At 45.4% G+C, this 144,179-nt stretch overlaps 2 protein-coding genes across 3 annotated transcripts; one reads left to right on the top strand and one right to left on the bottom strand.

The window, feature by feature from the left end:
- Positions 1 to 2,267: 2,267 nt before the first annotated feature.
- Positions 2,268 to 58,131, bottom strand: ACOT9 (acyl-CoA thioesterase 9). Of its 2 annotated transcripts, XM_069761458.1 has the most exons (16): positions 57,997 to 58,131; positions 55,714 to 55,811; positions 43,178 to 43,204; positions 41,780 to 41,825; positions 40,129 to 40,299; positions 39,943 to 39,980; positions 38,129 to 38,212; positions 37,614 to 37,717; positions 31,157 to 31,230; positions 30,758 to 30,825; positions 30,549 to 30,660; positions 28,738 to 28,828; positions 11,421 to 11,506; positions 5,388 to 5,475; positions 4,873 to 5,023; positions 2,268 to 2,682 (listed from the first exon to the last, which is right to left on the bottom strand). In XM_069761458.1, the coding sequence occupies exons 1-16, from the start codon at positions 58,011 to 58,013 to the stop codon at positions 2,603 to 2,605; spliced, it is 1,335 nt and encodes a 444-aa protein (XP_069617559.1). In that variant the 5' UTR covers positions 58,014 to 58,131; the 3' UTR covers positions 2,268 to 2,602. The 2 variants fall into 2 exon arrangements, with proteins under 2 accessions (XP_069617559.1, XP_069617560.1); XM_069761459.1 differs by lacking the exon at positions 43,178 to 43,204.
- A 66,545-nt stretch (positions 58,132 to 124,676) lies between these two features.
- On the top strand, positions 124,677 to 128,713 carry SAT1 (spermidine/spermine N1-acetyltransferase 1). Its single transcript, XM_069761460.1, has 6 exons — positions 124,677 to 124,929; positions 125,284 to 125,335; positions 125,579 to 125,662; positions 126,815 to 126,916; positions 127,309 to 127,349; positions 128,229 to 128,713. Exons 1-6 carry the CDS (start codon positions 124,864 to 124,866, stop codon positions 128,397 to 128,399), a joined length of 516 nt encoding a protein of 171 aa, XP_069617561.1. The 5' UTR covers positions 124,677 to 124,863; the 3' UTR covers positions 128,400 to 128,713.
- The last annotated feature ends 15,466 nt before the right edge of the window (positions 128,714 to 144,179 follow it).

The raw sequence follows: 144,179 nt of genomic DNA on the forward strand, positions 1-144,179 counted from the left end.
TCTAACACCAAGTTAAAATCCCATGGCGGTAATCTAGCAATATGTATCGGGTTACTGCATTCACTAGACCTAATAAATCTAGAGACCCATCTATTTCCCGCCACGTTACTGTTATACAAGGATCCCAAAGCTGACACCTGAACTCTAAAGGTATTCACTGACAGCCCCAATTCTCGGACTTTCTATAAGAATTCCAGAATTGCCGGAATAGGAACATGATCTATTAGGGGATGTTGATGGAACATTAGAAATTTTTTCCAGACTTTAAAGTAAATTTTAGTAGTGACCTCCTTCCGGCTAGCTAACAAGGTAGAAACGAAGGCCTCCGAAAATCCCCTATGCCTTAGTAACTCCCTCTCAAATTTCACGCAGTCAAGTGGAGACCCTCCACCTGAGGATGACGGAATAGGCCTTGAGAAAGAAGCTTCGGGCTCGATGGCAACACCCAAGGGTCGGTTACTGACATTGCTCTGAGTAGAGAAAACCATGGCCTCTTGGGCCAGAAGGGAGCAATTAGTATTACCCTCGCCCATTCCTTCCTGATTTTCCTGAGAACCAGAGGAATCAAGCACATTGGGGGAAAGGCATATGCTAGAGGAAAATCCCACTGAACCTGCAGGGAGTCTACTATGTATGGTCTGTCTGCTACCCGAAGTGATGCAAATTTCCCGACCTACCTGTTGCTTCTTGTGGCAAAAAGATCTATAACCAGCAGACCCCATAACCAGACTATCTGTTTGAATATCTGTAGGTTCAGAGACCATTCCCCTTGACGTAGGGAATGACGGCTGAGATAATCTGCCTCCACATTGTGTTCCCCTCTTATGTGGAGTGCCGATAGAGAAAGGAAGGGACTCTCGGCCAAGGCAAGTATGTCTGCTGTGGTGGACATCAGTGATTGTGATCTTGTCCCTCCCTGATGGTTGAGGTAGGCTACCACTGTCATGTTGTCAGTCTGTACCCGCACATGTGAACCCCGCAGAGACTGTAGAAACTGAAGGAGTGCATATTTGACTGCTGTGAGTTCCTTTAAGTTTGAAGAATTCTGGGTTTCCAAGACTGACCACCGCCCCTGGGCTAGAACGTCTCCCATGTGAGCTCCCCACCCTACTGGGCTGGCATCGGTCGTGACTGCCTTTCCTGTGCTGCTCGGGCACCTCCGACACCTGTAGGTGCTCTGTATCCCCCACAGAGGACATCTTGCTGCACACCTTCCACAGCACTGGCGTCGTCCCAAGAAGGCTAGACCATGCCTCATCCCCGGCCTCCCCCAGAAGTACCTGAATCAACTTGTGGGTCACGGGCACTTTACCTTCCGCTGCTCCTGGATGGTCTTCCCCGGACCCTGGGATCGCGACATCCGTGCCTCCAGCTGAGGAGGGGTCGGCGTGCAGAACACCCCCGAAGCTGCTTCCAGCACCCCAGACTCTGCCGTTCCCTCAGACACCGCGCAGAGGCTGTTGAACCTGGGTAAGTTCAACCTGTCTGTTCACATCTAGGACAGGAACCCGAACTGAGGAGGCGAGGGGGACCGCCCCTTTTTAACCTGTAGGTTCCTGTCCTGATGGTGGGCAGATCCCCTCTCTCATAGGGTGCTGTCGTGGCGATAGGAACATTTCAGTTTTTCTTTTTTATTAAATTTGCAAACATTTCTACATTTGGTTTTTTTTCTATCAAGATGGGGTGCAAAGTGTACATTAATGTGAAATTTTGAATTTACCAAATGGCTGCAATGAAACAAAGAGTGAAAAATTTAAAGAGGTCTGAATACTTTCCGTACCCACTAAGTTTTTATATACAAATATATGTATAATATACTGGACACATTGGTAGTTACTAGTGATGTGCTCAGATAATGTCTTATCTGAGCATGCTTGTGTGCTAACCAAGTGTCTTCGATGTACTCGTATAATATGTTCGAGACCCCGAGCCTGCATGTCTCGTGGCGGTTTGACAGCTGCAACAAATGCAGGAATTGCCTAACAAACAGGAAATCCATACATGTGTTGCGGCTGTCTGACAGCCACGAGACATGCAGGCTCGAGGTCTCGAACATATTATTCGAGTACGCCAAAGACACTCGGTTAGCACAAGAGCATGTTTGTATAACACTTTATCGTTCGCTCATCACGAGTAGTTACTCAAACCTCCGGAAGGACATTTTTGGTGGCCAAAGACATCAACAGAAAAAGGCTAGGAAACTTAGAAACCAGCAAGTGGAAATTCAAGTCATACAGTGTGAGTGATACAAATAATGAAGAACTATATATAGATAAATAGATAGATCGGAAAAAAATATATTTATTGTACGAACTAATGCAAGTAAAATAAAAATGCACATGCAATGTTTACACGCATAAGGAAGCATTCAGCTGTAGAAAAGCTTTGCTCTTACAAGTAGTGACCTATCCGTGACATATATAAAAGATCTTAGCAGCAAAAATGAATTTGCAGGTAAGTCGATATACAGGTTTGTTCTAAACATACTGGAAGGTATTGTAGGAGACTGAATTCCATGATCCCTTAATATTCTGCACCCTTCTTTCTTTGGTACGCATTTCCATGATTGCTCCTTATTGGTATTATCTGTAGTACCCATTGTCTACGAGCTTTGGCTTTGACCATTTCTGCTTCGCACCACAGCATCAAAGTGTCGCTTTCCATCCAAATACAGCATGGACTCTGGAAAACAAATATTCACGGATGCACAATAGCAAATGAAAAATGCAGAAAGTAGAGACCAGATAAAATGAAGTAATGATTGAGCCATACAAAACTGCTGCATCTGTGCTGATCTGTGGGGGATTTTTAATTCCTATTTTTTTAGGGAACATGACTGGACCCACTTTTGTGAGCAACAAAAAACCCAGATCTGTTAAATACGTTGGCTTCTGAGTTTAATGTTCCAGACACATGGACGCATTAAAAAAAAAAAAAAAAAAAAAAAAAAAGGGACGGACATATGACCAGTTCCATTACATTCTTTGAGTCTATGTACTGTTGTCTCTTTATTTGCATGTTTTATTGTAGCTACAACTTGACAAAGAGAATGGTTTGCAGTTGATGGATGGCTTGGCTAACCTAAAATCATCAACCATAGGAAGACCTGCACCTGTGTGCTTTGGAAGAAAGTCCAATATACAACTTTTTATTTTTAGAATACAAAAAGTTGGCCAGCTATCACGTCACACTAGGCAAGTAATGTAAAGGGGTTTTGTTAAAGGATGATGTGCAAATAGCCTCTTAAGAGAGGAACAAGAGAGGAACTCAAGTGCAACCTATTGGAGATAGCAATCCTAAAAGTCAACATTGATCCTTCTAAAGAGCCTTGCCACATTAGGATAAGAAGCCACACCAGAAACTCCATATACAGAGAAGTGTTTCAGAGTGTTTGCCACTCATTAAAGGGAACCTGTCACCCCCAAAATCGATGGTGAGGTAAGCCCACCATCATCAGGGGCTTATCTACAGCATTCTGTTATGCTGTAGATAAGCCCCCCGATGTATCCTGAAAGAGGAGAAAAAGAGGTTATATTATACTCACCCAGGGGCGGTCCCGCTGCGGTCCGGTCCGATGGGTGTCTCTGGTCCGCTCCGGCGCCTCCTATAACATAACCTCTTTTTCTCCTCTTTCAGGTAACATCGGCGGCTTATCTACAGCATTACAGAATGCTGTAGATAAGCCCCTGACGACGGTGAGCTTACCTCACCATCGATTTTGGGGGTGACAGGTTCCCTTTAACCTTCGTCTGGCTGAGTAGGTACAATTGTAACTATTCCGTTTTAAAATTGCAATAACTTTTTTTTTTTTTAAAAGCCGTAGAGGGCTGAAATTTCGTGACATCTCTGCAGTTTTGGTCCAGAATATATTGGCCAAATTTCAATAAAATATATATGAAGGTACAATTGTATCTCTGCAGCCTGTTAACGTTGTAAAATTATGCAGCCTGACGAAGGTTAAAGCAAAATAGTAGAACTCAATAGCTGGGTGGGTGAGAGGCCTCAGAACGGGAGCCTAATTGGCAAATAGAAATGGTACACCTTATGCCCCATCAGAAGGTTTTCACCCAGCAAACCATTTCTCCTGTTTTGCACTGATAAGTGGCAGCCACATCATTTTAATGCATTCCGCAATTTTTGTGCACATGCTGCGTTTTTTCCCGCAAAAAAAATGCATTGCGGTAAAAAAACGCAGCATGTTCAAAACTTTTGTTGATTTTTTGCGTTTTTGCCGCTATATTATTGCACTGGGAAGCTCCAGAAAAAAGCGCGAAAAATCTGCAAAAAAAACGCGAGCGGATTTCCTGCAGAAAAAGTCCGGTTTTGTTCAGGAAAATTCTGCTAACATTCCTGAATGTGTGCACATAGCCTTAGGATTGCTACATCCAGTAGGTGGTTGTCCTCTTCCCCTCTTCTTCTCTGAAGGGTCTATTTACACGTTTAAATTCCCATCCTATGTGCATGGCCTATAAGTCTCCCTAGACCAACTAGGAAAATATATTTAGAATTGAGAGTCCTCAGTGGTTGATACCTTTTAATGGCTAACTGAAAACATGGTAACAAATTGCAAGCTTTCGAGACTACACAGGTCTTTGCCTGATGAAGAGACCTGTGTAGTCTCGAAAGCTTGCAATTTGTTACCATCTTATCAGTTAGCCATTAAAAGGTATCAACCACTGAGGACTCTCAATTCTAAATATTTTTCTATCTACTGGCTAACACGGTACCAAGATATATATCTTTCCTAGACCAACTAGGCACACTCCACAAGGGTAAAAGATGACACATTCATTATAATTATAAAACATTAATAAAGAAACAATCAGAATGGGAAAGACAATGTCTTACAAGAAATTATTGTATTACACTCACGTCCATATGTCTGTGGCACAATCTGTGGCATTTCTTTTTCTGACATGTATGTAAAATGGAAGATGTTGGTTGTATGATGTTCTCGGGTTATGGGATCTGAAACTTCGCTGTGGACCCGGATTTGTACGTAGTTATTCTCTGTGTAACACACCTGTATGAAATACCAACAGATTCAGGGCAGATGGAATGAACACATTAACGTAAAACATTTATCAGATTGCATTATGTTATAACATTTCTCCTTTCATTTCATCCGAGATATGGAAGAGATTAGTGCATGCTGATTTTTTTATTGAATGATGTACAATGATAAACTTAAAAAAAACAAAAAAAAACAAATTTTTTGCTTACTGGTTTTAATCAATTAAAATATGGAGGCACAATACATTTTTAAGCCCCTTCCCTTCACCTTGCAAATAGGTGTTCTTATGTGAGTGTTTATAGCCTTTTACTGTATGTGCCTCTCTAAAGCCAAAAATATGAAATTTTACAATGTCTCCCACAAAAGGTCCTACCTGAGAGGACAGGAAGAGTAATGATCCAATCTCCACTGGTCGCTGGAACATGATGTCATCAACAGCAACAACATATGGCCGAGAACCACTGGAAAAATAAATATTGCAAAAATCCTGTAATTTTAGGAATTAGTGTTTTACATATCCGAAACATATGATGTCTGAGCGGTTTCTGCACAATTTGTGTGACGTGGATTTAACATATTGTAGGGGTTGTACTCAGGTGCGACAGGAGAAAAACAGGAGGCACCTTTCTTCAAAAGTTCATGTGGGTTTATTGCTCATAAACCCTGAAGCACCAACAAAAGCAAAACAGCCTTCAAAGTAGACAAAAACAAAATATCAAGGTCCATAGCAGGGATCTGCTCTGCCAGGCCTGTGGGCACACAGGCTGGAGTAATGCCCAATACGCGGGCTCGGTCTGGAGCCACACACACAGGAGGCCTCCCAACACACAGACCAAGTGCCAAACAACAGCCTCCATTACATAAGCGGTAACCACTCCCAGAGATGAGGTATGTGGGTAGCCAGACCCGCCCATCTGCCATAGCTACCCGCAACCCGGACCCAGGTGCACCAAACGACATTTTAGTGCTTGCGTGCACTAACGAAAATACTCCGGGTTACATCACAGAGAGCAGCCATCTCTGTGACACATACCGCACATCGACTATGCGGCCATTAGCCTCCTTAAAATATACATTGTCCCGATGTCCCAGAAGGAAACAGCCCCATGAAGTTCTGCTGAGTATAGTACCTCCTGTGCTATGCTAAAGGATATTCATTGTTATTTAAAGACAACTTGTCACAAGGTCAAAAGTGTGCCGATTTTGCTACCATTTTAGCCCCACTGCTCCCGAGTATTCAGCTTTTCTATTGAGCTTTTATGCTAAATCTGTATGGTCTTTACCATTAGAACATTGCGAGCAGTCTAAAGACAACTCTAGAGGATCCTGTGCACAACTCCACCCAAGGTAAAGACCATAAAAATTTGCACATTGGCTGCACTAAATAAAAAGGCCCACATCTCTGGAATTGTATAGCAGCAGGAATGAATCAAGAGCATAAACCTCCCAGTTTTGACCTGGTTAAAAGTTCTCTTTACATTTTTAAGGTCATATTGTGTTGTACAGAACGCTCTATTAATTTTCTCAATCGGGAAAATTTTCACACTTTTGTGAAATACAACGAAACCCTGAAATCTACTATATAATTGTCTAAGGGTCAGTTCCGTCTGTCCTTCTGTCTTTCTGTCTGGCTCGGATATTCATTGGTTGCTGCCTCTGTCTGTCATGGAAATGCAAGTCGCTGATTGGTCTCGCCAGCTGCCTGTCATGGCTGCCGCGACCAATCAGCGAAGGCCACAGTCCGATTAGTCCCTCCCTACTCCCCTGCAGTCAGTGCCCGGCGCCCGCTCCATACTCCCCGCAGTCAGCGCCCGCTCCATACTCCCTTCCAGTCACCGCTCACACAGGGTTAATGCCAGCGGTAACGGACCGCGTTATGCCGCGGGTAACTCACTCCGTTATCGCCGCTATTAACCCTGTGTGACCAAATTTTTACTATTGATGCTGCATCAATAGTAAAAATATCTAATGTTACAAATAATAATAATAAAAAAAAACGTTATTCTCACCCTCCGACGTGCGCCCTCTCCTCGGCAGTGCAAGCGGCAGGTTCCGGTTCCAAAGATGCTATGCGAGAAGGACCTTCCATGACGTCATGGTCATGTGACCGCGACGTCATCACAGGTCCTCTGCGAGAAGGACCTGCCATGACGTCACGGTCATGTGACCGCGACGTCATCACAGGTCCTGCGCTCATACCAACCCTGGGACCGGAAGCGGCCGCGTGCACCGCACACAAGCGCCAGGGGCCCTCGGAAGGGGAGTATATGTTTATTTTTTATTTTAAGTCTTTTTTAACCTGTTACATACGTGGCTGGGCAATATACTACGTGGCTGGGCAATATACTACGTGTCTGTGCTGTAGACTACATGTCTGTGCAATATACTACGTGTCTGTGCAATATACTACGTGGCTGGGCAATATACCACGTGGCTGGGCAATATACCACGTGGCTGGGCAATATACTACGTCGGCTGTGCAATATACTACGTCGGCTGTGCAATATACTACGTGGACATGAATATTCTAGAATACCCGATGCGTTAGAATCGGGCCACCATCTAGTATAAAATAAAACCATTCACATTATACACCATATATTTTCAGATGCTAAACAATTCACATTGGGAAATGCCACCTGGCACTTTATAATCACTGGTACCTTCAAGTAATTTTGTATCACAACATAACATTTTGAAAAAAAAATTCATGTTTGTAGCCAAAAGTCTATTCCATGCAGAGACCGAGACACAAAGAGCTACCAAATTACAGTTTAGGATGTGCAGAGTTCATGCATGCCACTTAGGCTGGGTTCACATAACGTTCTGGCAGTCCGTTAGATGGACTGCATTACACCACGGCATAATGCGGTGTAACGCAGTCCGTTAACGCTGCCATTATCCCCTATTTCGGGCGCATCGCTAGCGCACGCCCATAATGGGCGTGCGCTAGCGATGTGCCGTCACTTCTAGCGCAGATAGAGCATCTGCTAGCTCTACCTGCGCTAGCGTGAGCGAATTTCGGGACTTGGGTTAACGCAGCCCATTTAACGAATGTGTTGAACGGGCTGCTTTAACGCAGTGTGAACCTGGCCTTAGGTTAATGTCCACTTACACATATCTCCACATAGTTACCAGAATTATAGTGGCAATGAACATTATTCAACCCCTTTTGCAAATTAGGTGTATAAGCAAATTTACAGAAAATTTCTTCCTCTAACTTTGAACTTGCAAACTCTGCTTCCAACTGAGTCTCTAGGAGCATTCAATACCTTTGCTATCTTTTTGTGTCCTTTTCCTTCTTTGAACACGACAACGATCACTGAATTATTTGGACCACTCTCTTGACACACCAAGAATTTTAGTAAAGAGGAGACCATTGCTATTAAGGAATGGGCTACGGATAATAATCCCAAGTATATCTCAAAGCTTGGTGTCTTGGAAGATTCTGCAGTGGAATTCACAGTCATCTAACTTTAACCCCATACAAAATCTTTGGTGAGATTTGAAGAAGGCCATTGCAGAACACACACCCAAGAATATTAAATAGTGGAGGCAATTTTCCATGAGGAATGGGCTAGGATTCCTCGGGAACACTGCCAGAAGCTGGTGACTGGTCATGCATCAGGTTTGCAGCAGGTCATAACAGCCAAAAATGTTTTTCATCAAGGTGTTGCAGTAGTCATTAAAAGTGGCATATTGTGTTGATTTTAGAGATATATTTTGTTATATTAGTTGTATTGAGATATTTCAATTGTTCTCGCTTCATTGTTTTATTACAAAAAGCAGAAAGTTTATAAATTCTGAAAAAACACATTGCCAATGGAGTTTAAGTAATTTTGTCTGCAACTGTAAATATTCCAAAAATTAAATGAGTGTCCTAATTAGGTTATTACGTATGTAGCTACTCATCGTCTCACAGTAGAAAAGACCTGTTCTTCAAAATGGAGCAATCAATGAACATGGACAAAATTGTTGGTAACCTTCTTGTAAAGTAAGAAAAACCCAGAGGGGCCACAGAAATAACTTGAAACTGACAAAGCTAATTTTCAATGCTGGTGGATAATTGCAGTAATCTCACTAAATGGTTTGTTTGTAGTTATTGCCTCAAAAGGTTGTGCAACAATATATCATGTTAAGGCTACCATCATTTTCCTCCAGGCCATTAACCATTAGTTTTTTTTCTGTTGAACCCCAATTCAAAGCAATATCTGATTCTCATTAGTTGATATTCTGGAAATGTAAATTGAAAACTACTTTTGCCAAGTTATTTTATTGACCGTTGTGGGCAGGGCCGTATTTGCCACTAGGCACTCGAGGGCACGTGCCTAGGGCGAGGACGATGCGGGGGGCGGCACCTGAGCAAGGTTTTTGTTTGTTTTTTTTCGCCTCCCGACCGACCGCCCCCACCCACCCTCCTTGAAGAGTCAGACAATACTCACCCTGACCCTGCTCCAGGGATGCCTGGTCTCAGCGTCTGTAGCGCATCCTGAGTGAGTGGTCAGGTGGTACCGCTCATTAAGGTCATGAATATGCGCATATTCATGACCTTAATGAGCGGTACCACCTGACCGCTCACTCAGGAAGAAGGTGCTGCGCCGGGAGTTGGGACAGAGCCAGAGGGATGTCGGCGCAGCCACGCGTTGTGGCCGTGGGACAGCTGATAGGTGAGTATGAGGGACAGGAGGGGGGATGAAGGAAGACGGTAAGCCGCCTGCGCCATGCAAGATGGGAGAAGGAGCGGGGGTGGGGGGGTGGAGAGATGAGCCATGCATACGGGGGAATATGAGCCATGCATACAAGAGGTGGGGGGGATATGAGCCATGCATATAGGGGGGGGTGGGGGGGAAGAATTATGAGCCATGCATACAGGAAGGGGGGGATATGAGCCATGCATACAGGGGGGGGAATTATAAGCCATGCATACAGGTGGGGGTGGAATATGAGCCATGCATACAGGAGGTGGGGGGGAATTATGAGCCACGCATACAGGGGGGGAATTATGAGCCATGCATACAGGAGGGGGGATATGAGCCATGCATACAGGAGGGGGGGGATATGAGCCATGCATACAGGAGGGGGGATATGAGCCATGCAAACAGGAGGAGGGGGGGAATATGAGCCATGCATACAGGAGGGGGGGAGGGAATATGAGCCATGCTTATGGGATGGGAGGGAGATGAGCCATGCATACAAGATGGGAGGGGGGCATTATACACTATTGAGCATCAGGTGTGGCCATTATAAAGTATGGAGCATCATGTGTGGCCATTATACAGTATGGAGCATCATGTGTGGCCATTATACAGTATGGAGCATCATGTGTGGCCATCATACAGTATGGAGCATCATGTGTGGCCATTATACAGTATGGAGCATCATGTGCAGTCATTATACAGTATGGAGCATCATGTGTGGCCATTATACAGTATGGAGCATCATGTGTAGCCATTATACATTATTGAGCATCATGAGGGGCCATTATACAGTACTGAACATCATGTGTGGTCATTACACAGTATGGAGCATCATTTGTGGCCAATGGCCATTATACAGTATTGAGCATCATGTGTGGCCATTATACAGTATTGAGCATCATGTGTGGCCATTATACAGTATTGAGCATCATGTGTGGCCATTATACAGTATGGAGCACTGTGTGGCCATTATACAGTATGGAGGATCATGTAGGGCCATTATACAGTATGTGGAGCACTGCATAGCCATTATACAGTATGGAGCATCATGTGTGGCCATTATACAGTATTGAGCATCATGTGTGGCCATTATACAGTATGGAGCACTGTGTGGCCATATTTTTGGGGGGTTATAATTATTGTATATGAAACAGTGTGATCAGCAGTGCTAAATGGGTGTGGTTGGGACGTGGATATTGGTGTGACTAGTTGTGAAATGGGTGTGGTCAGAAGCGGGACCTGAAATTTGCCACGGCGCACTACGTGCACCGCAACCTTTAGACCTCTTTCCCTTCAAAAGTTGGGAGGTATGATACCGCATTTGCCAGATCAAAGCAAGTGCCACAAATCCCATAGGGAATGAATGAAGCCAAACGCAGTGTTGCCGTAAGTGATCCGTTACGCGGCAGATGCGGAAAAACTGCCCGATCTGCTGCAAAAGGCTACTTTCACATCAGCGATTCTTGCCAAAGTCACTGCCGATAGTGTCATACTCACCAAAGGGGGAGGCAGCACTAAAAGTGCCTAGGGCAGCAGAAACTCTAAATACGGCCCTGGTTGTGGGGGGTTTTCTTACTTTACCAGACGTGTCCCAACAATTTTGGCCAATATATGTATACGGTACCTTTTAATTAGTAAAAGAGATGAGAACATGAAGAAAAGTTTCTGTGTTAACACCCTTTCCTATGCCATTAAAGAGGAGCACTCACCCATAAGAACATGCAGTTGCCCAGGCTAATTCATAGGCTTTCCTCATTAGAAAACCACCGAAAATTCGGTTGAAGATGTTTCTTTCCTGAGGACAAACGGAATTAAACATACAAATATTTTATAACTTTTTTTTATAATCTTTAGATATACCCCCAAAATATTCCCATTGTTCATGAGTCAAAACAGAACAGTTTCCAACACAAAGCACAGTACATATCAGGACAGAGCTTGGTAACCTCCTGCAGACCGCCCATAAACTTTAGAAGTCCAGGCATCGGCATATAATTCTGCAATGACATTTTTTGCGACTGCAGAGTAAACAGGTGCATGAGATCGTACATAGGCTGGATTCCTATAAGAGAAGGTTGCAACTTTTTTTTTTTAAGGCTATGTGCACACGTTGCAGATTAGGCTTAGGAATTTCTGGTGCCGTTTCTGCCTCTCCTGGCAGAAGACGCACCTGCGGATTTGTCGTGTTTTTTGTGCAGTTCCGCAGCGTTTTTTGGTGCGTTTTTGCTGCGTTTTTTACCCCTGCGGTTTTCTATAATGGAATGGGTACAAAAACACTGCAGATTCACAAAAAAAGAAGTGACATGCTACTTCTTTTAAACTGCAGCGTTTCCGCAGCGGATTTTCCGCAAAGTGTTTACAGCATTTTTTTTTCTCATTGATTTACATTGTACTGTAAATCAATTGTGGATCTGCAGCGTTTCTGCACTGCAAAAAACGCTTCCGATTTGCAGAGAATCCGCAACGTGTGCACATACCCTAAAGCTCTGACTTCCTAATTGCTACATACACAGTGTCGATCAAGAGCCGTGAATAGAAAGCACGAAAAGCTTCCTCCTGCGGACCCAGTGATCAGGATCTGTCACTTCCCAGCAAACACAGATCAGCTCCGATATTAAAGCAAGAAGCTGAATTCACCCTGCAACTTGATCTAATGTGCTATCCACAGTTATAGGGGAAATCAACAATAAAAAAAAAAAGTATTTCATTGTTGAAATGCGACTGAAGGGTCTTTTTACGATCTTATGCGATGGTGCACAATGGGTGAAATGAATGAGAAAATAAATAAAGCGAAAACAAAAAATAATTAAATAAAAAAAATAAGGAAAGCCACCACGAGTCCAATTCGCTTTTGTAGCAACACTGCCGTACAAAAAACCCAATATGTACTAAATATGAAGATAATTTCTATAAAAAATGGGGAACACAATTATAAATGTATGTTATTGGTCTATTGTTGTAGTAAAACACGGGTATTACATACCTGGTAATGTGTTTTTTCATGAGACATGACGGCACCACGAGAGAGGGGATCCGCCCATCAAGGACAGGAAACCTTCAAGATAAAAGGGGCGGCTCCTCTCTCCACATCAGTTGTTTTACAGAGTACGAGAGGAACTCCGCTGGTTAGTGTACACATAAATAATACATCCTATACGGTTCTATTCACCGATACCCCAGGGAGTGTATAATACAAATAATGCTAATAATGCACCCAACTAATGACGTGATCAAAAGGGTGGGAATATAAGGGTGCCGTCATGTCTCATGAAAAAACACATTACCAGGTATGTAATACCCGTGTTTTTCCATCATACATGACGGCACCACGAGAGAGTTACAGAGATTTGTATTCTCTTCTAGGGAGGGATCACTGCTTGTAACACTCTTCTCCCAAAGGTGAGATCAGAGGTAGCAGATCGGTCTAGTCTATAATGTTTAAAAAATGTAGACGGAGAGGACCAAGTGGCCGCCTTACAGATTTGGTCGATGGTAGCATCTGCTCTCTCCGCCCACGACGTCGCCATGGCCCTCGTGGAGTGGGCTTTCAGACCCTGTGGAACAACCCTGCCTGCACTACTATATGCTAGAATAATGGCCCCTCTCACCCATCTAGCTATAGTCTGTTTTGAGGCTTTAAGGCCCTTCCTTGACCCCTGGTACGAAACAAATAAAGCCCTCTGTTTCCTCCAGGATTTAGTCACCTCTAGATACTGTAGGATACATCTCCTAACGTCTAGGCAATGGAGTTTCTCCTCTTTTTTGTTACTGGGATTGGGACAGAAAGAGGGTAGGGTTATATCCTGAGCTCTATGGAATCTCGATACCACTTTGGGGAGATATGCCGGATCTAATTTTAATACAACCCTATCGTCCATGACTTGTGTGTAAGGGGGGTCAGCTGACAACGCGTGTAAATCCCCCACCCTACGGGCCGACGTAAGTGCCACTAACAAAGCTGTTTTTAATGTTAGCATTTTATCAGAAGTTGTATTTAACGGCTCAAAGGGGCTCTCCATCAGGGCTGTTAACACTAGATTTAGATCCCATGGTGGAGGAGTAGGAGATGGAACAGAGTCAGCTCTACTACAGGCTCGGATAAACCTCACCACCCACCTATTACTTGCCAGGTCACAGTTGAATAGGGCTGCTAAGGCTGAAATGTGTACTTTGAGGGTACTAACAGCTAACCCCAGATCTAAGCCCTTCTGCAGGAACTCCAGTATTGCCACTATCGGGACCTCCCCTTCCCGTATTGGCCCTGAGCTGGACAGGAATTTCTTCCATATCCTCCCATAGATCTTGGTCGTTACTGGTTTTCTGCTGCTGAGCAAGGTGGATATTAACCCAGCTGAGAACCCTTCTTTCTCTAGTAACGACCGCTCAAATGCCAGGCTGTCAAATGAAGCCCGGAGTTCTGCGGGTGGTTGAAGGGACCCCGAGTTAGAAGGTCCTGGTCTTCCGGGAGAACCCACGGGTCCGTCACTGACATCACTCTCAGCCAGTAGAACCACGGTCTTTTCGGCCAGAAGGGCGCTATCACGATCACTCTGGCCTTGTCTTCCCTGATTTTCCTCAGAACCACTGGGATTAGACATATCGGTGGGAAGGCATACAGGAGTCCAGATGTCCATTTTATGCTGAAGGCGTCTACTGCCAACGGCCTGTCTGTAGGGTTCAGGGAGCAGAATTTTTGGACTTTCTTGTTGACTTTTGAGGCAAAGAGGTCCACCCTGGGTTTTCCCCACATGTGCACTATCCGTTGAAAAACTGACTTTTTTAGGGACCATTCCCCTTGCCTCAAGTGGTTCCTGCTTAGAAAGTCTGCCTTTATGTTGTCCACACCTCGGATATGCAGGGCCGATAATGACAGGAAGTGCTTTTCGGCTAGAGACATGAGTCTTGTGGTTATGTGCATCAGTGCCCGAGAGCGGGTGCCTCCCTGGTGGTTCACGTATGCGACCGCTGTTCGGTTGTCCGATAGGACTCTCACATGATGCCCTGCCAAGTGTGGAAGTAATCTCTCTAGCGCCCTCTCTATTGCTAGGAGCTCCCACTCGTTTGAGGATAGATCTTTCTCCTCTTGAGCCCAGGGGTCTTGGACCCATAGTGTGTCTGAGTGAGCTCCCCATCCCCATGGACTGGCGTCTGTTGTGATTACCATGGAGGCTGTGAATGTCCAGGGAACTCCTCTGGGGGATGACTCTATCTGTAACCACCATCTGAGAGATTGGAGCACAGAGAGTGGGAGAGTGAGCTTCTGCTCTAACAGTCCCTGAAGTTCTCGGTCGTTCTGCAGCACACACCATTGCAGTTCTCTTGCATGGAACTGGGCCCATTTTACTGCCGGTATGCAGGAGGTTAGGGACCCCAACACCGACATGGCCCTTCTTAAGGTCATTTCCGGCTTTTTTAATGTGGCCATAATCATCTGTTTGATTTTTTCTTCTTTTTCTTCTGGGAGGCGGCACTCCTGTGCCACGGAGTCCACCGTTATCCCCAGGAAATTCTGGACCATTGCCGGCTCTAGCTTGGACTTCTTGAGATTTAGTTGCCATCCCAGTGTCTGAAGAGTGTCCATCACTATCCTGACCTGCTCCTGACAGTGAGAAAAGTTCTTTCCCACTATCAGGAAGTCGTCCAAGTAGGGAATTATTAGAGTGTCCTTTTCCCTGAGATGTGCTGTGACCTCTGCAATCAGCTTCGTAAATACGCGTGGGGCGGTTGCTATCCCAAAGGGCAGAGCCCTGTACTGGAAGTGACGCAGCTGGGACCCCAGCTGAACTGCCACTCTGAGGAACTGACGATCTTGTTGTCTGATTGGGACGTGATAATAAGCGTCCTTGAGGTCGAGGACGGACATGTAGCACTGGGGATAGAGAAGTTTCACCGCCGATTTTATGGTTTCCATCTTGAATGATGGTACTACAAGAAATTTGTTGAGGCCTTTTAGATTTATAATTGTCCTCCAAGAGTTGTCCGGTTTTTTTATGAGAAAAAGAGGGGAATAAAATCCTTCCCTCCTTTCGTCTATAGGAACTTCTTCCAAGACGTGCTTGTCTAGGAGTGATGTTACTTCCCCCTCCAGACTGTCTTGCTTCTCTTGGGAGGACTGTACCGGGGTCTGCATATACCTTCTTGGAGGCCAGTGGTGAAACTTTATTCTTAGGCCTGATCCTACGATCTGCCGGATCCATATGCTGGAGGAGATCCTCTCCCAGGCTGGAAGGAAGTGAGAGAGCCTCCCTCCCACCTGAGAAGGACCGTCACTGGGAGGGTTTTTTGGGGTCTCTGGGGGACTTGCCGAAATAGAAGCCCTTTCCTCCCCTGGGTCGCTTGTCCAGGTTGCTTCTGTCTCGGTCCCTGTACTGCTGTCTTCGGAATCTTTGGCCTCTCCGAAAGGAGCGACGAAAGGGCTGAAACGGCTGTTTTGGAAAGTTCTTCTTTTTATCACCGGCCTTCTCCAGTACCTCATCTAATGCCGGTCCGAACAGGAAGTTTCCCTCACAAGGCAAAGAACAAAGCTTCATTTTGGCCTGAGTGTCCCCTGGCCAGCATTTAAGCCATACGGCACGGCGTCCAGTGTTAGCTAGCGCTGCTGATTTTGCTGCCAGCCTAGCAGAGTCTGCTGATGCTTCAGCCAGAAACATAGCCGCTGCCCTCATAGTTGGAAGTGACTCTAGAATAGCTTCCCTGAGAGCTTTTTGCTCCACCTGTTCCTCCAGGTTGTCTATCCAGATCTTAAGGGATCTGGCGACACAAGTGGCCGCGATAGCTGGCCTTAGTGCTCCCGCTGAGGCTTCCCAAGCTGTCTTCAGGGAACTGTCCACCTTCCTGTCCAGAGGTTCTTTTAGAGAACCTAGGTCCTCGAACGGCAGGGAGGACTTCCTGGCCACTTTTGAGACCGCCACATCGATTTTTGGGGCTCTGTCCCAAGATGAGGATGCTTCCTCTTCAAAGGGATACCTTCTTTTTAGGGAGGTAGTTATCTGGGACCTTTTTTCTGGCTTTTGCCATTCCCTTTTGATCAGTTCTTGTATTTGATCGTTAACAGGGAATGATCTCCGTTTCTTCTTTTGTAGGCCACTGAACATGAGTTCTTGGGCTGTCTTTTTGGCCTTCTCCTCTACCAGCCCCATGGTAGAGCGAACAGCTTTAATAAGTTTATCTGTAGCCTCTGCTGGAAAGGTGTCTTCCTCCTCAGAGCTACTATCAGAAGAGCGGGCCGTATCAGAATCCTGCTCTGACCCCGAGGAATCCCTTTGGGATGCTATAGAGGGGCTGGATCTGTCCCTAGATCTGGCATCTGTGTCAGGTGTCTGTAATGCTCTTACGGACTTAGAGACTTCGGACTGAATCAGAGATCTTAGGCTGTCCGTAAAGGAGGGTGTTTCCTCCGCCACAGTCTGGTTAATACAGTCCTTACACAGTCTTTTACCCCAAGATGACAGTAAAGGCTTTTTACATAAGGGACATTCTCTATTTTTACTCTTCGCCTTATACTTTTTGGGGACCTCCTATACTCCACCCCGCAATGTATGTAAGAAAAGAGGGGAGAGACGGAGATAAGAGAAGAGAAAAGAACAGACATTAGCGTGCTGGACTTTCTCGTAGTTCACTCACCACTCGGACGTTTTCAAAGTACGGGTACCGGATCCGGAGGTTGGCTGGTTTTCTCCGTGTCTCCCAATGAGACTAGGGACCCCTCCTTGTTACGCCGATCCGTCCGTATACTGTCCGAGCGGCTTTTGCTGCTGACATGGCGGGTCTGGCTCTTTTCGCTTGAGCGAGACCGCCTCTCCTGCACCTCCTGCTGTGGCATCAAATGCTCTGGCGAGAAACTCTCCATTATACACACCAGCACACAACAAGAGTAGTCACCTTCAACCTGACCTGGTTTTAGTGAAACAGGGCAGCACTTCTAGCTCGTTTAAATAGATTCACTTTTTTTTTTTTTTTAATGAATCACCTGGTTGATCCTGCCTTTATTGGCTGCTCAGCACCAGGTGTATTTAATCCAATTAACTACCTGGCTGATCGCCTGCACCACCTCCGTGCATGTAATCAAACACCTGGTTGATCCTGCATCTGCCACCGCAATGCTGCTGTATAAACAAAGCGTGCCCCTGGCACCACTTCCGGGGCGCGCTCTTAATCATTCACCTGGTTGATCCTGCCTCTGACCCAAGTGCCACCGCTGGGTTCTGCGCGCGCACCCTGCACTTACTTCCGGTGCGCGCTGCTCTGTCGCCCTCCAGCGTCCATGCACTCACCTTCCAGGCGCGCATCCGGCCCTTACTTCCGGTGCGCGCCGAAGATTCCTGTCCTCCTGCCCCAGTGCCCTGCACAAACGTTCCGAGCGCTGCTGCCCAGCGATGTGCGCACGCGCGGCCGCCTCCTGGAATCATGGCGCTGGCCAGGCAGGAAACTCTGCAGTGTCCCCTCCGTCCGACACGCCACGCTCTCCTCCAGATCCATGCTGTCAGATACCGCTCCAAACCTCTCCGCTTGTCTCAGGTACCGATCCAGGAAGGAAGGAGAGGGGGGAAGGGGAGGGGGTGGGCTGGGGGGACCATCTGCAGTGCTCAACAGGGATGTCATAAAACCTCCAAGGAGCCTTACCTAGCCTGGGCACCGATGTGTCTCACAGGCTGCATGGCCACCATAGTCAACAGGGAGGGAGCACCTTTGTGACCTCCGAGGACAATTGGCAGGTGGATTTTTTTTTTTTTTTTGGTAAAAGGGAAGACCTCCGAGGCTCCAACTTCACCCAGGCATTCGCCTCGCGGGCTGTGGCCATGCTTCGCTCAGGGGGGGCATGGTATACATTGACCCCCGAGGCGACTACGGGTACCTGGTGACGGGTGCAGCAGACAGCGCCTGCCCAAATCCACCCGACCCAGATCCCGGCATCCTCTTCTGTCTTCAGACGACTTCCATCTTGAGGGTTCCCCGTCAAGGACAGGAAACCAACTGATGTGGAGAGAGGAGCCGCCCCTTTTATCTTGAAGGTTTCCTGTCCTTGATGGGCGGATCCCCTCTCTCGGTGTTGCCGTCAAGTATGTTGGAAAAAAACAGGATTTTTGATTGCTTACCGTAAAATCTGTTTCTCGGAGCCTTCATTGGGGAACACAGGAACCATGGGTGTATGCTGCTGCCACTAGGAGGCTGACACTATGCAAATAAAAAAGTTAGCTCCTCCTCTGCAGTGTACACCCTACCGACAGGAAGTAGGATATTCAGTTAGTGAGAAAGCAGTAGGAGAAGCAACGTGTAAAAGAGAAAGAATAATAATATAATATAATAATAATAAACTTTATCTACATAGCGCCAACAAATTCCACGGCGCTCCATAGATTAACAGTTTCAAACACTCAAAGAGTGTTCAAAGAACTCAAACGTATACAGTAAACAGAGCTGTTCAACTTGGGAGGGTGCTGTGTCCCCCAATGAAGGCTCCGAGAAACAGATTTTACGGTAAGCAACCAAAAATCCTGTTTTCTCTATCGCCTTTCATTGGGGGACACAGGAACCATGGGACGTCCCAAAGCAGTCCCTGGGGTGGGAAAAACAGACTTCCATCAGGTCCGAGGACTCACCACTGCCGCCTGCAGGATCCTTCTGCCCAGGCTGGAGTCCGCCGTAGTTCGGCGAAACGTGTGGATGGAAGACCAGGTTGCCGCTTTGCAAAGCCGTCGGCGAAAGCCCTGTGACGTACCGCACTGGAAGCGCCGACTGCCCGGGTAGAGTGAGCCTTCATCTCAGGAGGGGGCCCTCTGTTCTTGACCCGGTAAGCTTCCAAAATTGCCGTTCTGATCGAGCGAGCAATAGTCGCCTTGGAAGCCGGCAGGCCTCTACGCACGCCATTAGGGATGGCGAAAAGAGAATCCATCTTTCGGAAAGCGGCCGTGCTAGCCAGGGAGATCCTCACTGCCCTGACGAGGTCCAGCCTGTTCAACGATCGCTCCAGAGGATGAGTCGGAGCTGGACAAAAGGAAGGTAGAACGATGTCCTCGTTGAGGTGGAAAGATGAAAACCACCTCGAGAAAGGAAGGAAGGCGGAGGCCTGGGACCACCTTGTCCTGGAGGAAAATCAAGAAAGGAGGTCGGCAGGAAATGGCCGCCAACTCAAAAACGCGGCGGATCGAAGAGATGGACCTGAGAAAAGCCACCTTCCGAGATAGAACTGACAGGGAAAACTCCCTGAGAGGCTCAAAGGGGGGGAACCCCTAAGAACAACCAACACAACCTTTAAATCCCATGAATCCACAGAGGCCCTGTATGGAGGGACAGCGTGGGCTACTCCTTGAAGGAAGGTCTTAACCTGTGGCTGAGAAGATAACGTCTTCTTAAAGGGAAGAAGCAAAGAAACAAGACAAGAAATAGACCATAAATGGGGATCACCCAAGGCAATGGATTGAATATGCAAAAAATATACAATCTTTATTGAAATAATATATAAGGACATACAAAACACCACAAAGAGCACACAAATTTAAAAACATTTAAAAATGGTCACACATAGGACCTATATACATATACACTCGGCTCACAATAGAACCCTCCCCCTTGTACGACACCACCCACACCCTGATAATGATGTTGAGCTAATAGTGTATGCAATATGGGACATCTGCATGAACAGCACCAAACAAATCTTGGGGCAATAATATTGCCCAAAACAAGATGGATACCAGCGACCAAATACCTAACATCAACAGGCTTGACCTACTCTCTTTTATTCTGGACAAAAATTATTTTGTCTTTGATCGAGTGTTTTACAGACAAATTAGAGGCACCGCGATGCCTCTGTCCAAAGGAGGATCCTGGAATCTCGGCCGAGGCCAGAGAACGCCAAGTCCACCCCTGGTGGTAGACATATGCCACTGCTGTGTCATTGTCTGTCTGGATTCGAATTGGCAGGCTGCTGAGAATACTTACCCAGTGAAGGAAAGACAGAAAGATGATCCGGAACTCGAGGACATTGATCGGCAAAGAGGACTCCTGCGCCGATCAACAACCCTGAAAAGAACAGGTGACAAAGCCCTGCGCCTCCGCCGAGCGGGCTGGCGTCAGTCGTCACCACCTGCCAGGGAACTGGAAGGAAGGATATGCTGTGAAGGATCTACTCTGGGATAAGAGAAGTGACCTCGGCCACCAGTCGAGGAACCGTTTGACCCGGGAGAAAGCTGGATCGGACGATGCAGGGAGAAGACAGACCTGTCCCCTGTGATAGAATAGCCTGCTGAAGAAGTCTTGAATGAAACGGGCGAAGGGAAAATTGCTTCCGATGTTGCAACCAACCTCCTTAGGACCTTTAAGGCCCATCGGAAAGGAGGGGAGCCGAAAACCCTGGAGCAAGCGAACTTCCTGACAAAGGAGGGATATCCTGTCTTCGGGAAGGAAGACTCTGGTCCGACAAGTGTCGAAGAACATGCCCGGAGATACGAGGCGCTGAACAAGACGGAACTTCTTCCTGTTGACGAGCCACCCGCAACAGCTAGAATGTCGGGAAAGATGGACAGACTTTCGGGAGCCTGAAACCGAAATTCCTGAGCCTCCATGGAAGCGATTACTGAACGAGGGAATATCATCCTGAAGTGTCTCCGACAAAACTTCCTGTTCAGCAAATTGAGATCCGGACTGGGATGAACCTTGTCGTCCTCTGTCAGTACAAAAAGATTCGAAGAGAAGCCTGTGAACCGTTGAACCGTTCCTGTTCTGGGACGGGAACGATTACCCCGGATTTAAGGAGGGAAACAATGGCTGTAAAGAAACCCGGGACTAGAGCAGGGTCTCTTGGAAGTTGGGATTCGAAGAAAACGATCCCAGGGCCGTGAAATGAAGATTTTGTATCTAGAGGATACAAGTGCCCTGGCCCATGCGTCCTCTACTGAGGAGACCCAGACGTCCCTGAGGAACAGGAGACGGCTGCCCAGCCTGAGAAATGGGCTGGGGTCTAGTCGTGGGTCATGCCTAGGTGGAACTTCCAGTCCTGGACCTGGAGAATCCACCTTAGGAGTAGCGGGAACGCCAGGAAGGAGTGAGTCGAAGAATACCTTCTTCTCTTAACGTGCCTGTGGCCTCTGCTGTTGTGAAGAGGAATCTGATGCCGCGAAACTACGAAAAAGGTCGAAAAGACCGAAGTAGCTGCCTAAGGAGAAGTAGGCGAGGTCTGGAGAAGGGGACTGGTGCCGCCAGTGGCGTCCTTAATAATTTGGTCTAGCTTGGAACCGAAAGGACGTGAACCTTGAAAAGGCAGGGTCGTAAGGGACTTCTTTGATGACTCTTGAGCCAAACAGTGCGACGGCTGGCAACAACATTACTGGGCGCCTGTGCGGCAGAAGACGCGACGTCCAGGGAACAAATTATTTCCCGGCGTGAGTAATCTGGGTGGCAAGTTCCGCCAGCCGGCCTGATGGAGCTCCAGCTTGAATGCCCCAGCGGAGTTGTTTAGCCCCTCGGATACAGACTTCGAAACCCAAGTGGAAGCCAAAGCCGGGCATTGGGATGATGCGGCAGTTTCTAAAGCTGACCTCACGAAGGATTCCATGATCCTATCAATGGAACCTTTCAGAGCTGCCCCACCGGACAGCGTAAGAACTGTGTTGGTGGCAAGTCTAGCAGCCGGCGGATCCACAGGGGGAGAGGTCGTTCTCTAACGCCTCTCACTCCGGTTGGCAATGAGATCCGGAGGAAAGAGATATGAGACTCCAAGACGCTTGCCTCTAGAACGTCTGGTCGAATTCGCTCTTTCTCTGGCCAGAAGCTCCTCGAATTCAGGATGAGGAGCAAATACCTTGGGAGGTAGTTTAGACCGTCTAAACGAAACCGCCTGATCTGCGGGTTTCGTAGAGGAATCTTTGATGCCACAGGCCTGATTGGTCGATCCAATGAGGCTTTGAACCATATCCCTCATGTTAGCGATTTGGTTCGATTCCGGCTCCAAATTATCCTCCGAAGGCGCATCAGAGAAAGCCTCGCCTGACTCAGGGGGGAAAGACCAGGGGGAAGTCTACCACAGAGAAGGACCGTGGGCGAAATGGACCGAGAAAAGAACTCAAATCGGCGTTCCTGTCTGGATCTTTCGCGGCCTGTATTAGAAGTCTCGGACGGAGCTTCTTGCGACCCGCTGGCTACTACGGAAGTCTGCAGGGGCAACCGATCTAGCACGGACACAAGGGTCTGGGACACCCGTGTGAGATCCACTACTGATAGAGACAGAGAGGAGGCCCAGCCTGGAGTGGGGACTTTGCTCTGAGGCGGAGCAGCAGGGGGGGGGGGGTCCTGGGCGGTGAGCATAATGTGGGTTGCTGCAGGCCTGCCTGAGAAAAGGTAGGAGGCCGGAAGCGACCTCCCTTAAAATTAGACTGAACGGGCCCGAGGAAAAAAAATCAGAAGGGGAGAGTATCAGTCTGTGGTGCAGAGCTACTCACGGCAGATGCTGCGGTGGGCATAAGGCGAACACGCAAAGTGTTAGACTAAGGCAGAAGAGGGATTACAAAAGCGACTTCCCTTAAGATTAGTCATTTTGTAGGACTGTCATTTTGTCCTACTCCCAACTGGGACGCCTTCCAGTTGGAGAGGGACCTCCAGCGGTTTTACCGCACAGTGAGACTTAAGACTCACTTCGGGACACTAGCGGAGACTTCCGAGAGCAGAGTGTCTCCTACTGGGGACGTCTCTGTTGCGGAAATCCCCCTCGCCTCTCTGGGTTTACGCAACCCGAGTACCTTCAGTCCTCCTCAGTCTTTTCATGCGATTGAAACTTTTATTTATTTTGTTGACCGTGAGGTGAAAGAACTTTCACACCAGCAACGCCTTGGGTTCTTCCCTACACACACCAACCTCACATTAGCGGAAAAACAGGCACTTTCGTCCCTCCAGAGTAATAAATCCATAATAAAACCTGCCGATAAGGCTGGCGCAATTGTTATTATGGACCGTACCATGTATTCCAATAAGGTCCAACGCCAACTCTCTGACCCCAACACCTACAGCGTTATCCCGAGTCCCGAGAGACTCCACATTTGACATTGACAGAAAAATAAGAAGCCTTATCAGGACTTACCTAGATAACCACACAATTGATCAGAACACGGCTAAATTTCTCTCCAACCCCAATCCAGTTACTCCGGTTTTCTACATCCTTCCTAAAGTCCACAAATCACTCAGAAATCCTCCTGGTAGACCCATCGTAGCCTCCACAGACTCGATACTATCATCCTTATTGATCTACATTGAAAAAATACTTACACCCCTTGTCAAGACTACAAAATCCTTCCTGTTAGACACTGGACACTTCTTGAGCCTCATTAAAGAATATGACACCATACCATCAGACAGCCTACTCGTTACATTAGATGTAAACAGCTTGTATACGTCCATCTCACATGAAAAAGGTATCACGGCCAGAAGGACACTCCTCCAGGCCTCTAATATGTCCTCTAGTTCCATCAAATTTTGTCTAGATCTTCTTGAATTGGTCCTATATGAGAACTTCTTCTTATATGAGGACACCTACTATGTACAATGCTGTGGGACCGCGATGGGCTCAAATGTCGCACCGGCTTACGCAAATGCGTACATGAGCCATTTTGAGAATAATCACGTCTACCCTGAGGAACTGTTCAAACAGCATGTCCGATGCTATCATCGTTACATTGATGACATCTTCCTTATCTGGACAGGGTCATCAGAATTACAGAAATAATCTTTTCACCAACTACTTAACTCGGTCCATTCGGAACTACAATTCACTATCCAGTATGACATAAATCACATATCATTCCTAGACACAATGATACACAAAGACCAATCTGGGAAACTTACAAGTGATCTATTTACCAAACCCACAGACTGTAATAATCTCCTACATTATTCCAGTAGCCATCCTAAGGCCACCAAAAATAGCTTACCCCGGTCTCAATTTGCGAGGCTAGCTAAAATTGTATCTGACCCAGTCGTACTCCAGATACGCCTAGATACCATGTCACAGAAATTCAGGGACAGAAATTACCCCACACGTCTACTGGAACTAGAGAGAAACAATATTCTCAATCCACAATCCCCCCGTCCGCAACTTGTCACTAAAGAACGGGTTCCTTTTGTACATACCTATCACCCTCTGATGCCAAAAGTCCAATCAATTATCAGAAAACATTGGCCATTGCTATCCAGAGCGTACCCCAAAGTTGACTGCTTCACCTTACCAGTCCTTATGTGCAACAGGAGGGCTCCCAAAATCAGGGATAGATTGGTACGAGCGGACATTGGCAGCTCACGTCCCACCACGACACAAGGTGTCCTAACCACACGCAGGCAGGGCAACTTTCCCTGTCTGAGCTGTGCCTCATGCTCCAATGTGATAAAATCGGACAATGTCACTCACCCCAGAACGGGAAAATCCTACCCCATCCGGGGATACCATACCTGCAACTCCAACTTCGTGGTATACCTAATAAAATGTCCCTGCGGCCTCTTATACATTGGAGAAACAACCCAACATATCAGAGACCGAATTGCTAGCCACAAATCGACCATTCGTTGTGGCAAGACCTGGCTTCCCATACCAGACCACTTCATTAAATTGAAACACACGGTGGCACAACTCAAATACCAGGTCATTGAACATGTACCTAGACCTAGGAGAGGGGGTAACCACATCAGACTACTGAAAACCAGAGAAACTTACTGGATTCATAAACTAGACACCTTGGCTCCCAAAGGTCTTAATAGAGAGATTAATTGGTTAATATGACTTTACTAATTTTACCATTTATTTCTGCAGAATCGCTAAATACGAATTTCATTAGGCGAGTTCTTCTATCCAATTTATTATAGCTAGCCATACTATCTTAACAACTTCCAGACCTTTCCTTAGTGTCTACATATGCCCAACAACTGTACCATACTACAGGGCCATCCCCAATACATATACTCTTTGCCTTTGTTATAATAGCATCCATATTGTGCACACATACATTCCCCCTTTACATCAGTTTCCTTATGCCTGTTTAGCCATGCCCACATTTTTAGTTTTGCATAGCCTTTGTTTAGCCCCCATTCAACCCACAGCTGCTTCTACTGCCCCTCCCCTTGCCTCCATAACAACCGTCGCTATGGTTTCATTACCAAGCATGCACAGTGCACCCTTTACAATAGCGACACGTCACTTTCGGTGACGCACTTCCGGTCCAGCGATATGGGGCACAGCATTTAAACGCCGCAGCACCTTCCCAGCACATGCCAAAAAGCCGCACACTGAGCAGGGCGCGGATGCGCCGCTCTATAACTCTACACCACGCAACAAGCAGGTAAACTTGGCTTCATTACTTTACCTTACTACGGCGTCCTCATAGACTCTTAAGTGCAGCTCCCCACTACATTAGGCAGCAGGTATACCTGTCAATTATTTGTGCCACAACCACCTACTCTTGCTACAATATTTTGCAGCATTATTGCCATTATTTATTAGCTCCCCATTTTATCAGGCAACATCTCCAAGTGACCACGGTCATGCCATTTTCGTTCATAAGATTACGGTACTATTACTGGGTATGAAGTCATCATTAAACCACTATTATGCCTCCCCCCCTTTTTACTATACTAGCTAGTCAATACACGTATTGTGTACAGATAGCCACCTACATTCCAAGGCTAGCATTTTTTGATTATATCTTTACTTTTCCTGTAACGTCCCCTTTATTCAGTGCAGTCTCGGGCACCTAAACACCAGGGGTCCCTTTCCACATTCTTTACCCTCTACTCTGGCTACAACAACCAAGGTAATATATGCCTGTCTTATTTTATGTCACTCAAAAGTCATGGATCGCTACTACATTGTGCTATGTCTTGTTATAGTTTATACCAACTATTACTGGTTGCCCTATCTCTGTTTTATGCATTTTTCTATGTTGGTAACCGTTATCATTTATGCTATCAGGTTCAAATTGCTACCTTGTATCCCTTTGTAAATTATGTAAATTATGTATATAGTATTCAGTGTCTTATTCTTTGTTTTCTTATTCTCTCCAGTAACCCCATGACTAAGACCCTGGAGGGTTGAAACGTTGGGTTTTATATCAAGTATATCACTGCACTGCTTGTGGTTTATTTATCTGTTTGAGACTATCTTTGGAATAAAATTGTGAAAACACGCTTGCAAACTGACAAACAAGAGTGTGCGGTGAATTTCTACTACTATTCCCTTAAGATTAGACATGGCGGAGGAACCCCTGAGGAATGCCAGAAGGTTAGGGGACAGGAAAGCAGAGGAGAGTGTCAGACTGCAGCAGAGCTACTCACGACAGGTGATGGATGGAAAGCTGCACCTCAAGATGTCGATGGTCCTTAACACAGGGGTGCAGGCAGACAGAGCAGACTTCTGGGACACTCTTCTGTCCGGGACCGGCTGCAATGCTGAGCCGCAAGGGATGAGGACGCCAGGCTATGCGCTTTGAGGAGCCAGCGCAAGGCGGTCCTGGTGCCGAAAACAACTTCAGGGGAGCAGGAGAAAGTGGGTGGGGCTAACCGCCAAGATGGCGCTGGTGGGCGGAGCTCACCGATTTGAACCAGTCGGGCGGGAGAAAAGCCCGCCCGATGTAAGGAAGGAGGTGGCGGAGTCGCGGCCGGAAGTAGGCCCCGGGAGAAGCCGGGGCCTAAATTAGAGGCCGGCGACCACCAGTGCAAGACCGCTGCGCCGGAGCTGTGCGCTGCAGGTAGGAAGCGGCGCGGCAGCCTTGGGACAAAGGCATCGCGGCCGCAGAGAGCAGCCGGAGCAGTGCGGCTGCAGGGTCCCGAAGCAGCGCGGCGCCCTGCAAATGCCGCCGCGCTGGAGCAGATGGCAGGGGAACCGCTAAGGGCGGCCAGAATCATGCGGTCGCAGGGGCCAGAAGCGGCGCGGTAGCCTGTAAAGGAACAGGAGGCAGAACGGCCGCAGCTATGGAAGCGGCACGGCAGACAGAAAGAGCACGGCCGTCGCGCGGTAAAGGGATCTCGGCCCGTGCGCACAGAAAAAAAGGCCCCTGCAACTGCGTGCAGCTGCCCGCTTGCAACAGGCGACGACCAGTGGGATCCCCCCCTTTGAAGATCTGTATGGGATAGGATGGAATGGGGAAAATACTCACCTTAAACATCCCACGCCGTTACTAACTTGAAGAGGAATGAGACGTCCAGGGAGCTGATGGACGTCCTCATCTCCGCAACAGATAGGCTCTGGTGGGCGAGTGGGTGGGGGACAGAGCCAGGACCGGACTTCTGAGCACACTTGTGTGCTAGGATCTTGGTCCTGGAGAGGGATCTATGAGGATACGGGGTGGCAGTACACGCCGTAATCATAGTCCGCATAGTGGGACTACAGGTGTGACTGCTCACCCTGTATCCCTCCGGGAAACCTGTAAGAAAACGACGCACATTGAGGTAGATAAGGGTCTAATGAAAGACCCGTGTCCACCTCCTACTGACACTAAGCTAAACTGGATATCCTACTTCCTGTCGGTAGGGTGTACACTGCAGAGGAGGAGCTAACTTTTTTATTTGCATAGTGTCAGCCTCCTAGTGGCAGCAGCATACACCCATGGTTCCTGTGTCGCCCAATGAAAGGCGATAGAGAAAAAAAAAATTAAGAAAAAAAATGTGTGATAACAGTCACTCATTTCCCATTTCATTTCTACATTTTTCCCTCTTTGCCCCACATATCACAAAAGAAAGGAGGCAAATATTGTTTGAGTATCTGAATGGTTAAAAAAAAAAAAGCTTTAGTGCACTTAAAACCAAAATGTATGAACATTTGCCAGATCATGGAAAGGGAAAAATGGTCTGGTCTTGAACTGGTTACTCTTAAAGCACTTGCATCACTGCCATAGCCATCGTGAAAATGTCCCAGATGACATAAAAAAAAAACAATGTAATTGTTCTCATGTGCTGCATTTAGGAATTCTAGGATAATTACGGTAGATTACAAATTACTATGTAAAGTTAATCTGTCATTTGCTTTGATTTTTATATTCGGCTTTCATAAAATACCTGTGGATGACAAATTTCCAAGCCCTTGAGTTTTGCATCTTCCATCCAAACCGAATTCGGTGGCAAGATGCGGCTCCTGAAGCTCACGGTGCTAGAAGATAAGCAATCAAGCACTTCGGGAAATCATTAAAAAGCCATGCTGGAACATTTCAGTATTATCTAGGTTACCTATCCCTCCATTACATTACATACACCAATCAGTCATCACTACAACTACTGACAGGTAAAGTCAATGAGATTAACCATCATGACAAGAACACGTCTCAGCTGTATCTATTAGGTTGCAAGAGAACAGCAAGTAAATGTTGAAAAATATACCAATAAAAAAAATCTGAGAAACTGTGACAAGAGCCCAATGGCATTCCTGGACGACTGAGTCAGATCATCGCTAAAATGCAGGGTTTGTAGAGTGTTTCTACAGTTAGAATCTAAAAAAAGGACAGCTGATGAGCTAGTAACAGGGTTATGGTGCCCAAGGCTCAGCTATCGTGTACAGGGAGTACTGGTTAGCCGATCTGGTGCAATCCCACAAGAAAGTGATTGTAGAACAAATAGCTAAAAAAATATATTTTTGACCATGATAGAAAGGTGTCACAGCAATGCTGAGAATGTGGACCTCTGTGCACCACCAATGTACCTACAATGGGCATGTGAGCATGAGAAATGGAGCTGAAGAAGGAGGTGGACTGCTCTTTCTACCAATACTTACCTGGCGTGAAGACATGACACCAGTATGCACTAGAGGAATCAGACAAGCTAGTAGATCGTGTGATACTCTACGCATGTTCTGTGATTCCTGGCATTTACATGGATATTTCATTGACACGTATCACCTAAATAACTGTTGTTGCCGACCAATTACACGAATTCATAGCAATGGTATTCCCTGGTGGCAGTGGCTTTATACGCCAAGGTAATAATTTGATCACCCTGCAGAAATTGTTCAGGAATGCTTTTGGGAACATGAACAAACAGATCAAGATATTCTCTTGACCGCCAAATTCACCAGATCTTAATCCAATGGAGTATTTAAACGATGGGCCAGAAAAACAAGTGTGATTCACGGAGGCCTCAACTCACAACTTCCTGCAAATGACAGAACTTAAAGGATCTGCATCCACTGTCTTGGAACACCATCAGAGATCTAGTGGAGCCTGTCTCCTTAGTCCGTACACGTCATAGCCTTTTCCCAGCCCCGTAAAATATTAGGCAGGTGATTTTAATGATAATAGCACAGTATGTTCTAAGATGAAAAATTTCTGTCAAAAAAATTCAGTCCAGATTGAGAAGAGTTTTTAAAACTTTCATTCACATGCTGCAGAAACAATCTCATTCAGATTTACAGAGTTATGTGACAAAAATCTATTAGGAACAAAGGAGATCATACTGTCTCTTGACAGACATTTTTTGACATATACAAAGGATATTCCACAAATATCTAATAAATGTAGGTCCAGAGTTGGCATGCGTCTACAGAACAATCTTCCGACCCCCGTTCCAACTGGTGCCCGTCCTGATGGACAGAACAGGTGGCCTTTCATGCGCCATCTTTCTAGTTATTGCAATGGAAGTTTATCCATATGCAAGAGATCTTGGCTGTTTTCCGAGCTCCAATAGTAGTAAATGGAGAGAGTCAGCACATCTGAATTGACCTCTCCTGTCAGAGAAACAGGATCAGAAGATTGTTCTGGAAACAGGTGTATGTGGATATGTCATAAGTGTCTGCTGTGAGACGACTCCTTTAAGACAGGCCTCATAGCTGAAAAACACCACTAAACCACTTTCATCATTTTTGTTTTCTTGGCCCTTACTTTGTATCTAGCGTGTTTAGAAAAATGTCATGTGCAATCTTCCTTTCTTCGGCAGTTGGAGCCATTTTTAGTAACGATGTTGTACTGAATTCAATTCTTCTCAACTTGTTCACTAAAGGTAACAAATGTAAAAACAGATCTGGTTAAATAAGGGAGAAGGGCAACATACAAGATCGTAGGGAAAATAGAAAAAAAACTCAAGAACATACATTCTCCTTGTTGTAAAAGTCTTTCCTCTTCAGGACCATCAGGAACTATTGGATTGACAAATGCAGGCCTGAAGGAACGAAGATACAAGAATATTGTAAAGCATGATCTGGTGATAGTGTATCACAAAATACCATAGGAGTAAGAGTTTTTACAGGGAACCTGACAGATTCATGTTACTCAAACCATGGGCAGCACTTGTCAGACACTGGCTGTTATTGCAGCCAGGCATGTTTTAGTCTGTAACGCTGCGGCAAAAAGCTGGCTGGAGACTGTGTCTCGGATGACTACCCTGGGACTAGTCCATGGTGGCTTCTCCCCACCATGCTCACCGAGACTGACAGGTCTCTTCCTATACACATACCACAATTCTTCTAAAATGATACAGCTTATACACATACCTTCTGTTCTCCGGGTCTCTGGCCACCATAACAAATGTTGCATCCAAAACTGGACTGTAAATGCCATCATGGAGCTTTGGAAGAGAACAAATATGGCTGCTGTAATAATTTGTATGAACAGACAGACGTACCACACCTCCAACAAGGCACTTTTGTGTGAACATATGCTGGACTATAACCCCAACAGATGATTACAATGGATATAGTAATAGCACAGAGCAGTACACTTGGGACCAGTATGACCAATATACAGGTCATGATGCCCAGGAAACTGGCCTAGAGGCCCCTGCCTGCTGCATAAGATGCCAGTGGGGCATGTGGTAGTTAGGAGAGCCCTGATACATAATGCATTGGGATTAAGGAGCTTCAAGATACATTGCTGCTAATGGCCAAGGTACAAAAAAAAAATTAGATGATTATACAGTCATGGCCAAAAGTATTGAACACCCCTGCAATTCTGTCAGATAATACTCAGTTTCTTCCTGAAAATGATTGCAATTACAAATTCTTTGGTATTATTATCTTCATTTAATTTGTCTTAAATAAAAAAAACACAAAAGAGAATGAAGCAAAAAGCAAAACATTGATCATTTCACACAAAACTCCAAAAATGGGCCAGACAAAAGCATTGGCACCCTCAGCCTCATACTTGGTTGCACAACCTTTAGCCAAAATAACTGCGACCAACCGCTTCCGGTAACCATCAATGAGTTTCTTACAATGCTCTGCTGTAATTTTAGACCATTCTTCTTTGGCAAACTGCTCCAGGTCCCTGATATTTGAAGAGTGCCTTCTCCAAACTGCCATTTTTAGATCTCTCCACAGGTGTTCTATGGGATTCAGGTCTGGACCCATTGCTGGCCACCTTAGAAGTCTCCAGTGCTTTCTCTCAAACCATTTTCTAGTGCTTTTTGAAGTGTTTTGGGTCATTGTCCTGCTGGAAGACCCAGCTTTCTCACAATGGGCCTTACATTATGCTGCAAAATTTGTTGGTAGTCTTCAGACTTCATAATGCCATGCACACGGTCAAGCAGTCCAGTGCCAAAGGCAGCAAAGCAACCCCAAAACATCAGGGAACCTCCGCCATGTTTGACTGTAGGGACCGTGTTCTTTTCGTTGAATGCCTCTTTTTTTCTCCTGTAAACTCTATGTTGATGCCTTTGCCTAATAAAGCTCTATTTTTGTCTCATCTGACCAGAGAACATTCTTCCAAAACGTTTTAGGCTTTTTCAGGTAAGTTTTGGCAAACTCCAGCCTGGCTTTTTTATGTCTCGGGGTAAGAAGAGGGGTCTTCCTGGGTCTCATACCATACAGTCCCTGTTCATTCAGACGCCGAAGGATAGTACGGGTTGACACTGTTGTACCCTCGGACTGCAGTGCAGCTTGAAGTTGTTTGGATGTTAGTCTAGGTTCTTTATCCAACATCCGCACAATCTTGCGTTGAAATCTCTTGTCAATTTTTCTTTTCCATTAACATCTTTGGAGGTTAGCAACAGTGCCACAGGCTTTAAACTTCTTGATGACACTGCACACGGTAGACACAGGAACATTCAGGTCTTTGGAGATGGACTTATAGCCTTGAGATTGCTCATGCTTCCTCACAATTTGGTTTCTCAAATCCTCAGACAGTTCTTTGGTCTTCTTTCTTTTCTCCATGCCCAATGTGGTACACACAAGGACACAGGACAGATGTTGAGTCAAGTTTAATCCATGTCAACTGGCTGCAAGTGTGATTTATTTATTGCCAACACCTGTTAGGTGCCACAGGTAAGTTACAGATGCTGTTAATTACACAAATTAGAGAAGCATCACATGATTTTTCTAACAGTGCCAATACTTTTGGCCACCCCCTTTTTTATGTTTGGTGTGGAATGATATCCAATTTGGCTTTAGGACAATTCTTTTTGTGTTTTTTCCATTGAAGACAAATTAAATGGAGATAATACCAAAGAATTTGTGATTGCAATCATTTTCAGGAAGAAACTGAGTATTATCTGACAGAATTGCAGGGGTGTCAATACTTTTGCCCACAATTGTATATAGATAGAAAGGCTACAAGTCCATCTCCAAAGACCTGAATGTTCCTGTCTCTACCGTGCGCAGTGTCATCAAGAAGTTTAAAGCCCATGGCACTGTGGCTAACCTCCCTAAATGTGGACGGAAAAGAAAAATTGACAAGAGATTTCAACGCAAGATTGTGCGGATGGTGGATAAAGAACCTCGACTAACATCCAAACAAGTTCAAGCTGCCCTGCAGTCCAAGGGTACAACAGCGTCAACCCGTACTATCCGTCGGTATCTGAATGAAAAGGGACTGTATGGTAGGAGACCCAGGAAGACCCCACTTCTTACCCCAAGACATAAAAAAGCCAGGCTGGAGTTTGCCAAAACTTACCTGAGAAAGCCTAAAACGTTTTGGAAGAATGTTCTCTGGTCAGATGAGACAAAAGTAGAGCTTTTTGGGCAAAGGCATCAACATAGAGTTTACAGGAGAAAAAAAAAAGGCATTCAAAGAAAAGAACACGGTCCCTACAGTCAAACATGGCGGAGGTTCCCTAATGTTTTGGGGTTGCTTTGCTGCCTCTGGCACTGGACTGCTTGACAGTGTGCATGGCATTATGAAGTCTGAAGACTACCAACAAATTTTGCAGCATAATGTAGGGCCCAGTGTGAGAAAGCTGGGTCTCCCAGCAGGACAATGACCCAAAACACTTCAAAAAGCACTAGAAAATGGTTTGAGAGAAAGCACTGGCGACTTCTAAGGTGGCCACTTATGAGTCCAGACCTGAATCCCATAGAAACCCTGTGGAGAGATCTAAAATTGGCAGTTTGGAGAAGGCACCCTTCAAATATCAGGGACCTGGAGCAGTTTGCCAAAGAAGAATGGTCTAAAATTACAGCAGAGCAGTGTAGGAAACTCATTGATGGTTACCGGAAGTGGTTGGTCGCAGTTATTTTGGCTAAAGGTTGTGCAACCAAGTATTAGGCTGAGGGTGCCAATACTTTTGTCTGGCCCATTTTTGGAGTTTTGTGTGAAAAGATCAATGTTTTGCTTTTTGCTTCATTCCCTTTTGTGTTTTCTCATTTAAGACAAATTAAATGAAGATAATGATACCAAAGAATTTGTGATTGCAATCATTTTCAGAAAGAAACGGAGTATTATCTGACAGAGAATTTATTCCTCGTGGAAGGCTGTAGGTCCGACTTTAGGAGGTTCGGGATCCAGCCCAGGGACTCGAGAATATCTAGGGTTTTTGATACATCTTGGTTCAGCTGAGATGTTGACGGAGCCATAATAAGAAGATTGTCTAGGTAAGGGACCAGGCAGATTCCCGGATGACAGAGAAAGATGACTGCTTCCCTCATAATTTTCGAGAATATTCTCGGGGCCGAGGATACTCCGAAGGGAAGGACATTGAATTGGTAGTGAGTGATCTTGCGGTTGTGGGAGATTGCGAACCTGAGGAACTTCCTGTGATCCGGATGGATTGGAACGTGGTAATAGGCGTCCCTCAGGTCTATCGTTGTCATCACCCAGTCTTGCCCAATAAGCGGGATTGCGGTCTTGACTGACTCCATCTTGAACCTCCGATACTTGATAACCTGGTACAAGGGTTTTAGATTTATGATCAGCCTGCATTTCCCGGAGGGTTTTCTTATGAGGAAAAGGCGAGAGTAATGACCTCTGCCTAAGTCCTGCTGGGGTACATGGGAGATCACTTTTTCTCGCAGAAGTTTCTGGATTTGAAGGAGAAAGGAGTCGAGGAGGTCTGTGGGTTGTTCCGGGGTAATTCTCAGGCAATGGGGGGGGGGGGGAGCTCTCGAAGTCCAGTTTTAGTCCGAATTGTGATGTGTGGAGGATCCACTGGTTTGTGGATATGGACTGCCATTGGGTGAGAAACCGTGAGAGCCGGCCCCCAACCGAAGAGTCACTGTTTGTCCTGAGTCTGTTGCAGTTGAGGCACGAGGATATTCCTGCCTCTATCCCCTTTCGGGTAGCTCCAACCACCCGGTTTTCCTTTTCCCCTAAAATCCTTCTGGGAGGACTGGTCACGAGGGGGACGAAAAAAACGCTTTCTAGTAACTTTTTTTTCAGGAAGCGATTTCTTTCTATCAGAGGCCTTATCCAGGATATCATCCAGTATTGGCCCGAACACATGGTGACCCTGAAAGGGGATGGCACAGAGTTTGCTCTTAGAGGTAATGTCGCCTCCCCAAGATTTCAGCCAAAGAGCTCTCCTGGCTGAATTCGAGAGAACTAGGGACCGTGCGGCCACACGAACGGACTCTCCTGAAGCATCGGCTAAGAATCCCGAAGCCTTTTGTAGAAGGGGAAGGGAGTCCAGGATTTCCTCCCGGGAAGTACCCTGGGAGAGATGTTCCTCTAATTTGCAAAGCCAGAGGACCAGGGCCCTGGCGACGCAAGTAGAAGCAATATTTGCCTTAAGAAGGTTCGTAGAGGACTCCCAGGACTTCTTTAGGTGACTCTCGATCTTTCGATCCATTGGATCTTTTAATTGAGAAGAGTCCTCAAATGGGAGGGACGTCTTTTTGGTGACTTTAGAGACCTGAACGTCCACTTTGGGAACCTCCCAAATAGAATTATCACCCTCTAAGGGAAACCGGTTTTTAAAGTCTGAAGGGACACTAAGGCCCTTCTCTGGGGAAGCAAACTCTTGGAAAATGAGATTTTGAACATTTTCATGTATAGGGAACCCTTTTTTAGGCTTGGGTCTCAGGCCCCCAAACATTACATCCTGTACGGATTGTTTTTCCTTCACTTCCTCAACCCCCAAGGTGCGTCTTACTATGGAAACTAGCTTAACCATATCTTCAGAGGAAAAGTAATATTTTTTCCCCATCTGCTTTAGGGGCGGATGTGGAGCCCTCATTCTCCCAATCATCTTCTGACTCAGAAGAATGGACCCCACCCGAGTCAGTATCAGTATTAACTGGGGCCATCTTCCTCTTTTTATAGGGGGGAGGATGCGACACTTGAGGTTGGGAGAAGGCCGCCATGGAGGATTGTACCTCCTGTTTAATCAAGCTTTTAATGCTGTCCAGGAGGGAGGGCTGTTCAGCACGTAATATGTCATCTGTACAGGGTTGACACAGGGTCTTCTTATAGGCGGAGGGTAGCCAGAAGCCACAAAAACCACACTTGCAGCTAGGTTTACTCTTTGGGGCAGAGACCTTTTCTCCCTAAAAGAGAGAGAGGTATACTAAGAACCCATTCAAAATATGCCAGAACAGTAAAGGGACCAGCCCAGCTACTCACGGCAGGAGGGTGAACGCTGGGATCTGCAGATGAAGCAGAGGGTTTGTCGCCGTCCATGGTCAAGCTGTATACAGTCACAGAGAGACAGGGAACAGCATCTTACCTGGAGGCCCAGACCAGGATATGAAGGTATCGAGGTCCCCAGCGATATCGTGTGCTCCTCCCGCTTCGGTCCATAGGGAGGCTTGACCGACCCTATCCAGTCTGCGATTTCCCCCGGTGGCCACCGACCTCATGGAACGCCAGAGACACCGTGCGTTGCAGTGCAGAGCCCCAGGCCGCGAACCGGAAGTGCGATGATGTCACATCCGGCGCGCGCGAACCTGGAACTTCACATAGACGCTGGAGAGGGAGGACGCCGGGGAGCTCAGCGAGGACCCTGGCAGCACGTCACCGCCCCGCTTTGCCCCTGACAGAGGCACGGGAGGGGCGGGAAGGAGGGCCCGAGTCCACGGCAAGGATGGAGACGGAGTGCAGCACATGGAAGAGGAGGAGAGGATCACCGCCCGACCTCGGCTGCCCGGTGGTAAGCAAATCTAGGTGCTCCGTTCACCGGCCACGACAGCACCTGCAGGACCTCTTCATGCCCCACTGGGGGAAAGGAAAATCACTGGAGATAGCAGGAAGGGGAGGGTTATTTAACCTCTTTGTGTTCCTGTCCCCATTAGGGCGGGGAGACATCCTCCAAGGTGACTGTCGTGGAAGGTGACTAGAGATAGATAGATAGATAGATAGATAGATAGATAGATAGATAGATAGATAGATAGATAGATAGATAATCTTTACCGGTATGGGCACACAACACCATTTTCAGGTTTCCAAAGATGCCACGTAATGAAATAAAATTACCTGATCACTATTCACAAAAGCAAAAAAATGCTATTAATAAAAAAAAAAGCCACACAAATGCTCAAAAAAAAAGCCTGAAGATGCTTCAGGAAGTGCCTTCCTCTTCAATGACTCGGCGTGTTCGCCCGCCTGAGATGTGGTGTGCATATACCTATCAACACTATAAAACCTAGGGAAATATATGTGTGTCTGAAACAGTTTCCATTTTTTGGCATGCTACTATTTTTAGCATTGGAAATGCACTCTGTGAGCAAAAAGGAAAGGGTGCAGAGCCTAGCTACTTATACAGAAGAATAAAAGCGTGTGTAAATGAGCCCCAAGACCACAAACCTGTAACATGTGCATTTTAACTTCCATTGAGGTCTTCCCAACCCAAGACACATGGCCTGTAAACTTGATATCACAATCAGGAGACATAATCTGCTTACGAAGATCTGAAATAGATGACCAGGAATAGGAAAGACGAATGTAAACAACCCATTTACTTATTTGTCTTCTACTTTATTTTTATGAAGTGACTGAATCTGGATTGAGCAAGAAAAAAGTACAGAGCAGTCAGGCATCCAGACTCTAGAGGATAGTTCCCTTACGGCTTATCAGTAGTACACATACAAGGCTGAGCAACCTTGTACATGCACTGTATTACTTGTGCTGTGCCAGTCTGGAGTGACAGCCGGTAACATAGATCAGAGCTGAACTCACAGTTTTCCCAACCCTCATTAATGGTGGCAGACAAAGCTGTGCACAGGGCGGTAAGGCTGGCACAGCCAGGGACAGAATTCTCAGTCTTATCAATTTCAGCAAAAAGAACGATGAGTTCATATTGATTCCAATAAAGCTGTTACCTATCTTATCCACCAGTGCAGTGACTATTGACAGAGGAGACATGTTCCGTGACGCGGACTTTGTGTGAGTGTAACAGATGAGAACTAGAAGAAAAAGAGGAACATTGGAGTGACATTTATGCAAAATTTTTGCTACGGTTATTGTCATGAATCGCAAAGCAAAAATGTATTACATTGTTTATAACTCCTTATAAAAGGTACAAGAAAAGGTGGCGGGATTAACCCTTTAGTGTGAAGTATGACATACAGGTGCTTCTCGCAAAATTAGAATATCACCAAAAAGTTAATTTATATCAGTTCTTCAATACAAAAAAGCGAAACTCATATTATATAGAGTAATTACAAACAGACTGATCGATTTCAAGGGTTTATTACTGTTAATGTTGATGATTATGGCTTACAGCCATTTTGGATTTTAAAATTATTTTTTCAAGCTGGTGTTATAAAGTATTCTAATTTACTGAGATGACTTTTGGGTTTTTATTGGCTGTAAGCCATAATCATCAACATTAACAGAAATAAACACTTGAAATAAATCACAATGTTTGTAATGACTCCATATAATCCATGAGAACTGAAATAAAACTTTTTGATGATATTCTAATTTTGTGAGAAGCACCAATATTTATGATTTTTTTTCCCCTTATTTTTAACGAGGGAAAAGCGAGTGGTCACGATTCCTCTGCTCAATGAGTGATTGTTTTGCATTCCTATGGAAACTGGTGATGCCGAGTAGTCACTGTTTTGATTGGCAGTTGGCTGCCCAGTCTTGTGTTGGCGTGCTGACCCTGTCAGTGCTTTGTCTGACAGCTCGGTGGTCCAATCGGGACTGGAAGGTGCGGGACTGTCTCCAGGTGTTCTGTTCTGGAGATTGCCCAAGGTATTTAACTGAGCTGTTTGCCTCTGATCCCTGCCAGACATAGTTGTGCTTCCTGGTGATTGTTTACCTGATTCTGTTGTTCCGAGTTCTTCCGCTGCCTGACCATTGAACCGTGTTATGACTATCCCTTTGTCATATCCTTTTGCCTTTATCCGCTATCTCCAGGGTAAAAATACCAGGACAGTGACCTGACTTACGCCTTTGGCTTTTTCCTTGGTTTTCTATGAGCTCTCTTCGTACTGATCCTGGAACGTCTGACTTCTCTCCCTCACAGTCTATCCGTGAGTAGTGACTAGCATCACAGGAGGTGATTTTAACTTTTGTATTTTTTAAATATTTTTAAAAGTGTTTTTTCTTCTTTACATTATTTTGGAGTTCCCTTCGGGAACTTGCACCTACAATGCTTTGAAAGGTTATACTACATACTGCAATACCACAGGATTGCAGGTTAGGGTGCGTTGACACTGTGCTTTGGCACCCGTTCATCGGTCCTGTCGGGGTTATGTACAACCCACAAAACGAATTCAAGCATGCACTCCGATGGGCCATAGCATATAATGATGCCGACAGAATGAACGTGTGGCTCTGTCGTGCGTAATTTTTGGCCGTGTATAATTGTGTCTATGAAGTCGCATGTGGAGAGGAGTGGTGAAACGTAAAATCTTATTAGCTTAGAGTGCACAGCCATAACATCACTCAATGAGTGTATACCCATTTAATAAGATGTAGAAATCACAGACTGTGAGAATAAGCCAACTATCACTTAATATTCTCTCTACAAGAGCAGCCATAAAAGTTGTCACAGAGGGTCAGTGTGATATAAATGTCCACAACCTGTAACCATCCTGCTATTACAGTATGTTCTTATGATCTCTTTCGATCTGCCCTCATTCATGGCTGATGATAGTCTATACATGGATACTGGATACTATACCTCCAAGGCTATCCAGGTCTTCCAGAATCCTGCCAAACCTGCAACAAAAACACAATTTCATAGGTCAAACTAGGATTGTGGACCTTCTAAAAAATACTATATGTTGACAGTTCTTCAATGTGAATATATCTAAAACTACAAGTTACATGTAAAAGCAACCAGACATTTCAGCCCAGACGTTCTCACCGGACATTGTTGTATACATTCAGGTACTTTTCTCTCAGTTGTGGTTCACTGCCAAGGGGCAACATAACCTCAATGTAACTGTCCTTCATCCTCCGTGGGGGGAGATCTTCTTGCTTCTTGGCCAAAAGAGATTGTAGAGCCTTCCGTTCTTCCATGGCTTGTACGTGATCTCTAACAGAATCCGAAAATAGCCAAAGACAAAGTACTAATTGCTATTGGATATCAATTAAAATAAACTGATTTTATACAAATGTAAGTATATTTTATTCAAGTAAAAAAAATGCTGAATTTCTAGGATATAATTTTTTTTGCTAAATCTTGGTGTAACTAAAAGATAAGAGGTTGGAAATGTACATGCTGCAGACCCTGGTGTTGGTTGAGGGTCCACACATTGAGGGTGTGGCATACATTTGTATACAGTATTAGGCCTTGATCACACACAGTGAGATACGGCTGAGTCTCGCAGGTTAAAAACAAGCTCTGGCACCGGCACTCAGGAGCGGAGCGTGCGGCTCCATGTATTGCTATGCGGCTGCACGCTCCGCTCCGGAGTGCCGATGCCAGAGCTTGTTTTTAACCTGCGAGACTCGGCCGTACCTCGCTGTAGTGTGATCCCGGCCTTACACAGGGGGTATTTACAGGGGGGTAATCATAGTGAGTGCTGAGGATGTAATTGCACCTGAGCGCAGGAGCCCAAAAGGTCAGTTTTGTCCATATGGGAAGACAAGTTCTATTAAAACATGTGATACTTGGGAACCCAATAGGCTATGGGTACATAATTCATTTTAGTACACCCTTATTCTATACACAATGAATTTTAGGATGGGGTGGGATATGCCCTACCAGTATTTTAGCATATGACATCAGTGACTCGCAGGGTCAGCAAGTGTGGAGGCATGTGGTAGATGACAGCTATATTACACAGCTGCTATAGATGTCTAATAGCCGTGGCCAGAGCTAAGCTTCCGCTGGTAACCGACATCGGCATTCAAGTGGAACAGTTGCCAGTGTTCACACACAATAGCTGCCACGCGATTGCTGGGTTTCGATGGGTTATCACTGCCCCCGGGGGCCCACATAAGACACCTATTGCTGTCATGTCAAGAAAAAAAAAAAACAATCTCAGGATCCGTTGAAGCGTTCTAGAGCCATTACCACATAAAGTGACACTGGTCAGAATTGTAAAATTTGGCCTGGTCCTGAAGGTGAAAACAGGCTTGGGGTGAAGGGGTTAAAACACAATAATCTGATCTAAACAATAGGACATTTTCTGATTATACATTACCTTTAAATAAAATGTAAAAAATTTTGAATAAGAAAATGTAGCAAGTATGGTATCATCGTAATTGTACTGATGCGGAGAGTCATGGTGCCACAACAGTTTTACTGCACAATAAAGCGCCATAAAAACAAAACCCAGTAACCAATGGCGGGATTGCATTTTGTTTCCATTATTTCATCCCACTAGGAGCGCTTTTCCTATTTCTCAGCACATTGTATGGCAAAATGAATACAGTCATTCAAAAGTACAATGTGACCCGCAACAAAACAACCCTCATGCAGCAAAATAAAAGAAGCATACTTGTCATAGAAATACGGTATATGGAGACATGTAAAAATCTGGACTAGCAGAACATGGGGTCCTAAATACCTCCAATTTGTAGAGGCGCCAACGATTTCCCTCAGTCGATCCCGCACTGCAAGAAGAAGAAGAAGGGATGGATAGAGGTACTGGAGAGGACAAAATACTAATACATAGCGACAGACAGGGCCAACAGAAGGAAACACTGACAGACAGCACTGAAAGTCCCACTGTACAACAACTCACAAGTGCTGCTCGCTGTACACGTCCTGCGCAGATGCCCAGGATGACACTTTTTGGGGTATCCCCTATTTCAGAAGTTATTGGAATATGTACCAATTAGGAAAAAATAGTGAAAACTGCATGTGACTAAGACCCTCTGATCCATGCAGGCAAAAGAAACCAAAAAGTGAGACGTGAGCAGATGAAAACCGCAGCACTGGCGCCCAGCAGAGGATGCAGAGGAGATGACATACAGCGAGGTGCGGAGTGAGCACCGGATACAAGCACTCATGCATTTTGCTGACTGGATGATGCTTGCAGACACCTGTGCAGGTCGCCCTTATACAGGGCTCATTGCACTCCCTAATACATATATATTTATATAAAGGTTTGGCCTCAATGTCTGATTGGGAAATGGGTTATGGGTGACAAACCAACCATGGTCATCGAGACTGGACATCGAGAGGACCAAATGCTGGAGCCATGTATAAATACATGCTGTTAGTGTTTTTCGTCAGCCACTATCCATGGTGTCTGGTATTGTGGCCCTAGTCCATTGACGAGAATGAGGCTGAGCTGCAGTACCAAACATGCTGTAGACAGCTGTGGCACTGTTTTTGGAAGAAGCCAACATCTTCTGATTCTGCACAATTCCTTTAAATAAATAGGTGCTATCCATGGCAGAGTTCTTCTACATAAATCTGTGGTACTTAAATGGGCTTTCTGGCAATGGTGTGTTTAGTTTCATTAGTCAGGGCTCGGGTAAAATAAAAAACGTTTTTCACCTTCCCCTGGCTTCTCCTTTAGTGCTGCCTTTCTGCTGCTGCTGCTTCTGTGATTGTTTCCAGGCTATAATGGTGACATTACAACAATGCACATCACTGCTGTAGCCAATCACTGAGCTAGGTGGCTCTACTGCACTCAGCTCAGTGATTGGCTGCAGTGGTAATCAAAGATGGGAGCAACGGCAGGGATGCAGTGCTGGACCCGAGGTAGATGAGTAACCACACTTTTTATTATTTTAATCAAACTCTGGCCCGATGGGGTTGACATTGCTACTCCTGGAAAATCCCTTTAACTATTTTTTTAAAATGCTGGTAGATTTTACTATAATCATACTGTCATAGTTTTTGTTTGTCTGATTTGCCACAAATCACAAGTGTCTCTGCAGTCCAGAACAAAATACACAGGAAAAATGACAAAGCAAAGTGAGAGGCTAGGAACATGCATTAAATGACCACAAACCATTATTCACATGGACTGTAATGTGTCCTGCAAGGGAAGACAAGTTTATACAACAATGTACAAGGAAAGCCACACAAATCATACACATTAAATGTGGTGCCGAACTGTGCCCGCTGCTTCATGCCATCCTGATGTGTTCTCATACAGTGCACTGCTGCCATTATTTCAGCTACTGCTCTCTGGATGTGCAAGCGAAAGAAATTAAAGTATTTATTAAATAAATCTTAGAACTGATGAGGCTGGTGTACATACTTTGATAATCCAGGTCAGAATAGCTGCATAATCCTTTATAAAACTTTAACACAATCTTCGTCCATTTAGCCTTATTGACCGCTCCTCAGTGTCTCTCCTGCTGCAGAGAGCTCACACTGCTCAGTACAAGCTGCAGCTGTCAGTGGGGCGTATTGAGCATAGACTGAACACAATTGGATTCAAGAGCTATTTCATTATATACATGAACTCATGAAATGCTAAGCTTGATATCAAAATTATATTCCAATCATTTTATTCAAATTTTATATACGGTTGGAAGGGAGATGGTAGGGGTATGAGAAGGAAAGAAAGTTGATCTTTATTGGGAAAACCTTGAGAAGATGAAGAAGGGGATAGAGGGAGGGATAGGACAATAATAACAATATTGTAATAATATTAAATTAGAAACATACTTATAGGGTTTAACATTTTTGTGAACATAAGTTTAAGGCCATGTTCACACTATCAGTATTTCACATCAGTATTTTGCCTCAGTATTTGTAAGCCAAAATCAAGAGTGGGTGATAAATGTAGAAGTGGTGCATATGTTTCTATTATACTTTTCCTCTGATTGTTCCTCTCCTGGTTTTGGCTTGCAAATACTGATATAAAATACTGACCAAATACTGACCGTGTGAACGTGGCCTATAGTGAAATAACAAAACTTTACAGAGGGGAAGAGAATAAGAAATTATTCTGAAACAAATATGCTGTAATATTAGACATGAAATATTAAGAATCAAACATAATATTGGTCAGTAACAATTCATTAAGTAATTACTTTATGTAATATCAGGATTCTAAAGCCATTCTGACGTTGATTTTCAAAGTAACAAAGTAACAATACCAGCCTCATCGGGTTCTCTGAGAGGCATCTACTATATAATTGTGTAAGGGTCACTTCCGTCTGTCTGTCTGTCTGTCACGGATATTCATTGGTCGTGCCATCTGTCTGTCATGGAAATCCAAGTCACTGATTGGTCGCGGCAAAAACAGCCACGACCAATCAGCGACCGGCACAGTCCGGCGGAAAAATGGCCGCTCCTTCCTCCCCGCAGTCAGTGCCTGATCCGTACTCCCCTCCAGTCAGCCCTCACACAGGGTTAATGCCAGCGTTAATGGACCGCGGTGTAACGCACTCCATTAACGCAGCCGTTAGCCCTGTGTGACCAACTTTTTACTATTGATGATGCGTATGCTGCATCAATAGTAAAAAGATCTAATGTTACAAATAATAATAATTAAAAAAAAAAAAAAAGGTTATTCTCACCCTCCACCGTCGCGCCTTCTCCTCGGCAGTGCAAGCGGCAGGTTCCGGGGCCAAGGATGGTATGCGAGAAGGACCTTCCATGACGTCACAGTCATGTGACCGCGACGTCATCACAGGTCCTGCGCTCCTCCAACCCTGGGACCGGAAGCTGCCGCTTGCACCGCACACAGGCGACAGGACTACAAGGGCTCCCTCGGAAGGTGAGTATATGTTTATTTTTTAACCTGTTACATACGTGGCTGGGCAATATACTACGTGGCTGGGCAATATACTACGTGGCTGGGCAATATACTACGTGGCTGGGCAATATACTAGAATACCCGATGCGTTAGAATCGGGCAACCATCTAGTGTAATAATATATGCAGTTTGTTTTGTGAAGCCTGGCGACATATCTTGCCAATCCTAAGGGCCTCAATAAAAGTTAATGTCCGGGACAGTAACATTCCTGGCTTCTCCTGATCAGTGGGAGTGTCACACCCGTCACCCCCGCCGATCAGCTCTTCCTGGTGCTGGCTGCTACTGCTCAATTGTGAAGCTGCACAGCTCCGTCAACAAAATATTGCGTGCGGCCAGGTACTGTACATCCGCGGCCTGTGGATTCGAACAGTACCCGGCTGTGGCCACTATACAGCTGACGGAGCTGCGCAGCTCCACACCTGAGCAGTTCCAGCGTCCACCGCAAACAGCTGATCTGTAGGGCTACCGGGTGTCGCACTCCCACTGATCAGACACTGATGACTTGTCCCAAGAATAGGCCGTCAATGTTACAGTCCCGGACAACTCCTTTAAAGGGGTAGTACTATTTGAAACATTTGCTGCATATTAAAGTGTATGGCAAAAATGGATAATAGGTGCCAGTTCCAAGAATCCCCTCAATTCACATTCTAGACAGGAAAGGTAGCCATGAGTGTGTGAGAATATATCCACTGTAATTATTTGTGAGTTGTCGAAAAAATAAATCAGGGTTTTTCCCTCCTCCCCTAAAACTGTGTGTCATTTCAATATACATAACCAAATCCAAAGCGCATGCACTGTACACTGCACCAGGTGCATTATGTCACCAGCCAGCTAGGGTATAATGTTCCCACACATGCCCCCCTGAACATGACAGGTTATTAGAATGCTGACGTAATAATCATAGCACTTGACACATTAATCCACCTTCGGGCTCATTCAGACGTCAGTGAGTTTTCTCATATGCAGAAGACTGACCTAGTTTCCTCAACGTTTTGATCCGATGTTCATTGGTGCTCAATCATTGTGTTAGCTTGTACTAACTACCGTAACTTACTATGGAAAATAAATTAAAAAAAAACAAAAAAACAGACTATCAAATAGTCAATGAAAAACAGACAGAATACAGATGGCATCTGAGTGTTGTCTGATTTTTTCACAGACACATAGACTTTGCGTTGGCAAGTTTGATGTGTAACATGGATGAAAAGCCGGATTACGTACCGGTAATGCTCTTTTAGTGAGTCCACGACAGCACCCCACATGAGAGAGAGGGATCCGCCCCATAGGAACAGGAAACCTACAGAATAAGGCTACTTTCACACTAGCGTTAACTGCAATCCGTCACAATGCGTCGTTTTGCAGAAAAAACGCATCCTGCAAAAGTGTTTGCAGGATGCGTTTTTTCTCCATTGACTAACATTACGCGACGCATTGCGACGGATTGCCACACGTCCCAACCGTCGCGCGACGGTTGCGCCGTGTTTCGGCCGACCGTCGGCCGCAAAAAACGTTCCATGTAACATTTTTTGCAGCCGACGGACCGTCTTTTCCGACCGCGCATGCGCGGCCGGAACTCCTCCCCCACCTCCCCGCACCTCACAATGGGGCAGCGGATGCGCTGAAAAGCAGCATCCGCTGCACCCGTTGTGCGGCGGAGGCAACGCTAGCGTCGGTAACCTCGGCCCGACGCACTGCGACGGGCCGGGCCCGACGCTAGTGTGAAAGAAGCCTAAAAGGAGGCGGTCCCCTCTCCACCTCAGTTTAGTTTACAGAGTACAAAAAAAGGGGACCGCAAAAGCTTTAGTATTAATTCTTATTCAGCAACATAAATATCTTAAACTCTATACAACCATTATTTGTGAACTTAAAAGGAAGAGCTGTGCATAACATAGGGAGGGTAGTAAATGGGTGCTGTCGTGGACTCACTAAAAGAGCATTACCGGTACGTAATCCGGCTTTTTACCCTTCGCCACAACAGCACCCCACATGAGAGATTTTCAGAGAGTCATTATTTGGGTGGGATTACTGTATTAAGAACAGCTCTACCAAAGGTCAGATCAGAAGATGTAGATAGATCAAGTCTATAATGGTTGTAAAAGGTAGAAGGTGTAGACCAAGTTGCGGCCTTACATATTAAATGGATCGGTACATCTGCTTGTTCCGCCCAGGAGGAAGCCATGGCTCGTGTTGAATGCGCTTTTATACCCACTGGAGGAATCTCGCCTTTTGACGTATAGGCCAAGCAGATAGCATCTCTGATCCACTGAGATATGGTAGCTCTCTTGACCCCATGTCCTTTCTTGTGGCCCTGAAAGGAGATAAACAGAGCCCTACTCTCCCTCCATGTCTGACACCTTTCTATGTAAGTCAGGATGGCTCTTCTGACATCTAAGGTGTGGAACTTATGTTGTCCTGGAGTCACAGGTGAATCAAAAAAGGAAGGGAGAAATATTTCTTGTGACCTGTGGTAGGTGGACGCTACCTTAGGGAGGTATGAGGGGTCTGGTTTTAGGACTATCCGATCATGAAATATCAGTAAGAAGGGTGGGTCTACTGATAGGGCCTGGATGTCGCTAACCCGTCTAGCTGAGGTTAGGGCTACCAAGAGGGCTACTTTATATGTCAGGACTTTTAAAGGTATTGAATCTAGTGGCTCAAATGGGGAGCTGGTTAAGGCCTCTAATACTAGATTTAGATCCCACGGAGGTAGACGGGGAATATGGACCGGTTTACTACGTTCACAAGATTTTATGAATCTGGAGATCCACCTATTAGCTGCTATATTGCATCCATATAGGGCTCCTAATGCCGAGACCTGAACTCTTAAGGTATTTACAGATAACCCTAACTCTCGGCCTTTTGCAAGAACTCTAGAATAGGTGTAACTGGAACTTGTTTAGTGAACGGTACCGTGTAAAAGTCTAAAAATTTATTCCATACCCTGCTATATATTAGGGTGCTAGATCTTTTTCTGCTCAATAAGAGGGTGTTTACTAGTTCTGCTGAGAACCCTCTTGAACTTAATAGTTGCCTCTCAAATTCCACGCCGTCAAGTGAAGACCTTTCACTTGCGGGTGGAAAAAGGGGCCTTGGAACAACAGCTCTTTGTCTGATGGGAGAATCCATGGATCGCATAGGCACATGGTCTGGAGACAAGAGAACCATGGTCTTTTCGGCCAGAATGGTGCAATGAGGATTACTCTTGCTTGTTCTCTCCTGATCTTTCTGATCACTAGAGGAATTAGAGACATTGGAGGAAAGGCGTAAGCCAGTCTGAACCTCCAAGGATGGTGGAGAGAGTCCAACATATCTGGGTAATCCATGGTGTTCAGGGAAGCGAACATTTCTACTTGCCGGTTGTCTCTTGTGGCAAATAGGTCGATTTGTGGTATCCCCCATGATTCTGTTATTATTCTGAATATGGATTTGTTTAAGGTCCATTCCCCTTGACGTAACTCGTTCCGGCTGAGGTAGTCTGCCCTGATGTTTTCTACACCTCTGATGTGCAGGGCTGTTAGGGATGTTAGATGAGTCTCCGCCAGCTGAAAGATGTCTGCAGCTATGGTCATTAGACTTCCTGACCTTGTACCACCCTGACGGTTCAAATATGACACTGCGGTGGAATTGTCCGAGTAAATTCTTACATTTGCTCCATGAATTTGCGGAAGAAAATGATTTAAGGCATATTCTACTGCTTTTAACTCCTTCCAGTTGGAGGAACACGTTAATTTTGCCTGGTCCCAAGTATTTTGGGCCAGATTGTCTTCCATATGAGCTCCCCACCCAATAGGGCTGGCGTCGGTGGTAATTATTTTAGACGGGTCTATTATCCATGGCACACCCCCCGATAGGTGGTCCATGTCTAGCCACCAGGATAGTGATTCTAAGACATCTTTGGGAAGAGTTATTTTACTTTCTAGATATCCATCTTTTCCCTGAGCCGACAATACTTCGTACTGCAATTGACGAGTATGGAATTGCGCCCAAGGTACAGCAGGGATACATGATGATAATGACCCCAGTAAGGACATGGCTTTTCTTAGTGTCATGTAGGGGTTGCGTATTGCGTCTGATACCCTAGATTGTATAATCAGTCTTTTTGACTGAGGAAGGAAGCATTTCTGACTTACGGAGTCTAGCTGGATTCCTAGAAATGTCTGAACGGTTTCTGGATTCAGCCGGGATTTTTCGAAGTTGACGATCCAACCTAACTCCTGTAGGGACGAGATCGTATTAGATAAACGAGTTTTACACTGAAGTATAGAGTTTCCTACTACTAGAAAGTCATCTAGGTAGGGTATTATCAAGGTATCTCGTTGGCGTAGATGAGCCATTACTTCTAGTATCACCTTAGTGAAGACGCGGGGAGCCATAGAAAGCCCAAATGGCATTGCTACATACTGAAAGTGACGAACCTGTCCCTCCAGGGTGACTGCCACCCTTAGGTACTGCTGATGTTCGGCATGTATGGGAAGATGATAATAGGCATCTTTTAAGTCTATTCCGGCCATGACACACCTAGGAAATAAAAGTTTTATGGTAGAACTAATGGATTCCATTTTGAAGGTATGATTACGCAGGAAGGAATTTAATCTTTTAAGATTTATGATGGTTCTAAATGAACCATCTGGCTTATTGATCAAGAATAAAGGGGAATAGAACCCCTTCCCTTCTTGATCCTGGGGAACTTCTATCAGGACCTTTTTAGATAGAAGAGATAGGATCTCTGATTCCAGAGCCCTTTGTTGGTCTTGACCCTTTGGTGATGTTACTATAAAGGAATCCCAAGGGATTCGGTTAGATTCCAATTTTAGGCCGTATTGCACAATGTCCAGAATCCACTGGCTGGATGTTATCCGTTCCCATTGGGGAAGGAAGAATTTTAATCTGCCGCCCACTCCCTGGTTAGCGGTATTTGCGCTTCGGATTATGGGACCCGCTAAAAAAGGCACCTTTTTGCTTCGGGTCCTTCGACTCCCATCGTTCCCTTTGTTCAAATGGCTTGTTCCTGGTAAAGGGGCGTCTTTTGAAGGCTCTCCTGTAGGATGGAAGATACTGGTTAGGGAAGCCTTTCTTCCTTTCTCCCGCTTTATTCAGGAGTTCATCCAGCGTCTTTCCAAAAAGGAACTCACCCTGGCAAGGAATCGCGCAAAGTTTTGCTTTGGCCTGTGCGTCCCCTTTCCAGTTCTTTAGCCAGAGTGCACGCCGGGCTGTGTTCACTAGGCCAGCTGACCTGGCTGCAAGACGTAGCGAGTCCACCGAGGCATCAGCCAGGAATGCTACTGCTTCTTTAATTAGAGGAAATTTCGGCAGGATAGATTCCCTCGAAGTTTTACCTCTAATCTGTTCCTCCAATTGCTCCATCCATACTAGTAGTGATCTTGCAGTGCAGGTACTAGATATGGCGGGCCTGAACGCCCCCGTATTGGCTTCCCACGACCTCTTTAGTAAAGCTTCTGCTTTACGATCCAGCGGGTCTGTCAGGACCCCTGAATCCTCCACTGGTAGGACCGACTGCTTGGTTGTGGAGGCTACAGCGGCATCCACCTTCGGTACTTTTGACCAGGTATTCAGCTCCTCATCGCTGAAGGGATAGCGTCTTTTAGAGGACGATGGTAGAAAACCTCTATTTTGCTTATCCCACTCCTTTTTAATGATTTCCTTAATGGTTTGTATGACGGGGAAGGACCTACGTTTCCTCCGTCCTAGCCCCGCGAACATTATTTCCTGAGCCGATTTCTTTTCCTTTTCATCTGGGCACCCCATCGTGCTCCTGACAGATTTTATTAAATTATCCAAAGCAATAGCCTAAAAATAAAGCACTCCCAAATTTCAACAAATATCAAACAATAGAACCACAACGGAAGCTTAGATGCCAATAAAAAACTAAATTTTATTAATAGTACAATTAAAAATTCAATTAGAGTCCAATTACAGTCAGTGGAGATACATGAGACAGAATTATACTGTCTGCTGAGGAAAATACATACAATACCTAAAATAAATCATATGATCCCAAATAAATACATATAAAATCCACAGGAATCAATAAGGCATGAGTGTTACACAGTACATCTATATATAAAGGCCATAAGTGTGCCATAAAAGGAGAAATGCCTAAGGGATATGAGCTGGATTAATATGCCTACAAGAGCAATGGCTGCTGACAAATGTCACAGATACCAAGGGTTAAATCAAATGTATGTTGGCAGACAAAGCTAGCCTAACACATAAGGTGTATGAACCTAAAAAATCCCTGAATAATACTACTGTATCTATTCACATAGTAGCCAAAAAGTGCATGCTGTGCAAAAGTGCAAATATATATCCACAGGGGTCAATAAGGCATGAGTGTTACACAGTACATCTATATTACAAGGACCATAAGTGTGCCATAGAAAAAAAAGAAATGCCTAAGGGGATATAGGCTGAATAAATATGCCTAAGAGAGCAATGGCTACTGAAGTGTGTCACAGATACCAAGGGTTAAATAAAGTGTATATTGGCAGACAAAGCTAGCCTAACACATAAGGTATATGAACCTAAAGGATCTCTGAATGATACAGCTATATCTATTCACATAGTAGCCAAAACATGCATGCTGTGCTAAAGTGCAAAGGCATAAATGGAGGTAGGAATGTATTTACCTATAGCAGCAGACCAGTAGATGGATCCCGACGCGCGTTTCGCGGTTAAGCTTCGTCCAGGGGGATAGTCTCCCTGGACGAAGCTTAACCGCGAAACGCGCGTCGGGATCCATCTACTGGTCTGCTGCTATAGGTAAATACATTCCTACCTCCATTTATGCCTTTGCACTTTAGCACAGCATGCATGTTTTGGCTACTATGTGAATAGATATAGCTGTATCATTCAGAGATCCTTTAGGTTCATATACCTTATGTGTTAGGCTAGCTTTGTCTGCCAATATACACTTTATTTAACCCTTGGTATCTGTGACACTTCAGTAGCCATTGCTCTCTTAGGCATATTTATTCAGCCTATATCCCCTTAGGCATTTCTTTTTTTTCTATGGCACACTTATGGTCCTTGTAATATAGATGTACTGTGTAAAGGCCCCGTCACACATAGCGACGCTGCAGCGATACCGACAACGATCCGGATCGCTGCAGCGTCGCTGTTTGGTCGCTGGAGAGCTGTCACACAGACCGCTCTCCAGCGACCAACGATCCCGAGGTCCCCGGTAACCAGGGTAAACATCGGGTAACTAAGCGCAGGGCCGCGCTTAGTAACCCGATGTTTACCCTGGTTACCATCGTTAAAGTAAAAAAAAACAAACGCTACATACTTACCTATCGCTGTCTGTCCTCGGCGCTCTGCTTCTCTGGTCTGGCTGTGAGCACAGCGGCCGGAAAGCAGAGCGGTGACGTCACCGCTCTGCTTTCCGGCTGACCGGCGCTCACAGCCAGACCAGAGAAGCAAAGCGCCGAGGACAGACAGCGATAGGTAAGTATGTAGCGTTTGTTTTTTTACTTTTAGGATGGTAACCAGGGTAAACATCGGGTTACTAAGCGCCGCCCTGCGCTTAGTTACCCGATGTTTACCCTGGTTACCAGCGAAGACATCGCTGAATCGGTGTCACACACGCCGATTCAGCGATGTCAGCGGGACCTCAACGATCAAAAAATGGCCCAGGCCATTCCGACACGACCAGCGATCTCACAGCAGGGGCCTGATCGCTGGTACGTGTCACACATAGCGAGATCGCTACTGAGATCGCTGTTGCGTCACAAAACTTGTGACTCAGCAGCGATCTCGCTAGCGATCTCGCTATGTGTGACGGGGCCTTAACACTCATGCCTTATTGACCCCTGTGGATATATATTTGCACTTTTGCACAGCATGCACTTTTTGGCTACTATGTGAATAGATACAGTAGTATTACTCAGGGATTTTTTAGGTTCATACACCTTATGTGTTAGGCTAGCTTTGTCTGCCAACATACATTTGATTTAACCCTTGGTATCTGTGACATTTGTCAGCAGCCATTGCTCTTGTAGGCATATTAATCCAGCTCATATCCCTTAGGCATTTCTCCTTTTATGGCACACTTATGGCCTTTATATATATAGATGTACTGTGTAACACTCATGCCTTATTGATTCCTGTGGATTTTATATGTATTTATTTGGGATCATATGATTTATATTAGGTATTGTATGTATTTTCCTCAGCAGACAGTATAATTCTGTCTCATGTATCTCCACTGACTGTAATTGGACTCTAATTGAATTTTTAATTGTACTATTAATAAAATTTAGTTTTTTATTGGCATCTAAGCTTCCGTTGTGGTTCTATTGTTTGATATCAGATTTTATTAAGTTGTCCACACTACTGTTGGGAAGACAAAGTCCCCCTTCAGTTTCGGATGAGCTCGACTCCGAACTAACTGGAGATCGGGACCTGCTGAGCTGACGGGTACTGGCGCTACTTGTCTGCGCCAAACCCTGCATTTCTTCCCGGATAATAGCTCTGACATCTGACGGAGTCATAATATTTTCCTGCCGTAGAGTTTGCATGATACACTCCGAACATAGTTTTTTAGCATAATCATCCGGAAGGGGTTGCGTACATAAAGCGCATTCTTTGTGCTTAGATTTGTGTGTCCGTTTCTTAGTCTAGAGGAAGGATACAGGAGGAACATATATCAGCATATAGGAAGAGACTGTTTCAAAAACTCACCCAGTGAAGCTGACAGGTACCGGTTCTGGAGGCGGATTTTGTTTGGTGGTAGAACCTTTCTCTGGAGGTCGGCCACCACTCCTTGTGCTGCTCCTTGCACTTCTCTCCTTGCTGGGAGAGCGCTGTTGCACTGCGGGCAGGTGCGCTTCGTCGGCCGGTGAAGCCATCTTACACACACCGGCCCGACGCTAGCGCTGCATTTTTAAAACTGCCGCCCATTCTCCTGCCTCCCCGGACCAACCCGGAAGTGCTCCAGCGACTTCCAGGTTAGACGCGCCGCTCTCACTCACCATGCAGCGGCCGGAGGTATTAAGCCGGCCGCTGCAGCGCGCGCGTCCTCACAGTGGCGGTCGGACCTACGGTGACCGGACCCGGACCGTGGATGTTTGGCCAGACGAGGGGGGAGGCTGCAAGCAGGGGCTCCCCCGCCGCTGCTTCTGGAACCGCAGCCCCTGCCGTTCCCACAGACACCGACGCAGGCGGGTGCATGGCCCAGGGATCCTCTTCATCTGTAGGTAAGCCGGGTCCCTGTAGGAACAGGAAACCTAAACTGAGGTGGAGAGGGGACCGCCTCCTTTTATTCTGTAGGTTTCCTGTTCCTATGGGGCGGATCCCTCTCTCTCATGTGGGGTGCTGTCGTGGCGAAGGGTAAAAATTGGATGGGTGTCTGTTTTGGTTCGGACCACTCAGTCAGCAAAATATATGGGCATGAGAACAGCCCCGTAGAGTAGAATAGGTACAAGCTGTGAAGAAGTGATGTCTGAATGAGCCCCTATGGACATGAAAACCAGTGGATAGGCCTATGGATAGGCTATCAATAGAAAAGTTCTGGATAGTGATGGGAGAATCCCTAGATGTTTGGGTCCGGACGAACAGTTAAAAAAAAGTTTGGTTCGAGTACCAGAGCAGTACCCGATTCACAGGAATGGGGGGCCCAAACATCCAGTGTTTGCCACGCTGTCATGTGCATGACAGCGCAGCAAACAATGCTTCTGATCGACGGTAAGATCATTACAGTCAGAGAGCCGCGGCTCCCACGCTGTCAGATGAGCCTGCTTTAGCGACCAGAGGTAAAAAAGTTTACCTATGGTCACAGGCATCGGCTAATGGGACTACTACTCCCATCAGCCTACGCCTGCTGTCACGAGTAACAGCAGGTGGTGGTTGATGGGAGTATTCAGCCAGTGCCTACGCAATAATACATAAAAATGGTTCCCCTGTATTTTTGATAGCCAGGCAGGCAAAACTGACAGCTGTCAGCTTTATTATGGCTAGTTATCAAGAATAGATGGTTCCCCAAACTGTTTCCCGTTTTTGACAACCAGCCAAGCTAAAGCAGACAGCTGGGGGCTGGTATTCTCAGGCTGGTGAGGGAGCATGGATATTGCCCCCCCCCCCTTCCCAGCCTAAAAATAGCAGCCTGCGGCCACCCCAGAAAAAGTGCATCTATTAGATGTGCCAATTCTGGAGCTTTGATCGACTCTTCCCTCTTGCCGTGGCGGTGGTAAGTGGGAGTTCATATTTGTGGGTTTGATGTCACGCTTGTTTTGTCTGGTGACATCGAGCCCACAGTTTAGTAATGGAGAGGCGTCTATAAGATGTCTCCATTATTAACCCCATAGTGATATTGTAAATAAACACACAGCCAGGATAAAGTCCTTTTATTTTACATAATCCATGTCTGGAATAAATAGTTTTCAACCTGGATGATGCCAAGATGCAATTGTCCAGGCTGAAAACCACTGGAGAATTAACTGCTGCAGCCTCAGTGACTAGCGTTGACGTCATCGAGGTTACCGCAGGTCACTGACGCTGCGTTCCCAGCCTGGCCCCTGAACTGCGGTGACCTCAGTAAGTGTCAGTATGGACCCGAACTTTACTGTTCAGGTTTGCCCATCTTTAGTCGTGGACAATCCTTCAACTCTAAGGGTCCACAACTGTGAAGGAGAATGTGGTTAAAAGCTGGTACTGGCTTGAACCTGATGTAGCCATCAAATGCAAAAATTATTACAATTGTAAACTCCCGACTTTTTGTTTTCCCCATAATCCACTTTTTTCTGAGTTTCAGAATTTACCTTCTGCCATATTTGGTAGCCGGCCATTAGACTGTATGGTGCTTGCAGTCATCAGCGATCTCCTGAGAAATCCCGACCCCTGACAGTTCACACCAAGTCTGAAATCAAGAGAAGAGAGCGTTACTAGGAAAGGATCCAAAAGCAATCTATAAGGCCGGGATCACACACAGTGAGATACGGCCGAGTCTCACTGGTTAAAACCAAACTCTGGCACCGGCACTCCAGAGAAGAGCGTGCGGCCGCATAGCAATACATGGAGCTGCACCCTCCGCTCCGGCGTGCCGATGCCAGAGCTTGTTTTTAACCAGCGAGACTCGGCCGTATCTTGCTGTAGTGTGACTCCAGCACAAGGTATATAGGGGTACAAATGTTTGATAAGGTTCACATTAGAAAGGGTGAGTCTTATTCACATGCCAGTCTTACATATCAGTGTTTCAGACGACTAATTATAGTCTATGGGGCTGTTCACATGTCAAATGGGGCAATGTCCAATTTAAGAGTCCATTTTATGGTGCAAATGCAACCATTCAAGTGAATGGACCAGTGATAAAAAAAAACCATTGCACTGATGTGATTCGAGTTGCATTCTAGTGTTCCATTTTCGCTGACTGATTTGTTGGAGAAGCTTGGGAAAAATTTAGGGTTTTTTTGTGAATGAGAAAAAAAAGGATAAAATGGAGTAAAAAAAAATAAATAATCCAGCCCTCTGATAAAAAGACACCAAAAAAAACCTATTGTGTAAATTCAGCCAAATAGGATGTGAACTCCGTGTGTAAGATACAGATGGAGCGGCAAACTTTTTCAAGGCGAAAACACTTCAGGAAGATGACAGTGGTCCTTTTCCCAAAGCGTCTTCACCGGCGTCTTTTCAGTTGTCTTTGGGGTGGTTCCGAGGGCAGCGTGTTTGCCGGTGTGTGACTTCCAAGTAAAGCCACCTGAAGAATGCATATGGTACTCCCTTTAACCACTTTAAGGTTGTTGAACCCTAAGTAGATAAAAGAAGTAACAAAAGACAAAATGTACATAGCAATGTCTTTTTGACATTGCTGTGCATTACATACATTTTTGAGGGTGTTTTTTTCAGGCAGAATTTGCCAGGAAAAGACATGTCACATCCAAGTAGGGTGAAAGCATAGAGCAAAGGCTCCGGCGGAGGAAGCCACAGCAAAAAAACTGTAAGAACGTTGGCGAAGTCACCTCAGATGACGCGGTATGCACATTCCCTTATGGTGATTTCACACTGAGTTTTGTTATAAGAGATATAGATAGAAAGGATTTCTCGTTGTGCACCTCCAAAGCATGCCAGTACCTAGGCGTATAGTGCCACCGGTCCACCATAGGCTCCCATGCAGAAAAACATACACTGTACAGCTATTCCATACATCAGAAAAAAAAAAGGCATAAGCCAACCTGGCGGAGGCCAGGAGGACAATCTTATAGCCTTCAGCGGGTGTAATGAATATGTATGAAGGGCTCCTCCAGGGCAAACGCACCTGTTGGATGTCTGGATGCGGGTAGCACGTGACCTTGCCCCTATAAGTTTAATGGATGTCACGGGTGAACACTCTGTAAGTGGGCAGATAAGCCACATAAATGTTTCCAATGGTGGGATCTAATGGTCATGTCACCCGAATCAGGATTATTCAGCCTTAGTCTTGTAGTTTTCCAAAATTTTCCAGAATTGTGGCCATGATTATGGAAAATTGGGCCAGTACGGTGACACAAGCTAATGGTGTGTTCACCTGTGTCACTAATCCTTGGATGTGTTCACAAGTTGCAAAATTCTCCACAATGATGGCACAATTTTTACTGCAACGTCTCAGCAGGGGAACACAGCTCTTGTGATATGATGTTCACCAGCGGCTGGAGATGGGTCAGAGAGCAGCGACCAATAATTATTATTATTATTATTATTATTATGTAGCCATGTCCCGGCCATGACGTTCCCTACTTGCAGGACTCCATGGTAAAAAGCCCACAAGCAGTTCCATAGAGACGTGCTGTATACAGAGGTCAGAGCTCACAGGAACCTTTACATGGGGCTGTTTTATGGCAGCGGTAAAACCCAATTGCCAGAAGATGTAGAATGTTCCTCTGGAGTCTCCTCAGCCTGGGCAGCAGTGCCACATCACACGCGGCCATGGCACATCTTGCACATTCCTGCCCCACACCCTTCACAGACTGGGTGGTGCACGGCTCATGGCTGCCCGGAGAGGACATGTCAGGTCCGGGCGTTGTCACCCGCAGCGGGACACGTGGCAGAGAAGGCGGTATTATGTCTACCTGACTCCGAGCAGCATCGTCTCCTGTGCCCCGGACACTCCACACTGACAGATGAGCCTTCGGCAATAAGCGACGACAGTGCTCTGTGCTGCCCACTGCTGGCGACACGCCCGCCTGTCAATCTCCTCCGCCCGGTCCTCCCACACACCATAGAGCGCGGGGTAGAGCGGCGGCAGCCACCATAGAGAGCTGAGCTGCTGTGTCACCGGTGAAAGCTCAGTCCACAATCTTGAGTGTGTGACTATCAGTAGTATCTGTGTGACCTGGAGGAAGCAGCAGCTTCAGTCACTAATGCTGACTCCATGTTTACTTCCACACAGTACCCCAGTGCAGCATGCTCCAGCTCCTTGGTCTTATTCTCATTGTGTTTGCAGTGAATTTGTTTATTATTTTACAGTATTGGCCACTTTGGGTAAATCAGAAAAGCTACAGAGCACCCATATCCGGCCCCATCTGTTTCTTATACTTCTAGCAGGGTTGTGTGACCCTGACAGACTACGGCCCAGCACACAAAGGGCCAGGAAACCCTGCCTGTGGCCCCACCAACTACTACTGTGTCTGACCTAAAGGTTCCAAGTGCAGACCACACTATCCGCACTGCCCGCAGGTCTCCAAACTCAGCGACGGCCTTATACATCAGATCAAGGTCGGAACGCAATGCTCGGACTGGCCGGCGGCTCTCCCGAGCCAGATGTGGCAGATGCAGAGAAATACATGGAGCTGTCGTGCTCGGGTCAGGAGAGCCACCGGCCAGTCCGTGCACTGCCTTCCGACCTCGGTCCTATTTATGCGGCTGTCTGACTGCGCCCTGAAGGGCATTAATGATGCTGTGGTCAGATCAGAAAACCGCCAGCCAGTCCGGACATCATCATGATCTGTACATGAATCGTGAATGTCGGATGTGTGAAACCAGCTAACAGCCAGCACAACTTACCAGTGCTAGGAGTGGACCCGGACGTGTAACTATAGTGGGTGCAGGGGCTAAAATCACATCTGGGGCCTAGGGGTGGGGGGATAAAAGTTCCTTTTGGTTCATATGAGAAGTCCAATACTATGAAAACCATAGCAGTCATTGCCCATCCTGTGGATGGAATTCTATCACAAATTGCCATAGTTTCACACAGTGACATAACTTAAAGGGACACTGTCACCTGAATTTAGAGGGAACAATCTTCAGCCATGGAGGCGGGGTTTTTGATTCACCCTTTCCTTACCCGCTGGCTGCAATATTGGATTGAAGTTCATTCTCTGTCCTCCGTAGTACATGCCTGCAGAAGGTGCAATCTTGCCTTGCGCAGGCGTGTACTACGGAGGACAGAGAATGAACTTTAATCCAATATTGCAGCCAGCGGGTAAGGAAAGGGTGAATCAAAACCCCCGCCTCCATGGCTGAAGATTGTTCCCTCCAAATTCAGGTGACAGTGTCCCTTTAAAGCTTGTGGGCCCTACACCAAAATCCCCAACACTGCCCCCCATTTGGATGAAGTTGTGGTTCGCACACGTTTGCTGCAGCTTCATTCATTCTCTATGGGATTCCTGGATCTCGGAGCACTCGGCCATACATGACAATTTCATAGTAAAGAAATGAAGTGGCAGTGTGGCTGATGGGGTCTCAGGATCTGGACCCCTCTAATCTAACAGGTATCACTTAATGCCTAGGTAATAAGTTCTTCTTACATGAATGCCTCTTTATAATCCGCCACTCAACTCCAATTAGCTTCTTACATTTCTTCTGGCCAAGAAACACCACAGCCCCGATTCATTAAGGGCTCGTTCAGACATCCGTGAAAATTGAACGCAGCACGGACTACACTGCATGGACTGGCCACGGACCTCCCGAACTCAGTGTGCCGCATAGGAACATGTGAAGCTGTCATGCTGCGGTCAGGAGAGCCGCGGGCGGTCCGTGTACTGCGGTCTGTGCCCGGACTGATTGGCACAGATGTCTGAATGAGCCCTAAGACCGGCATTATACATAAGAGTATCAATGAAAGGGAGCGGTGGAGTAAGAGGAAACTGATTCATTAATGAGGTGCCCATTATAGATGGCTTGTTCCTCCTGCGTACTCCTTGCCTTTCTGGTGTATGATATGCCACAAATGACCATGAATTAGAAGGGGGAATGGATCCATGCCTCTGTCCCATTCAATCTCTGCATGTGTGCAGTATATTGTGTAAATATAAATGAACTGTATATATGTGAGCATACTGTATATACTTTATATAAACTAAATGTTTCTGTGTGTATATCTATCTAATCATCTAAGGGTCACTTCCGTTTGTTTGTCACGGAAATCCCACGTCGCTGATTGGTTGCGGCCGGCCGGCAGCGACCAATCAGTAACGGGCTTAGTCCGGCCGTGAATTGGCCTCTCCCTACTCTCCTCAAATCAGTCCCCCTCCCTACTCCCCTCCAGTCAGTGCCAGTGTGTCGCCCCATCCTGGACCATAGGCAGCATCAATAGTAAAAAGATGTAATGTTAAAAATAATAAAAAATTGTGCTATTCTCACCTTCCGCCGTCCACCGATGCGCGCGATGCTGCTGCCAGCTTCTGTTCCCAGTGATGCATTGCGAAATTACCCAGATGACTTAGCGGTCGAGACCGCTAAGTCAACTGGGTAATTTCGCAATGTATCACTGGGAACGGAAACTGGCGGCAGCATCGCACGCATCGGGACAGCTTCGTTGGACGTTGGAGGGTGAGTATATAACTATTTTTTATTTAAATTTTTTTTACCATGGATATGGTACCCACACTGCTATATACTACGTGGGCTGTGTTATATACTGCGTGCTTTGTGTTATATACTGCGTGGCCTGTGTTATATACTGCGTGGCCTGTGTTATATACTACGTGGGCTGTGTTATCTATTACGTGAGCTGTGTTATCTATTACGTGGGCTGTGTTATATACTGCGTGGTTGCGATATACTACGTGGGCTGTGTTATATACTATGTGGGCTGTTATATACTACGTGGGCTGAGTTATATACTACGTGGGCTGTGCTATATATTATGTGGGCTGTGCTATATACTGCCTGGCTGCTATATACTGCGTGGGCAGTGCTATATACTGCGTGGGCTGTGTTATATACTACGTGGCATGTGTTATATACTGCATGGGCTGTGCTATATATTATGTAGGCTATGCTATATATCAACATTATTTTTCATTGCTGCTGAACTTTGACATTGTCATGTGCCCGGTTTGGAATTTTTTTTAAAATACTGTATAAAAGACAATCGGTTCTGACTGTCGCTATTAGGTTTTTGTCCTGGTGAAAAGGTCCTGCGTGACCTCGAAACACGATGACTCTTAAAACCTGTGCAATAAATCTTCCAAGTACCGTATATACTCGAGTATAAGCCGACCCCCCTAATTTTGCAACAAAAAACTGGGAAAACTTATTGACTCGAGTATAAGCCTAGGGTGGAAAATGCAACAGCTACCGAAAATTAATTGCATCAGTAGGTTAAGTGTTTTTGAATATCCATATTGAGTCAGGAGCCCCATATAATGCTCCATAAAATTTATGATGGGCCCCATAAGATGCTCCATATTAAAATATGCCCCATGTAATGCTGCACAAATGCTGATTATGGCCCTATAAGATGCTCCATATGGATATTTGGCCCATATAATGCTGCACAAATGCTGATTATGGCCCTATAAGATGCTCCATATAAAAATGTGCCACATATAATGCTCCATACAGATCATTATGGCCCTATAGATGCTCCATATAACAATGTGCCACATGTAATGCTCCATACAGTTCATTATAGGCCAATAGATGCTCCACATAACAATATGCCACATATAATGCTCCATACAGTTCATTATGGCCCCATAAGATGCTCCATATAACAATGTACCACATGTAATGCCCCATGCAGTTCATTATGGCCCCATAAGATGCTCCATATAACAATGTGCCACATATAATGCTCCATGCAGTTCATTATGGCCCCATAGATGCTCTATATAACAATATGCCACATATAATGCTCCATACAGTTCATTATGGCCCCATAGATGCTCTATATAACAGTGTGCCCCATATAATGCTCCATGCAGTTCACTATGGCCCCATAAGATGCTCCATATAACAATGTGCCACATGTAATGCTCCATACAGTTCATTATGGCCCAATAGATGCTCCATATAACAATGTGCCACATGTAATGCTCCATACAGTTCATTATGGCCCATAGATGCTCCATATAACAATGTGCCACATATAATGCTCCATACAGTTCATTATGGCCCCATAGATGCTCCATATAACAATGTGCCCCATATAATGCTCCATGCAGTTCATTATGGCCCCATAGATGCTCCATATAACATTGTGCCACATAAAATGCTCCATGCAGTTCATTATGGCCCCATAGATGTTCTATATAACAATGTGCCACATATAATGCTCTATACAGTTCATTATGGCCCCATAAGATGCTCCATATAACAATGTGCCCATATAATGCTCCACACAGTTCATTATAGCCCCATAAGATGCTTCATATAACAATGTGCCACATATAATGCTCTATACAGTTCATTATGGCCCCATAAGATGCTCCATATAATAATGTGCCCATATAATGCTCCACACAGTTCATTATAGCCCCATAAGATGCTTCATATAACAATGTGCCACATGTAATGCCCAATACAGTTCATTATGGCCCCATAGATGTTCCATATACCAATGTGCCCCATATAATGCTCCATACAGCTCATTATGGCCCCATAAGATGCTCCATATAACAATGTGCCACATATAATGCTCCATACAGTTCATTATGGCCCCATAGATGCTCCATATAACAATGTGCCCCATATAATGTTCCATACAGTTCATTATGGCCCCATAAGATGCTCCATATAACAATGTGCCACATATAATGCTCCATACAGTTCATTATGGCCCCATAAGATGTTCCATATAACAATGTGCCACATATAATGCTCCATGCAGTTCATTATGGCCCCATAGATGCTCTATATAACAATATGACACATATAATGCTCCATGGAGTTCATTATGGCCCCATAGATGCTCCATATAACAATGTGCCACATATAATGCTTCATGCAGCTCATTATGGCCCCATAGATGCTCCATATAACAATGTGCCACATATAATGCTCCATACAGCTCATTATGGCCCCATAGATGCTCCATATAACAATGTGCCACATATAATGCTCCATACAGTTCATTATGGCCCCATAAATGCTCCATATAACATTGTGCCACATGTAATGCTCCATGCAGTTCATTATGGCCCCATAGATGCTCTATATAACAGTGTGCCCCATATAATGCTCCATGCAGTTCATTATGGCCCCATAGATGCTCCATATAACAATGTGCCACATATAATGCTGCATACAATTCATTATGGCCCCATAAGATGCTCCATATAACAATGTGCCACATATAATGCTCTATACAGTTCGTTATGGCCCCATAGATGCTCCATATAACAATGTGCCACATATAATGCTCCATACAGTTCATTATGGCCCCATAAATGCTCCATATAACATTGTGCCACATGTAATGCTCCATACAGTTCATTATGGCCCCTGTTGTGAATTCTGCTTTTGGGCTCCCTCCGGTGGTTGTAAATGGTAATGCAGCTGTCTTTGGGCTGCAGTCTTGCACAGGTGTATCTGCTGATTGCAATTCTGACTGGGGTATTTAGGTTTGCAGGACTCTTTACTCCTTGCCAGTTATCAATGTTTCTTGTGAAGTGTTGGATCTCTCCTGGCCTCTCCTGCTTAGCTGCCAGTTCAGCAAAGATAAGTGTCTGTTTCTTTTTCTGTGGCACACATGCAGTGTGCTTAATATTCATTTGTTTTTCTATTGTCCAGCGTAGACTGTGTCAGTGTTTTCTCAGTCTGGTTGGATTCTCTGGAGTTGCAGATATACGCTCCACACCTTTAGTTAGGTGGTGGAGTCTTTTTTGTATTTTCTGCTGTGGATATTTTTGGAAGGATTTTAATACTGACCGCTTAGTATCCTGTCCTGTCCTTTCCTATTTAGCTAGAAGTGGCCTCTTTTGCTAATCCTGTTTTCTGCCTGCGTGTGTCTTTTTCCTCTGCTACTCATAGTCATTATTTGTGGGGGGCTGCCTATCCTTTGGGGTTCTGCTCTGAGGCAAGATAGTATGCCTATTTCCATCTTTATGGATATTTAGTTCTCCGGCTGTGTCGAGGTGTCTAGGTTTTGTTAGGTGTTATGAACAGGTAATTCAGAACCACAATGGGTCTAGTGGTTAAGAGCACACAAGGTGACCTGACAGTTACCAATAACAAGGACGAGCTCTGAGACGTGGGAACTCTGCTGACCGCAATCCCTAATCCTATCATACCACACTAGAGGTAGCCGTGGCGCGCTCCTGTCCAGGCCTAGGCGCCTCGAGCACAGCCTGAGAAACTAGCTAGCCCTAAGAGAGAAAAATAAGCCTACCTTGCCTCAGAGAAATTCCCCAAAGGAAAAGGCAGCCCCCCACATATAATGACTGTGAGTTGAGATGAAAGAACAAACACAGAGATGAAATAGATTTTAGCAAAGTGAGGCCCGACTGACTGAACAGTCCGAAGATAGGAAACATTGCTTTGCGGTCAACACAAAACCCTACAAACAACCACGCAAAGGGTGCAAAAAGACCCTCCGCACCGACTAACGGTACGGAGGTACCCCCTCGGCGCCCCAGAGCTTCCAGCAAGCAAGAAAAACCAATATCGCAAGCTGGACAGAAAATATAGCAACAAAAGTAACACCAGCAAAACTTAGCTTATGCAGGAAAGACAGGCCACAGGAACGATCCAGGAGAGAGCAAGATCCACATTAGAACATTGACTGGAGGCCAGGCTCAAAGCACTAGGTGGAGTTAAATAGAGCAGCACCTAACGACTTAACCTCATCACCTGAGGAAGGAAACTCAGAAGCCGCAGTACCACTCCCATCCACCAAAGGAAGCTCATAGACAGAACCAGCCGAAGTACCACTCACGACCACACGAGGGAGCCTGGCCACAGAATTCACAACAGTACCCCCCCTTGAGGAGGGGTCACCGAACCCTCACCAGAGCCCCCAGGCCGACCAGGATGAGCCACATGAAAGGCACGAACCAGATCGGCAGCATGGACATCAGAGGCAAAGACCCAGGAATTATCTTCCTGACCATAACCTTTCCACTTAACCAGATACTGGAGTTTCCGTCTCGAAACACGAGAATCCAAAATCTTCTCCACTATATACTCCAACTCCCCTTCAACCAAAACCGGAGCAGGAGGATCAATAGATGGAACCACAGGTGCCACGTATCTCCGCAACAATGACCTATGGAACACGTTATGGATGGAAAAAGAAGCTGGAAGAGTCAAACGAAAAGACACAGGATTAAGAACCTCAGAAATCCTATGTGGACCAATGAAACGAGGCTTAAACTTAGGAGAGGAAACCTTCATAGGAATATAACGAGATGACAACCAAACCAAATCCCCAACACGAAGTCGGGGACCCACACAGCGCCTGCGGTTAGCGAAACGTTGAGCCTTCTCCTGGGACAAAGTCAAATTGTCCACTACATGAGTCCATATCTGCTGCAACCTATCTACCACAGTATCCACACCAGGACAGTCCGAAGACTCAACCTGCCCTGAAGAGAAACGAGGGTGGAACCCAGAATTGCAGAAAAACGGCAAAACCAAAGTAGCCGAGCTGGCCCGATTATTAAGGGCGAACTCAGCCAAAGGCAAAAAGGACACCCAATCATCCTGATCAGCAGAAACAAAACATCTCAGATATGTTTCCAAGGTCTGATTGGTTCGTTCAGTCTGGCCATTTGTCTGAGGATGGAAAGCCGAGGAAAAAGACAAATCAATGCCCATCCTAGCACAAAAGGCTCGCCAAAACCTCGAAACAAACTGGGAACCTCTGTCAGAAACGATGTTCTCTGGAATGCCATGTAAACGAACCACATGCTGGAAAAACAACGGCACCAAATCAGAGGAGGAAGGCAATTTAGACAAGGGCACCAAATGGACCATCTTAGAGAAGCGATCACAAACCACCCAAATGACCGACATTCTTTGAGAGACGGGGAGATCCGAAATAAAATCCATAGAGATATGTGTCCAAGGCCTCTTCGGGACCGGCAAGGGCAAAAGCAACCCACTGGCACGAGAACAGCAGGGCTTAGCCCGAGCACAAATCCCACAGGACTGCACAAAAGAACGCACATCCCGCGACAGAGATGGCCACCAAAAGGATCTAGCCACCAAATCTCTGGTACCAAAGATTCCAGGATGACCAGCCAACACTGAACAATGAACCTCAGAGATAACTTTATTCGTCCACCTATCAGGGACAAACAGTTTCTCCGCTGGGCAACGGTCAGGTCTATTAGCCTGAAATTTTTGCAGCACCCGCCGCAAATCAGGAGAGATGGCAGACAAAATTACCCCCTCTTTGAGAATACCCGCCGGCTCAGGCAAACCCGGAGAATCGGGCACAAAACTCCTAGACAAGGCATCCGCCTTCACATTTTTAGAGCCCTGAAGGTACGAAACCACAAAGTCAAAACGGGAGAAAAACAGCGACCAACGAGCCTGTCTAGGATTCAACCGTTTGGCAGACTCGAGATAAGTCAAGTTCTTGTGATCAGTCAAGACCACCACGCGATGCTTAGCTCCTTCAAGCCAATGACGCCACTTCTCGAATGCCCACTTCATGGCTAGCAACTCTCGATTGCCAACATCATAATCTCGCTCAGCAGGCGAAAATTTCCTGGAAAAGAAGGCGCATGGTTTCATCACCGAGCAATCAGAACTTCTCTGCGACAAAACAGCCCCTGCTCCAATTTCAGAAGCATCAACCTCGACCTGGAACGGAAGCGAAACATCTGGTTGGCACAACACAGGGGCAGAAGAAAAACGACGCTTCAACTCCTGAAAAGCTTCCACAGCAGCAGAAGACCAATTGACCACATCAGAACCCTTCTTGGTTAAATCAGTCAACGGTTTAGCAATACTAGAAAAATTATTGATGAAGCGACGATAAAAATTAGCAAAGCCCAGGAACTTCTGCAGACTCTTCAGAGATGTTGGCTGAGTCCAATCATAAATGGCCTGAACTTTAACAGGGTCCATCTCGATAGTAGAAGGAGAAAAAATGAACCCCAAAAATGAAACCTTCTGAACACCAAAGAGACATTTTGACCCCTTCACAAACAAAGAATTAGCACGCAGGACCTGGAACACCATTCTGACCTGCTTCACATGAGACTCCCAATCATCCGAGAAGACCAAAATATCATCCAAGTATACAATCAGGAATTTATCCAGGTACTCTCGGAAGATGTCATGCATAAAGGACTGAAACACTGATGGAGCATTAGAAAGCCCGAATGGCATAACCAGGTACTCAAAATGGCCTTCGGGTGTATTAAATGCTGTTTTCCATTCATCGCCCCGTTTAATATGCACAAGATTATATGCACCGCGAAGATCTATCTTGGTGAACCAACTAGCCCCCTTAATCCGAGCAAACAAATCAGATAGCAGCGGCAAGGGGTACTGAAATTTGACCGTAATTTTATTTAGAAGGCGGTAATCAATACAAGGTCTCAGCGAACCATCCTTCTTGGCCACAAAAAAGAACCCCGCTCCCAATGGCGACGATGACGGGCGAATATGACCCTTGCCATTGCTAAGGAGAGTAAAACTAATCCCAAACTGTTTTTCAACTATATCAATAGTAAAAGAATAAAAACTGAAAATGTAGGCCCCTTAAAAAATAGTGAGGAAAGAATGGTTGTAGATGACGAGGAAAAAGCTAACATATTAAACACCTTCTTCTCCACGGTATTCACGGTGGAAAATGAAATGCTAGGTGAAATCCCAAGAAACAATGAAAACCCTATATTAAGGGTCACCAATCTAACCCAAGAAGAGGTGCGAAACCGGCTAAATAAGATTAAAATAGATAAATCTCCGGGTCCGGATGGCATACACCCACGAGTACTAAGAGAACTAAGTAATGTAATAGATAAACCATTATTTCTTATTTTTAGGGACTCTATAGCGACAGGGTCTGTTCCGCAGGATTGGCGCATAGCAAATGTGGTGCCAATATTCAAAAAGGGCTCTAAAAGTGAACCTGGAAATTATAGGCCAGTAAGTCTAACCTCTATTGTTGGTAAAATATTTGAAGGGTTTCTGAGGGATGTTATTCTGGATTATCTCAATGAGAATAACTGTTTAACTCCATATCAGCATGGGTTTATGAGAAATCGCTCCTGTCAAACCAATCTAATCAGTTTTTATGAAGAGGTAAGCTATAGGCTGGACCACGGTGAGTCATTGGACGTGGTATATCTCGATTTTTCCAAAGCGTTTGATACAGTGCCGCACAAGAGGTTGGTACACAAAATGAGAATGCTTGGTCTGGGGGAAATTGTGTGTAAATGGGTTAGTAACTGGCTTAGTGATAGAAAGCAGAGGGTGGTTATAAATGGTATAGTCTCTAACTGGGTCGCTGTGACCAGTGGGGTACCGCAGGGGTCAGTATTGGGACCTGTTCTCTTCAACATATTCATTAATGATCTGGTAGAAGGTTTACACAGTAAAATATCGATATTTGCAGATGATACAAAACTATGTAAAGCAGTTAATACAAGAGAAGATAGTATTCTGCTACAGATGGATCTGGATAAGTTGGAAACTTGGGCTGAAAGGTGGCAGATGAGGTTTAACAATGATAAATGTAAGGTTATACACATAGGAAGAAGGAATCAATGTCACCATTACACACTGAATGGGAAACCACTTGGTAAATCTGACAGGGAGAAGGACTTGGGGATCCTAGTTAATGATAAACTTACCTGAAGCAGCCAGTGCCAGGCAGCAGCTGCCAAGGCAAACAGGATCATGGGGTGCATTAAAAGAGGTCTGGATACACATGATGAGAGCATTATACTGCCTCTGTACAAATCCCTAGTTAGACCGCACATGGAGTACTGTGTCCAGTTTTGGGCACCGGTGCTCAGGAAGGATATAATGGGACTAGAGAGAGTACAAAGGAGGGCAACAAAATTAATAAAGGGGATGGGAGAACTACAATACCCAGATAATTAGCGAAATTAGGATTATTTAGTCTAGAAAAAAGACGACTGAGGGGCGATCTAATAACCATGTATAAGTATATAAGGGGACAATACAAATATCTCGCTGAGGATCTGTTTATACCAAGGAAGGTGACGGGCACAAGGGGGCATTCTTTGCGTCTGGAGGTGAGAAGGTTTTTCCACCAACATAGAAGAGGATTCTTTACTGTTAGGGCAGTGAGAATCTGGAATTGCTTGCCTGAGGAGGTGGTGATGGCGAACTCAGTCGAGGGGTTCAAGAGAGGCCTGGATGTCTTCCTGGAGCAGAACAATATTGTATCATACAATTAGGTTCTGTAGAAGGACGTAGATCTGGGGATTTATTATGATGGAATATAGGCTGAACTGGATGGACAAACTTACTAACTATGTTACTATGTTACTATGTTCTCCAAAGACTCCTTCACGTAACTCCGCATAGCGGCGTGCTCAGGTACAGATAAATTAAACAGTCGACCCTTAGGAAACTTACTACCAGGAATCAAATCGATAGTACAATCACAATCCCTATGCGGAGGTAGGGCATTGGACTTGGGCTCATCGAATACATCCCGGTAATCAGACAAGAACTCTGGAATCTCAGAAGGGGTGGATGATGAGATAGACAGAAATGGAACATCACCATGTACCCCCTGACAAACCCAGCTGGACACAGACATTGATTTCCAATCTAATACTGGGTTATGGACTTGTAGCCATGGCAACCCCAACACGACCACATCATGCAGATTATGCAACACCAGAAAGCGAATATCCTCCTGGTGCGCAGGAGCCATGCACATGGTCAGCTGGGTCCAATACTGAGGCCTATTCTTAGCCAAAGGCGTAGCATCAATTCCTCTCAATGGAATAGGACACTGCAAGGGCTCCAAGACAAACCCACAGCGCCTAGCAAACTCCAAGTCCATCAAATTCAGGGCAGCACCCGAATCCACAAATGCCATGACAGAATAGGAAGACAAAGAGCAGATCAAAGTAACGGACAAAAGAAATTTCTACTGTACTGTACCAATGGTGGCAGACCTAGCGAACCGCTTAGTGCGCTTAGGACAATCGGAGATAGCATGAGTGGAATCACCACAGTAGAAACACAGCCCATTCTGACGTCTGTGTTCTTGCCTTTCAGCTCTGGTCAAAGTCCTATCGCACTGCATAGGCTCAGGTTTATGCTCAGATAATACCGCCAAATGGTGCACAGATTTACGCTCACGCAAGCGTCGACCGATCTGAATGGCCAAAGACATAGATTCATTCAAACCAGCAGGCATAGGAAATCCCACCATGACATCTTTAAGGGCTTCAGAGAGACCCTTTCTGAAAATCGCTGCCAGCGCACATTCATTCCATTGAGTGAGCACGGACCACTTTCTAAACTTCTGACAATAAATCTCTATCTCATCCTGACCCTGACACAGAGCCAGCAAATTTTTCTCTGCCTGATCCACTGAATTAGGTTCATCGTACAGCAATCCGAGCGCCAGAAAAAACGCATCAATATTACATAATGCAGGATCTCCTGGTGCAAGGGAAAATGCCCAGTCTTGAGGGTCGCCACGTAATAAAGAAATAATGATCTTAACTTGTTGAACTGGGTCACCAGAGGAGCGAGGTTTCAAAGCCAGAAACAGTTTACAATTATTTTTGAAACTCAGAAATTTAGCTCTATCTCCAGAAAACAAATCAGGAATAGGAATTCTTGGTTCTAACATAGAATTCTGAGCCACAAAGTATTGAATATTTTGTACTCTTGCAGTGAGATGATCCACACATGAAGACAGACCTTTAATGTCCATCACTACACCTGTGTCCTGAACCACCCAAATGTCTAGGGGAAAAAAAAGGCAAAACACAGTGCAAAGAAAAAAAAATGGTCTCAGACCTTCTTTTTTCCCTCTATTGAGAAGCATTAGTACTTTGGGCCTCCAGTACTGTTATGAACAGGTAATTCAGAACCACAATGGGTCTAGTGGTTAAGAGCACACAAGGTGACCTGACAGTTACCAATAACAAGGACGAGCTCTGAGACGTGGGAACTCTGCTGACCGCAATCCCTAATCCTATCATACCACACTAGAGGTAGCCGTGGAGCGCTCCTGTCCAGGCCTAGGCGCCTCGAGCACAGCCTGAGAAACTAGCTAGCCCTAAGAGAGAAAAATAAGCCTACCTTGCCTCAGAGAAATTCCCCAAAGGAAAAGGCAGCCCCCCACATATAATGACTGTGAGTTGAGATGAAAGAACAAACACAGAGATGAAATAGATTTTAGCAAAGTGAGGCCCGACTGACTGAACAGACCGAAGATAGGAAAGATTGCTTTGCGGTCAACACAAAACCCTACAAACAACCACGCAAAGGGTGCAAAAAGAACCTCCTCACCGACTAACGGTACGGAGGTACCCCCTCTGCGTCCCAGAGTTTCCAGCAAGCAAGAAAAAACAATATCGCAAGCTGGACAGAAAATATAGCAACAAAAGTAACACCAGCAAAACTTAGCTTATGCAGGAAAGACAGGCCACAGGAACGATCCAGGAGAGAGCAAGATCCACATTAGAACATTGACTGGAGGCCAGGATCAAAGCACTAGGTGGAGTTAAATAGAGCAGCACCTAACGACTTAACCTCATCTGAGGAAGGAAACTCAGAAGCCGCAGTACCACTCCCATCCACCAAAGGAAGCTCATAGACAGAACCAGCCGAAGTACCACTCACGACCACAGGAGGGAGCCTGGCCACAGAATTCACAACAGTTAGGCACACCCCACGGCTACTTCTAGTTGCGGTGTTAAGATCAGGGTTTGCGGTCAGTATAGTTACCACCTACTCCAGTGAAAGTTTTCATGCTGCTCCAACGTCACCTGATCATAACAGTACAACTGGCTAATAATGAGTTAAATGCATCTCAGAAGAAGGGAAGAAAGGTCTTGAGCCATTTTTTTTCTTCAGTCTACTTTGTCTTCTCCTCCCTCTTAATCTCTGGGTGGCTGAAGAGCCTTGTGCTAGCATGAATGTTCAGGAATTAGCTTCTCGTGTAGACCAGCTTGCTGCCAGTGTACAGGGTATTTCTGATTACATTGTTCAGACTCCTGTTTTAGAACCGAAGATTCCTACTCCTGATTTTTTTTTTGGTGACAGGTCCAAATTTTTGAGTTTTAAAAACAACTGTAAACTGTTTTTTGCTTTGAGACCTCGATCCTCCGGTGATTCCATTCAGCAGGTTAAAATCGTCATCTCCCTGCTGCGTGGCGACCCGCAGGATTGGGCATTTTCCCTGGAATCTTGGAATCCGGCATTGCTTAATGTAGACTCCTTTTTTCAGGCATTAGGATTATTATATGATGAACCTAATTCTGTGGATCAAGCTGATAAGACCATGTTGGCCTTGTCTCAGGGTCAAGAGGCGGCAGAATTGTATTGTCAGAAATTCAGAAAATGGTCTGTGTTGACTAAATGGATTGATGATGCTTTGGTGGCAATTTTCAGAAAGGGTCTTTCTGAATCCGTTAAGGATGTTATGGTGGGGTTTCCCACGCCTTCCGGTCTGAGTGATTCTATGTCTCTGGCCATTCAGATTGACCGGCGCTTGCGGGAGCGCAGAACTGTGCGCGCTGTGGCGTTATCCTCAGAGCAAATTCCTGAGCCAATGCAGTGTGATAGGATTCTGTTTAGAACGGAACGACATGGTTTCAGACGTCAGAATAGGTTGTGTTATTATTGTGGCGACGCTTCTCATGTCATTTCTGTCTGCCCTAAGCGGACAAAGAGGGTCGACAGTTCAATTACCATCAGTACTGTACAACCTAAATTTTTGTTATCTGTGTCCTTGATCTGCTCATTGTCATCATTTTCTGTCATGGCGTTTGTGGATTCAGGCGCCGCCTTGAACTTAATGGACTTTAAGTTTGCCAAGCGTTGTGGTTTTCCCTTGCAGCCTTTGCAGAACCCTGTTCCTTTAAGGGGCATTGATGCTACACCCTTGGCTAAAAATAAGCCCCAGTTTTGGACACAGGTGACCATGCGCATGGCGCCAGCCCATCAGGAAGATTGTCGAGTTCTGGTGTTGCATAATTTGCATGATGCTATCGCGCTGGGTTTTCCGTGGTTGCAGGTACATAATCCTGTGTTGGATTGGAAGTCCATGTCTGTGACTAGTTGGAGTTGTCAGGGGATTCATAATGATGTTCCTTTGATGTCAATCTCCTCTTCTTCCTCTTCTGAAATTCCAGAGTTTTTTTCTGATTTTCAGGATGTATTCGATGAGCCCAAGTCCAGTTTCCTTCCACCGCACAGGGACTGCGATTGTGCTATTGACTTGATTCCAGGCTGTAAGTTTCCTAAGGGTCGACTTTTCAACCTGTCTGTGCCTGAACATACCGCCATGCGGAGTTATATTAAGGAGTCTTTGGAGAAAGGCCACATTCGACCATCTTCTTCACCGTTGGGAGCGGGGTTCTTTTTTGTGGCTAAAAAAGATGGTTCCTTGAGACCCTGTATTGATTATCGCCTCTTGAATAAGATCACGGTCAAGTTTCAATACCCCTTACCTTTGCTTTCTGATTTGTTTGCTAGGATTAAGGGAGCTAGTTGGTTTACTAAGATTGACCTTCGGGGGGGCATATAATCTTGTTCGTATTAAGCAGGGTGATGAATGGAAAACTGCGTTTAATACGCCCGAAGGTCATTTTGAATATCTTGTGATGCCATTCGGGCTCTCTAATGCTCCATCTGTTTTTCAGTCCTTCATGCATGATATCTTCCGGACTTATCTTGATAAATTCTTGATTGTATACTTGGACGATATTTTGATTTTTTCCGATGATTGGGAGACTCATGCGCAACAGGTCAGGATGGTATTTCAGATCCTTCATGACAATGCTTTGTTTGTGAAAGGGTCTAAGTGTCTCTTTGGGGTGCAGAAGGTTTCTTTTTTGGGCTTTATTTTTTATCCCTCGTCTATAGAGATGGATCCAGTTAAGGTTCAGGCCATTCATGATTGGATTCAGCCCACATCCGTGAAGAGCCTTCAGAAATTTTTGGGTTTTGCAAATTTTTATCGCCGTTTCATTGCTAATTTTTCCAGCGTGGTTAAACCCTTGACCGATTTGACGAAAAAAGGCGCTGATGTGGCGAATTGGTCCTCTGCGGCTGTCTCTGCCTTTCAGGAGCTTAAACGTCGATTTACTTCTGCTCCGGTGTTGCGCCAACCAGATGTTTCTCTTCCGTTTCAGGTTGAGGTTGACGCTTCTGAGATTGGGGCAGGGGCCGTTTTGTCTCAGAGGGATCTTGTTGGTTCCTTAATGAAACCGTGTGCCTTCTTTTCCCGTAAGTTTTCGCCTGCTGAACGCAATTATGATGTCGGCAATCGGGAGTTGTTGGCTATGAAGTGGGCGTTTGAGGAGTGGCGACATTGGCTTGAGGGAGCTAAGCACCGTATTGTGGTCTTGACCGATCATAAGAATTTAATTTACCTCGAGTCTGCCAAAAGGCTGAATCCTAGACAGGCTCGATGGTCCTTGTTTTTTCCCCGTTTTGATTTCGTGGTCTCGTACCTTCCGGGTTCTAAGAATATTAAGGCTGATGCCCTCTCTAGGAGTTTTTTGCCTGATTCTCCTGAGGTCTTAGAACCGGTCGGTATTCTGAAAGAAGGGGTGGTCCTTTCTGCCATTTCCCCTGATTTACGACGGGTTCTTCAGGAATTTCAGGCTGAAAAACCTGACCGCTGTCCTGTGGGGAAACTGTTTGTTCCTGACAGATGGACTAGTAGAGTGATTTCTGAGGTTCACTGTTCCGTGTTGGCTGGTCATCCTGGCATTTTTGGTACCAGAGACTTGGTTGGTAGGTCCTTTTGGTGGCCTTCTTTGTCGCATGATGCGCGTTCTTTTGTGCAGTCCTGTGGGACTTGTGCGCGGGCCAAGCCTTGTTGTTCCCGTGCTAGTGGGTTGCTTTTGCCATTGCCGGTCCCTGAGAAGCCCTGGACGCATATTTCGATGGATTTTATTTCTGATCTTCCGGTCTCCCAGAAGATGTCTGTTATCTGGGTTGTTTGTGACCGGTTCTCTAAGATGGTTCATTTGGTGCCTTTGCCTTAATTGCCTTCCTCTTCAGATTTGGTTCCGTTGTTTTTTCAGCATGTGGTTCATTTGCATGGTATTCCGGAGAATATTGTGTCCGACAGAGGTTCCCAGTTTGTTTCTAGGTTATGGCGGGCCTTTTGTACTAGGCTGGGCATTGATTTGTCTTTTTCTTCTGCATTTCATCCTCAGACAAATGGCCAGACCGAGAGAACTAATCAGACTTTGGAGACTTATTTGAGAGGCTTTGTGTCTGCTGATCAGGATGATTGGGTGGCCTTTTTGCCATTGGCCGAGTTTGCCCTTAATAATCGGGCTAGTTCGGCTACTTTGGTTTCGCCTTTCTTTTGTAATTTTGGTTTCATCATCGTTTTTCTTCTGGGCAGGTTGAGCCTTCTGACTGTCCTGGTGTGGATTCTGTGGTTGACAGGTTGCAGCAGATTTGGGCTCATGTGGTGAACAATTTGGTGTTGTCTCATGAGAAGGCTCAACGTTTTGCTAACCATCGTCGGTGTGTTGGTTCCAGGCTTTGGGTTGGGGATCTGGTCTGGTTGTCTTCCCGTCATGTTCCTATGAAGGTTTCTTCCCCTAAGTTTAAGCCTCGGTTTATTGGTCCTTATAAGATTTCTGAGATTATTAATCCGGTGTCTTTTCGTTTGGCGCTTCTGGCCTCTTTTGCTATCCATAATGTCTTCCTTAGATCTTTATTGCGGAAATATGTGGTGCCCTCTGTTGATCCTCCGGCCCCTGTGTTGGTTGATGGAGAGTTGGAGTATGTGGTTGAGAAGATTTTGGATTCTCGTTTTTCGAGGCGGAGGCTTCAGTACCTTGTCAAATGGAAGGGTTATGGCCAGGAGGATAATTCATGGGTTTTTGCCTCTGATGTCCATGCTGCTGATTTGGTCCGTGCCTTTCATCTGGCTCATCCTGATCGTCCTGGGGGCCTTGGTGAGGGTTCGGTGACCCCTCCTCAAGGGGGGGTACTGTTGTGAATTCTGCTTTTGGGCTCCCTCCGGTGGTTGTAAATGGTAATGCAGTTGTCTCTGGGCTGCAGTCTTGCACAGGTGTATCTGCTGATTGCAATTCTGACTGGGGTATTTAGATTTGCAGGACTCTTTACTCCTTGCCAATTGTCAATGTTTCTTGGGAAGTGTTGGATCTCTCCTGGCCTCTCCTGCTTAGCTGCCAGTTCAGCAAAGATAAGTGTCTGTTTCTTTTTCTGTGGCACACATGCAGTGTGCTTATATTTCAGTGCTATTCATTTGTTTTTCTATTGTCCAGCTTAGACTGTGTCAGTGTTTTCTCAGTCTGGTTGGATTCTCTGGAGTTGCAGATATACGCTCCACACCTTTAGTTAGGTGGTGGAGTCTTTTTTGTATTTTCTGCTGTGGATATTTTTGGAAGGATTTTAATACTGACCGCTTAGTATCCTTGTTATGAACAGGTAATTCAGAACCACAATGGACCTTGAAGTTCAGAGCACACAAAGTGACCTGACAATTACCCAAAAACATAGGACGAGCTCTGAGACGTGGGAACTCTGCTGACCGCAATCCCTAATCCTATCCAACCACACTAGAGGTAGCCGTGGAGTGCTCCTGACCAGACCTATGCGCCTCGAGCACAGCCTGAGAAACTAGCTAGCCCTAAGAAAGAAAAATAAGCCTAGCTTGCCTCAGAGAAATACCCCAAAGGAAAAGGCAGCCCCCCACATATAATGACTGTGAGTTGAGATGAAAGAACAAACACAGAGATGAAATAGATTTTAGCAAAGTGAGGCCCGACTGACTGAACAGACCGAAGATAGGAAAGATTGCTTTGCGGTCAACACAAAACCCTGCAAACAACCACGCAGAGGGGGCAAAAAGACCCTCCGCACCGACTAACGGTACGGAGGTGCTCCCTCTGCGTCCCAGAGCTTCCAGCAAGCAAGAAAAACCAATATAGCAAGCTGGACAGAAAAAATAGCAAACAAAAAATAACACAAGCAAAACTTAGCTTATGCAGGATAGACAGGCCACAGGAACGATCCAGGAGAAAGCAAGACCAATACTAGAACATTGACTGGAGGCCAGGATCAAAGCACCAGGTGGAGTTAAATAGAGCAGCACCTAACGACCTAACCTCATCACCTGAGGAAGGAAACTCAGAAGCCGCAGTACCACTCTCATCCACCAAAGGAAGCTCATAGACAGAACCAGCCGAAGTACCACTCACGACCACAGGAGGGAGCTTGGCCACAGAATTCACAACAGTACCCCCCCCTTGAGGAGGGGTCACCGAACCCTCACCAGAACCCCCAGGCCGACCAGGATGAGCCACATGAGAGGCACGAACCAGATCGGCAGCATGGACATCAGAGGCAAAGACCCAGGAATTATCTTCCTGACCATAACCTTTCCACTTAACCAGATACTGGAGTTTCCGTCTCGAAACACGAGAATCCAAAATCTTCTCCACTATATACTCCAACTCCCCTTCAACCAAAACCGGAGCAGGAGGATCAATAGATGGAACCACAGGTGCCACGTATCTCCGCAACAATGGCTTATGGAACACGTTATGGATGGAAAAAGAAGCAGGAAGAGTCAAACGAAAAGACACAAGATTAAGAACCTCAGAAATCCTATACGGACCAATGAAACGAGGCTTAAACTTAGGAGAGGAAACCTTCATAGGAATATAACGAGATGACAACCAAACTAAATCCCCAACACGAAGTCGGGGACCCACACAGCGCCTGCGGTTAGCGAAGTGTTGAGCCTTCTCCTGGGACAAAGTCAAATTGTCCACTACATGAGTCCAAATCTGCTGCAACCTATCCACCACAGTATCCACACCAGGACAGTCCGGAGACTCAACCTGCCCTGAAGAGAAACGAGGGTGGAACCCAGAATTGCAGAAAAACGGCAAAACCAAAGTAGCCGAGCTGGCCCGATTATTAAGGGCGAACTCAGCCAAAGGCAAAAAGGACACTCAATCATCCTGATCAGCAGAAACAAAACATCTCAGATATGTTTCCAAGGTCTGATTGGTTCGTTCAGTCTGGCCATTTGTCTGAGGATGGAAAGCCGAGGAAAAAGACAAATCAATGCCCATCCTAGCACAAAAGGCTCGCCAAAACCTCAAAACAAACTGGGAACCTCTGTCAGAAACGATGTTCTCTGGAATGCCATGTAAACGAACCACATGCTGGAAAAACAATGGCACCAAATCAGAGGAGGAAGGCAATTTAGACAAGGGCACCAAATGGACCATCTTAGAGAAGCGATCACAAACCACCCAAATGACCGACATTCTTTGAGAGACGGGGAGATCCGAAATAAAATCCATAGAGAAATGTGTCCAAGGCCTCTTCGGGACAGGCAAGGGCAAAAGCAACCCACTGGCACGAGAACAGCAGGGCTTAGCCCGAGCACAAATCCCACAGGACTGCACAAAAGAACGCACATCCCGCGACAGAGACGGCCACCAAAAGGATCTAGCCACCAAATCTCTGGTACCAAAGATTCCAGGATGACCAGCCAACACCGAACAATGAACCTCAGAGATAACTTTATTCATCCACCTATCAGGGACAAACAGTTTCTCCGCTGGGCAACGGTCAGGTCTATTAGCCTGAAATTTTTGCAGCACCCGCCACAAATCAGGGGAGATGGCAGACAATATTACCCCCTCTTTGAGAATAACCGCCGGCTCAGGCAAACCCGGAGAATCGGGCACAAAACTCCTAGACAGGGCATCCGCCTTCACATTTTTAGAGCCCGGAAGGTACGAAACCACAAAGTCAAAACGGGAGAAAAAAAGCGACCAACGAGCCTGTCTAGGATTCAACCGTTTGGCAGACTCGAGATAAGTCAAGTTCTTGTGATCAGTCAAGACCACCACGCAATGCTTAGCTCCTTCAAGCCAATGACGCCACTCCTCGAATGCCCACTTCATGGCTAGCAACTCTCGATTGCCAACATCATAATTTCGCTCAGCAGGCGAAAACTTCCTGGAAAAGAAGGCGCATGGCCTCATCACCGAGCAATCAGAACTTCTCTGCGACAAAACCGCCCCTGCTCCAATTTCAGAAGCATCAACCTCGACCTGGAACGGAAGCGAAACATCTGGTTGGCACAACACAGGGGCAGAAGAAAAACGACGCTTCAACTCCTGAAAAGCTTCCACAGCAGCAGAAGACCAATTGACCACATCAGCACCCTTCTTGGTTAAATCAGTCAACGGTTTAGCAATACTAGAAAAATTATTGATGAAGCGACGATAAAAATTAGCAAAGCCCAGGAACTTCTGCAGACTCTTCAGAGATGTTGGCTGAGTCCAATCATAAATGGCCTGAACTTTAACAGGGTCCATCTCTATAGTAGAAGGAGAAAAAATGAACCCCAAAAATGAAACTTTCTGAACACCAAAGAGACACTTTGACCCCTTCACAAACAAAGAATTAGCACGCAGGACCTGGAACACCATTCTGACCTGCTTCACATGAGACTCCCAATCATCCGAGAAGACCAAAATATCATCCAACCATACAATCAGGAATTTATCCAGGTACTCTCGGAAGATGTCATGCATAAAGGACTGAAACACTGATGGAGCATTAGAAAGCCCGAATGGCATAACCAGGTACTCAAAATGGCCTTCGGGCGTATTAAATGCTGTTTTCCATTCATCGCCCCGTTTAATACGCACAAGATTATATGCACCACGAAGATCTATCTTGGTGAACCAACTAGCCCCCTTAATCCGAGCAAACAAATCAGATAGCAGCGGCAAGGGGTACTGAAATTTGACTGTAATTTTATTTAGAAGGCGGTAATCATTACAAGGTCTCAGCGAACCATTCTTCTTGGCCACAAAAAAGAACCCCGCTCCCAATGGCGACGATGACGGGCGAATATGACCCTTCTCCAAGGACTCCTTCACGTAATTCCGCATAGCGGCGTGCTCAGGTACAGATAAATTAAACAGTCGACCCTTAGGAAACTTACTACCAGGAATCAAATCGATAGCACAATCACAATCCCTATGCGGAGGTAGGGCATTGGACTTGGGCTCATCGAATACATCCCGGTAATCAGACAAGAACACTGGGACCTCAGAAGGGGTGGATGATGAGATAGTCAGAAATGGAACATCACCATGTACCCCCTGACAACCCCAGCTGGACACAGACATAGATTTCCAATCTAATACTGGGTTATGGACTTGTAGCCATGGCAACCCCAACACGACCACATCATGCAGATTATGCAACACCAGAAAGCGAATATCCTCCTGGTGCGCAGGAGCCATGCACATGGTCAGCTGGGTCCAATACTGAGGCTTATTCTTGGCCAAAGGCGTAGCATCAATTCCTCTCAATGGAATAGGACACTGCAAGGGCTCCAAGACAAACCCACAGCGCCTAGCATACTCCAAGTCCATCAAATTCAGGGCAGCGCCTGAATCCAGAAATGCCATGACAGAATAGGAAGACAAAGAGCAGATCAAAGTAACGGACAAAAGAAATTTCGACTGTACCGTACCAATGGTGGCAGACCTAGCAAACCGCTTAGTGCGCTTAGGACAATCGGAGATAGCATGAGTGGAATCACCACAGTAGAAGCACAGCCCATTCTGACGTCTGTGTTCTTGCCTTTCAGCTCTGGTCAAAGTCCTATCGCACTGCATAGGCTCAGGTTTATGCTCAGATAATACCGCCAAATGGTGCACAGATTTACGCTCACGCAAGCGTCGACCGATCTGAATGGCCAAAGACATAGACTCATTCAGACCAGCAGGCATAGGAAATCCCACCATGACATCCTTAAGGGCTTCAGAGAGACCCTTTCTGAAAATAGCTGCCAGCGCACATTCATTCCATTGAGTGAGCACGGACCACTTTCTAAACTTCTGACAATAAATCTCTATCTCATCCTGACCCTGACACAGAGCCAGCAAATTTTTCTCTGCCTGATCCACTGAATTAGGTTTTTCATACAGCAATCCGAGCGCCAGAAAAAACGCATCAATATTACATAATGCAGGATCTCCTGGCGCAAGGGAAAATGCCCAGTCTTGATGGTCGCCACGTAATAAAGAAATAATGATCTTAACTTGTTGAACTGGGTCACCAGAGGAGCGGGGTTTCAAAGCCAGAAATAGTTTACAATTATTTTTAAAATTCAAAAACTTAGCTCTATCTCCAGGAAATAACTCAGGAATAGGAATTTTAGGTTCTAACATAGGATTCTGAACCACTAAATCTTGAATGTTCTGTACATTTATAGCGAGATTATCCATCAAAGAGAACAGACCCTGAATGTCCATGTCCACACCTGTGTTCTGAACCACCCTGATGTAAAGGGGAAAAGAAAGACAGAACACAGTGCAAAGAAAAAAAAATGGTCTCAGAACTTCTCTTTTCCCTCTATTGAGAAACATTAGTACTTTGGGCCTCCAGTACTGTTATGAACAGGTAATTCAGAACCACAATGGACCTTGAAGTTCAGAGCACACAAAGTGACCTGACAATTACCCAAAAACATAGGACAAGCTCTGAGACGTGGGAACTCTGCTGAGCGCAATCCCTAATCCTATCCAACCACACTAGAGGTAGCCGTGGAGCGCTCCTGACCAGACCTATGCGCCTCGAGCACAGCCTGAGAAACTAGCTAGCCCTAAGAAAGAAAAATAAGCCTAGCTTGCCTCAGAGAAATACCCCAAAGGAAAAGGCAGCCCCCCACATATAATTACTGCGAGTTGAGATGAAAATACAAACGCAGAGATGAAATAGATTTAGCAAAGTGAGGCCCAACTTACTGAACAGACCGAAGATAGGAAAGATTGCTTTGCCGTCAACACAAAACCCTACAAACAACCACGCAGAGGGGGCAAAAAGACCCTCCGCACCGACTAACGGTACGGAGGTGCTCCCTCTGCGTCCCAGAGCTTCCAGCAAGCAAGAAAAACCAATATAGCAAGCTGGACAGAAAAAATAGCAAACAAAAAATAACACAAGCAAAACTTAGCTTATGCAGGATAGACAGGCCACAGGAACGATCCAGGAGAAGGCAAGACCAATACTAGAACATTGACTGGAGGCCAGGATCAAAGCACCAGGTGGAGTTAAATAGAGCAGCACCTAACAACCTAACCTCATCACCTGAGGAAGGAAACTCAGAAGCCGCAGTACCACTCTCATCCACCAAAGGAAGCTCATAGACAGAACCAGCCGAAGTACCACTCACGACCACAGGAGGGAGCTTGGCCACAGAATTCACAACATATCCTGTCCTGTCCTTTCCTATTTAGCTAGAAGTGGCCTCTTTTGCTAATCCGGTTTTCTGCCTGCGTGTGTCTTTTTCCTCTACTACTCACAGTCATTATTTGTGGGGGGCTGCCTATCCTTTGGGGTTCTGCTCTGAGGCAAGATAGTATTCCTATTTCCATCTTTAGGGATATTTAGTTCTCCGGCTGTGTCGAGGTGTCTAGGTTTTGTTAGGCACACCCCACGGCTACTTCTAGTTGCGGTGTTAAGATCAGGGTTTGCGGTCAGTATAGTTACCACCTACTCCAGTGAAAGTTTTCATGCTGCTCCAAGGTCACCTGATCATAACAGGCCCCATAGATGCTCCATATAACAATGTGCCACATATAATGCTCCATGCAGTTCATTATGGCTCCATAGATGCTCCATATAACAATGTGCCACATATAATGCTCCATACAGTTCATTATGGCCCCATAAGATGCTCCATATAACAATGTGCCAAATATAATGCTCCATGCAGTTCATTATGGCCCCTGTTATGATCTGGTGGTTTAGGAGCAACATGGGACGAGCTCTGAAGGAAGTGGTACCTGTACTGACCGCAGTCCCTAAGCTCAGTTCATTATGGCCCCATAGATGCTCCATATAATATTATGCCACATAAAATGCTCCATACAGTTCATTATGGCCCCATAGATGCTCCATATAACAATGTGCCCCATATAATACTCCATGCAGTTCATTATGGCCCCATAGATGCTCCATATAACAATGTGCCACATATAATGCTCCATAAAGTTCATTATGGCCCCATAAGATGCTCCATATAACAATGTGCCACATGTAATGCTCCATACAGTTCATTATGGCCCCATAGATGCTCCATATAACAATGTGCCACATATAATGCTCCATACAGTTCATTATGGCCCCATAAGATGCTCCATATAACAATGTACCACATGTAATGCTGCTGCTGCAATAAAAAAAAAATGACATTCTCTACTCTCGTCGCTGCCCTCTGCTCCTCAGCATCCCGTCTCTCTGCACTGACTGTTCAGGCAGAGGGTGGCGCGCACACTAATACATCATCGCGCCCTCTGACCTGAACAGTCACTGCAGAGGACGTGGAAGACGAGGCGGCGGTGGAACGAGGGAAGGTAAATATGAAATACTCAGCTGCTCCCGGCGCGGTCCCTGGCAGCTTCTCCCGGCCAGATGGTCTCCGGCGCCGGCAGCTTCTATTTTTTGGGGCTGAAAATCTCAGGGTTTATACTCGAATATATAAGGTAAATTTATTTATCACTAGCCTTCATCAGCAGCGCATCAAGTGACACCTCCACCTGGTTTCCAATGTGATTTTTATCACACAGCATCCTTATGACATGCGTATGTAATGCTTTTTGTTTCTCTGCAACTATTATTCTACAATCCTTTAAAGGACCATTTACATTGTTCTGTGCTATAAAATGGTAATGTATCTGTAAAAATTGGAAAGCATACGGATGGTCCATGTGGACAATCGATCTGCAAATCAAAATGGAGACAGGTCCGATTTTCATCCAATTTGTAGATAAAGATCACCTTTTGAAGTCAATGAGACAGTTAAAAAAATGAAGAGAACCAACCATGCTGCTTGTACTGCCTGTTTTCCTGTGTCCAAAGGTATGGCAAGACACAAATATGAAAAACGGACATCTGAATGAGGCCTAAAACATATGTTTATACGTTTATAAGAGAGTCAGAAAAAATCTATTTCAGCTTTGCCAATGAATTCATGGCAGAAATTTCCAGTTAAAGGGAACCTGTCGACTCAAGAAACGCCATTTACCTGGAGGAAATAAAGATAATCTGCAGGTTAATGGTGTAACAAAGCAGTCCTAGTATGAGGATCTGGACTGTCTTACCCTGTCACTACCCTTAAAGCAACCACCATGTGCCGAAGTGTAATGTGAACAGTGTTATGCATTTTATGCATTTACAGTATAAGAAATAGTTAAGCCCCCATGACTAAAAGCCGGAGACCCCCAGGAGAAATAAAGTTCATCTTCTCCCAGGGAGCATTGGAGCACTATTAACCCTATAGCTGCAGGTAAATAGTGTTTTCCGAGGTTACAGGTTCCCTGCAATGACTGACAGCTAACTATGCATTAGAACCTGCTGTCAGTCAGTGAACACATGACTGAAAGAGTGAGACTGTCAGATGGAATAAAGTTAATTTACTCCCAGCATCAGAGTACCCCGTAAATACAGGGTGCAGTATACACAGGTACTATATACAGGGTGCAGTATATACAGGTACTATATACAGGGTGCAGTATATACAGGGTGCAGTATACACAGGTACTATATACAGGGTGCAGTATATACAGGTACTATATACAGGGTGCAGTATATACAGGTACTATATGCAGGGTGCAGTATACACAAGTACTATATACAGGGTGCAGTATACACAGGTACTATATGCAGAGTGCAGTATATACAGGTACTATATACAGGGTGCAGTATACACAGGTACTATATACAGGTACTATATACAGGGTGCAGTATACACAGGTACTATATACAAGGTGCAGTATATACAGGCACTATATACAGGGTACAAGTATATACAAGGTGCAGTAAACACAGGTACTACATACAGGGCGCAGTATATATATAGGGTGCAGTATACAATGTGTATACTATACCCTGTATAAACTGCACCCTGTATATATTAGTACCAGCTATGTGTAATATACAGGTACTATATACAGGGTGCAGTATACATGGGTACTGTATATACCAGGTGCAGTAAACCCAGGGACTACATACAGGGTCAGTATATACAGGGTGCAGTATACACTGTGTACCCGTAGAAGCACCTGTGTTGGCGTGAAACGGCCGTCGTCCTCTCCCCGCTCACCTCCTCTTTCTTTTTACTCCCCCGTGCTGTGAAGATGTGTTCACATATACTTCAATAAAGACAAGCCTTGATCACAGGTCCGGTGAGTGTCGCCGCGTTTTTTCTACTATTCTCATATACCCTGTATATACTGCACCCTGTATATATTAGTACCTGCTATGTGTAATATACAGGTACTATATACAGGGTGCAGTATATACAGGGGGTGCGCTATACACAATTCTCATGAAATATTGATCTATTGCCAATAGATCAATATATCATGAGAGAATATGAAGAATAGATCATGTCACATGAGCACTGCTGCAGAGTCAGATGGCCACTAACAGCAGTATGTGCAGGCTTAGCGCAGGCACTGGGCAGCAGGGAGTGGAACTCACACTGGCCTTCTCTCTCTCACACACTCTAATGGTGGCCGCCAGCCTCTCAGACAGTAATGGCGCCGCTGCCGCTCTTCACAACGCTCCGCTCTGAGGGTACATACAGAGGTCAGAGGCGTGCTTACTTAGCACGCTGTACATGACACGCCTCTGAACCCTGGCTTATCCAATCCCATCGCGCCGCCGGGTGTCATAGCAACGCAAAGCTGCCTGCCTCGAGTCAAAAGTCCCTGTCAGCCTCTGACTCAGCCTGCAGTGAGAGCGGCCAGCCCTGAACTGTTGCTAATTAACCGACCCAGGGGGCAAATGCCTCTCTGCCACCCAGCCCAGCCCGCCCCTGCCTGTAGTCTTCATATTTTTCAGCATGGCAACTTGGACTTTTTTGTGCATGGACTTTAGGAGAGGTTTCTTTTGTGGATGACACCCATACATGCCATTCCTCTGCAGTGTACTCCATATTGTGTCATGGGAAACACTCACCACAGTTTGGTTTTCTACTTCTTTATCTAACTGCATTGACCTCCATATAATTCATTCTCTATGGGACTGCTCTGTACTCATACTGTGCATTTATACATTTATTGGGGCTTAAGGGAATTATTATGCTTTTTACACATCACATCTGTAAGGCCATGTTCACACCATCCTTTTTTACATGCGGAATCGCCGCGATTTTCCCACTGCGGGTCCGCAGCTGTTTTCCATGCAGGGTACATTACAATGTACCCTATGGAAAACAGGAACTGCTGTGCCCACATTGCGGAAAATCGCGAAAAAAGCCGCACTGAATAGCCGCGGTAAAATAGAAGTACCATGTCACTTCTTTTTACGGAACTGCAGCGGTTCTGCACCCATAGACCTCCATTGTGAGGTCAAACCCGCAGTAAAACCCGCAGATGAAAAAAATATCTGCGGGTTTTCTGCGGTTTGTGGTGCAGAACCGCTGCAGTGTGGCTGCCCCCCCGTGCCCCAATCCCACCCCCCATGCTCCGATGCCACCCCCCGTGCTCCAACGCCCCCCCCGTGCCCTCATCTCCCCCCCTTATACTTACCCGGCCTCCCGGAGTCCGTCCGGCCGTCTTCTCCCTGGGCGCCGCCATCTTGCAAAATGGCGGGCGCATGCGCAGTGCGCCCGCCGAATCTGCCGGCTGGCAGATTCGTTCCAAAGTGCATTTTGATCACTGAGATATAACCTATCTCAGTGATCAAAATAAAAAAAATAGTAAATGACCCCCCCCCCCCTTTTTCACCCCCATAGGTAGGGACTAGGGTTGAGCGAAACGGGTCGTTCATTTTCAAAAGTCGCCGACTTTTGGCAAAGTCGGGTTTCATGAAACCCGATCCGACCCCTGTGCGGGGTCGGCCATGCGGTACGCGACTTTCGCGCCAAAGTCGCGTTTCAATGACGCGAAAAGCGCCATTTCTCAGCCAATGAAGGTAAACGCAGAGTGTGGGCAGCGTGATGACATAGGTCCTGGTCCCCACCATCTTAGAGAAGGGCATTGCAGTGATTGGCTTGCTGTCTGCGGCGTCACAGGGGCTATAAAGGGGAGTTCCCGCCGACCGCCATGTTACTGCTGCTGATCTGAGCTTAGGGAGAGGTTGCTGCCGCTTCGTCAGAAGCAGGGATAGCGTTAGGCAGGGTCCATTAACCACCAAACCGCTTGTGCTGTAGCGATTTCCACTGCCCAACACCACCTTCGGTGTGCAGGGACAGTGGAAGCTACATTTTTTTTTTTTTCCCCCTCAGCGCTGTAGCTCATTGGGCTGCCCTAGAAGGCTCCCTGATAGCTGCATTGCTGTGTGTACGCCGCTGTGCAAACCAACTGCTTTTTTCAAAGCACAAATCCTCTTGTTCCTTCCTTTCTGCACAGCTATCTTTTTGGTTTGTACACACTTTTTATTTAATTTGTGCATCAGTCCACTCCTTATTGCTGCCTGCCATACCTGGCTGAGATTACTGCAGGGAGATAGTAATTGAAGGACACTCCCTGTTTTTTGTTTTTTTTTTGTGGGAGATTAAGATTGACATTTCTGCTAGAGTGCCATCCCTGTCTGTGTCATCTCTCACTCAGTGGGCCATAGAAAGCCTATTTATTTTTTTGCTTGATTTGGGTTATAAAATCTACCTGAAAAAATCACTATATCAATCAGTGGGAGAAAAATATTGGCCTCAGGGCTTGTGTGCCACTCTTGACTCCTGTGTGCATCATCACTCACTCAGTGGGCCATAGAAAGCCTATTTATTTTTTTGCTTGATTTTGGTTCTAAAATCTACCTGAAAAAATCACTACATCAATCAGTGGGAGAAAAATATTGGCCTCAGGGCTTGTGTGCCACTCCTGACTCCTGTGTGCATCATCACTCACTCAGTGGGCCATAGAAAGCCCTTTTTTTTTTTTTTTTTTGCTTTATTTGGGTTCTAAATTCTACCTGAAAAAATCAATAAATCAATCAGTGGGAGATTAATATTGGCCTTTGGGCTTGTGTGCCAGTCCTAAGCGTGCCATCTCTCTCTCTCAGATAGTGGGCCATAGAAAGCCTATTTATTTATTTTTTTTTTTTATTGGGTTTATAAATTTTCCCTGGAAAAAAAAAAAAAAGTGGGAGATTAATATTGGCCTTTGGGCTTGTGTGCCAGTCCTGAGCGTGCCATCTCTCTCACAAATAGTGGGCCATAGAAAGCCTATTTATTTATTTTTTTTTGGTTTTATAAATTCTCCCTTACAAAAAAAAAGGGAGATTAATATTGGCCTTTGGGCTTGTGTGCCAGTCCTAAGCGTGCCATCTCTCTCTGTCTCTCAGATAGTGGGCCATAGAAAGCCTATTTATTATTTTTTTTATTGGGTTTATAAATTTTCCCTGGAACAAAAAAAAAAAAGTGGGAGATAAATATTGGCCTCTGGGCTTGTGTGCCACTCCTGACTCCTGTGTGCGTCATCTCTCACTCAGTGGGCCATAGAAAGCCTTTTTTTGTTTTATTTGTTTTCTAAATTCTCCCTGAAAAAATCATTTTATTTTCTTTGGTTTCTAAATTCTTCCTGAAAAAATCATTTTATTCTATTTTTTTTTTTCCTAAAGTCTCCCTGAAAAAAAAACAAAAAAAAACAAATCAGTGGGAGATTAATATTGCCCTTTCTGCTTGTGTGCCAGTCTTGACTCCTGGGTGTGCCATCTCTCTCTCTCTCTCCAATTGTGGGTCATAGAAAGCCTATTATTTTTTTAGCTTGATTTGGGTTCCAAAATCTACCTGAAAAAATCACTACATCAATCAGTGGGAGATAAATATTGGCCTCTGGGCTTGTGTGCCACTCCTGACTCCTGTGTGCGTCATCTCTCACTCAGTGGGCCATAGAAAGCCTTTTTTTGTTTTATTTGTTTTCTAAATTCTCCCTGAAAAAATCATTTTATTTTATTTGGTTTCTAAATTCTTCCTGAAAAAATCATTTTATTCTATTTTTTTTTTCCTAAAGTCTCCCTGAAAAAAAAAACAACAAAAAACAAATCAGTGGGAGATTAATATTGCCCTTTCTGCTTGTGTGCCAGTCTTGACTCCTGGGTGTGCCATCTCTCTCTCTCTCTCCAATTGTGGGCCATAGAAAGCCTATTATTTTTTTTAGCTTGATTTGGGTTCCAAAATCTACCTGAAAAAATCACTACATCAATCAGTGGGAGATAAATATTGGCCTCTGGGCTTGTGTGCCACTCCTGACTCCTGTGTGCGTCATCTCTCACTCAGTGGGCCATAGAAAGCCTTTTTTTGTTTTATTTGTTTTCTAAATTCTCCCTGAAAAAATCATTTTATTTTATTTGGTTTCTAAATTCTTCCTGAAAAAATCATTTTATTCTATTTTTTTTTTCCTAAAGTCTCCCTGAAAAAAAAACAAAACAAATCAGTGGGAGATTAATATTGCCCTTTCTGCTTGTGTGTCAGTCTTGACTCGTGGGTGTGCCATCTCTCTCTCTCTCCAATTGTGGGCCATAGAAAGCCTATTATTTTTTTTAGCTTGATTTGGGTTCCAAAATCTACCTGAAAAAATCACTACATCAATCAGTGGGAGATAAATATTGGCCTCTGGGCTTGTGTGCCACTCCTGACTCCTGTGTGCGTCATCTCTCACTCAGTGGGCCATAGAAAGCCTTTTTTTGTTTTATTTGTTTTCTAAATTCTCCCTGAAAAAATCATTTTATTTTCTTTGGTTTCTAAATTCTTCCTGAAAAAATCATTTTATTCTATTTTTTTTTTTTCCTAAAGTCTCCCTGAAAAAAAAAAAAAAATCAAATCAGTGGGAGATTAATATTTACATTTGTGCTTCAGTGACAGTCCTGCGTGTGTGGCATCTCTCTCATTTGTTGCCACCAACAACAGAGTGTGTAACATTGTGCCTGATTTTCGTTGTGGTCTCACTCACCTGTAAAGGGGTAGCTAAATCATACTGAAGTTATAGCTCACCATGTAATTTGTGTGACAGCAACAAATACCGTTAGTTTGTTTACGTTTTTAAAACAATGAGGAAGTATGGTGGAAGAGGTCGTGGCCGGGGGCGTTCATTGTCAGCTGGTAATGAGGGTAGTGGTAGTGGTGGAGCATCAGCTGGTCGTGGGAAAAAAAATATTGCACCTAAGTCTGGAGCTGTGGAGCCAGGTTCGTCGTCTGGCTACACAAGGCCTCGAACGCTCCCTTTTCTGGGAGTAGGAAAACCGCTTTTAAAGCCGGAGCAGCAAGAGCAAGTTTTGGCTTATCTTGCTGACTCAGCCTCTAGCTCTTTTGCCTCCTCTCGTGAAACTGGTAAATGTCAAAGCAGCGCGTCGTTAGTGGATGTTCACGGTCAGGGACAAGTCGCTTCCTTGTCCTCTTCAGCAAAAACAACAACAGAGAAGAATGCAGCAGGCGACACAACGGGTTACTCCATGGAGCTCTTTACACATACCGTCCCTGGCTTAGAAAGTGAAGCAGTTAACAGTCCATGCCCATTACAAGTTGAATCTGACATGGAGTGCACTGATGCACAGCCACAGCCAGACTACTATGCTGGTCCTTTGACTCAGACCACAACATTGCCCTCGCAGGGTGCTGATCAAGAATCAGACCCTGATGAGACTATGTTGCCCCATCACGAACGCTATACCACCGACCGACACGGTGACACAGACGAAGTTGCACACGAGCTACAAGAAGAGGTAATAGATGACCCAGTTCTTGACCCCGATTGGCAGCCATTGGGGGAACAGGGTGCAGGCGGCAGCAGTTCTGAAGCGGAGGAGGAGGGGCCACAGCAGGCATCAACATCGCAACAGGTTCCATCTGCCGGGCCCGTATCTTGCCCAAAACGCGTGGCAAAGCTAAAACCTGTTGGAGGACAGCGTGGCCATCCGGTTAAAGCTCAGTCTGCAATGCCTGAAAAGGTATCCGATGCTAGAAAGAGTGCAGTCTGGCATTTTTTTAAACAACATCCAATTGATCAGCGCAAAGTCATCTGTCAAAAATGTTCAACTACCTTAAGCAGAGGACAGAATCTGAAAAGTCTCAATACAAGTTGCATGCATAGACATTTAACCACCATGCATTTGCAAGCCTGGACTAACTACCAAACGTCCCTTAAGGTTGTAGCACCCTCGGCCAATGAAGCTAGTCAGCAGCGCAACATCCCTTCCGGCAGTGTAGGGCCACCATTTTCCGCACCACCTGCAGTATCTGTGCAGGTTTCTTTGCCAGGCCAAAGCCGTCAGGGTCAGGGAATCACCAGTTTCGTAGTAGGAAACACTGCATCTAGGGCACCGGTGGCAACAATACCATCTCCCACCGTCTCTCAGTCTGCCATGTCCACCGGCACCCCCGCTAGTTCCACGATCTCCAGCTCTCCAGTCCAGCTCACCCTACATGAGACTATGGTTAGAAAAAGGAAGTACTTAGCCTCGCATCCGCGTACACAGGGTTTGAACGCACACATAGCTAGACTAATCTCGTTAGAGATGATGCCCTACCGGTTAGTTGAAAGCGAAGCTTTCAAAGCCCTGATGGACTACGCTGTACCACGCTACGAGCTACCCAGTCGACACTTTTTTTCCAGAAAAGCCATCCCAGCCCTCCACCAGCATGTTAAAGAGCGCATCGTCCATGCACTCAGGCAATCTGTGAGCACAAAGGTGCACCTGACAACAGATGCATGGACCAGTAGGCATGGCCAGGGACGTTACGTGTCCATCACGGCACACTGGGTAAATGTGGTGGATGCAGGGTCCACAGGGGACAGCAAGTTTGGGACAGTTCTGCCTAGCCCACGGTCTAGGAAACAATTGGCTGTAGCCGTTCGCACCCCCTCCTCCTCCTCTTCGTCCTCCTGCAGAAGCGAGAGCTCGTCCACAGACCGCAGTCGCACAACCACTCCATCCGCAGCTGCCACTGTTGCACACCAGGTCTCCCATTATGGGGCAGCTACTGGCAAACGTCAGCAGGCTGTATTGGCTATGAAGTGTTTGGGCGACAACAGACACACCGCGGAAGTTCTGTCCGAGTTCTTGCAGAAAGAAACGCAGTCGTGGCTGGGCACTGTAGATCTTGAGGCAGGCAAGGTAGTGAGTGATAACGGAAGGAATTTCATGGCTGCCATCTCCCTTTCCCAACTGAAACACATTCCTTGCCTGGTTCACACCTTAAACCTGGTGGTGCAGTGCTTCCTGAAAAGTTATCCGGGGTTATCCGACCTGCTCCTCAAAGTGCGTGGACTTTGCTCACATATCCGCCGTTCGCCCGTACACTCCAGCCGTATGCAGACCTATCAGCGTTCTTTGAACCTTCCCCAGCATCGCCTAATCATAGACGTTGCAACAAGGTGGAACTCAACACTGCACATGCTTCAGAGACTGTGTGAACAGAGGCGGGCTGTTATGTTTTTGTGGGAGGATACACATACACGGGCAGGCAGTAGGATGGCAGACATGGAGTTGTCAGGTGTGCAGTGGTCGAAGATTCAAGACATGTGTCAAGTCCTTCAGTGTTTTGAGGAATGCACACGGCTGGTTAGTGCAGACAACGCCATAATAAGCATGAGCATCCCCCTAATGCGTCTGCTGATGCAAAGTTTGACGCACATAAAGGATCAGGCGTCTGCAGCTGAGGAAGAGGAAAGCCTTGATGACAGTCAGCCATTGTCTGGCCAGGGCAGTGTACAGGACGAGGTAGCGGGCGAAGAGGAGGAGGAGGACGAGGAGGATGATGGGGATGATTATATTTTTAATGAGGAAGCTTTTCCGGGGCCACTGGAAATTGGTGGCGCGGCAAGGCCGGGTTCTGGTTTTTTGAGGGACACAAGTGACGTTGATTTGCCTGAAACTGCCCCTCAACCAAGCACAACCGCAGATTTGAAAACTGGAACTTTGGCCCACATGGCGGATTATGCCTTACGTATCCTCAAAAGGGACACACGCATAACTAAAATGATAAATGATGACGATTACTGGTTGGCCTGCCTCCTTGATCCTCGCTATAAAGGCAAATTGCAAAATATAATGCCACATGAGGACTTGGAACTAATATTAGCAACCAAACAATCAACTCTTGTTGACCGTTTGCTTCTGGCATTCCCTGCACACAGCGCCCGTGATCGTTCTCACACGAGCTGCAGGGGCCAGCAGACCAGAGGAGTTAGAGGGGCAGAAATCAGAAGTGGCGTTGGCCAGAGGGGTTTTCTGACCAGGTTGTGGAGTGATTTTGCTATGACCGCAGACAGGACAGGTACTGCAGCATCAATTCAAAGTGACAGGAGACAACATTTGTCCAGTATGGTTACAAACTATTTTTCATCCCTTATCGATGTTCTCCCTCAACCGTCATTCCCATTTGATTACTGGGCATCAAAATTAGACACCTGGCCAGAATTGGCAGAATATGCATTGCAGGAGCTTGCTTGCCCGGCAGCTAGTGTCCTATCAGAAAGAGTATTCAGTGCTGCAGGTTCAATACTAACAGAAAAAAGGACTCGTCTGGCTACCCAAAATGTAGATGATCTAACCTTCATTAAAATGAACCACAACTGGATTTCGAAATCTTTTGCCCCACCTTGCCCGGCTGACACCTAGCTTTCCTATGAAAAGGTCTTGCCTGTGGACTATTCTGAATGCCTTTTCCAATCTCGTAATTTTCTGCACCTGATTGTCCAGCATACGACATGTTTACACCTCACTAAATGGCCAAACTCCCCACACGGGGCTGTGGTATCGACACTTGGCGACAGCACCCGTGAGAGTGCAGTTTGTCTGAAGAGGTGGGTGAGCCCGCTTTTGGTCGACGGCACTGCCACTGGGTCCCTCCTAGTACAATAAAGTGTCTCTGGCGGTGGTGGTGCGCACCCAACGTCAGACACACCGTTGTAATATGAGGGGCCCTGGGCCTGTACCGCCGGCCACAAGACAGTTTCCCCCCACCCCAGCTCAAACAGTGCTCTACCACTTGCAAAATTATCTCACAGCTCCACCAATGTTTAGTCTATGCGCTGACATCCTTCAATGCCTGCCACTGACAATACCATTGTATTGACATTTTTGTTATGTTAGGCCTTCGATGCCTGTCTGTGGTCACTCCTTCCACTAGGCCTCCACTGACCACACCACTGCTGCCCGTGTACCCCTGGAACCAATTTAAAATTGCCTACAGCCATGTGTTATTATTTTAGGCCTTCGATGCCTGTCTGCGGTCACTCCTTCCACTAGGCCTCCACTGACCACACCACTGCTGCCCGTGTACCCCTGTAACCAATTTAGAATTGCCTACAGCCATGTGTTATTATTTTAGGCCTTCGATGCCTGTCTGCGGTCACTCCTTCCACTAGGCCTCCACTGACCACACCACTGCTGCCCGTGTACCCCTGGAACCAATTTAAAATTGCCTACAGCCATGTGTTATTATTTTAGGCCTTCGATGCCTGTCTGCGGTCACTCCTTCCACTAGGCCTCCACTGACCACACCACTGCTGCCCGTGTACCCCTGGAACCAATTTAAAATTGCCTACAGCCATGTGTTATTATTTTAGGCCTTCGATGCCTGTCTGCGGTCACTCCTTCCACTAGGCCTCCACTGACCACACCACTGCTGCCCGTGTACCCCTGGAACCAATTTAAAATTGCCTACAGCCAGCCCAATTTTTTTATTTTAGGCCTTCGATGCCTGTCTGCGGTCCATTCTTTCAACTACTACTACACTGACCAGGGCACTGCTGCCCGTGTACCCCTGGAACCAATTTAAAATTGCCTACAGCCATGTGTTATTATTTTAGGCCTTCGATGCCTGTCTGCGGTCACTCCTTCCACTAGGCCTCCACTGACCACACCACTGCTGCCCGTGTACCCCTGGAACCAATTTAAAATTGCCTACAGCCATGTGTTATTATTTTAGGCCTTCGATGCCTGTCTGCGGTCACTCCTTCCACTAGGCCTCCACTGACCACACCACTGCTGCCCGTGTACCCCTGTAACCAATTTAGAATTGCCTACAGCCATGTGTTTTTATTTTAGGCCTTCGATGCCTGTCTGCGGTCACTCCTTCCACTAGGCCTCCACTGACCACACCACTGCTGCCCGTGTACCCCTGGAACCAATTTAAAATTGCCTACAGCCATGTGTTATTATTTTAGGCCTTCGATGCCTGTCTGCGGTCACTCCTTCCACTAGGCCTCCACTGACCACACCACTGCTGCCCGTGTACCCCTGGAACCAATTTAAAATTGCCTACAGCCATGTGTTATTATTTTAGGCCTTCGATGCCTGTCTGCGGTCACTCCTTCCACTAGGCCTCCACTGACCACACCACTGCTGCCCGTGCACCCCTGGAACCAATTTAAAATTGCCTACAGCCAGCCCAATTTTTTTATTTTAGGCCTTCGATGCCTGTCTGTGGTCCATTCTTTCAACTACTACTACACTGACCAGGGCACTGCTGCCCGTGTACCCCTGGAACCAATTTAAAATTGCCTACAGCCATGTGTTATTATTTTAGGCCTTCGATGCCTGTCTGCGGTCACTCCTTCCACTAGGCCTCCACTGACCACACCACTGCTGCCCGTGTACCCCTGGAACCAATTTAAAATTGCCTACAGCCAGCCCAATTTTTTTATTTTAGGCCTTCGATGCCTGTCTGCGGTCCATTCTTTCAACTACTACTACACTGACCAGGGCACTGCTGCCCGTGTACCCCTGTAACCAATTTAGAATTGCCTACAGCCATGTGTTATTATTTTAGGCCTTCGATGCCTGTCTGCGGTGACTCCTTCCACTAGGCCTCCACTGACCACACCACTGCTGCCCGTGTACCCCTGGAACCAATTTAAAATTGCCTACAGCCAGCCCAATTTTTTTATTTTAGGCCTTCGATGCCTGTCTGCGGTCCATTCTTTCAACTACTACTACACTGACCAGGGCACTGCTGCCCGTGTACCCCTGTAACCAATTTAGAATTGCCTACAGCCATGTGTTATTATTTTAGGCCTTCGATGCCTGTCTGCGGTCACTCCTTCCACTAGGCCTCCACTGACCACACCACTGCTGCCCGTGTACCCCTGGAACCAATTTAAAATTGCCTACAGCCATGTGTTATTATTTTAGGCCTTCGATGCCTGTCTGTGGTCCTCCTTCCACTAGGCCTCCACTGACCACACCACTGCTGCCCGTGTACCCCTGGAACCAATTTAAAATTGCCTACAGCCATGTGTTATTATTTTAGGCCTTCGATGCCTGTCTGCGGTCACTCCTTCCACTAGGCCTCCACTGACCACACCACTGCTGCCCGTGTACCCCTGGAACCAATTTAAAATAGCCTACAGCCATGTGTTATTATTTTAGGCCTTCGATGCCTGTCTGCGGTCACTCCTTCCACTAGGCCTCCACTGACCACACCACTGCTGCCCGTGTACCCCTGGAACCAATTTAAAATTGCCTACAGCCAGCCCAATTTTTTTATTTTAGGCCTTCGATGCCTGTCTGCGGTCCATTCTTTCTACTACTACTACACTGACCAGGCCACTGCTGCCCGTGTTCCCCTGGAACCAATTTAAAATTGCCTACAGCCATGTGTTATTATGTTAGGCCTTCGATGCCTGTTTGCGGTCACTCCTTCCACTAGGCCTCTACTGACCACACCACTGCTGCCTGTGTACCCACGGAACCAATTTAAAATTGCCTACAGCCATGTGTTATTATGTTAGGCCTTCGATGCCTGCCTGCGGTCACTCCTTCCACTAGGCCTCCACTGACCACACCACTGCTGCCCGTGTACCCCTGGAACCAATTTAAAATTGCCTACAGCCAGCCCAATTTTTTTATTTTAGGCCTTCGATGCCTGTCTGCGGTCCATTCTTTCAACTAGTACTACACTGACCAGGGCACTGCTGCCCGTGTACCCCTGGAACCAATTTAAAATTGCCTACAGCCATGTGTTATTATTTTAGGCCTTCGATGCCTGTCTGCGGTCACTCCTTCCACTAGGCCTCCACTGACCACACCACTGCTGCCCGTGTACCCCTGGAACCAATTTAAAATTGCCTACAGCCAGCCCAATTTTTTTATTTTAGGCCTTCGATGCCTGTCTGCGGTCCATTCTTTCAACTACTACTACACTGACCAGGGCACTGCTGCCCGTGTACCCCTGGAACCAATTTAAAATTGCCTACAGCCATGTGTTATTATTTTAGGCCTTCGATGCCTGTCTGCGGTGACTCCTTCCACTAGGCCTCCACTGACCACACCACTGCTGCCCGTGTACCCCTGGAACCAATTTAAAATTGCCTACAGCCAGCCCAATTTTTTTATTTTAGGCCTTCGATGCCTGTCTGCGGTCCATTCTTTCAACTACTACTACACTGACCAGGGCACTGCTGCCCGTGTACCCCTGTAACCAATTTAGAATTGCCTACAGCCATGTGTTATTATTTTAGGCCTTCGATGCCTGTCTGCGGTCACTCCTTCCACTAGGCCTCCACTGACCACACCACTGCTGCCCGTGTACCCCTGGAACCAATTTAAAATTGCCTACAGCCATGTGTTATTATTTTAGGCCTTCGATGCCTGTCTGCGGTCACTCCTTCCACTAGGCCTCCACTGACCACACCACTGCTGCCCGTGTACCCCTGGAACCAACATCAGAAAATATAAAAATAAGTATTTTGCTTATAAAAAAAGAAAATACTGGAGAGATATCAAATATATAAGATAATTCCAATAAGCATAATTGGTGGTGCAGAAACGTGCTGAAAAATAAGATGATGTTTATATAAATAGTCAGCATACACCCTCCACGCATGGACAATATGGATAACTGCCAAAAACACATAGAGAACAAGACGAAACCATGCAGTCACTGAATCCAATAAAACAGTATAACTTTATTACAAAAAAAGTTAAAATACATACAAGAGGCCAGACAAATGGCGTAGAGAAGGGCCGGCAGATGACATCAAAAATATCTGCCTCAGGCAACAAAAAGTGCAGTCACCCAAGGTATAATGACCCCGGCAACATCCCAAAACCCAACACCTGGTATACATAAGCACATAGCGCATCACATATTAATCACCTATAAGAACTAAAGTGTCGACAGTACTGCCACAAAGAGCTATATAATAGCCTTAAAGGTATAGAGTAGTAAAATAAAGTGCATGTGGGCGCTACGAATCACTGTGCTGATACCTTATGTGAAGGGTCCGGACCGCTGCAGGGGACACAGGACACCCCTGTCCCCTGCAGCGGTCCGGACCCTTCACATAAGGTATCAGCACAGTGATTCGTAGCGCCCACATGCACTTTATTTTACTACTCTATACCTTTAAGGCTATTATATAGCTCTTTGTGGCAGTACTGTCGACACTTTAGTTCTTATAGGTGATTAATATGTGATGCGCTATGTGCTTATGTATACCAGGTGTTGGGTTTTGGGATGTTGCCGGGGTCATTATACCTTGGGTGACTGCACTTTTTGTTGCCTGAGGCAGATATTTTTGATGTCATCTGCCGGCCCTTCTCTACGCCATTTGTCTGGCCTCTTGTATGTATTTTAACTTTTTTTGTAATAAAGTTATACTGTTTTATTGGATTCAGTGACTGCATGGTTTCGTCTTGTTCTCTATGTGTTTTTGGCAGTTATCCATATTGTCCATGCGTGGAGGGTGTATGCTGACTATTTATATAAACATCATCTTATTTTTCAGCACGTTTCTGCACCACCAATTATGCTTATTGGAATTATCTTATATATTTATCTTTCTGTGTTATGCACAGGTGCTTATTCTGATACTATGGACTACCGGGCTAAAGAAAAAGCCTGGCTTACGCAACTCGACCAGACATTTGGTGGCGGTGGGACTGGTGCACAGTAGTGCGATGACGATAGATTCAATGAGAAACTGGCCATGATGAAGGATTCCCTGCTTAGGCGGTCTAAATTGTGGTGGAATCGTGTGTTCCTTGAGAAGTATACTGCCAATAGGATGATCCCTAGGGGATTGAGGGTTCGTGTGATCCCTACTTTCCCTATCAGTGATGAAACCTTTATTGGGAAGTGGGAAGAGGCGAGCAATTTATGCTCATTCACTTTAATGCAACTGTTGATCAACCATAATACGGCTACTATTGAGGAGCTGGATAAAAAGATAGATGAGTTGCAGACTATTATTAAGGCCGAGTGCCCGAAAGAAAAACTGCAACAATTTGACCTTCAATTAGAAAAGTCCTTGGACATGCTGGCCAAAAAAATTCAAGAGAATCAGATGACCAAACATAACAGGGACCTTAAGGACTACCAAACTAATAGGGTCTATCTGTGGAGAAAAGCCAACTTGACACGTGCTCCATCTAACTCCTCCATCTCCTCTGCTAGCGGGCTATCGGATGGTTCTGTTTCCTCTGGACCAAGTCGGCTGAGGGATCATACTTTTCACCCTTATAGGAGAAATCTGAGACATCAAGTGGATCTTGATAATACGAATAAACGGGTAATTAACCTGAGCCATCATGTACTCTCCCTCACTGACCTTGCTCTACTTGGTAGAGGGCTCTCATTCTCACCCACGCCCGAGTTTGATAGATTCACTGTTGTGAAAGATCTTAATCTATTTGCTAGGTCGTTGCTGCTGAGACGTTACTACTTCAACAATGAGACTAATTCTCTTTTTCCCACAGAAACGGAACAAGCTGCGCTGAGGATATTGGAGGAGCTGGCGGTGGAACATATCCATGAGGGGGGTAAGATTCCTCCTTCTATTCGCCCACGATCCACTAAGTTTCCCCCTTTGGCGATTTGCCCTGCAATTGACCTTTTCGTCCGGGTGGTGACTCAGGATCTATCTCAGGTCCCGAGATTCTCTCATAGAGACAATCTCTCTAAGTATGAGCGGGAACGTCTGGAATATCTTAAAAAACTCCCTGATGTGGTAATAAAACCTGCCGATAAGGGAGGGAATATTGTTTTGTGGCCGGTGGGGCTGTACGAGAGGGAGGCCTTTAGGCAACTCAACAATCCCATCTGCTATAAAAAACTAACCTATAATCCATTGAGTGCCTACTCGGGCCAGTTGATTTCCATTATTAAGGATGCCTTAGAGAGCGATATTATCACAAAGGAACTTGCCTCCTCCCTCCTCGTGAATGACCCCACCATAGCCACATTCTACCTCCTCCCGAAAATTCATAAAGACCTGAAGTCACCACCCGGGCGCCCTATTGTCTCTGGTAGGGGCAATTATCTTGAGAATGTCAACTCATGGATTGACTTCCACCTCCAGCCCCTCGTGACGGTTCTTCCGTCTTATCTCAGAGATACTGGTGAGCTGCTTCGTCGGGTCGATGGCCTCCACTTTGAGGGTGAGTCTCTACTAGTCTCAGCAGATGTTGAGTCCCTCTATACCAATATTAGACATCAGGACGGTATTTCCGCAGTTAAATTTTTTCTTGAAAGTTCCACACTATCTGTTGGTTTGAGGGGACTCCTGCTGAGACTACTGGAGTTCACCCTCTCACACAATTTCTTTGTGTTTAAGGGGTCCTTCTACCTACAGCTCCAGGGGACAGCCATGGGTGCGGCCTTTGCGCCGGCCTATGCTAATCTGTTCCTGGGGCTGTGGGAGAGGGACCTCTTCCTGTCGGACAGGCTGTCATCGATGGACCGCATTCCCTTTTGGGTGCGGTACATCGATGACATCCTTTTTGTCTGGCAGGGTGAGGCCATCGACCTGAGACGCTTCATCAGTCTTCTCAGCAGCAACGACCTAAATATTAGACTTACATGTGTCCATGATAAGCTTAGGGTGAATTTTCTAGATGTATCGGTCAGTAAGGATGAGTCTGGGTCTTTATACACAGATATTTACCGCAAAGAAACATCCACGAACATGGTGTTACACGCGTCCTCCTGTCACCCTCAACATATGGTGTCTTCTATACCCGTGGGCCAGTTCCTTCGCCTAAGGAGGATCTGTTCATCAGACTCCGACTTTGAAAAGCGTGCGATGGAACTGACCACCCGATTCATCGAACGGGGATATAGTAGGCGTACGATAAAAAAAGCTTATCATAGAGCTAAACACTCTAGACGTAATCACCTACTATATAAACCCCAAGGTGTGGATAGAAGTCAGGACGCGAGTCAGCTCCGATTTATTACAACCTTTAACCCTCAGGCCAATAAAATAAGATCGGCTTTGACTAAAGCCTGGCCCATCCTGCAGGCAGATACTATCATCAGTAAATTCCTCCCACATAGACCCCTTCTTACCTTCAGACGGGCGAGGAATCTTAGAGATTTCCTCACTAGGAGTCACTATGATGGGCATGGTCCTAAAACCTTTCTGGACGTCATACCGGCCCCAGGTGGTTCTGCACCATGTGGCCGCTGTGTCGCGTGCCCTAATATGGATAGATGTGACAAATTTTGGAACTCTAATAAGTCCAGAGAGTATACTATCAGGAGACGCATTTCATGCACCTCCCGATATGTAATCTATTTTGCCACCTGCCCGTGCGGTCTGATCTACGTCGGGATGACCACCAGACAATTGAAGGTCAGGATTCGGGAGCATGTTCTAGGGATTGAGGCAGCTTCTACTCAGACTGATTCTTCCCAATTAAAGACCATCCCTAGACATTTTGCAGCATGCCATCAGAGCAACGGTTCGCTCCTTAGGGTCCGCGGTATTGACGCTTTGAATGTCAATATTCGCGGGGGGAATCTTTTTAAACGTCTTGGCCAGTTGGAAACACGCTGGATTTGGCGGCTAAATACGGTCTGCCCATCCGGCTTAAACGAAAATATTAGCTATGCCCCCTATCTGTAGTCGTCGCACTGCTGTGTCTGTTTCTGCCTCTCCGCATCATTTGATTTTATTTGATTTTAATTGTTCTATTTCTCGTTATTTAGGATCCATAGTGTTGTATCTATATTTTGGCAGCGGCGGCTTCTGCGATGTTGATGTCATGAAGAAAGAGATATGACCTTAAAAGTGGACACCGACATTTGCCATCAACATGCATCATGCTACTTAAACCTTTATGGACTTTGTTTTACGTGCCTTATTATGTTTGTATTTTGCCCACATATCTCTTTTGCCTGGAGTATTCATACCAATATTATCAAGCTATATCCACTAGGTGTCCTATGGATCTCTGATGGCTCGTTATGCCAGGTGTCAGCCTTGCCATAATTTTATGAGTATTTTGTGCGGTTATTTTGGCCTCTATTTGTAATAACTTGTCCACAACATAGTTTTCTGGTGCATATATAGTTCTGTAATGTTGCTAGTTGGACGTGTGGGGTGGCATTGTCACTTTGTCTTGTCCACGTCATGTATGCCCTTTCCTCTGCCCAGTTGTAACATGGCCGCCGCTGTGTCTATTTGCGTGCGCGCATGCGCCGCCTTCTCCTGCCGCCCTGGCCAATCGCCATGCACTTCCGATCTGCGCGGGGCCCCGCGCACTTCCGGTTTTGCCGGGCGGACGCCGGGGCGGACGGAGGATGTGCCGCATGGCGTACTTCACTCTGTGGTCTCCTCTATATATATCCGGTCACTACTCACCTGGCTGTATGCGCCCCCTGAGGAAGGTACAACTACCGAAACGCGCGTCAAAGGGGTGTCCTGTGTCCCCTGCAGCGGTCCGGACCCTTCACATAAGGTATCAGCACAGTGATTCGTAGCGCCCACATGCACTTTATTTTACTACTCTATACCTTTAAGGCTATTATATAGCTCTTTGTGGCAGTACTGTCGACACTTTAGTTCTTATAGGTGATTAATATGTGATGCGCTATGTGCTTATGTATACCAGGTGTTGGGTTTTGGGATGTTGCCGGGGTCATTATACCTTGGGTGACTGCACTTTTTGTTGCCTGAGGCAGATATTTTTGATGTCATCTGCCGGCCCTTCTCTACGCCATTTGTCTGGCCTCTTGTATGTATTTTAACTTTTTTTGTAATAAAGTTATACTGTTTTATTGGATTCAGTGACTGCATGGTTTCGTCTTGTTCTCTAAGAGATATCAAATGCAGACATTTTAACATTAAAAACAAACACATACAACAAAAATCTGGTACAGTACTAAAAATGGCCACCAGCTACAATAACTTTCTCCTGCAAGTAGTTAACTGAAAGGTTTTTTCAATTTTAAACACAGATATGGCATCCACCGAGTGTTGTCCTGTCGCGTCTTCTTTATATTATTGCCAAGAAGATGCAAAACAATGAAAATAATAAAATCATTATTTACCAAAAAAATAGAGTAAGTCAAAACCACATTGCAAATAAACATTCATTACAAATAAAGAAGCAGGGCGCGTCCGAGGGTGAGTATATACCTAATAAGAATATAATCACCCTCGGACGCGCCCTGCTTCTTTCCGACAGCCTTCCTTCCTAAGAATCAGCCCTTCCGTGGTGTAGAGAGAGGGTTTGTTACACTCCAAGGTGTTCCCCAGGTTGCCTTTCCTGAGCTTCGATCTTCCGGCTCTCGTTTAGTAGTTTTTGGAAACTACGCTGCATTGGGCCTACAAATTGGGTATGGGGTGTAGAGAGATGGTGTGTTCCACTCCAAGGTGTTCCCCAGGTTGCCTTTCCTGAGCTTCGATCTTCCTGCTCTCGTTTAGTAGTTGTTGGAAACTACGCTGCATTAGGCCTACAAATTGGGTATGGGGTGTAGAGAGATGGTGTGTTCCACTGTAGAGAGATGGTGTGTTCCACTCCAAGGTGTTCCCCAGGTTTCCTCGCCAATGCTTCGATCATCATGCTCTCGTTTAGTAGTTGTTGGAAACTACGCTGCATTAGGCCTACAAATTGGGTATGGGGTGTAGAGAGATGGTGTGTTCCACTCCAAGGTGTTTTCCAGGTTGCCTTTCCTGAGCTTCGATCTTCCGGCTCTCGTTTAGTAGTTCTTGGAAACTACACTGCATTAGGCCTACAAATTGGGTATGGGGTGTAGAGAGATGGTGTGTTCCACTCCAAGGTGTTCCCCAGGTTTCCTCGCCAATGCTTCGATCTTCATGCTCTCGTTTAGTAGTTGTTGGAAACTACACTGCATTAGGCCTACAAATTGGGTATGGGGTGTAGAGAGATGGTGTGTTCCACTCCAAGGTGTTCTCCAGGTTGCCTTTCCTGAGCTTCGATCTTCCGGCTCTCGTTTAGTAGTTCTTGGAAACTACACTGCATTAGGCCTACAAATTGGGTATGGGGTGTAGAGAGATGGTGTGTTCCACTCCAAGGTGTTCTCCAGGTTGCCTTTCCTGAACTTCTATCTTCAGGCTCTCATTAAATTGTGGTTAAACGGAACAACTGCATTTGGCGTACTAGTTGGTTTGGGGCCTACTATCGGTGTCTGCCACTCCTTGCTGTTCTCCTGGTTTCCTGTCCTGAAATTCCGTTTTCAGGCGCTCGTTAAGTAGTTGTTAATGTTAGACTGCATTTTGCCTACTAGTTGGGTTGGGGCCTACTATCGGTGTCTGCCACTCCTTGCTGTTCTCCTCCACTGAACAAAGCTGTGCCGCCTGTTTACTACGGTTGCCAATTTTGAACTGCATTTCGACTACTTACTGATTTGGGCCTACTCTCTGTGTCAGCCTCTCATTCCAGTTGTCCTCCACTGCAATGCCCCCTGGTTATTCCTGTGTTACCAATTTTGAACTGCATTTAGCCAACTTTATTCTTTGGGCCTATATCTGTGTTTCCTCCTCATCCTGCCCATTGCCCAGCCAGTGATAGATGAGTCTGCTGGTACATTGACCCATAACGCAACATTCCCCGTGCACGCTACACAACAACATTGTGACCCTGCTGAAAGTCAGGTTGCTCTTCCCGCATACCATACCACCTTACACGGGGACAAAGAGGAAGGTGCAGATGAAAGTGCAGGTTCCTTCATCAGGTGGGGGGGAGGAATACTAGTTGGCGACGTCACTGGCACAGGGCCTCTCATAGTACGCAAAAGTGTTGCTGCCGGTGGGAGGCGCCCCCGCCGTGCAAACACACCGCTGTACTTTGAGGGGCCCTGTGCCAGTGCCAATGCCAACGAGTGGGCCCCCCCTGCTTGCTCAGGTTCACAGCACTTGCAAAGTTGAAATACTTACCTCTCCCTGCTCCACTGCCATGACGTGGTCCAGATTTCCTGGGCCCACTAATTACTTGAACCAGCCCTACCCACCACAACTTTAGCCAAATGACCCCCAATTTCAAATGCCTTCCAATTATTATAAGGTAAATTGCGCTTGACAAGCTTCATTAAGAAGAATGGATGGTTTTGACATTAAAATGGGCACTCTAGGTGTTTTCCTGGCCCCCACTCACTGCCGACTATGCTGCCCCATTGACTTGCATTGGGTTTCGTGTTTCGGTCGATCCCGACTTTACGTCATAATCGGCCGATTTCACTCGATCCGACTTTTGAGATAGTCGGGTTTCGCGAAACCCGGCTCGACTCTAAAAAGGTCAAGGTCGCTCAACTCTAGTAGGGACAATAAAAAAAATTAAGAATTTTTTTTTTTCACTAAGGTTAGAATAGGGCTAGGGTTAGGGGTAGGGTTAGGGTTAGGGGTAGGGTTAGGGTATTTTCAGCCATTTTAACCCTAAAAAACTTCCTAGAAAACACACAGACTCTGCATAGAAAACTGCATCAAAAAACGCATCAAAAAACGCACCAAAAAAGCACCAAAAAAGGACCTGCGTTTTCTGCCAAGAGCTGCGGTTTTTAGTCCTGAAAAAAAAGGAGGGAAATCAGGAACGTGTGAACATAGCCTAAATGCGACCACTAATTAGACTTTGGTTAGGGAAACTTTAAAATATAATAATGATAACGATCCTGCCTAGTGACAACATTACTTTACGGGCATCTGGAGAAAGGCACAATGTCAGTCATTCAAGAGTTAATTCTTTAGAACGCTGAGAGAAACTTTCTAGCCAATGAAGCATCAGCATTAAACACGTGTGGTAACTACGGCAACTGTGCTGATGTCATAAACACATGCAGCTGTGATAGAGAAGAATCCGGAACCACAGGTCACTCAGCCGTAGGAGGAGCCGTACTTGATGTGTCTGGAGACCTGGAGCTTCATCACTCCACAATGGGAAGAAGGGGACACGGCCTAGCCAGACAGATCAGCCATACTGCCTAGCCAGCCAGATCAGCCATACCGCCTAGCCAGCCAGATCAGCCATACAGCCCAGCCAGCCAGATCAGCCATACAGCCCAGCCAGCCAGATCAGCCATACTGCCTAGCCAGGCTGGTGCTCAGTGCTTGGGCAGGGGTGGAGGCTCTGTGCTTCGGGGTAGTGGCTCTGCTCCGGGGCAGGGGCTGTGCTCCGCTCTAGAACAGTGGCTGTGCTCCGGGGCAGGTGCTGTGGTCTGGAATAGTGGCTGTGCTCCAGGGCAGGGGCTGTGCTCCGGAACAGTGGCTGGGCTCCGGGGCAGTGGCTGGGCTCCGGGGCAGGGGCTGGGCTCCGGGGCAGGGGCTGGGCTGCGGGGCAGGGGCTGGGCTGTGGCAGCAGCTCTCTGGGCTCAGTGAGGGCTCCGACGGCATTTCGTCAAAGCCCGGTGGCCCCCCGCTCATCCGTTAATGGCATGGCCATGTTGCGGTGGCCTCCGAGAACATGGGCGCCGGGAAAATGGCCGCCAGCTGGCGCACGCTCAGATTCAGATCTTGTTGCCGAGATCTCGCCCCGAGATCTCGGGAGACGAGATCTCGTTGACAAGATTTGAATCTGAGCGTGCGCCAGCCCGGCGGCCATTTTCCCTGCGCCCATGTTCTCGGAGGCCACCGCAACATGCTATTAACGGATGAGCGGGGGACCTCCGGGCGTTTTCGAAATGCCGTCGGAGCCCCCACTGAGCCCAGAGAGCTGCTGCCACAGCCCCGCAGCCCCACAGCACAGCCCCTGCCCGCAGCACAGCCACATCCGCACCAGCATGGGAAGGGAGGCTGCATCGGGACCGCCGCCGCTGCTGCATGATTTGTAAGTATATTGCGACTACAAGACGCACCCCCATTTTCCCCTAACATTTTTTGGGGAAAAAGTGCGTCTTGTAGTCCGAAAAATATGGTAGATGTTTTTTTCACTTCCTTTTCATACTGTGCTTTGGGCCAAAATTATGTTGAGGAGAAACTAATCCCAAGAGGTCTCAGAGTCCAGGTATTCCCGTCATATGGAAAAGATGATGTTGAATTTACCTCCCAATGGGAAGAAATCTGTAATCATTGCTCTAATCAATTCCTTTTACTTATCATTAAAAAGAACGGAATGACTCTCAATGATATAAAGAAATTGATAAGCTTCAAGAAAATTTGAAAGCTATAACTACGGTGACCAATATTACTTGATTAGGGGGTGCTGGGGTTTGAGGATAGCGAAGGAGAGTGAGGAGTAAGGGAGCATGCCTGCAAGTATGTGATTTACATACTTCCATCCACATTCCAGCTAGCCTGTTTCCGGCCTCGCTCAGTATACTGGCATTGAGTGAAGCTGCGACCATCTAGTCGGCATGTGACCACATGTATGAACATGATACATACTGTCAGTCATGCGCCCACAGCTCTTGGCTCCAGAGAAGCCTCACAGCATGCAGCGTCACATAAAGTGACTGCAGACTTGTAACCTAAGGCCAGACAAGTAGACAACCCCTTTAAATAGACATTTAGGGTGAAATGTTGTTGCAGACCACACCTTTAGCCTCTGCATGCTTTCATCCAGATCCACAAACGTCTCATTTGCTTAGGGAAAATCCACAGAGCTACTGACACAGTGTACAGTGTAACACCCCCAGCCCATAACACTACATACAGTGCAGCACAGCACAGTGTAGGATTCCCCAGGCCATAACATTACAGTCTCACATCCCCACACACAGTGTAGTAGCACCCCAGCCCCTTACAACATATACTAGATGGAGGCCAGATTCTAACGCATCGGGTATTCTAGAATATGTATAGTAGTATATAGCACAGTCCACGCAGTATATAACACAGCCCACGCAGTATATAACACAGCCCACGCAGTATATAACACAGCCCATGTAGTATATAACACAGCCCACGTAGTATATAACACAGCCCACGCAGTATATAACACAGCCCACGCAGTATATAACACAGCCTACGCAGTATATAACACAGCCCACGCAGTATATAACACAGCCCACGTAGTATATAACACAGCCCACGTAGTATATAACACAGCCCACGTAGTATATTACACAGCCACGTGGTATATTGCACAGCCACGTAGTATATAGCATAGCCCATGTAGTATATAGTACAGAGACGTAGTATATAACACAGGCCACGCAGTATATAACACAGCCCATGCAGTTTATAACACAGCCAACGTAGTATATAGCAAAGTGGGCATCATCTCCCTGTTTAAAAAAATAATTAAAATAAAAAATACTTTAATACTCACCTTCCAGCGGCCCCCGGATCCAGCCCAGGCATTTAGCGATGCTCCTCGCGACGCTCCGGTCCCAAGAGTGCATTGCGGCAATAACATGTGATGATGTAGCGGTCTCACGAGACCGCTACGTCATCTCTGGTCATTGCCGCAATGGATTCTTGGGACCAGAGCGTCGTGAGGAGCGGGAAAGGTGCCGGAAGGTGAGAATATAATGATTTTTTTATTTTTGTAATTATTTTTAGCATTAGATCTTTTTACTATTGATGCTGCATAGGCAGCATCAATAGTAAAAAGTTGTTCACACAGGGTTAATAGCAGCGTTAACGGACTGCGTTACACCGCGTTATGCCGCGGTGTAACGCAGTCCGTTTAACGGACCGCTAAACCGCTATGAGGGCACTGACTGGAGGGGAGTAGGGAGGGGGCACTGACTGGAGGGGATTAGGGAAGGGCGAATTTGCGGCCGGACTGTGCCTGTCGCTGATTGGCCGACCGCGACCAATCAGTGACGCGGGATTTCCGTGACAAACGGAGAAACAGACGGAAGATGGTAACATACACCCATCACCTCATATACAGGTTAGCAGCCAGCAGACCCTTATTATAGGCATCACCCAGCCCACCACAGTACACAGTAATGCACACATGGACACCTGTTAGCACACAGTTAGGGTATGTTTCCACGGTCAGGATGGCCGGCGGTATCGCCGAAGCGGCTTAGCCGCTCTGCGGTAGCCCCGCCCCCTTTCTGGGACGCGATGATGCCGGATGTGTTCACAGCACACACCCGGCATCATCGCTCCCCACCATAGGGCCCTGTGCTATATCTTGCGGCGACGCAGCGTCGCCGCAAGATATACGGACATGCTGCGATCTGAAAAGACGCGCAGCATGTCCGGAGTCGCAGGGCCGCCGCGTGCGTGTTACCACGCATAGTGGAGACGGGATTTCATTAAATCCCCTCCACTATGCTGTAACATCTGGACGCTGCGTGTCTGACGCTGCGGCTCTATGCAGCGTCAGACACGCAGCGTTTCCTGATCGTGGAAACAGACCCTAAGATGCTTTTTGCATCTTCCCATTATTTCCCGTCCAGAGGCTGCTGTGTGCAGCAGGAGGCAGAGCCAGCACCGAGCCCCCCACATGTCCTGGCTGCAGGGGTCCAGGGAAGGGAAGAACCCCGGGAATCCTCCTCACCAGCCGCTGCCTGATAGAAGTGCCGGCGTGCTAGCTGCACAACTTAAAGGGGCAGTGCTTCTAAAGCAGCAAGGGGTCAGGAGGACCTAAATAGCTGCTCAGGGACTGGCCGGGGGGCATATGCCACCCGCCCGAGATTCTCTGCCCACTTTGGCGAATCTGTCCAAAACTGGTGTTAAGACATCAAAAATCACAACATTTTTCACACCGTGTTGCATTAAAATTAAGTGACCTTGTTTGGTGTCTTAGCCCTTTATGAATCATGCCCTAGGTGTACCTTCCCTGTACCCAAGGGCACCACAAGCCTTGCCACGAGCACCATTTTCCATTGACTCTTTTTGGCCTAAACCTCACTTCCCCTTTACTCCAACTCTACCCTTCCTTGCTGGGGGCCACAGGCAATGGTTCCTGAAGGGCCCCATACACATTAATGTTGGCTGAGCCCACTGATATGGACAGGTGTAGCTGACAGTCTTATGTGTATGGGGGTCCCAGACGAATGCTGCTCTCTGAGATATGCCGTCACCGGAGGCGCCTGCCGTAACATGACTGCAGCCCGCTGCCCGCTAGGGACAAGGTGACTAGTGTAGTATAGCACCATACTGTGATACATAAACCTCTCCTCACTGCTCTGCTCTACACACTGTATACACGGGACTGCTCTGCTCTACACACTGTATACACGGGACTGCTCTGCTCTACACACTGTATACACGGGACTGCTCTGCTCTACACACTGTATACACATAACCAAAAAGAAAAAGAAGCACCAGCAGAACCAATATAACAAATATAATAATTTATTAGACAAATATTAAAAACACTAATCGGAACAGGAGCACAAGACAAACGACAGGGAACACATCACAAGGGGTGGCAACATGGTGACCACTAGGCAACCCTATGTATAAGAATAACAAACATAGCACACCTATAAGTACAAGGATAACAACCATAGCACACCTGTAAGTATGTATGACCCAAATGAAAAGCAACAGTGCAGAGTCTATGGGAGTGCCTAGGTACATACAAGCAACTATAAGGCACCAAAAGGAAGCTATGACCGTACAGAGAGGACAAGCACAGATGAGCTTGAAAGGGGGTTTACCTGCGGAGACCAAGGTGCCACCCACCCCAACGCGCGTTTCGGCTCCGTGCCTTCTTCCGGGGGTATGGCATTAAGAGTAACCGGCAGGGTTTTAAAGGCTAAGGCAGCCAATCCAAATCGCCGTAACGCAAATGCCCATGAGTCGGCGCATGCGCTGTCGGCCGCATCCAGAAGGCAGCGCGACACCGAGGGCGTCAGGCAAGACCAAGATCCACGTCATCGGACACGCCCACGTGAGATCACATGAGCGGAACAGATGGCAAGGATCCGGCCGAGCTGGAAAAGACGCCGTCAGCATCGCCTGGCAACGGAGCGCCGGCGCCCATGCGCACTGGGTCAGATGTGTACATACAGGAACGGCATGCAAAACAAAGCCAAAAAAAACTAACAATGCCCATTAAAATCTAAGACGCAATTATTAACCATTGTGGGCAAGTGAACAAGAGAGACAAATGGAAGAGAACACAACTCTAGACTAAGGGACAATTAAAGTGCAAAGTGCAGCATAACATGAATGGTACAAATACAACTGGTACAAAAGGTGCAAATGCAACTAACAGTACCAGATATAACTAATAAAGAGAACACAGAACATTATAACCAGTACAGTAACAATGTGTACAAACAAATTAGAGAAGACAGCAATCATGTGAAGACAAACATGTCTCAAGTACACAGCGATGAATACAAAATATATCCAAACAGTAAGAAGTAAAAGTGCATAACGTGCTTTGATCTTCATAGAAAATCGATGTCCCATATAGTCCAAAGGTAATGGTGCACAGTCAAATGCCCACGATAATGATCAATCCAAAAAGACATAAAATCTAAAAATAAGGAACAAATGAAAAGTTAATAAAAACAAATAACAATGCCAATTAAAAAGTGTGGCCACGACGATCAAAGGAAAGAGGCAAAACTAAGTGTTTCGTTAAGGCCCAAGGGATGGAGTGTCTGAAGTTTCCATATCCATCGTGCTTCCTTCTGCGCCAAAAGGCGACTCAAATCCCCACCTCGCAAGTTAGTTATAAGATGGTCAATGCCCTTGATCCTGAAACCAGAGGGATCACAAGAGTGGTGTAGTTTAAAGTGTCTGGGGATGGTCTTTAAACACTCCACATTGTCCACCTTGGCAGCCGCCAAGATATCCCGGACATGCTCACGTGCTCTCAATTTAAGGGCACGTGTTGTGAGCCCCACATATATTTTATTGCAAGGGCATGTCCCATGATATACCACCATTGTGGTCAGGCAATTGATGGTATGCGTAATGGTAAATTCACGACCATCTGATGCAAAAAAGTGAGTGGCAGAGTCGATGTTCGGACACGCAATACAGCTGCCGCACGGTTTGCAGCCCCATCGAGGACGATTACACTTAGAACCACCAGGGAAAAGTGGCAAAGGGGGCACCGGTTGAAAGTAACTCCTGACAAGGTGATCACCAAGATTTTTGGATCTATGTGCCGTGACAGATGGATGGGGAGGCAAATATTGTTTAAGGACCGGGTCAGCGAGCAGGATAGGCCAGTGTTTAGCCAAAATGTCTGTCATCTCCCCCACCGAGAATGGAATTGTGTAACAAGTCTAACCTGATTTGAAAACTTGATTGGTTTAGACGAAAAGAGGAGTTGCTGTCGATCTGAATGTTTAGCCCTGTTATACGCTTTTTTGATGCTCCTTTTGCTGTAACCCCGGTCCACAAAGCGATTTTTCAAATCCTCAGCTTGAGTTTCAAAAGATTCATTGGTAGTACAAATTCTTTTCAAGCGAAGAAATTGTCCAGTAGGAACCGCTCTTATGACATGGGGTGGGTGGGACGATGAAGCATGCAACAATGCATTAACAGCTGTATCCTTACGGAAAACGTTGGTCAAAAGGAGCCCGTCCACACTCCTCTCCACCAGGACATCTAAAAAATCAATGCGGGAAAAATCATATTTGTAAGTGAGGTGAATATTCAACTGATTATTATTCAACTCCTGCACAAAAGACTGTAACTCGACTGGAGTCCCTCGCCAGATCAAAAATATGTCATCGATGTAGCGGGCCCAAAATATGACCCGCTCCATCGATGAACAATGATCTGACGAGAATAGATCCCTCTCCCACAGCCCCAGGAACAGGTTGGCGTACGAAGGCGCACAAGCCGCGCCCATTGCTGTTCCCTGGAGCTGCAGGAAGAAGGACCCATTAAAAAGAAAAAAATTGTGTGTGAGGAGGAATTTTAAAAGAAGAACCAAAAAATCGATGTCACTGGTGGAGAGGCTGGTAGTAGAAAGAAAGTGTGAAACGGCCCTCAAACCATCCTGGTGGCGAATATTTGTATAGAGTGACTCTACATCACATGTGACGAGAAGCATGTCCTCGTCAACATGGATGGAGTCTATCTTCTGTAAAAAATCAGATGTATCTTTAAGATAAGAAGGTATAGTCTCCACCAAGGGTTTTAAAAAAAAGTCAACATATTTCCCAACGTTCTCCGTAAGCCCACCCACCCCTGAAATAATGGGCCTACCTGGAGGTGTCTGAAGTTGCTTGTGGACCTTAGGGAGAAGATACAGCGTTGGTATGCAGTGATCATGCCCCATCAAAATGTCACGGACCTGTGTTGTAATAATATCATCAGAGAGTGCCTTTTGCAGGATTTTTGCCAATTCTTCTCTAAATGAGGTTAGAGGATTGAATGTTAATTTTTTATAACAACTGGGGTCCCTAAGGAGGCGTTGTGCCTCGGCTAGATACAGTTTGGTTGGCCAGATAACAATATTCCCCCCTTTGTCAGCTGGCTTAATGATCACATCCCGAAGTTGTTTGAGCTTCTTTAGAGCCTGCGTCTCCCCATAAGGTAAATTACCATGTCTAATATGGGTCGGAATTGAACCAAAATCTTGGGAGACCAGCTTAACAAAAATATCAACATTCGGGCACAGTGACAAAGGGGGGAATTTTCTGGACCTAGGGAGCAATGAGGGGGGTACCTTACCCAACGCCGGATTCAATTGCTCACGGGCCAAATCCTCCAGGTCTTGTAATGCTAGCTGTTCCTCAGGTAATGGAAATGCGCGTTGAATATCCTCATTATGATGCCACTTCTTGAATAGCAAAGATCGTGCAAACATATTTAGATCCTTGAGAGCCAGGAAAGGATCAAACTGCATACTAGGCGAGAATGTTAAGCCTTTAGTAAGGAGAGAGGTTTCAGCAGGACTTAAAATATGTTCAGAAAGGTTAATTACCTTTGGGGTATTATTTAGGGAAAGATTAGTTACCTTCGAAGTATTTTTTTGAGGAAGATGGTATGGACCATGTTTGTTCTTATAAGTTTTCCTCTCCCATTTACGTCTACCATTATTACCAAAGCGAGTTTGCATCGGGTGTGAGGAGGAGTCAGACACATCCCCCGATGACGAAGCCGAGGACACTGAAGGAGACCTATGTTGGTTGTTCAAAGGATAGTTCCGTCTCCATCTATACATGGTCTTATTCTGAAAGTCCATCGTGTCACGAAGTAGTTTCTTGGCATGGGTAGTTTTTATTTGTGTTTCCCATTCCATGGAACTTTTGTCCATAGCCGTGTTAAACATTAGTGCCACATCGGCACTCGCCACCTTTTTGAAATTAGCATATAATGCATCAATTTCAGTCTCAATAGTCAAAAGGGAACTTTTCCCAAAATTAACCAATAATTGCATAAATTGAGTGGATGCTTTATTGCAAACCTCCTCCCATCCTGTAATAAATTGTTCATCAGAAACTGGGAAGGACGGAAAGATTTGTATCCGCAGACCACGCGGGATAAGATTCTTTCTTAGGTAATTCTCTAAAAAGGCCTTATTCCACCATAATTTTGTACGTTTGTACATCAATTTTTTAATTTGAGTCTGTAAATTATTAATATCCCCTCGATCATCAATGGGCACACTAGATGGGTCCCTGTCGAAGACCTGAGCAACTGCCGATTGCCAAGTTGCATCTCTAGAACGATAATCCATCCTGCAACAAAATAGTCTGTGGAAACCACAGCACAAAATCAGATATTAACCCAAAAACATATAAGGCAACCAACACTAAAATAGAAGGGATGCCAGGATGCACATATAAGGGTTCAGTGCATATAAATACAAATAACCAAAAAGAAAAAGAAGCACCAGCAGAACCAATATAACAAATATAATAATTTATTAGACAAATATTAAAAACACTAATCGGAACAGGAGCACAAGACAAACGACAGGGAACACATCACAAGGGGTGGCAACATGGTGACCACTAGGCAACCCTATGTATAAGAATAACAAACATAGCACACCTATAAGTACAAGGATAACAACCATAGCACACCTGTAAGTATGTATGACCCAAATGAAAAGCAACAGTGCAGAGTCTATGGGAGTGCCTAGGTACATACAAGCAACTATAAGGCACCAAAAGGAAGCTATGACCGTACAGAGAGGACAAGCACAGATGAGCTTGAAAGGGGGTTTACCTGCGGAGACCAAGGTGCCACCCACCCCAACGCGCGTTTCGGCTCCGTGCCTTCTTCCGGGGGTATGGCATTAAGAGTAACCGGCAGGGTTTTAAAGGCTAAGGCAGCCAATCCAAATCGCCGTAACGCAAATGCCCATGAGTCGGCGCATGCGCTGTCGGCCGCATCCAGAAGGCAGCGCGACACCGAGGGCGTCAGGCAAGACCAAGATCCACGTCATCGGACACGCCCACGTGAGATCACATGAGCGGAACAGATGGCAAGGATCCGGCCGAGCTGGAAAAGACGCCGTCAGCATCGCCTGGCAACGGAGCGCCGGCGCCCATGCGCACTGGGTCAGATGTGTACATACAGGAACGGCATGCAAAACAAAGCCAAAAAAAACTAACAATGCCCATTAAAATCTAAGACGCAATTATTAACCATTGTGGGCAAGTGAACAAGAGAGACAAATGGAAGAGAACACAACTCTAGACTAAGGGACAATTAAAGTGCAAAGTGCAGCATAACATGAATGGTACAAATACAACCGGTACAAAAGGTGCAAATGCAACTAACAGTACCAGATATAACTAATAAAGAGAACACAGAACATTATAACCAGTACAGTAACAATGTGTACAAACAAATTAGAGAAGACAGCAATCATGTGAAGACAAACATGTCTCAAGTACACAGCGATGAATACAAAATATATCCAAACAGTAAGAAGTAAAAGTGCATAACGTGCTTTGATCTTCATAGAAAATCGATGTCCCATATAGTCCAAAGGTAATGGTGCACAGTCAAATGCCCACGATAATGATCAATCCAAAAAGACATAAAATCTAAAAATAAGGAACAAATGAAAAGTTAATAAAAACAAATAACAATGCCAATTAAAAAGTGTGGCCACGACGATCAAAGGAAAGAGGCAAAACTAAGTGTTTCGTTAAGGCCCAAGGGATGGAGTGTCTGAAGTTTCCATATCCATCGTGCTTCCTTCTGCGCCAAAAGGCGACTCAAATCCCCACCTCGCAAGTTAGTTATAAGATGGTCAATGCCCTTGATCCTGAAACCAGAGGGATCACAAGAGTGGTGTAGTTTAAAGTGTCTGGGGATGGTCTTTAAACACTCCACATTGTCCACCTTGGCAGCCGCCAAGATATCCCGGACATGCTCACGTGCTCTCAATTTAAGGGCACGTGTTGTGAGCCCCACATATATTTTATTGCAAGGGCATGTCCCATGATATACCACCATTGTGGTCAGGCAATTGATGGTATGCGTAATGGTAAATTCACGACCATCTGATGCAAAAAAGTGAGTGGCAGAGTCGATGTTCGGACACGCAATACAGCTGCCGCACGGTTTGCAGCCCCATCGAGGACGATTACACTTAGAACCACCAGGGAAAAGTGGCAAAGGGGGCACCGGTTGAAAGTAACTCCTGACAAGGTGATCACCAAGATTTTTGGATCTACGTGCCGTGACAGATGGATGGGGAGGCAAATATTGTTTAAGGACCGGGTCAGCGAGCAGGATAGGCCAGTGTTTAGCCAAAATGTCTGTCATCTCCCCCCACCGAGAATGGAATTGTGTAACAAGTCTAACCTGATTTGAAAACTTGATTGGTTTAGACGAAAAGAGGAGTTGCTGTCGATCTGAATGTTTAGCCCTGTTATACGCTTTTTTGATGCTCCTTTTGCTGTAACCCCGGTCCACAAAGCGATTTTTCAAATCCTCAGCTTGAGTTTCAAAAGATTCATTGGTAGTACAAATTCTTTTCAAGCGAAGAAATTGTCCAGTAGGAACCGCTCTTATGACATGGGGTGGGTGGGACGATGAAGCATGCAACAATGCATTAACAGCTGTATCCTTACGGAAAACGTTGGTCAAAAGGAGCCCGTCCACACTCCTCTCCACCAGGACATCTAAAAAATCAATGCGGGAAAAATCATATTTGTAAGTGAGGTGAATATTCAACTGATTATTATTCAACTCCTGCACAAAAGACTGTAACTCGACTGGAGTCCCTCGCCAGATCAAAAATATGTCATCGATGTAGCGGGCCCAAAATATGACCCGCTCCATCGATGAACAATGATCTGACGAGAATAGATCCCTCTCCCACAGCCCCAGGAACAGGTTGGCGTACGAAGGCGCACAAGCCGCGCCCATTGCTGTTCCCTGGAGCTGCAGGAAGAAGGACCCATTAAAAAGAAAAAAATTGTGTGTGAGGAGGAATTTTAATTTTGGTGCCTTATAGTTGCTTGTATGTACCTAGGCACTCCCATAGACTCTGCACTGTTGCTTTTCATTTGGGTCATACATACTTACAGGTGTGCTATGGTTGTTATCCTTGTACTTATAGGTGTGCTATGTTTGTTATTCTTATACATAGGGTTGCCTAGTGGTCACCATGTTGCCACCCCTTGTGATGTGTTCCCTGTCGTTTGTCTTGTGCTCCTGTTCCGATTAGTGTTTTTAATATTTGTCTAATAAATTATTATATTTGTGATATTGGTTCTGCTGGTGCTTCTTTTTCTTTTTGGTTATTTGTATTTATATGCACTGAACCCTTATATGTGCATCCTGGCATCCCTTCTATTTTAGTGTTGGTTGCCTTATATGTTTTTGGGTTAATATCTGATTTTGTGCTGTGGTTTCCACAGACTATTTTGTTGCAGGATGGATTATCGTTCTAGAGATGCAACTTGGCAATCGGCAGTTGCTCAGGTCTTCGACAGGGACCCATCTAGTGTGCCCATTGATGATCGAGGGGATATTAATAATTTACAGACTCAAATTAAAAAATTGATGTACAAACGTACAAAATTATGGTGGAATAAGGCCTTTTTAGAGAATTACCTAAGAAAGAATCTTATCCCGCGTGGTCTGCGGATACAAATCTTTCCGTCCTTCCCAGTTTCTGATGAACAATTTATTACAGGATGGGAGGAGGTTTGCAATAAAGCATCCACTCAATTTATGCAATTATTGGTTAATTTTGGGAAAAGTTCCCTTTTGACTATTGAGACTGAAATTGATGCATTATATGCTAATTTCAAAAAGGTGGCGAGTGCCGATGTGGCACTAATGTTTAACACGGCTATGGACAAAAGTTCCATGGAATGGGAAACACAAATAAAAACTACCCATGCCAAGAAACTACTTCGTGACACGATGGACTTTCAGAATAAGACCATGTATAGATGGAGACGGAACTATCCTTTGAACAACCAACATAGGTCTCCTTCAGTGTCCTCGGCTTCGTCATCGGGGGATGTGTCTGACTCCTCCTCACACCCGATGCAAACTCGCTTTGGTAATAATGGTAGACGTAAATGGGAGAGGAAAACTTATAAGAACAAACATGGTCCATACCATCTTCCTCAAAAAAATACTTCGAAGGTAACTAATCTTTCCCTAAATAATACCCCAAAGGTAATTAACCTTTCTGAACATATTTTAAGTCCTGCTGAAACCTCTCTCCTTACTAAAGGCTTAACATTCTCGCCTAGTATGCAGTTTGATCCTTTCCTGGCTCTCAAGGATCTAAATATGTTTGCACGATCTTTGCTATTCAAGAAGTGGCATCATAATGAGGATATTCAACGCGCATTTCCATTACCTGAGGAACAGCTAGCATTACAAGACCTGGAGGATTTGGCCCGTGAGCAATTGAATCCGGCGTTGGGTAAGGTACCCCCCTCATTGCTCCCTAGGTCCAGAAAATTCCCCCCTTTGTCACTGTGCCCGAATGTTGATATTTTTGTTAAGCTGGTCTCCCAAGATTTTGGTTCAATTCCGACCCATATTAGACATGGTAATTTACCTTATGGGGAGACGCAGGCTCTAAAGAAGCTCAAACAACTTCGGGATGTGATCATTAAGCCAGCTGACAAAGGGGGGAATATTGTTATCTGGCCAACCAAACTGTATCTAGCCGAGGCACAACGCCTCCTTAGGGACCCCAGTTGTTATAAAAAATTAACATTCAATCCTCTAACCTCATTTAGAGAAGAATTGGCAAAAATCCTGCAAAAGGCACTCTCTGATGATATTATTACAACACAGGTCCGTGACATTTTGATGGGGCATGATCACTGCATACCAACGCTGTATCTTCTCCCTAAGGTCCACAAGCAACTTCAGACACCTCCAGGTAGGCCCATTATTTCAGGGGTGGGTGGGCTTACGGAGAACGTTGGGAAATATGTTGACTTTTTTTTAAAACCCTTGGTGGAGACTATACCTTCTTATCTTAAAGATACATCTGATTTTTTACAGAAGATAGACTCCATCCATGTTGACGAGGACATGCTTCTCGTCACATGTGATGTAGAGTCACTCTATACAAATATTCGCCACCAGGATGGTTTGAGGGCCGTTTCACACTTTCTTTCTACTACCAGCCTCTCCACCAGTGACATCGATTTTTTGGTTCTTCTTTTAAAATTCCTCCTCACACACAATTTTTTTCTTTTTAATGGGTCCTTCTTCCTGCAGCTCCAGGGAACAGCAATGGGCGCGGCTTGTGCGCCTTCGTACGCCAACCTGTTCCTGGGGCTGTGGGAGAGGGATCTATTCTCGTCAGATCATTGTTCATCGATGGAGCGGGTCATATTTTGGGCCCGCTACATCGATGACATATTTTTGATCTGGCGAGGGACTCCAGTCGAGTTACAGTCTTTTGTGCAGGAGTTGAATAATAATCAGTTGAATATTCACCTCACTTACAAATATGATTTTTCCCGCATTGATTTTTTAGATGTCCTGGTGGAGAGGAGTGTGGACGGGCTCCTTTTGACCAACGTTTTCCGTAAGGATACAGCTGTTAATGCATTGTTGCATGCTTCATCGTCCCACCCACCCCATGTCATAAGAGCGGTTCCTACTGGACAATTTCTTCGCTTGAAAAGAATTTGTACTACCAATGAATCTTTTGAAACTCAAGCTGAGGATTTGAAAAATCGCTTTGTGGACCGGGGTTACAGCAAAAGGAGCATCAAAAAAGCGTATAACAGGGCTAAACATTCAGATCGACAGCAACTCCTCTTTTCGTCTAAACCAATCAAGTTTTCAAATCAGGTTAGACTTGTTACACAATTCCATTCTCGGTGGGGGGAGATGACAGACATTTTGGCTAAACACTGGCCTATCCTTCTCGCTGACCCGGTCCTTAAACAATATTTGCCTCCCCATCCATCTGTCACGGCACGTAGATCCAAAAATCTTGGTGATCACCTTGTCAGGAGTTACTTTCAACCGGTGCCCCCTTTGCCACTTTTCCCTGGTGGTTCTAAGTGTAATCGTCCTCGATGGGGCTGCAAACCGTGCGGCAGCTGTATTGCGTGTCCGAACATCGACTCTGCCACTCACTTTTTTGCATCAGATGGTCGTGAATTTACCATTACGCATACCATCAATTGCCTGACCACAATGGTGGTATATCATGGGACATGCCCTTGCAATAAAATATATGTGGGGCTCACAACACGTGCCCTTAAATTGAGAGCACGTGAGCATGTCCGGGATATCTTGGCGGCTGCCAAGGTGGACAATGTGGAGTGTTTAAAGACCATCCCCAGACACTTTAAACTACACCACTCTTGTGATCCCTCTGGTTTCAGGATCAAGGGCATTGACCATCTTATAACTAACTTGCGAGGTGGGGATTTGAGTCGCCTTTTGGCGCAGAAGGAAGCACGATGGATATGGAAACTTCAGACACTCCATCCCTTGGGCCTTAATGAAACACTTAGTTTTGCCTCTTTCCTTTGATCGTCGTGGCCACACTTTTTAATTGGCATTGTTATTTGTTTTTATTAACTTTTCATTTGTTCCTTATTTTTAGATTTTATGTCTTTTTGGATTGATCATTATCGTGGGCATTTGACTGTGCACCATTACCTTTGGACTATATGGGACATCAATTTTCTATGAAGATCAAAGCACGTTATGCACTTTTACTTCTTACTGTTTGGATATATTTTGTATTCATCGCTGTGTACTTGAGACATGTTTGTCTTCACATGATTGCTGTCTTCTCTAATTTGTTTGTACACATTGTTACTGTACTGGTTATAATGTTCTGTGTTCTCTTTATTAGTTATATCTGGTACTGTTAGTTGCATTTGCACCTTTTGTACCAGTTGTATTTGTACCATTCATGTTATGCTGCACTTTGCACTTTAATTGTCCCTTAGTCTAGAGTTGTGTTCTCTTCCATTTGTCTCTCTTGTTCACTTGCCCATAATGGTTAATAATTGCGTCTTAGATTTTAATGGGCATTGTTAGTTTTTTTTGGCTTTGTTTTGCATGCCGTTCCTGCATGTACACATCTGACCCAGTGCGCATGGGCGCCGGCGCTCCGTTGCCAGGCGATGCTGACGGCGTCTTTTCCAGCTCGGCCGGATGCTTGCCATCTGTTCCGCTCATGTGATCTCACGTGGGCGTGTCCGATGACGTGGATCTTGGTCTTGCCTGACGCCCTCGGTGTCGCGCTGCCTTCTGGATGCGGCCGACAGCGCATGCGCCGACTCATGGGCATTTGCGTTACGGCGATTTGGATTGGCTGCCTTAGCCTTTAAAACCCTGCCGGTTACTCTTAATGCCATACCCCCGGAAGAAGGCACGGAGCCGAAACGCGCGTTGGGGTGGGTGGCACCTTGGTCTCCGCAGGTAAACCCCCTTTCAAGCTCATCTGTGCTTGTCCTCTCTGTACGGTCATAGCTTCCTTTTGGTGCCTTATAGTTGCTTGTATGTACCTAGGCACTCCCATAGACTCTGCACTGTTGCTTTTCATTTGGGTCATACATACTTACAGGTGTGCTATGGTTGTTATCCTTGTACTTATAGGTGTGCTATGTTTGTTATTCTTATACATAGGGTTGCCTAGTGGTCACCATGTTGCCACCCCTTGTGATGTGTTCCCTGTCGTTTGTCTTGTGCTCCTGTTCCGATTAGTGTTTTTAATATTTGTCTAATAAATTATTATATTTGTTATATTGGTTCTGCTGGTGCTTCTTTTTCTTTTTGGTTATTTGTATTTATATGCACTGAACCCTTATATGTGCATCCTGGCATCCCTTCTATTTTAGTGTTGGTTGCCTTATATGTTTTTGGGTTAATAAAACACTGTATACACGGGACTGCTCTGCTCTACACACTGTATACACGGGACTGCTCTGCTCTACACACTGTATACACGGGACTGCTCTGCTCTACACACTGTATACACGGGACTGCTCTGCTCTACACACTGTATACACGGGACTGCTCTGCTCTACACACTGTATACACGGGACTGCTCTGCTCTACACACTGTATACACGGGACTGCTCTGCTCTACACGCTGTATACACGGGACTGCTCTGCTCTACACGCTGTATACACGGGACTGCTCTGCTCTACACGCTGTATACACGGGACTGCTCTGCTCTACACGCTGTATACACGGGACTGCTCTGCTCTACACGCTGTATACACGGGACTGCTCTGCTCTACACGCCGTATACACGGGACTGCTCTGCTCTACACGCCGTATACACGGGACTGCTCTGCTCTACACGCCGTATACACGGGACTGCTCTGCTGTACACACTGTATACACGGGACTGCTCTGCTCTACACACTGTATACACGGGACTGCTCTGCTCTACACACTGTATACACGGGACTGCTCTGCTCTACACACTGTATACACGGGACTGCTCTGCTCTACACACCGTATACACGGGACTGCTCTGCTCTACACACCGTATACACGGGACTGCTCTGCTCTACACACCGTATACACGGGACTGCTCTGCTGTACACACTGTATACACGGGACTGCTCTGCTCTACACACTGTATACACGGGACTGCTCTGCTCTACACACCGTATACACGGGACTGCTCTGCTGTACACACCGTATACACGGGACTGCTCTGCTGTACACACCGTATACACGGGACTGCTCTGCTCTACACACCGTATACACGGGACTGCTCTGCTCTACACACCGTATACACGGGACTGCTCTGCTCTACACACCGTATACATGGGACTGCTCTGCTCTACACACCGTATACACGGGACTGCTCTGCTCTACACACCGTATACACGGGACTGCTCTGCTCTACACACCGTATACACGGGACTGCTCTGCTCTACACACCGTATACACGGGACTGCTCTGCTCTACACACCGTATACACGGGACTGCTCTGCTCTACACACCGTATACACGGGACTGCTCTGCTCTACACACCGTATACACGGGACTGCTCTGCTCTACACACCGTATACACGGGACTGCTCTGCTCTACACACCGTATACACGGGACTGCTCTGCTCTACACACCGTATACACGGGACTGCTCTGCTCTACACACCGTATACACGGGACTGCTCTGCTCTACACACCGTATACACGGGACTGCTCTGCTCTACACACCGTATACACGGGACTGCTCTGCTCTACACACCGTATACACGGGACTGCTCTGCTCTACACACCGTATACACGGGACTGCTCTGCTCTACACACCGTATACACGGGACTGCTCTGCTCTACACACCGTATACACGGGACTGCTCTGCTCTACACACCGTATACACGGGACTGCTCTGCTCTACACACCGTATACACGGGACTGCTCTGCTCTACACACCGTATACACGGGACTGCTCTGCTCTACACACCGTATACACGGGACTGCTCTGCTCTATACACTGTATACACGGGACTGCTCTGCTCTACACACTGTATACACGGGACTGCTCTGCTCTACACACCGTATACACGGGACTGCTCTGCTCTACACACCGTATACACGGGACTGCTCTGCTCTACACACTGTATACACGGGACTGCTCTGCTCTACACACCGTATACACGGGACTGCTCTGCTCTATACACTGTATACACGGGACTGCTCTGCTCTACACACTGTATACACGGGATTCCTGCTTCTATGGTTCTTCACACACAGAAAACAGCTGCATTGTGCTGTACGGGGCGCTAAGACCAAGTCTGCCACCGGGTGGCGCTGCCGAGCTGCCGATACTACCGCTCTCGTGAGTCACAGTTTCCGGGATCTGGACGTCAGAGATCACAGCCTGTAGGGCGGGCTCAGAAAGTTATGTAATTCACTTCTTATTGGCTGAAACACAAAGGGGCGGGACCAGACAATCTATAAATTTTGCAGCTGCGCCCTTGTCCTGACACTTCGTCGTCGGAGTTGCTACAGCACGGTGGCTAGTGTGCGGAGTCTCTGCCGGGTCAGGCGCCCAGACTGACTAAGGAGCGGAAGCCCCTGGGAAGCGAATGAAGAAACACCTTCTACTACTCTTCACATACAGAGGACTTGTGAGAAAAGGAAAAAAGAGCAAGAGACGAAAATGGCCAATTATATTATACGATCTGCCGTGCCCGGAGACTGTAAGGACATCCTGCGACTCATAAAGGTGCGAGGACTATGGCCGCCATCTCTCCTCCTGGCTGCAGGCTTTCCTGTCAGCATATTCTGGTGTGACCACAGCCTGGCAATCTATCACTCACTGCTCGTTTTTATAGGATCTTTTTTTTCTTGGCTAGTTAAACCAAGCAGCTGTTCGTCACACTGCCCCTCCAGGATTTTTTCAGTACTGCAGCTCAGTTCCATGTCACTGGAGTGGAGCTGCAGTACCAGACCCAACCAGGGAACAGGTGTGGTGCTGTTTCTACAAGAAAGCTGCAAAATTTAGTTGCCTCCTTTCTGATCTACTGGTCTGTTTTTAGTGTTTGGCAATTTGAGTAACTTTATTTTTTTTTTCTTTAAGGAATTGGCAAAATATGAAGAGATGGAGAACCAAGTGGTGTTGACTGAGAAAGGTATGTCTTGTGAAATGTCTGTGTACATCGGTAATCCAGTTGCTCGGAGCACCTGCGGGTGTTATTTTTAGACTTGGTATGGTGGGATTGTTTTGCTTTATGGATCCCAGGATGGGCGCTGTGCCAGTCTGGGTCCCGTGAGTCCCTGGAACACATCTATGATAAAGTGGCTGATTGGGAGGGGGAGGCTGCTTGTAAGTTCTATGTAACATGCAGAGCTAATCGTCTGTCTTCCCTGCTCAGATCTTCTAGAAGACGGCTTTGGAGAACACCCTTTCTACCACTGTCTTGTTGCTGAAGTACCCAAAGAGAACCAGACGGTTGATGGTAACCAGTTACTTTCTTTTGCTCCCTTTTTGATCCTTACGGCTTGTATTGAGCCTTGTGGCATTTCTTGTATTGACCCTCCTTGTGAGCAGTTGCAATATGTTAAATCATTTTCTCTAATTTGTCCCCAATCTTCAGGTTACAGTCTCTAGCTTCGCCATGTACATGGATGGCCCTTCCGTGTACATGGGCGGGTGGGGAGGTAACTAAAAGATCCGTTACACAATAACATAGATGAGCGTGAACCGAGGTAAGGCCACTAGGGACATCCATTCAAGAATAACCAACACGGCAGCTCAGAAAACGAGGGCTCTAGTGGAGAACAATGAGATTATTACAACTGCAGAACATTCCCCACATATCTTCCAAGTGCAATCTATTGCTAACTGGAAAATTTGACCTAGGGGGCAGTGTTGCCTGCAAGAAATCTATGCACCTTACAGTTCCATTGTGTGGTCATCAATGTTCAATTTTTTTTTTTTTTCTTCTGTAAGCTGCTTTTTTTTTTTTTTCTTTTTTTTCCCCTTCTCTCCTGTCTTTAAACATTTGGATTAACCTAAGCCATCCTTTTTTGGCGAGATTAAGATGTTAATGGTGCTGTGGTTTACTGTTCTGAACTGCCGTGTGAAAGGAAAACTCAATATATTTCTATAGTGGTAAATCCATGCTACCCTCAGTACGTGAATATTGAAATGTTAGGCTATGTGCACACGTTGCAGATTATTTGCGGTTTTCTAGCGTTTTCGCGCTATAAAACCGCAAATAATCTGCATACATTAAGCATCCTATCATTTTTAATGAAATCTGCAATTTCTGTGCACATGATGTGCGTTTTTCCGCATGAAAAACTCATTGCGGAAAAATAATGAACCTGCTCATTAATTTTGCGGTTTTCTTTGCGGTTTTCCCACTGTCTAATGCATTGGGAAATGTCCGGGAAAAACGCACAAAAACCGCGTCAAAAACGCATGCGGATTTCATGCGGCTATCTGCCAGAAATGTCCAGATTTTCTCAGGAATTTTCTGCATGAATTCCTGAACGTGTGCACATAGCCTTAATGTGACTTTTATTAATCTGTATGCATTGACTGGTATTGACGGATGGCGCTGTAGACTTTAGACTGCCTCCTAAATGTTTTGTTTCTTTAACAGGCTATTCGATTGTTGGGTTTGCGATGTACTACTTCACGTATGACCCATGGATAGGGAAGCTTCTTTATCTGGAAGACTTCTTCGTGATGAATGAGTTTAGAGGTATGGTTTTTATGCAAATCTGCACATTAAACTGTTTAGTGCTTTTACATTGCTGGCCAATCTTTAGCTCAAGTCAATACATGAGATCAATGGTGGTCCAACACCCAGCACCACCTCTGATCAGCTGTTAACATAGACTGTGGACTGATGTAAGCAGAACAGGACCACTCCATCAATGCTGTAGGTCAGCTTCTATTTTTAATGGAAGCTAATCAGGAGTACTCTACCACTCTATACCTCTACAGTATACGGTGATCTGCTACTGTTCACTTCTGGCTGGAGGCAAGACTAGGTGAATGTCCAACACTCTGCACCCCCTTCACTGAGCTACTATATTGACAACAATCGTTTAATCTGTTTTCTATGTTGACTATTTTCTTGTCTCAATCTAGGGTCAGGAATTGGATCCGACATATTCAAGCACCTGAGTCAGGTGAGTTATCTTTGACCTGACAAAGGCTTTTCCATTGGTAAAATGGACATTAATTTGGAAAGTGTTTAGGATTTTTCAGTAGTAAAGGTGTCATTTTCTTTTAGAGTTGATCATATGCTGATAGTGATCATTTGTTAAAATTGCAGCTTACAATTCCCAACCTAACAATCATATGCTTTAAAAGTATTCAATCAGCAGCAGAATACAGATGGGGAATGGAGTGTGAATTGGCTCTTATGTGAAGTGGACATGGGCGCATCAAGGCTTATACTTAAACATTGTGGTGGGCTATAGTGTCGTCTTTCCACAATACCCTATGGACCACCAATACAATACTAACAATTAGGTTGAGTATTGTCGATGTGGAAAGTTCATAAATGCATTAAAGTTCTTTAGCTCCATATTTCATGGTGCACTAGTGCTTATTATTATTATTATTATTATTATTATTATTATTATTATTATTACACTAACATATTACGCAGCGCTTTAGTTTGCACACATTATCACATCACTGTCCCCATTGGGGCTCACAATCTAGATTTTTCTATCAGTATGTCTTTGGAACGTGGGAGGAAACCAGAGTACCCAGAGGAGAACTTGCAAACTCCTTGCAGATGTTGTCCAAGGTGGGATTACAACCCAGGACCTCAGCGCTAACTACTGAGCCACCAGGCTGCCCCTATATAGAAAGTTTAGATGTTGGGCTTTGTTAAAACTTGGTTACATGTGTAAAAGCTGTGGAATTAATGGTGTTGTATACATAAATAAAATAACATGGTTACTAATCATTCACACTAACAAGTCCCATGATTCTGGACTTGTATGTAATCTTGGCCTATGTTTCACACCTAACTGACCTGCGCTCTCGCTCGCCAGATTGCCGTGAAGTGCCGCTGTAGCAGTATGCATTTCCTGGTAGCAGAATGGAATGAGCCATCTATCCGGTTCTACAAGAGACGTGGAGCATCTGATCTTTCCACCGAAGAAGGCTGGCGCCTCTTTAAGATCGACAAAGAGTACTTGTGTAAGATGGCAGCTGAAGAGTGAAGCCTGTTGTATCCCACAGGAGAATGTTAAAAAATAAAAATACTTTTGTTTGCTAGTTATGTAGTGTTTTACATGGTGACTAATTCAGAAACTTTAGTACCAGTGACATTGTAGCATGAGATTCACTCATAGCTCTTCGCCAATTTCCATTCTGACCAAGTTCGTTCTGAAAGCCCTCCAAACACAAGATCCTCAGTTGTGTAAATATAACTTCATTCTTGTAAGTCGTTGATTGTGTACAATGTACACACTGGTATTTAAGGTTTTTGTATAATTAACCTGTTTTTACGAATTAAAGAGCAGCACTTGTTCTATGTTCTCGTGGTGTCACATTTTTACAATTGGTGAATTCTTTAGGCTTGTGGATAGATGTGATCAGCTCAGACCCCCATCCTATGATGAATTCGAGAATCTCTAAAGTGTTAACAGTTTATATCTCACACCAATGTTCATTTCAGCCCTTATACTACAGAGAAGGTATAAAATTGCAAGAGCCACTTACCAGGAGTATAATGCTGGAGCGCATGAGGGCTGTTGGCACATCCATTCTGTATGATCCTGCTGGACCTGTGAATTTGGCGCTAGCCTTGTTGCATTGGATGTCAGTCACAGCAGAATGGCGATGGGAACAGCCCTGACACCAAGATTTAACCCCACCAATAATGCCTGGTGACTGGCATACAATGTTCTATAACTCTTGTGATTTAAAACTGACAATTTTACAAAGGTCTGGTTAAGTGTTTCACTGGCAATAACCTCCTGTTAATAGTTTGTTCAGTCTCTAGAATGTGGAAGCTATGCTATTTTAAAAGCTGCTTTAAAGGGAAGGTGCCACCAGTTTTCTTGTGTTTTTTTTTTTTTTTTTTTTTAAATTAAGCTTAAAATGGTAATTAATGAATTAATGCAATGTTTGCCCTGTTTGCAAACATTTCTATGTGAAAACTATTAGGGTATGTGTCCACGTTCAGGCTTGCTTCAGGCTTTGGTCAGGATTTTATGCAGGTAAAATCCTGACCAAATCTGCACCTGAGGTCACTGGCATGTCACCTGCGGTGTTCTTGCGTGTTTTTCTCATTGTAGCAACATGCTGCGTTCTGGAAAACTCACCGCATGTGCGTTTTCACAGCAAAAACGCATGCGTTTTTTCCTGCATAGTGGAGATGGGATTTCATTAAATCCCTTCCACTATGCTGTAACATCTGGACGCTGCGTTTTTGACGCTGCGGAAACGCAGCGTCAAAAACGCAGCATTTCCTGAACGTGGAAACATACCCTTATATATTTTTCTACAAATATACATATTTACCACTGGGGGGAGCATTTTCCATTTTAGACCTCAAGCAGCTATAGTAAGATTTAGCAGCTCTGCCCCAGGGATATTAGACCACCCAAAAAGGGAGGGAAATGGTGATGTCAGCAGTTACTACCCCAATTTTGCTGTTAACAGTAAGAATGATGAGCAGCATCACAGGGCAGCACCATTTTGTGTGTGAGTGCCCTGTGACCTGCTATCACCAGCAGTTACTGCATCAGAGGCACAGCTTGTTTACAGAGGAGCAGAACACAGTGGACTCGGCAGCATTTTTTGTGAATAACATTCTTGCCATCCCCCTTCCCCCACCCCTTAATCCCTGTTCTGTCAGCTGCCATACTCTCTCTCCAGGTGTCACCTCCCTCTCTGCAGGCTGTGAGTGCAGCTTACTGGAGATCACAGGGACTGTATGTGAGGGGGAGGGGAGACATGGCAGGAGAAACACACAGGGCAGTGTGTGAGGAGCAGAGGACGTGCCTGCTTGGAGTACAGAGGAGCAGTGAGGGCTTCTTCTGTCCTGCGATAGAGAGCACAGGGCTATAATAAAATGGCGGCTAGTCACACCTACAGCAGTGAGTCGTGCAGCCCACAGGGGCGTGCCCAGCTCACTGCTAATGCTGCTGCAATGTTACAGATATGGTCAGCGCCGGTCTATTATCTATGTCCATGGGGTGCCGTAATCGGACACTGATAGGGCCCTGCTACCGCTGCAAAACCAAGATGTCAGCCCCCAATGCATTCTTTAAACTCGTATAACACATGAAATCTGTTTCACATGAATTTCAAACTTGCTTATAGCAGCATGTTATGCTACATTACAGTGATTTATTAATGAAGACCAAACGCTCTACCTTCCCTTTAAGGAATTTTATGAACTCTGGATGCTGTTGACAGCAGCTTCTAGGGGTTAAACAGCAGTATCAATCAGTAAAAAAAATTGTCATGGGTTAATATTCATAAATGCTTAGAATGGCTGAACTCCCAATACAACTGTGTCCATTGAGTCTAGAAAAAGGGAATACATGACTCTTCTCTTGGGGTATTTCTGGAGTTACGTGCACACACTAAAAAGTCAATTCGCTAATCCTGGCGTTGTACCTTCCAGTCTTAATGAAGGTGTTGGGTACATACAACAGGCACACCATTTAATGCATTTTACACTTCAGTTGTGTGCGCGTTGCCAGAAATGTTATGCCAGTCCCAAACTGGCATAACATTTCAATTAAGCAGGCACTGCCATGTTCTGGCCACTAAAAGCTGCAGAAATGGGTGCAGGAAAGAGGGACTTCTATATGTAATTGGCATACCAGACAAAACACGATTGGCAACTGATAAAAAAATATTTAAATTACTAAACATGAGCAAATTTTATAGGATATAGAGGAAAAGGTAAGTGTTTAAGTGCAACTTCCATTTTTCTTTGGTGTGCATATCTTCCTACTATCAAATTGTGCAATTTTAGTAATATGGATTCAAATCAAAGTAAGACTAGATCCCAAAACAAAGATGTTTGTAGGCAGCAATTATGAAGTTAATACATTTTTCTAATAAACATCTATACATATTAATCTGGAGTAAGGTATGTGTGGATATGTTAAGTCAAACCATGACTAATTGGTGAAAATGGCCGTCAATACCTTTTACAAGGCTGGAAGGAGATCAGACAGGTGGATCTAGATCATAATGTATCACTGAACCGAACAGCATGAATGTTTCAAAAGGTGTATTTACCTGGATAGACGAATGAAGTCCAGTCCCTCTGCTGTCTATTAGGTTTTAGTCTGACATGAGTTAGGATTGTCATGCTTTAGGGCTAGTCTGATATGTTTGGGGTATGTGCAATTGATTATTTTGTCGCACTTTCAATAATCTGATGGTAACTGATTTGACTTGGGTATTTGATTTCTTATGTATAGCTACCTCTCAATCACTGCTTGGGAAATCTCAAGTAATGAGTATACTCGCTCATCACTAGCCTTTAGTCATTATGGAGATTGTAGTGGAAGTGACAGCTCACCAATGAGAGGACGCTTTAATCATGCCATACCTAGATGATTTTTTTGATTCTAGGCAGATCGGTCGAACATTGCAGATCCCAGTTGGCAGAGATCAGGGCTACCTTGTTGGACTTGGGTTGGCTACTGCATTTGAAATAATCGAGGCTAGAACCCCAAATGGTGCAAGTAGTCTTCTGGACTCATTGACCCAGGGTTGCGATGTCACAGAGGAGCGCTTGACTACCAAGTGTCAAGCGCATTAGTTAATCCTACTACAACTCTCAGAAAGAATATGTTGTTGGTGAGAACTCTAACCTGTATTCCAGTATTATGGGCTCAGACAGATGTCAGGACATTACAATGGGACATTCTATCAAATGAGTGCTTTAAAGGGACAGATTGAAGAGAGCGTAAGCTTTTCATTCTATGACCACTCAGTCTGTCCTTTGGTGGTTGGAGACAAAGAATATATCTAGTGTAATCAGTCCATTAGACAAATCAGATGTTGAGAGTCATTATTACAGATGCAAGCCCGCAAGGATGGAGATTTTGTGGTCCAGGGTCATTGGACAAGGGAGGAGAAATCAGGTTCCGCCAACCGAAAGGAGCTCCTGGCAATACAATTGGCCCTAAGGAAGCTCTTTTCATCTACAGTGACATGCTAAAGTTCGACTATTCAGAGACACCTGCACAAAATATGGCTTTCATGGAAGTCATCAGAAAAAACCTTTCCTGCAGCCTCACCTTAAAATTCAGTATCAGAAGTATGCAAAAATAATAACAATAATATGCAAAAGAACATCTAAACAAGCCTAATGCATTTTAGAAACAAGTCCTACGGACTGATAAGGTTAAAATAGAGCTCTAGCTACAGTGAACAAAGGTAGGTATGGAGAAAAAAAGACAATTTCAGGAAAAAGAGGATGGCTTCTACAAATGGATTAAGATCCTAAACATTTTATTATTATTATTATTATACATTTTTATAGTGCCATTTATTCCATGGCGCTTTACACTTGAAAGGGGCAAATATAGACAAGTACAATAAACATGAGCAAAACAAGGCACACACAAGTACATAGGGACAGAGGACCCTGCCCCGCAAGGGTTCACAGTCTACAGGGGATGGGTGAGGATACACTAGGAGAGGGTAGAGCTGGTCATGTGGTGGTTCAGCAGGCTAAGGATCAGTGCAGGTTGTAGGCTTGTCGGAAGAGGTGGGTCTTCAGGTTCTTTTTGAAGGTTTCCGTGGTAGGCGAGAGTCTGATGTGTTGGAGTAGAGAGTTCCAGAGTATGGGGAAGCACGGGAGAAGTCTTGTATGCGGTTGTGGGAAGAAGATATAAGAGGGGAGTAGAGAAGGAGATCTTGAGAGGATCGGAGGTTGTGTGTGGGTAAGTACCAGGAGACCATGTCACAGATGTATGGAGGATACATACATCAAAATCCACAATAGACTACCTGAAAAGGCTCAATCTGAAGATTTAACAATGGCCCTCACAGTCACCCGATCTGAGCATAATTGAAAATATGTGGCTAGTCCTCAAAATGGCGGTGCATAGATGTCGACCCAGGAATCTCACAGAACCAGAACAATTTTCCAGGAAGATTTGATGAAAATCCCTAAAATAAGAATTTAAAGGCTTTTGTCTGGCTACAGGTTGTAGGCTTGTCGGAAGAGGTGGGTCTTCAGGTTCTTTTTGAAGGTTTCCGTGGTAGGCGAGAGTCTGATGTGTTGGAGTAGAGAGTTCCAGAGTATGGGGAAGCACGGGAGAAGTCTTGTATGCGGTTGTGGGAAGAAGATATAAGAGGGGAGTAGAGAAGGAGATCTTGAGAGGATCGGAGGTTGTGTGTGGGTAAGTACCAGGAGACCATGTCACAGATGTATGGAGGATACATACATCAAAATCCACAATAGACTACCTGAAAAGGCTCAATCTGAAGATTTAACAATGGCCCTCACAGTCACCCGATCTGAGCATAATTGAAAATATGTGGCTAGTCCTCAAAATGGCGGTGCATAGATGTCGACCCAGGAATCTCACAGAACCAGAACAATTTTCCAGGAAGATTTGATGAAAATCCCTAAAATAAGAATTTAAAGGCTTTTGTCTGGCTACAAAAAGTATTTACAAGCTGTGATACTTTCAAAAGGGGGTGCTACTAGGTATTAACCATGCAGGGTGCCCAAACTTGTATTGGTCCAATTTCTTTATTGTAATTCTTAAAATGTAAAAAATTAAGAAAAAAAATGCCTAAAATACAAAGGAAATCTTTAACTTATCCCCTTTAGAGATCATTTAATCTTCACCTTGCATAGCTGTTCTCAATAACTGTCATTTTGACCAGGGGTGCCCAAATAACTTCTACATGTCACTGTATACAGGGGCACCATGTAAGGATCTTTCAGATGGTGGAAATCCATCTCTGATTATTAACACAACTCCACATATGGGGAAGGAGAACTGCAAAGCCGACATCCTGAGCCACATGCAGCTGAAAAAAGGGGAATCGGCTTTGAATCAAGTAATAATAATTTTATTTACTTAACATCAGCATATTCCACAGTACTTCACAATTAGGCGGTGACATATACAGACAGTAAATTCAATAAAAGGTAAGACAGTTTAAACAGTTACAGTGGGAGTGAGGGCCCTGCTCGTAAGCTTACAATCTACAAGGAAATAGGGGGCTAATATTCAACCAAATAATAGACTTGCGGGGGCTTCCATACATAGATCTATTTGCAAACAAGCAGAACAGGAAAGGCTATTTTCACACTTGCGTCGTGTGACGTCCGTCGCAATGCGTCGTTTTGGAGAAAAAACATCCTGCAAAGTTGCCCGCAAGATGCGTTTTTTCTCCATAGACTTGCATTAGCGACGCATTGCGACGTATGGCCACATGTCGCATCCGTCGTGCGACTGATGCTTCGTGTTTTGGCAGACCGTCGGCAAAAAAAAAGTTCCATGTAACTTTTTTTGTGCGTCGCGTCCGCCATTTCCGACCGCGCATGTGCGGCCGGAACTCCGCCCCTTCCTCCCCAGACATTACAATGGGGCAGCGGATGCGTTGAAAAACTGCATCCGCTGCCCCCGTTGTTCATTTATTTCACAACGTACATCGGGCCGACGCATGACGACGGCCCCGTACCGACGGAAGTGTGAAAGCAGCCAAAGTGAGGAGATTCTGTTCAGTGGATCCTATAGGAGGCCCACATATAGTGGATGCCCTTCCTAGTCAAATGGGACTTCCACATGACCTACGCCTTTCTGCCAGTGATGTTAATTCCAGCAGTCCTGAGGAGAAACAGGGAAGATCAAGGGAGGATAATCCTTATAGCCCTGTTTTAGCCCAAGAGATCGTGATTTTGGTGGATGAGGATGATGTCAGTCACCGAGCCGTGGATTGTACCAGGGATTTGGCATCCTCAATTTGCATTTAACACCAGGGAACTTGAGTGGGCACTTTAAAAGGATAGAGGGTTCTCACTGAACCTGTTCACAACCTTGCTACAATGTAAAAGGCAGTAAAGACAAAAATTTATGGCAAAAGGAAGTTTCTGATTAGCTCAGGGCAAGAGTAGAGGATGGAGTATCGGTCAAAGCCATTATGGAGTTTCTCCAGAAGGGACTAGAAATAGGGTTGTTTACTAGCACCCTTAAAGTCCAAGTGTCTGCTCTAGGTGCTCTATATAATTATGATCTAGCCACTAAAGGGTAGATATCTTGGTTCATAAAAGTTAGCTTTTGATCAAGACCAATTCCCGGTCAAAGAATACTACCATGGGATTTGAAACTGGTGTTTACAGTTTTAACCAATTCTCTATATTAATTCAACATCAGTTAAAATCCTGCCGTTGAAGACTAGCATAAAGGTGGCTCTGACTTCAGCACGTAAGGTTAGCAATATTCAGGCCTTGACGGTTAATCCCCCTTTTACACAGTTCATGGAAGATAGGGTGATCTTGAAACCAGACCCAGCCTACCTTCCCAAGGTGGCCTCCAAGTCCCATAGGAGTCAGGAAATTACTCTCCCTTCATTTTAAATTCATTTTAATTCTAGACCTAAAAATCACAAACCTAAAAATTATAAATACGAAAAATTCCATACTCTGGATGTTAGGAGATGCCTAATGAAATATAGCTTGGCCACATAATCCTCTAGAACAGACGTGGGCAAAGTGTGGCCTGCGGGCTACATCAGGCCCTCTGGCTGTCTCAGTCAGGCCCGCGGTCCGAGACATAATTATAATAATAATTTTATTTATATAGCGCCAACATATTCCGCAGCGCTTTACAAATTATAGAGGGGACTTGTACCGACAATAGACATTACAGCATAATAGAAATCACAGTTCAAAATAGATACAAAGAGGAATGAGGGCCCTGCTCGCAAGCTTACAAACTATGAGGAAAAGGAGAGACACGAGAGGTGGATGGTAACAATTGCTTTAGTTATTCGGACCGGCCATAGTGTAAGGCTCGGGTGTTCATATAAAGCTGCATGAACCAGTTAACTGCCTAAGTATGTAACAGTACAGACACAGAGAGCTATTAACTGCATAAAGTGTATGAGAACATGATACGAGGAGCATTTTTATTTATTTTTTTATGATAGGCCACACCAGGATCATTAGGTTAATGCATTGAGGCGGTAGGCCAATAGGAACAAATGAGTTTTTAGGGCAGGCTTAAAACTGTGTGGATTGGGGATTAATCATATTAACCTAGGTAGTGCATTCCAAAGAATCGGCACAGCAAGTGTAAAGTCTTGGAGACGGGAATGGGAGGTTCTGATTATTGAGGATGCTAACCTGAGGTCATCAGCGGAGCGGAGGGCACGGGTAGGGTGGTAGACTGAGACCAGAGAGGAGATGTAGGGTGGTGATGAGCCATGGAGTGCTTTGTGGATGAGGGTAGTAGTTTTGTACTGGATTCTGGAGTGGATGGGTAACCAGTGTAATGACTGGCACAAGGTAGAGGCATATGTAACGGTTGGTGAGGAATATGATCCTGGCTGCAGCATTCAGGACAGATTGGAGCGGGGAAAGTTTGGTAAGAGGGAGGCCGATTAGTAGAGAGTTACAATAGTCCAGACGAGAATGAATGAGTGAAACAGTAAGTTTTTGCAGAATCGAAAGTAAGAAAAGGGCGAATTCTAGAAATGTTTTTGAGGTGCAGATAAGAAGAGCGAGCCATCCGTGGGGCTGGAAACCAGAGGTCCATGGGCCGCACCTTGCCTGCCCGCTTGCTGTTTCTATAGGCAGGCGCTGAGTCGCTGACTGAATTGGTGGAGGGGGGGCCTCGGGCCACTTCCTCCACCAATCAGTGTGTGAAACAGCTGACGCAATGACGTCTGTGGTGTGTATGTGGTGTTCTTTTTTTCATGTGTATGGGATGTTTGGGTGGGCATGGGGAAGCTATGCGACGACTATGGGGGTGACATGCTGCACATGGGGAGGCTATCATGCAGTACATGGAAATGCTATGGGGGAGACATGTTGCACATGGGCAGGCTATGGGGGTGACATGCTGCACATGGGGAGACTATCATGCAGTACATGGAAATGCTATGGGGGAGACATGTTGCACATGGGCAGGCTATGGGGGTGACATGCTGCACATGGGGAGGCTATGGAGGAGTTGTGCTGCACATGGGGCGCCTATGGGGGTGTCGTGCTGCACATGGGGAGGCTATGGGGTGACATGCTGCACATGGGGAGGCTATGGGGTGATACGCTACACATGGGGAGGCCATGGGAGTGACATGCTGCACATGGGGAGGCTATGTGGGCCGCATGCAGCATATGGGGAGGCTATGGGGGTCCTCATACAGTATATGGGGAGGCAGTGTGGGACTCATGCAGTATATGGGCAGGCTATGGAGTCCTCATTCAGTATATGGGGAGGATGTGTGAGGCCTCATGCAGTATATGGGAAGACTGTGGACCTCAAGCAGTATATAGGGAGGCTGTGTGGGGCCTCATGCAGTATATGGGGAGATTGTGTGGGGCTCATGCAGTGTATAGGGAGACTGTGTGGGGGTTGTACTCAGGTTCAAATGATATATAGGGGGCCAGCATACTTAATTCTGCTCAATATTAAGTGATACAATTAATATTAATATAAGTATCAATAATATAATAATTATAATATATCAATTTTAATATTGAGTAGAATTAATTTCAGCCTATTGGTTTCGCCCTCCACAACAGTTACGGTCACTCATGTGGCCCCTTTGGAAAATTAATTGCCCACTCCTGCTCTAGAAGATGTCAATCACTTTTCATTTCTTTCCAGGGCCCTAGGAAGAGTCTTTAATCCTCTAGAAGCACTCCAGCTAGATGGGTTAAAGAGGCTACCAGGTTAACATATTCCATAAGTAACAGGGCAATTCCAGGGGACATAAAGGCCCATTCTATAATGGCTATTTCAACCAACTATGTGTAGAAAGCAGATGTTTCCATTGATCAAATATGTAAGGCAGCAACATGGTCCTTTCTTTCCCCTTTCTATAAGCCCTATTGGCTTTGATTTGGGATCTTCTGCTTATCTAGACTTTGGTAGAAGGGTTCTAAAGGCTGTGGTCCCAGCCTAAAGTTGAATTTCTCTTTAAGGGCAGAGACAGACAACCGTATTTCTCGTGTGAAAATTGTACTTGTACTGGCTGCCGGCTCTCCTGACCTGAGCTTGACAGCTGCATAGAAATAAATCATACTGTCTTGCTCAGGTCAGGAGAGGTGCCAGGCCATTCCGTGCAGTGCGATACGATTATCACAAGAGTTATACGGCCGTCTAGCTCAGTCATGTGTGGGAGGAAAAGATGTAATTAGTTTACGGTAATGGGATTTTCTAGAACCCATAGCAGATCCCTTATATTCTCTCCCGTCACTGATAATGGGTGAACACTGGCTTCCTTCTTGGTATTAGTTTCCCCAGTGTTGGGGAAGCAATTTTGGTGTTGGCATTAGATTTGCACATAATCATTAAAGGGTATGCTCTCGTGCCCCGTAATCCAACTGATACGAGGGAGAGGCTCCGCCCTTTTATTTTGTAGTTTACTGTCCTTAAAAGGCGGACCTCCTCTCTTTATGGTGCTGTCATGGGTTCTGGAAAATCCAATTACTGGTAAGTAATTACTGCTTTTTTTTCTCGCTAGCAAATCATTCCTTAATCCTATATATAAAGGAAATTGTACCACTCACAGCTGAAAAAATGGAGGACAATAACTGAGGTCTATGCTGATCTGTGCAGCATACATTTGTCGTACAAGTCATTAATAGACTTTCACAATAATGTGATTCATCATATACAGCTCTGGAAAAAATTAAGAGACCACTGTAAAATGTTCAGTTTGTCTGATTTTTCTCTTTATAGGTATATTTTTGAGTAAATTGTTCTTTTATTCTCTAAACTTCTGACAACAAGTCTCTGATTTTCCAAACAATAAATTTTGTATTTTTTTTCTGAAAAGGAGAAATGGTTAAAATAAAAAAAACTAAAAAACAAGTGCTTTCAGACCTCACATAATGCAAAGTAAACAAGTTCATTATCATTTAGAAACCACAATACTAATGTTTTCACTCAGGAAGAGTTCAGAAATCAATATTGTGTGGAATAACCATGATTTTTATTCACAGCTTTCATGCGTCTTGGCATGCTTTCCACCAGTCTATCACACTGCTTCTGGCGCAAAAATGTAAGCCGTTCTTCTTCGTTTGATGGCTTGTGATTATCCATCATCCTCTTGATTACATTCCAGAGGTTTTCATTGGGGTTCAGGTCTGGAGATTGGGCTGCCCATGACAGGGTTTTGGTGTGGTGGTCACTTAATTTTTGCCAGAGCTGTATGAGACCGAAAGCGTATATCTTCCTCACAATGCCAGCAAACCTAAAATAGTGAAGGTAGAAGTCTAAACTGGAATAGGAGCTTGTAGTTCTTTTCTTACAGTCTAGTGGAGATGGAAGATTTTTAAGTGAGGATTCATCCCATCCTCAGAGAAAATGGTAGGCTCTAACTCCTGCTCCTATGATGTCAGATACGATAGCTCTTACAAGTTAAATACAATTATATAGATGCAGATTGTATACTTGTGGAGTTTACATGGCCGCTCTTCCAAAAGTAACATCTGCGGTTTTCTTAAACGTGTGAGAAGCCATTGGGTGGACAACATGCCTGAGGACAGTTGGTAATATGCATTTTTGCGCAAATTTTGAGACATTTTAGCTGAACAATTAACTTTTTGTACTAAAAATTTGCAAAAAAAAATGTTAAAGGGAATCTGTCAGCTGGTTTTTGCTATTTAATCCGAGAGCAGCATGATGTAGGGGCGGAGATCCCAATTCGAGATATGTATCACTTACTGGGCTGCTCGTTGTAATTTTGATAAAATCACCGATTTATCTGCTGCAGATCTAGCCGTTCTCTGAATGCTGAGCTCTGTATAACCTCTTCCTCACTACTGATTGGCTGCTTTCTGCCTACACTGTGCATAAGCAGAAAGTTGCCATCTGTGGTAGGGGTGGGGTTAGACAAGGTAAGAGGATTACATGACAGGAGACAACTAGTCTACTAGTGATAATCACCTGCTGATAAAATACTAAATTTACTAACACAACACACAGACCAGTAAGTGACACATCGCTCGAATCATCAGGCTCTCAGATAACCTAGAAAAAACCTGGTGAAAGATAACATTTATAGGCAAACATAAAGAGCATTTTCATTTTGTAAACCATTCATGAACCATATGTGTGTCACTTTGCAGAATTTGTTTCAGAAACATCAACAAATACCTCAAGACAAAAAATGCAAATTATTTTTCTTATGTTTAAAGGCCATGTTGACCTAATGACTGCCCAAAAGTGTTTCTTTTTGGCATCCTTCAAGCAGGTATAGGTGTAAATACTTTCTGCTTATAAATATATAAATAAATATTTATTGCAGTAGGCATCTGTTCACACTATATGGAGGTGCTGGTCAGGTTTTTTGTTCTATGTAGCTATCCATTGGCGGTTGCTACTGCCTCCTTTCTGACTCTGCACCCCACCCATCAGCCCAAGGGTGTTTATGATAAACTCTGGTTCCAACCAGCTTACTTAAATGTGGAGGTTTGTAACCCAGGAGAGGCATGATTGCCCATTCTCACTGTAGACTTATAGCACAAGAGAGGCATGTTTTTAATGATAGGACTCATCAGAGAAGTGTCACTTTGATGCGGTTGATGGAGTCCCATAAATTGGCCAATTTATGCACTAAGAACCTTCACTTTTGTAAGTAATTTAAAAAATTTTTTTTTAACTTTTTATTACAGTTTACTCAGCAATTATGATAGATTTTGTGTTCGCATATATATTGGTCTCTACAGAATGCTGCTGCGTTCCTCCTTTTTGCAAGTTATGCATTAATTGCAGCAGGCATCTGTTAACACTATATGGAGGTGCTGGTCTGGTTTTTTGTTCCATGCTACTTATAAATACAGCTCCGGTAAAATTAAGAGACCACCACATCAAAACCCTGTCATGTGCAGCCCAATCTCCAGACCTGAACCCCATTGAAAACCTCTGGAATGTAATCAAGAGGATGATGGATAATCACAAGCCGTCAAACAAAGAAGAACTGCTTACATTTTTGTGCCAGGAGCAGTGTGAAAGACTGGTGGAAAGCATGCCAAGACGCATGAAAGCTGTGATTAAAAATCATGGTTATTCCACAAAATATTGATTTCTGAACTCTTCCTGAGTTAAAGCATTAGTATTGTTGTTTCTAAATGATTAGGAACTTGTTTTCTTGTTTTTTGTTTCTTTTGTTTTTGCATTATTTGAGGTCTCAAAGCACTGTTTTTTGTTTGTTTGTTTTTTAAATTTTGACCATTTCTCCTTTTCAGAAAATAAATATAAAATGTATTGCTTGGAAATTCGGAGACATGCTGTCAGAAGTTTATAGAATAAATGAACAATTTACATTTTACTCAAAAGTATACATAGAAAGAGAAAAATCAAAGTGAACATTTTACAGTGGTCTCTTAATTTTTGCCAGAGCTGTATATAAAAAGTCTAGTCTGTGGCAAAAAAAAATCTATACAGCGTTACAGTCAATAATTTAATTTTCCTGTTGGAGTCTATGGGTAAAACATGCCAATCTTTTCCCTCCCTGTTGCATATAGCAGAGCCTACTGTCTGAGGTTTATGTTAGGGAAAACTTTTGACACATACCAAACACATGAAAGATATAAAGTGGTATGAATAATAATGTTAGAGTGATTTCTGTATAATTGATCCAAATTATAACAATTCAATTCTGTAAAAGTATTCTGCTTACATACCGTTCCTATATGCTGTGGGTCATTGGGCACATTGCGTCACTTGACTAATGCCATGCTTAATTCAATTCACTTTCAACACAGAGTAAATCAAATCAATCGACTGTATATGAATGAGTCTATTGGTATAAAAGGAAAAAGAATAGTATGTAAAAACCTGATCAAATTGTATACAGTTCTGTTTTTTTTTTAAGTAATTTAAAAACATGAAAAGAAGCCCTTTAAAATGTAACCTTCTTTAATAAAAATGATAAATACAGTGGGGCAAAAAAGTATTTAGTCAGTCAGCAATAGTGCAAGTTCCACCGCTTAAAAAGATCAGAGGCGTCTGTAATTTACATCATAGGTAGACCTCAACTATGGGAGACAAACTGAGAAAAAAAAATCCAGAAAATCACATTGTCTGTTTTTTTAACAATTTATTTGCATATTATGGTGGAAAATAAGTATTTGGTCAGAAACAAAATTTCATCTCAATACTTTGTAATATATCCTTTGTTGGCAATGACAGAGGTCAAACGTTTTCTGTAAGTCTTCACAAGGTTGCCACACACTGTTGTTGGTATGTTGGCCCATTCCTCCATGCAGATCTCCTTTCGAGCAGTGATGTTTTTGGCTTTTTGCTTGGCAACACGGACTTTCAACTCCCTCCAAAGGTTTTCTATGGGGTTGAGATCTGGAGACTGGCTAGGCCACTCCAGGACCTTGAAATGCTTCTTACGAAGCCACTCCTTCGTTGCCCTGGCGGTGTGCTTTGGATCATTGTCATGTTGAAAGACCCAGCCACGTTTCATCTTCAATGCCCTTGCTGATGGAAGGAGGTTTGCACTCAAAATCTCACGATACATGGCCCCATTCATTCTTTCATGTACCCGGATCAGTCGTCCTGGCCCCTTTGCAGAGAAACAGCCCCAAAGCATGATGTTTCCACCACCATGCTTTACAGTAGGTATGGTGTTTGATGGATGCAACTCGGTATTCTTTTTCCTCCAAACACGACAAGTTGTGTTTCTACCAAACAGTTCCAGTTTGGTTTCATCAGACCATAGGACATTCTCCCAAAACTCCTCTGGATCATCCAAATGCTCTCTAGCAAACTTCAGACGGGCCCGGACATGTACTGGCTTAAGCAGTGGGACACGTCTGGCACTGCAGGATCTGAGTCCATGGTGGCGTAGTGTGTTACTTATGGTAGGCCTTGTTACATTGGTCCCAGCTCTCTGCAGTTCATTCACTAGGTCCCCCCGCGTGGTTCTGGGATTTTTGCTCACCGTTCTTGTGATCATTCTGACCCCACGGGGTGGGATTTTGCATGGAGCCCCAGATCGAGGGAGATTATCAGTGGTCTTGTATGTCTTCCATTTTCTAATTATTGCTCCCACTGTTGATTTCTTCACTCCAAGCTGGTTGGCTATTGCAGATTCAGTCTTCCCAGCCTGGTGCAGGGCTACTATTTTGTTTCTGGTGTCCTTTGACAGCTCTTTGGTCTTCACCATAGTGGAGTTTGGAGTCAGACTGTTTGAGGGTGTGCACAGGTGTCTTTTTATACTGATAACAAGTTTAAACAGGTGCCATTACTACAGGTAATGAGTGGAGGAAAGAGGAGACTCTTAAAGAAGAAGTTACAGGTCTTTGTGAGCCAGAAATCTTGATTGTTTGTTTCTGACCAAATACTTATTTTCCACCATAATATGTAAATAAATTGTTAAAAAAACAGACAATGTGATTTTCTGGATTTTTTTTTCTCAGTTTGTCTCCCATAGTTGAGGTCTACCTATGATGTAAATTACAGACGCCTCTCATCTTTTTAAGTGGTGGAACTTGCACTATTGCTGACTGACTAAATACTTTTTTGCCCCACTGTAGATCAATTTACACTAATATCCAAAACAGAAAGTCAATAGTGTAGATCTGGTAAGAAAGACATTTATATTGGGAACATATAATCTCACACTGACAGACTTCATGCAGTAATCCTAGAAATCCTATGTCTCAGCATAAAGGAGCAGAGCAATATCCAAATAGAAATCATCATAAATAGAGGGGAACAATGACTATCTCGCCTTACACTGTCTCCAAACTGATCCCTTCATTGCCACAGGGGCTGGGATCATAAGGTATAATGTGCCCCCCCCCACTCACTGATGTC

The sequence above is a fragment of the Ranitomeya imitator genome, chromosome 3, assembly GCF_032444005.1.
Source record: "Ranitomeya imitator isolate aRanImi1 chromosome 3, aRanImi1.pri, whole genome shotgun sequence".
Taxonomy (NCBI): Eukaryota; Metazoa; Chordata; class Amphibia; order Anura; family Dendrobatidae; genus Ranitomeya; species Ranitomeya imitator.

What these genes read in the sequence shown, in the direction of transcription:
- ACOT9 (XM_069761458.1), bottom strand. An exon ending in GCTACCAAATATGGCAGAAG is followed by an intron (nt 43,205 to 55,713) that starts GTAAATTCTGAA and finishes CTTCCCTTGCAG; the next exon opens with GACACATTACAGTCCATGTG. An exon ending in ACTTTTACAACAAGGAGAAT is followed by an intron (nt 30,661 to 30,757) that starts GTATGTTCTTGA and finishes TGTTACCTTTAG; the next exon opens with TGAACAAGTTGAGAAGAATT.
- SAT1 (XM_069761460.1), top strand. Translation starts at nt 124,864, where the DNA reads ATGGCCAATTATATTATACGATCTGCCGTGCCCGGAGACTGTAAGGAC. An exon ending in ACATCCTGCGACTCATAAAG is followed by an intron (nt 124,930 to 125,283) that starts GTGCGAGGACTA and finishes TTTTTCTTTAAG; the next exon opens with GAATTGGCAAAATATGAAGA. An exon ending in AGTGGTGTTGACTGAGAAAG is followed by an intron (nt 125,336 to 125,578) that starts GTATGTCTTGTG and finishes TTCCCTGCTCAG; the next exon opens with ATCTTCTAGAAGACGGCTTT.